At 38.6% G+C, this 144179-nt stretch overlaps 1 long non-coding RNA gene across 3 annotated transcripts; it reads left to right on the plus strand.

The window, feature by feature from the left end:
• The first annotated feature begins 18169 nt into the window (after positions 1-18169).
• On the plus strand, positions 18170-73515 carry LOC136013210 (uncharacterized). 3 transcript variants are annotated; one of them, XR_010612193.1, is made up of 8 exons: positions 18170-18276; positions 62164-62216; positions 66259-66334; positions 66461-66501; positions 67565-67691; positions 69526-69719; positions 69852-70040; positions 72652-73515. It is a non-coding gene; the product is annotated as an uncharacterized LOC136013210 (long non-coding RNA). The 3 variants fall into 3 exon arrangements; XR_010612192.1 differs by lacking the exon at positions 18170-18276 and having other exon boundaries at positions 62127-62216; XR_010612191.1 differs by lacking the exons at positions 18170-18276; positions 62164-62216 and having other exon boundaries at positions 63647-66334.
• The last annotated feature ends 70664 nt before the right edge of the window (positions 73516-144179 follow it).

Below are 144179 nucleotides of genomic sequence, written 5' to 3' on the forward strand. Positions count from 1 at the left end.
CCTGTCCTCAAAAACAGTCCTGCAGATTTCTTGTAGGCCCCCTTTAGGTACTGGAAGGCTATTTAACATCTCCCCTGAGCCTTCTCTTCTCCAAGCTGAACAAGCTCAACTCCCTCAGCCTGTTTTCATAGAAGAGGCTCTCTAGCACTTTGATCATCTTCATTGCACTTCTCTGGACTTGCTTGAGCAGGTCCAAATCCTTCTTATTCTGGGGACCCCAGAGCTGAATGCAGTGCTCCAGGTGGGGTTTCACAAGAGCAGAATAGAGGGGCAGGATCACTTCCCTTGACCTACTGGTCATGCTCCGTTTGATGAACCCCAGCTTTTGTGAAATAGATTAACTTTTTGTATAAGTTTTTGTGAGAAATTTTAATGTACAGTTGTTATTGAACAAATATTGAGTTTTGTTTTTTTTAGTTCAGAAATGAAAATTTTTGTTATTTTTCACAGAAAACCAGTCTTTTTTCTGTAAAGTTAATAGGATGCTCTTGGAACTTTTTCCTTGTGTAGGTTTCTTAGCACGCTTTCATTTGTTCAGTGGAAGAAAGATTATCTAAAGGTGGTTGGAACAGAAGGTGGTTCTGAGTAAAATTTCTCAAATGAGCATAGTGAGCTGAGCGACATTGACAAGATATAATTTGTAGTACATGTATATGACAAGATCTTGTTTGTTCCATACTTCCTGTTTCAAAGTGTAGTAAATTGATTAGAATGGAGTTAATAATGAACAGATTTGGTCCATTCTATCCACTATTTTGGCATCCCTACACTGTTACTGCATGCTGGTTTATCTCCTGCTAGGACAATCAATGTCCTTCTTCTTACTTACCTATCTTCTGTCTGTTTAATCTGAACCAGGATCAGCCTATTTTCAGCTAAACTCAAATGCAGGGACAGTAAAAACAGCTTGTTGGGAGCCTTCAATTTCCTTCAACTATTCTAATTCTGACAAGAGGGTGTTCAGGCAAGTCTACAGCAGAGACATTTATTAGATGTGTGTGAATGTGAGCAGGTTCCTGTATGTGCATGTGGTCCCTGTACTGGCCATCACACTCAAGTTGTCCATTAGCTTCAGATGAAAAGCAAGAGCCTGAGAATTCAGCTTGCAAGGATGCAAAGAAGCAGCCCACCCTTGTACCTCATAGTATGGCTCGTGTTTTTATCCAGTAGTAAGAGATGGGCAGTGTTTGGTCCTGTGACACTAGTGCTGTGCTGCAGTTCAGGTCATAGAAGGACAGTAAATTGGCTGCAGATGGCCTGGATTACAGATCTGAAAGGGAGAAGCTGTGAAGAAGGAGGGCCTCTTCAACAAAAATCTGAGCTGAGCTAATAGGAGTGTGAAAGGGTTGAAAAGAAACAGGTTTCTGAAAACCCTTTTTAGGAATGACAAACATTATAGCATGTTGTGAAATGCTTTTCAAAGTACTAGTGAAGCAACAGGCAAGGTATTTCCTGGAGCATTTAATCACATGTAGATTAGATCATTACAGCTGTACAAATGTATTTCATTTTTGCCTTTAAACAAAACTTAGTATCATTCTTAAGCAATGAACTCTAAGGCAGAAAATATATTATATGAAATAATTCCATGAAAATACATATTAGTATGAAGATATTGTCAGCACTCATTTCTAAACTCCATTTATTTCACAGTGAACTTCGTGCATGTCTGCAGGGGGTATAAAATAGAAAGATAGGGAAAGCAATTTATCAAAGTCAAACTGTGCCAAGCATAGATGGCTTGTCACCCATCCCGCAATAGGGAGTTTTGCCCTTCCATTGATGTCAAATGTCACCACTCTGGTGAATGACATAATATATGGTGCTGAGTTCACTCCAGTCTTCCTAAAAAAACTCTCTGCTCCCTGTTCTTATTTCTTCGGCTAAAAAAGAAGTGCAGATGTAACTGCCAATTGGCCTGATAGATGGTCTTGCTTCTCCCAGAGCCCAGTGCTGAACAGCCATAAAATCGTAGAATTGGCTAGTTTGGAAAAAACCTTAAAGATCATCCAGTCCAACCATTACCCCAAGACTGCCAGGTCTACCACTACACCATAACCCTAAGGGCATCTACATGGGTTTTGAACACTTCCAAGATGGTGATTCCACCACTGCCCTGGGCAACCTGTTCCCATGCCTGATCATGCTTTAGGGAGGAAAGTTTTCCTGATCTCCAGTCTAAACCTCCCCTGGCACACTTGAGGCCATTTCATCTTGTCCTATCACTTGCTACTTGAGAGAAGAGATCAAGCCCCACCTCACTGCAACCTCCTTTCAGGTAGATATAGAGAGCAATAAGGTCCCCTCAAGCCTTTTCTTCTCCAGACTAAACACCCCTAGTTCCCTCAGCTGTTCCTCATAATGCTTGTTACTTGGGAGAAGAGACGGACTATGTGTTAACACACCACCTGTTATCCGTAAGAGCCAGTCACTATTTTCTTGGCCTTGCTGGCTGAATAAAGTGTTGAGGGCAATGGATCTTCAGACAGAGCAGATGGAGGTTCATCTCGCCTACTTTTAGGCACCTGTGTTGTGCAAGGTGCCTGAAAGTGCAAGGGTATAGGACAAGAAAAGCAGGCTAGCATGGATTTAAATGCCTGCACTGAGGACGTAATCTCCCAATACAGTGACAAGATGATGGCTTTTTCTCTGAAAATGAAGTAATGGACTACTGCTGCTTATTTTTGAGCTGTCTTCTATGAGATCTGATCTGAGTGGGCAAGATATGAGGGAGGAGAAGAAATAATGAATATCTGATGAGTTCCCAGAATTCAGAAAAAAGGAAGACCAGGAGTTAATGGGACTTCTTCAAGTTCAGAAATTAAAGGACTGAGAAGCCAGCAGCAAAGTTTCTGTCCACCTGTCTCCATGGAAGGAGGGAAAGCTGTGGGAACACAATATACCATGTCCCTTATGGAGGAGATGGAACAGGACTGTGTGTGCATAAGTCTCACTTGTTATAGGGCTAGAGCACATGCGGCTGTGTACTTAAGCCTGGGACACGCCATGATAGCCAATGGGTAGAATGGGCAGACAGTTTTATAGAAAGAAGTGCTCTGCCATATCTCCTTCTCCTCATGCCTGTTTTGCATGGGATAGCAGCTGTACATAATTCCTCCTTTGATCAATGTTTTTGATCTCATTTCAGTCCTCCCATCCAGTTGTGCTTTTTGCCATAGGCTGAAGCAGGTACAGGAGGCTGTTTCATTGTGTGGCTGTGGATTAACCTTTCCTACTTTACACAGATTTTTTTTTTTTTTTTTATTTTTTTGAGTGAATAAACCCACACTGCATTCTCTCACAGTTGGGTTTTTTAGTTTTGCATTTGTATTTTTATATATTTTTATTTCAGTAATTAAATTAGGCAGTTTGCACTTGCAAAAATGAAGTATAGTATTATTTTTAGAAAATACTATTTCCATAGCAGGACTACTGTGCAGTACAGTTGCTAATCCTGTATGTCAGCTCGTATTTAATTTTCCTCTGTGTTCAGTGGACAAAGCTTTAAAAAAAGGAGTAAGAAAATATTTTTACTGAAATCAGTAGGAGAGAACTTTCCTTGACATTCTGAGAAAACCCTTGAAATATTCATGTTGTCTTGCATAGACTCCCCATGAAATATGCATGAAAAATTATACAAGATACAAGAAAAAACACATACCACCAGAAATTGGATTCTTTAATTTAAAAGACAAGTCTTTATCTAGCAAGTAAAACAAAAAGATAGTAAGAACTAGATGTGTCCCTAGTAACTGTCATTTTGGAGAAGTCTGACTGCTGGATGCTTCTCCCTTCGTAAACCTGTGTGAACCTGTAACTTCCAGCCACTAGAGAGCTCCTTCCTCCTGCATCCACAGGTGTTACACAATATACAACATGCACTTCAAATACCAGATGGAGATATTGCTTAGCAAGCACTAACCTAGTTGTGAAAGAGCACCAGCTTCACTTCCTCCAGCCAAATATAATTGCTTTTCTGACTGTTAAGCCATTCTTTTGAACATCCAGTTGTCCAACAAAAGTCATTATCAGTCAGGATAGCATCTGATAGATAACTTCTCCCAGAATAATAATATTCAGACCTTTGCCATGCTCTCAAAACAAACCTCATGGAAGAGATTATCCTTCACACTTAGGACGAGTTCTTCCCAGAAGTGCAAGAACAGCAGCAGAGTGAAAGCACAAGTGATCCCTTGCTCATTCAAAAATGTGGCTGCTTTTACTCCAAAATGCCATCCTAATTGTTTTTAAACATTAGCCTATGAATATGATGGGGGAAGATCATAGAATCATGGAATCAACTAGGTTAGAAAAGACCGTTAAGTTCAAGTCTGTTGATAAAGAGAAGTGTATTTTCCTTTAGACGGTCCTGTCAGCATAGATTATAAGACATGTCAATCTCTAGGAAGTTACTGGTAAGTCTACAAAAAAAGTGATTCCCAAATTACACTGAGGGAGCTAATGGTACCTGTAATTATGTTCCTTGTACAGTTGTCCTCCATCCTCTGAACTCACATTTTCTAACTTACTGTTTAGTCTTGAAAGGCCCACACTGACAGAATGAATTTAACACTTTTTTTTTTTTTTTTTTTTTAATACGAATTGGTAGATTTTCTTACCTGTCTACTACCACAGACAATAACAATGCTCTCGTTACAGATGTCCCATGTTGACATCTTCTGATCTACTACTCTGTAGTATAAATGTTTTGCCAAATGTTGCCAAGCAGAGCAGCTTAGCTGACCATCTGCAGCTGGCTCTGAACTTTGGGCAGTGTTTTTGGGAGAAGTTATCCCAAGGAACCTTCTACCAGCCGTGTTCGTTTGTCCCTTGTAGCTGCAGATGGATCAGTCACTGTTTTGTGATCTGGCTTGGCTTCAGCAGGCTGGCATTCTGCAGCTGCCCTGGGCCCTGGCAAAGTACCAAATATACCTCCAGATGCCCCTGTGTTGGTAACCACAAATGCAGCACACAGCACCAGTTCCACTTGGGTGGCTGGTCTGGATAGGGGTACTGCCAGTATGAGAGGAGGAGATGAATTAGTGCATAGCAAGAGAATAGTCGGGGGAACTGGTAAATATGCATTTTGTTTGTTGCTGCTGTTTGTGGTATACAACGTGAAATTCTGCAGTACTGGTAGGCTGGCAGGGAGAAAAGGAACATGGAGTATGGTCATGTAATACTTAATATCAAGAAAATCCCCACAAATATGGAAGCAATTATTTGCACAGTAGATGTGGGCCAGCTGGCTGTGTGGCCATGGCTGCAGCCTAACATTAAATATGCAGCAGTTACTGAGCTGTAGCTCACTGTGAATGATATACCTCCCCATTATCTCTTCTTGTGTAGACAAGCCCATAAAGAAAAAAAATAGGAAAAGATAGAAAAGCTGAGCTGAGTGTACTGTCTGCTTGAATGCTTTCAAAAGAGTGCATGCTGTCCAGGTTGGACTTCAAAGATTTTTAATTTTAAAGTTAGATTTTTTTCTCTTTAAGTTTCAATCAAAAAACTTTTATTAGGTTGAAGCATATACAGACAGTTACAGGCTCCCTTCTAGATGTCTTGAGAAACACACAAACAACAGAATATGGAAGTTTACCATGCTTAGGTGTAAATTACAGCTGTCTGTGCTTAATAAAAGTATTTTCCTTATGATAAGGAAAACTAAGTACTGAAGAATATGTATCTCTCTTGTTCTACTTAATTATTTGCAGACCAAGACATTGCTTAGATTAAGAAAATTATGTATGAAATTAATCTTAAAATCTGTTTATCGGAAACAATAATTTCTAAAAAGATTTTAGAATCTTTTAGAATCTTTCTCTGCAACAGCACAGTTTTATATAGTGCTACTATAGTTACACTCACTCTGAATGTAGAGTTGTAGTTATGGGATAAAAGGGAAGAGAAGATGATACGAGTTTTCTCTGAAATTTTGTACATTTTGTGTTTTTTTTTCTTCTCTTTATAATAAGCTCTACCATCACCATGATGCATTAAAACAGTATGTGATCAATTTTCTAAAATTTTAGTAAATTTTAAGATCACATCAGTCTTAATATCATGCATCTGTCTGAAATGCTTTACTTTTCTCTTGATAAAGGTAATGGGAAGAAAGGGAGAAATTATTACTTTTTCCTCAATTTTTCCCATTGCAAACATTTTATACATAACATATATCCAGTGGCTACCTATTCGTGTTTTGTTGTGTTACTAATTTTTTTAATATAATTTTAAATTACTACTGCTTGCATGTTTCTGTCTGTAATGGGGAATACATATACATATACCAATGTCATTATTAACCTAAAAAAAATCACAGACCTCAAAAGCCCATATGATAATTGAAACTACTGACAAAGTTTCAGTTTGAAATAAGTAAATATTTGTGGGGGTACTGCCACATCAGCTGATAGTTATCTGGTTCTTACAATGAAATTTAAATAGACTGCCTGAAGGCAGTGCTATTAATACCCCTTTTAACCCATGCTGCTCCAAGCAGATGCAGGCCAGTGCCTTTCCTATAGCAGGGCACCATGGCTGAAAGCAGGAGCAGATAGGAGAGCAGGAAGGAAAGTAGGCAGAGCTGGCTAGGCAGGGCTTACAGAAGACACATGGGGAACTGAAGCAGCCAGAAATGTATGAACAGGGGCTTGCAGAAGGGTATTTCAGAGATGGGATGGGGATGAAGGCCAAACATACTCCCACCAATCTCACCCTAGCTCTTTGCTGCCTTGGGTCAGAAGCTGACTGAACAGCTCATGTTAGTGCTCACCACTAAGCTCAATCAAGCAGTTGAAGGTCTTAGCTGCAGTGAATAACTGATGGTTTTGTGACACCCTTCCCATTGTCTTTCCTCAAAGCAAGCAAAGAGTGGGGTGTTGGCAGGACTGTTATTAACATCAGTGATGGTGTAGGTGTTCTGTAAGTGCACAGTCAGGATTTGATGGCTTTTTGGGGGACAGAGGGTAAGTCAGATTTAAAAAGACTGACAAATTAAACAGCACTTTTCTTTCTAAAATGTAATGTGTGCATGCACCATAAATGCTGCTTTTAAAATGTGGAAATCAATTTACTCAGTGTTTGGTAGTTTATTGCTATTATTGCTATGTAATATCTGAGTTATGGCAGGACAAGTGCTGGCAACAAAATTTTGTTTCCACTTGCACAATTGCAGGAGTCATAAATTGGTAGAAAAGGATACATTTATTTTTTTTTTTCTCTCAAGGGAAGCTCTTTCCTAATGTCCCATCTGAAAAATCTATGGCAAGGATCCTAATGATTTCAGAGGAAACTAAATGGGGCCCTTAAGAGCCTCTTAAAAAAATACTTTAAAGTGTTATTAATGTTTATCTGTTTTGGTAATACCCCTTCTGATAGCTTTTAACTTGACTGGAAATAAGCATTTTAAATTACTCTGCATGAAATGAAGGTTATTGTAGACTGATAGAAATTAAGTGGTTTTATCTTTCTTATATTAGTAGGTGTGTCCTCTCCCAAGGTGTAAGGGTTTAAAAAAAATAATCTGTCCCTCTGTCCCCTCTCTTTTTCTTTTTTTTCCTCTTGTTGCATCAAGTATTTATTGGTTCACAAATTTTCACTGCATATGTCCTATTGAAAACTCACCCCTTTCCTAGGTTGCAGAAAAAGAAAAACAACTGAATCTACAATTTTTATGTCATGTTAATAGACAGAGATGTATAATCTGTAGACTTGAACATTGCCTCTATTCTGCAGTTTATCATTGAGACAATAATTTGTCCAGTAGCTGCCTGTGGTCTGGGCTATGGTGAGGCATGGGTATATATCCCATATCCCTGAAGCATATAAAAGCTTAGCAGAGCCCCTAATTACTCTCCCATCTCTTGCAGCACATTAAAAGCTGCGGTTTTAAAAGACTTACAGCTATGACTGTAGGAAAGAAAAGAAAGGAAAGTCAGGAAAGAAACAGCAATGTAGAGAAGTGAGGAAAAGAGGCTAATTCTAGGCAGTATAACATAGGTCTTGTGGTCTGGTGAAAAAAAATGGGCCTTGTTCCCTAATCTTTCCTTATATGAAGAAGTCACAATAAGAGCTGAAAGGCTGGTATTTCTCCCAGCCTGGGATTTGCACGGCCATATATATACCGTCCTCTGGACTTTAGGTATGAGTATAAATTCTTTTGTTAACCTGAGATAGGTAAAGCCACTAACCACATAGAAGGAAAAAATTACAGGCAGTGAAAGATGAAATGCAAAACCCCTGACTTAGAGATTAGGCCAAAAAGTAGTTGGATGCTCTTTGAAACATGTCTACCTGGTGTTATGTTTAAGGCAATAGCTTGCTGTAAGAGGCTGAATTGATCGTTTTCTGTATGATGGGTGAAATCAGTCAGAAGAGGGTACTTGCTCTGCTGTAACCCTGGGTCAAGTGCCAGATGAGTGTGTGGCACAGATTGTGTCTGACCATGGGAGCCTTCACTAAGTGCAAGACAACCTCTGTCCTTATCTCTGAATGAGATTGAGAAGCAAAGAGCAGGTGCTTCATCTGATAGTGCCTGCGCTGTGGGCTGAAATATGTCAGACATTTGGCTGCTGAATTCCATGAAGTAGTTATACCAAAGAGTTTGAAGGAACCTAAATGGGCATGGTGTTATTGTAACTAAGAGGCTGAAGGTCAAGCCCTGTGCTTCTTTATATTGCAACAAAATCAGTGCAAAAGAACTGCAATGTAATACTAATTACGTCCTTGCTCTCTCATGCTTTCTGTAAAATACTTAGGCCTTTACTTCCATCCAGAAAGAATGAAGTTGTTTGGTCTTTGCTTATCTTGGATGTGGAATACCCTGCGACAGAGAATTTTTGTATCGAATTAGGTAACAGACCTGCATGATTATAATTCTTTCCAATATGCTTCCCTTGACTTTTGTTTTTTTCCTAGTACTGAATTTTCCAGACATGAATTTGGTGTTCTGAGCACAAAATGATTACATGAACTTCAAACACATTTGCACAGTTTGAGTCAAATGAATGTTGAGTTTACATGATTGTTAAATTTCAAGATGTGTAAAATTCAGTGGTTATAGGTCCGATGAAATTGGATTCTTTACTGTATATGTCCACAAGAAATCTCCATTAGGGAGCAGGAAACTTCACTTCTGAGTTTCTTTTAGTGACTGAAAGTATGAATTGAAGCAGCTATTTTCTCAGTTGCTGGCTTCCTGCCGTGTTCCATGGATACAGACCCAGCTTAGAGGAAAAGCAAAGTTTGTTGATGGTGGGAATTTGAAAATTATAAAATAAGACAAAGATGAGTGCCAGATTCTGTACTAAGGCAACTAAGTATAGGGCCTGCCTTTGTTTATAGGATTTGAGGCAGGGCTACTGAGCCATTCAGCTCAATGGGGCTTCATGCAAGCACAACTGTGCCCCCATGTGGATATCAACACAGCTCTAGAGCTCACACTGCCTCTTGCAAAGGTGCCCAGACCCCAAAACCCTTCCTGGTTTCAGTGAAGATGGAACTATACCTGAAAATTTCTGCTTTGAAAAGCCCTTCAGGTACAGTCTTTGCTCTGCTCTCTGGATACAGCTAAAAGACAAAAGAGGCTGTCATGCAAAGGGAAATAGAGGTTTTCTCTTTTAATGGCTGTGCTTGATTTCCACTTTAGATGCAGATGCTGGTGTTCTTTCTATTTAAGCAAATTGCTTTTTTCCCTCTAACTTGTGCCCTATACTTTCATCAGCTTCTGCTTCATTTCTTACTAATAACCCAGCTGCCTTTTGTTTTTATGTCTTTGTTGATGCATTACCTAGTTATGCCTTCTGAGAATTTTTTAGCTGAGCTTTATAATACCCAATGGAAACAGTTTTAGGGAATATATCACTTTACAGAGCAACACCTATTTAGCTTCTATTTCAGTGATAAAGTGCCCTGAACTTTAGATCACTGAAAGTGCCCTTTGAACAACTTAAGCTTCAAAATAAATTTAGAAGCAGAGAGTGTGACATTAAGTTAAAAAATGAAACAAGATCTTGCCCTAGAATTTAGAAATATGTATAAAGATAAATTCAGTGGGTGCTGCAATGGTCTGTGTTAACAACAAAGTGAGGATGAGATGACCCCCCCTCACATCGTTCATGATGTGTATGACTCTAGTATCAAGTTCCAAAGCGTACTCCCCTTATTTTGACATCTATGGCTGTATGAAAATAGAAACTGAAGTTTTGACTGAAAACCCCTCCAAACCGGAGCACTGTAGGAATGATGTTAGAAAAATCTCAAATCTATGGTGAACCATCCTACACTGCTGTCTTTCAAACACCTTTTATTTAAGTAAAGAGCAAATCTGTGAGCAGTTGGAAAAACCTGCCTGGAGAGCAATTTCTATTCATATTACAAAGAGAGGGAGGGAGAAACCCCTTTTCCTTCAGACTTGCAAGCCTAAAGGGAGCTTAATTAAAGTAAATCAAAAGGAATAATATGAATAAGTGGTATGAAAAATTAAATATTTCTCTATGCTTAATAGAATAAGTGTCTTCAGTTTTGGCTTGCAAACTTTCCCCTTGAATGGTCTTGTGTTCATATAAAACTATTGAATTTCCAAATATAAATAGATAACTATTGGCAGCATTCTGGTATGCTTTTTTTATCCTGAACCTAACAAGTGAGTGGCAGTGAGTATGTGAGCTTTTCTTAGTGAGCCCAGTGGGACTCGTTCGCTGGGGTTTCAAACTCTCAGCAGTTTTGTGGATGTTCCTCCAAAGAGGGCTATCTAAAGTACAAAAGGGCCTATGGATTCAGCTTAGAACAGAATTTATTTCCTTCCCTCGTTTATTCACAAAGGCGTTATTCTTGCTCGCATTGAAGTAATTGGCAAAGTTCGTGCAGATTCCTGGGAGAGCAGGATTGGCCTCAACATAACCATCTGTCTTTAGTTGTGTGGAGGGTCTGGTTTGAGCATGCAGTGCTGCTTGGGCATGGTAGCAAAGCACGTGTGTGACTAAGTGGATTTATCAGCATGGTGGTTAATGGGGCCCTGAATATAAGAAAGTCACCCTTCACTTGAAACAAGGAAGATTTACCTCCGTATTCTTGTCTGAGTAATTTCAGTCGGAAATGACTGCACACCGGAAAAGGAGGAAAGCAGTCAAACATGGGGGGGGGGGGGGGGGGCTTGGCTATCTTGGGTGAAAGGGAGACAAAATAAATTTGGCAGGTATGGACACCAGCCCCTCTTTTACACAGCCCTAGAGTGCCTTAACTATCGGGCTATTTGCTGCTACGGAAAGGTGTGGTCTCATTGGCAACTTTCAGGTCTGCTGAGAACCTGAAAAGGAGAGGAGAAAAATGATACAATACATTTCCACCCTCAAGTTTTAAATGGAATTCTTTGGAGTTACTGAAGACAGAACCCAGTAATTGTTTGAAACTGAAAGACAGAAGCCTTTTTAGCATATGAAGGTTAGGAACAGCATTTCAGGTGAACTAATGTAAAAATAACTTAGATGTTCTCTCAGGAAAGAAAATTGATATTTTTTTCTTTTTTTCAGCCACCCAAGAAATAACACAAGTAGTGGAATTGTGATCGTGCCAGCCAGATGACTACGTTTAAGTGTGTAGGCTTATTTCCTATTTAGAACTCCCCTGATGGTCAAATAATAACAGTGCTAGTTTTTTTTTGAGTCCCCTTTAGCACAGTGCACTTTACTAGTTCTGGAAATAGAAGGTGAAACTCTAACAAAAATGGTCAGAAATTAATGTACATGATCTGTTAATTTTTTCCTTTCTCCCAGTTGTTGCTTTCTACCCCATAGAAGAGCGGTTTGAACAGTTAATGATCTGCAGTAGTACCTGGAATGCAATGAGGATTTCTTTACTGCTAAGCTTTTGGTAACTTTCTCAATAAAGACTAGTTGAATGTCATGATTAGACTGTAAGGGTAGAAGCCTGCAGTAGGTGCTGTTTGTATTTATGTTAATACAGACAACGATTTTTCTTAATGATGATTTTGCGTATGCCAAGTTGACCAAATAGGGTCAGGGTTTGTATGCTTCAGTCTCTGCCCTAAGAAGGTTCCTCACAGTAATTTCACCTGTGTCAAATCAAACCAAAACAAAGCCCTTAACCGTTCAGTGTCTGGATCCTGATACTTAACACTATCTAGTTGTTTCCCAGCTTTAAAAAAGTGGTGACAGATGATATCTCTTTACCAATAGTTTATAAGCAATTAACTATATGTTATGCTCTATTAAGAGTGTCTTGAGCTGGATGGGGGGGAAACTTGGGGTAGTTTAAGAGCAACCTTGGAATAATTTTGAGATAGAAATATTTAATACCTGGGAACCCTGTCAATTTCAAGGCAGAGACATACAGCAGGGGGTGTGCCTCAAGAAACACAAATCCAGTCAAGTCCAGAAGTGGGAAGAAACAATTTATCAAATTCTTACAGTACCTGTGTGGAGATTGTTGCAACTAAACAAGCCACTGAAAGTAAGCCTGAGATAAAAGGCATGCTCTGCATGGAATAGTGACAATGGATATCTCCTTTCAAATGCTTTTATTTCAATTTCTTATGCTGTAGACATTGAAAACCTTTTTGGTATATTTGCCTGAGTTTGGAGTGGTTCCTTTAAGAGAAGGAAATGAGAGCATCTGCTTCTAGCAGATCTGCCCCGTGATCCCATCATAAAAGTTATCAACCTCCTCGCACTATTTTCTACCATACTGACAAATTTTAGCTGGAAATGCTGTCATCAACAGAATGTACTAGAGTCCAGCTGCTGCTCAGCACATATGGTTTGTGTGATCTATGAGGCTGCATAGGCTTTCCTTTATGCTTTCCTCTATGCTTTCCTCTTTCCCATTCACCTGATACATTATCTGGTCCTTTTCAATAATACTGGCATGGCTAACAGTTTTGTACGTGTCATGAAATTGCTTGACGTAACAAGTAAAGCTATGAAAGATGGAAGATTGGGGGAAAATGTGAAAGTTACTTTCAAATTTTCTTGTTTTCTTTTCAAATCTGATTTCTTCCCTTCTGCTTTATTTTCAAGTAATTGCATAGAGCTGAGGAACCTGCCAGAGGTGGTCTGCGTTCAGGCTCTGCAGCATGTGACTAGTTGCTGGGAGAACCACGCAAAGGTAATGAGCACACAGCTTTCTTCCGCAAATATAACTATAGCTATCAGCAATCCAAGATAATTAAGTGACTACAGAATATTAAATGCTTATAAATATCACGTAATTATTCACAGAGAACTGGTTGTCTGAGCAATGTTTCTTGTTTTGATGGCATGGCGGGGTTTCTTTGCAATATCTTTGTAATTTTTGCTTCTTGTTGCAGATGTAGGCTTAGTGTTAGTTCAGGAACTTGAAAGCAGATCTTATTGCACTGAATCATTCAAGGCTTCTGGTTTACTACAGAAAACTAAAAGCAAAAACTTCAGTAGTACCACTCTGGAATTCAATGAATTATAGCAAAATAAGTAGCTCTTTTGAATCTGTGTGTTTTATTATTTTAAAAACATTTTCTGTCTTACGAGTTAAAGATGATGAGGTTTAGCTGTGGTGTGCCTGATCTGCACTCACTGCTAGGTGTGCAATAAACTGCTCATCAAATGAGAGTCACTGTGTAATGCATTTTCACTAGAGATATTAAGTGAACGAAGGCTTCCGTCTAACTGCAGTTTCTCCCATTAAGCTTGTCTTAGAGAAGGGAGAATGCTAATCCAGGATAGTCATATCTATACTTTTTCTAGCCATTATAAAGCAACTCTAAGCCTACTTTGTGTCAAGGTAGCCTTTCCTTCACTATTTTCACAGAAAGTTTTTCTCCATTTGGTTCCTACTTTGACAAATGGACCAATTTCACAGTGTCATTGTTCCCTTTTCTCACCTCTTCTCTTTGATTTTCTTTCAATTCCTACATGGCTTTTGCTGATCTTTTACATAAAGGAGCAGAATTGCCCTGTCTTCATGTGGCTACAAAAAATGCTTTTGGCACTGAAAGCTTCTCTTTTAAGTTGCTAATAGAAGCAAAGAAATATGCTGATCCAACCACCTTATTTGAATAACCATGATCACTTCCTGGAATTCATTTGGCAGGAGCATTGTTAATTTATCTTCGACTGGGCATGCCCTTCCTCTCCCCCTCACATGGTTTGTTTCACGGTTTCTGCTTCTGTGCCATCAGATGCTGTAGCTGCATGTGCATCCTGTGGAACACAGTACAAGTATTATTTGGAGGAAATTGCACTCTCACTATTTAGGGGTTTGCCAAGGGTATGGATATCTTCTTTGTGTTTTGAGTGAGGGCCTTCTGGCAAAACTCTATTAATACAGTGAACTTTTCCAAAATCTTTCTTAGCTTGTGGATAACAAAATATATTGATTTACTACTTACAACTATACATACATACACAAACTGGTGTGTAATATTTCCTATTTGTCTGACTTTTGTAATAAGTCAAATTGCATCAGGATTGTGTCAGCATTATACGAATCACAAGATGGTTGGGTCTCTACAGCTATTCTATTCCTTCCTATGAATTTCTGGGTTTTGCTGGATGACATCTTCAAATTCCTCAGTTTGTAGTCTGCTACCTCCCTTTGAATGTAATCTTGTTTCAGTTCAGAATATTTTTGGTTAGTAATTAACTAAACGGTTTATTAGCCTAATTGATGAACTGTTCTCTTCTGATAAAATTTTCTTTCTGTGCCTGGTTACCTGTGCACTGAATTCCAGGCATAATTCTGGTGGAGAAAAGTAGCTGTAAACATTGTAAGCCCTCAATTTTATCTATTTATTTGACTGAAGTACCAAATAATATTTCTGCTTATTTGGGAAACTTCTGTTCAGCCTAGGGTCCATAAATAACCACTGCACTTTTTTGGCTAATGACCAGTCCATCTCAGTTGATGTGCCTATACTGTGCATTTGATGATCCTTTCAGCTGTTATCCACTGGATCTTGGTTTGTGGTATTGCCTTAGCATGTGTTTCTCTATATGGTTCTACTTGTGGTTTGAAATGTATCAACTGTATGCTTTTTGCTTTTGATTTCTTTCACTGAAACTGAGGGAATCCAAAATACAGAAACTAGTATTACTGAAACACATTGCTTATTTCCCATGAATATCAGTTTGAATGTGTGGATTGCTCTAGGGAATGGTCAAATCTGAGCGTTCAGTAGTTTAAACTTCCAGTACCCTTGTCCCAAGTTAAAACTGGACTTCTGTGGAGAGATACTGCTTTTAGAAACAAACACACACACAACCCCAAACTCTTCTACACATTTGCAGACGAACTACATCTCATATAGTCAGTAAATGATCAAATAAATCTCTTTGTGGTCTTCTCTAATCTCTCAGAACCAGTGAGCCATCAGGAAGTGGTTTGGTTTTTTATTTTTTTGTGAAGAGTTAGAAAATAAACATCAAATATTGCTGTATAGTGCAAGACTTTGTTTTATACCTAGTGTTTACCCCATATTTGCTGGGACACCCTTTTACAGGTTCAAGTCTTGATTTCTTTGGACTTCATAACCTTATAAGAAAATTCTAGATTAATGACTTTGCTAATTGGAATGGCTGCTTATCATATACTTTACATCCTCTCTACACAGATTGTCCATTGACTTGATTTAATCCTAAACCCGTTGCAAAATAATCTTAAAGAAAAAAGCTAAAATGATAGGTTTTGGTGACTTAACTGTTCTTGTACTGTAGGTGCTACAGACTGACATATCATCGACATAGTAAAATCCTGTTGGATTGTTAACAAAGATTAGTTTTCCACCTTTTGGTCAGAAAATGTGTCTTTATCCATATATTTTTATTTTTTTGGGGGGGGGATGTGTTTATTTTTTTGTTTTGCTTTGTTGCTTGGTTTTGATTTTTTTTTTAAAGGGGAACTGCTAGCTTTTTGTGGAACAATTTGCACTGCATGTGGAACCTCTGAGGGTAGGTCTGCCAGATTTCTGGTAGCAGCTATTGATGAGGCTTTACAAGCAGCATCACTGACCTCTGGTAGTTTATAGAGAGCTTTATTTTTTTAAAATACAGTGCCTGCCTGGGGTCTCCTACTACAGCAGTTTGATGGTACTTTGTAGAAGTAATTAATCTTAGATTTAAGGCAACAGTGGAAAAGTGGGTTGGGAGTAGGAAGAAATGAGGCTTACCCAGGGTGTTACATTTTTCGTATGAGGAAAGACTGAGAAAATTGGGGTTATTCAGCTTTGAAAAGAGAAGGCTGCAGGGAGACCTTATTGCAGCCTTTCAGTACTTAAAGGGAGCTTATAAGAAAGATAGGTACAAACTTCATAGCAGGGTCTGTTGCGACAGGACGAGGGATAATGGTTTTGAACTAAAAGAGAGTAGACTTAGACTAGATGTAAGGAAGAAATTTTTTAATGATGAGGGTAGTGAAACGCTGGAACAGGTTTCCCAGAGCACTTGTAGAAGCCCCGTCCCTGAAAACATTCAAGGTCAGGCTGGATGTGGCTCTGAGAAACCTGTCCTAACAAGATGTCTCCAGCTTTATTGCAGGGGTGTTGGACTAGATGACTTTTAAAGGTCCCTTCTGACCCAAAGAATTCCATAATTCTGTGATCTAAAGAAATAAATAATTAAAGGACTTTATTTTCAGAAGCAGAGTTAGTTTATGCCCTCATCCAAGGTATTGAATATCTTCTTTATGGATATCAACAAATATGGATTAAACAGCTAGCAATCTCAGCATGGCTGTTAAACCTGTATTTCCAAAATGAGAGAAGTTTTCAAGACATGGATAGGATTTTTTATTTTTTTTTTCATTTTGTAAGCTGTTTCTCAACTGACTTCACAAACAAGGAGATTTAAACTTATCTGAAGAGCTAAGCTAATAGAGAAATACAAAATGTTGGGTTTCTTATTGGCCTAGATTCTGAGCTGTAGAAGTGAGGAACTTACTAGAGAGAAGTTTGTTTTGGAGTTGGGCTGTAGAATCTGTGGCACATGTGTAGGTCATGAATGCTAGTGCTAGGTATATTATTCTGGTTTCCTGTGCAAGAAGGGTTTCTTTTATATTATCTTTATGTAAGTCTGTATTTCATTTATTCCAGCCTATACTTTTCTGCTGCTGTATTGAGAACTTTAGCCATTTTTGTGCTGTACTTCTGCAATAGTTTTGGGTGTTTTCTACTGTTGTTAACAACCACAGAAATGAGATGGTAAAATCCAATTAAAGATGGGAAAGAAAGGAAACAAATCAGAAAATTGTGATTTGTAATATTTACCACAATAACAATTGCACTTCAGAGTATTTTCCTTTTGCTCATAGGAGTTCTATCTTGTTCTAGGTTAAATTTCTTCTTGTATGTTGGTCTACAGCTTTTATCCCATTTTCAGGCTTGCATAGTAAATAGTTCTTAATTGTCCAGGGGATCCATAAACGAGCAACTTCCTAGTGGAGAAATAGATTTCCTTTAGCAATTTGTGCACATCTTCAATTTCAGGTGACTGTATTTGCATATGATATAGGTATATCTTGCCCATACTTTCGTATACCTAGGTATCTGGAGTACTCTGTGCACGTATTCTGCTTGAGAGATTCTGTAACTTCTATGGAAATCAGTATAGAGACAGTGAACAGCTTCAGGTCTGCTATTTTCAACATCAGTTTGCCCAGGAATTGTATAGTTAATGTATTTGTTAGTCATGTAGTCAGAGCTACAAAATCTTCAAATGCCATATTCTGAAAACATTGAATGTTTTCTCTGACCTCTGAGAGCAAAAAGCATGTAGTGTTTGAAGATAGTCAGGTGTTATAATTTTTCTTGTTTCTTAGAAGCCTTTCTGTGGTTTTGTACACAGCACTGATAGCCAGGTAAGGATTTCATGACTGTCTTATAAATTATCTCTCCATGTTAAGGAAATAAAGCAGGCTGCAAAAAGCATATTGATTTTTGCATTCTTGAACAAAAGGGGCTTTTTTATTGGGAAAAAGTATCATTTTTGTCCTACCATTATGTTCCATGAAAAGCATTAAATATGTATCCCAATTTCAGCTCAGAAACACATGTTTTCAGAAAGCATCTGATAGTTGGTTTTAAAACAATAACTGCAGTGGGACAAGTGTAGGGATGAAGGTGTATATTTTACATTTTTTGTCTATCTGAAGTCTAACTTTCAGAAACACTCGTGGGAAATATAAATTTTGCTGGTTTTGTTCCGAAAAGAAGTTCTCTAATAGAATAAATGGCTTAGAGCTTTGAGAAGACTTGGTCCATGGGACAACCCTGATCCATGCCACTTGGTAAGTTGCTTATCTGTGTAATGCCCTCTTTTTATTCTGATCAGGTGGGATCCTGCCAAAAAAGTGTGGAGAGTCAGGTAAGATGTCAGGGGTTACTACCAGGTACGTAGAGGATGTAGTCACGGTGAGGTGATAGGATGACTGTCTTTCTGCTGGGTGTCAACACTGCCTTTCTCTTGGCCTCAGTAAATATTATTAGTTTTGACTCATGCTTTTTGAACCTTGTTTATATGGATGACAAGAAAACTTTGGGCAGAGGGACTTACAGCTTCTGCAGTAGGACACCTACATTCATTACCAGGCTTTAGCGCCTCACATGAGCAAGTACTGAATTTGTCATAGCCTGTTTTAACCAAATCGAAATTTGTTTTTCTGACTTCACTAGTTAAACTCAGAGGAAACAGGAGAATGCAGCTTCAGTAGACATAAGGTTTTTCAGTCCGTAGCAAACCTCAGCTACTTTTCAGAGCCTAATAAGGTGTGTAAACCCACTAATAGGAGTTTTCGCTTTAACAGCCGCAGTACAATGCTGGTGAACAGCAGTTTTTCTGAACTGTTGCTTGAAAAGAGTTGAAAAGTTATTGGCTTGCATTTTTCTGCCTTGGTTTTTTTTTTTAGTTTTGTTGTTGTTGTTGGTTGTTCTTTTTCTGGGAATATGTTCAGGTTTTTTGTAACTACAGAACACACTCTTCCTTTTTTTAAATTACTAGAAGTCTGGAGGATTACTACAACAATTTCTCTATGTCAAATTTGCTTGAATACAATAAATTCTAATTTTTAATTTTTTTTTTTTTTTATAAGATACTTGTTGTGTGCTTTGTCCTTGGCATATTGTTGAATTCATTACTAAGCAAAACTTGTGATGAGCTCTACATTCCCCAAGTTTGTTGTACAGGTGGATGGATACTTTGTGTGTATTTATTTTATTTATGAAAAAGAATATCAGCTAAAACTAGACATTATTTATCCAAATGCCACTTAAAAACTTTATCTTTTAAAATAAAATAGAAAGAACAGTACATAAACCCCATCTAACAGTGTAATAAGCTTTCTTGTGCATCAAGTCTATATTGAATTATCTTGAGATTATCATCAAGATGTATTGAACCAAGTGGTAAATATTGATAAAGTCAAGGCTGAGATTAATATTTACCTCAAGGGTCAATAAATTTTGATGTTGACTGAAATGTGAAGTCAATATATGTATTGTTAATACATTCTTGAATGCATTCAGCAGAAATATCTATAAATCTGTTCTATAACCCTAGAGATCCCAAGGGACACCTTTTTTTCCAGCTAATACTTCAAATGAAAAATAAGAAATGTAAGAAAGTGGCCCAGTTTTAATTAGTCAAATGCATATGCGTACACACTCACTCCATATCTGATGGATCAGTATGTGTGGAGCAAGAACTTTCTTGAAGGTTGGCACAAACCTATGCAATATGTCTGTGAACCTCTAAGGAATCACAAACTTCCCCTTCCCACTTTGGCTTCAAGTATAACGTGTGATTATTTGACTGTGAATTATGTAGCATAAGTATAAATAAAAAAGTGTTTATAAAAAGTAAAAATTCAAGGATCCCCGTCCTCCTTCCCAAATAGTATATAATACTGTCTCTAAAGAGTGAAGAATGGAACAGGTTTATATCATATTTCTCAGTGTACTATTGGCAGTTGAACAAGCATTACAACAATGAGCATTATGGCAGAACTACTGTAGATGTTACTCTTGCCAAACTCTGATTCAGCCAATCCAAAGCACAAATACGGGCTGGGCAGAGACTGAATTGAGAGCAGCCCTGAGGAGAAGGGCTTGGGTATCGGTTGCTGATAAGCTCAACCATATGCTGGGCTGTATCAAAAAGGGCATGGCCAGTAGGTTGAAGGGGGTGATTTTCACCATCTACTCTGCTCTTGTGAGAACCCCACCTGCAGTACTGCATCCAGCTCTGGGGTCCCCAACATAAGAGACATGTGGAACTGTTCATGGCCTGAGGAGGGCCATGAGGGTACTCAGAGGGCTGGAGCGCCTCTCATGTGAAAACAGGCTGAGAGAGCTGGGCTTGTTCAGCCTGGAGGAGTCTTAGGGGAGACCTTAGAGCAGCTTCCAGTGCCTAAAAGGGGCTACAAGAAATCTGGAGAAGGACTTGTTGTGGGGGAAAGTAGTGACAGGAAAAGGGGGAACGGATTTAAGCTGACAGCGGGTATATTTAGATTAGACATTAGGAAGAAATTCTTCACTGTGATGGTGGTGAGATGCTGGCACAAGTTCCCCAGAGAAGTTGTAGCTGCTCTATCCCTGGAAGCATTCATTGTTGTATGGGGCTTTGAGCACCCTGGTCTAGTGGGAAGTGTGTTGCTGCCTGTGGCAGGGGGGTTGGAACTAGACAATGCTTAAGGTTCATTCCAACTCAAACTATTGTATTATATTAATTTGGAGAAAGAAATGCAGAACAACTACCTCTTTCCTTCCCATCTGTAAAATGAATTGGCAAGTCTGAGTTTTGCTGAGTCCACTTGTGTGTGAGATCCTTTGTGTCACATTTTCCCCCCATGCATCTGTTTTTTTGTTACTAAACAAAAATATCACCTTTCATAAAAGATGTTCTATCTTCTGTTGGAAATAGGCATCTGTCTTATGCATGGCTGTCATGGTTTAAACCAATCCACACAGGTCGTCCACTCACTCTCCCCACTTCTTGCCCTCCCCCTGCTCCTGGAGGGACGGAGAGGAGAATCGAAAAGAATGCAACTCCCACGGGTTGAGATAAGAACAGTTTAGTAACTAAGGTATAACATAGATCACTACTGCTACCACCAATAATAATAATGATAAAGGAAATAACAAGAGGAAAGAATACAACACCTCAACACCAGCCGACCAATAACTCGCCCCACTCCCCCCAGCCGAGCACCGACCGATACCTTCTCCAACCCTGCAGTCCCAACCCTTCCGGTTCACCCCCGTTACATCCTGGGCATGACGTGCTGTGGTATGGAATACCTCTTTGGCTAGTTTGGGTCAGGTGTCCTGTCTCTGATTCCTCCCGGCCTCCCCTCCTCCCTGGCAGAGCATGAGGCTCAGAAAGTCCTTGGCCAGACCAAACATTCAAGCAGCAACTGAAAACATCGGCGTTATCACCACTGCTCCAAGGCCAAAAGATCAAAACACAGCACTGTACTAGCTCCTAAGAAGGAGAAAAATGACTGCTGCTGCTCAAAACCAGGACAATGGCTTTGGAAAAATCCCAATCTGTTACACAGAATGGTTGGTTTATTTCTGTACTCACAGCTTTGATCAAGATGGGGTACAAAGGAAACTTAGCTATATCTTAGAAAATATTTCTTAACTGAAGGTTTAAGGTAATAATTGAAAGAAACTGATGTTAATTTTTTTCTGACTAAACTGTCTAGTTCTTGCAAATCATGTGCTTTTTCTGTTTATCAATAGAATTCGACAGTTGCAGTGTGCACGCACAAGTGAAGAGTTAAAACTTAGCTTTGGCTTTGAATTACCCCATTTCTAGGTTTAAGACTGACACAAATGCTATTTTAATGAACACTTTGTATCTAGTACAGTTTCATTTGAATGAGCGATGTAGCTGTGTTATTACAACATTGCTGAACATTCCTGCTATTTCCATCTTTCATTAAAGTAATAAAATGTAGTGATAAAGTGTTGCTAAGGATAGAGGTTGGCTCAGAATGAGATACTCATTTAGCAGTTCAAGAGTTAGGCTGCACCAAAATGGCACCACATTCCTTGCAAAAGAAAGAAGAATAGGCAAAGGAAACCTTTGAATTTTGCTTATGCAGTGTGCTAGAAGTAACATAAGAAATGAGTGCAGTTCAAAGACTCAGTAGGAGATGAAGCCTAGCCTACTTCAGCACAGTGAAGAGCTAGAAAAAATTCAACAACAGTAGTCTCATTAGTATTGTGATTTCTTGCTATAAGCCTTCTTAAAATCGATTGCAACAGGACTGAAGTTCCTCTTTTTTAGTTCGTTGTTTGGTTTGGTTCTTTTTTAAGAACCTTTTGCTTTCTTTTCATGTGTTGTCATTTGTTTCCTACTTAATGTGTGCACTCACATTAACAGTTAAAAGAAACTCTTTTGAACATAAGACTATCTTGAACTATGCAGACAAACCTTCTTCAATTAAAACACCAAAGGATTTCTGTTCAGACTTAACTGGAGATATCAGTTAGAATTGTTATTTCCTCTTATTCTTTTATGTGTGCACAGTTACTTTCTGGAGTTTCAAGTGCAGAGCTAAGAATTTGTCCAAAGTGTTAGACCAGTAGGAGCGAAGTCAAACCTATTTGAGTGATGTATATTAATCTTCTATTCCTATGCTGAAGTTGTCTGATTGTCAGTTACCATTCCTAAGATACAAAGTTTGTTAACCCAAGAAATTAATAGCACAAGCTGACCTTCACCTGTTATAGAGACTGTACAGCTGTTTGATCCCCAGATGTGTGATGGTGAGCAACCTGTTTAAGGTTTTTGTGGTTATAATAAGTTGCTGAATGTAGATTGCACTGTTATGTTGTCAGGTTTAATTGGAGTCAAAGTAACAATATTTCATAAGAATATAAGATAAAGCAACATATGAATATACAGGCCAACTTTTTATCTTGCTCTTGTTGGATAAAATCCTGAATGCATTGCTTTCAGAGTTCATTATATTATTCATGGTGGAAAGTGGACCTGAGCTGTTCACAAACAGCCTGTTCAAATACATGCCTCCAAGGACCAATGACCCCTCTTCCTTTCATGCAAACAACTGGGTTTTTTTAACTTTCTGATTTCTTGATGTCTGCCTGTCATTTGACTGATGGCAACATAAATAAGTCAGCAACTTCTGTCCATTGTGCCCATTTCAAACTTGGGTGTGAATTCCAGCAGCCTTTGAATATGCATTATCAAGCTGTGAGGTTTATATGGCTTTGAAGAGAAAGATGTTAACAAAACTTCAATTTCAACAGGTACATCTTTACTTAAATTAGATTCTGTCTTTTGTTTTGTTTTAGTTCTTTTAACAGCTAGATTGATACTTCCCTTAGACTAACTTTGGTAGCGTGTTTTCAGCTCGTTTATAAAGGGAAGATGAAAAGTTTGCATCTTGAAAGCAATTACCTTCCTAATTTCCAGGTGATGTAACTGTTGATATAAGTTGTCCAGTAGCTACCTTTTCCAGCCAAGCTATTAGATCCACGGGACAGTTATCCTAGCTGACTGACTTCTTCAGGAGAGAAATTATGGGGAGATACTGAGACACCTTAATGACAATTAGCAGTCTTCCAAAGACTTAACCCAGTGCAGGTACTGCTTTCCATAGGTGAAGTCTGGTTATTTTCTGGTATCAGATGCTTCTGTGTTTGAAACCTAAACAATTCTTTTGTGAAAAATTGAAACTACAGAGAAGTCACCAGACTATCTGTCAAACATTCTTTGTAAGGCTCTTCCCCTTCTGTAAGTGACAAAGTTCAGGAAGAAATTCTAGATGAATTAAAAAAACAAAAGCTTTCATTGAAGGCATTGAGATGCTATCTCTGGTATTGGTTTGAAGGAAAAGAATAAAATCAGGTCCTAATAGTATGAAGACGGAATGCTACCTCTATGTTTTAGCAATCTTAATGCAACCTTTTTTCTTACTATTTACATTTAAATAATGAAGAATTACACTGAATTTATGCTACTTATTTTAGACTGGCTAGGCAAGTTTTGACTTTCTACAGGTATATTGTTGCTGTGAAGTAGTTGCGTGCATGAACAAATGTCTGTATTTTGATTGAAGAGGAGGAAGAAGAGAACAGCATGCATGTAAAAATATCTTGCATCTACACCTGACACAGTAGATATGATCTACTAGTGTTCAGATTTGGTAATCTAATTTTTCCTTCTAGTAAATCAAAAGCACACTAGAAATTGTTTGTGTGGAGCTTCTTAGGACATATCTGGATCATCTGTCATCATGGATAGGGAGATTTAATGGAGAAATAGTAGATAATATTTGAGTAATTTTCTTAATTTCTCCTTTTCTTGTTTTGGTATTTTACTTTCCTCAACACCTTTGCTAATCAGTCTCGCCTAATGTCCTAAAAAGTCTTGCAATGTTCTTGTAATTACCAGTAATCTGTGAGACTGATCAGTTCATCAAGGAAAACAATGCTTTAACAATTCTTTGGGTTTTGATATGTCAATAATCTCTTCTGTATACTTTCACATAGTTGATTTATGCTATTCAGCTTCCTTGTCTACTACATAGTGGTCAGTGCTTCTATGGAAGTAGTGGTAGGGTTTGCTGTAGCTGTCTGATGTGCCAGAGAAACCATCCTCCACTTTTCCAAAGGCAGAAAATATCTATGTTGTAAAAGTATTAAGATATGTGGTCATTTTTGTTCTTTTATGAAATAATTTAAGTTGGAGGTAACCCTCTGTTAAAGGTAGGGCCAGCTCATACAAGATTGCCCAGGACCCTTTCCAAATGAGGTTATGGAATGTCCATCCTTAGAGATGTCCAGACCTCTTTAACAACTTGTTCTGATATTCGATATGTCTCATTACAAAAAATTTTTTAGTATTCAATTAGCAGCCCTTTGGATTTTATAGATATAGCTTATCACTATGCATCTTCAACAATAGTTGATTTGGTCTTCTTTAGATACTACCATTAGATACTTTTGCACAGATGAGTTTCATTAACAGGGGCTAAGAACTTTGAAATGATATCTAGGATCTTGCAGCTGGTGGGGGAAAGATGAATATATGGAGAGAAAATGTAAACATAAGAAAGGATTTATTGAACTTCTGTAGCTCAAGCTATCTGTGACTTTTAAAAGTCTTTGTAAGCTGATAAATGTAAATACAGATACATACAACATATGTATATCTTATTCCAACACCCTGAGAATGGAGTATGTGATCTTGAGGTTAATTGCAAAGCTTTTTGGGACACTGTGGAATGACATGTTGTTTTTCTTCATGTAATAGCACCCTTTGCCTTTTTCAGAGTTTTATAACATATTTTGGGAATCATGACACAGCAGTTGGGAGAAATAGGTCAGAGGTTACTCATAGGCATTGGAATGTCTGTCTGGTCTGAATGCCGCAAAGTCCTCCTTTAATAAATCTGTTTTCACTTGCATGAGACAACGGTGTAAGATTTAGCTTTTAAATTATTAGTATCCATAAAATTTCAAACCATATGCTTTAGGATTAAGTGTTATTACATGTTATTACTGTTATTACAATCTTATTAAAAGCTGCAAGAATTGCACTTGGTTGGAACACAGGACATGAATTTAATTCATGATATAACTACCCCCCAAAAGAAACCAGCTATAAATTTAATGCTGCTTCAAATTTAAAGGATCGATGCCTTAAACTTTTACCCACTGGAATTAGTCAATTAATATAATTTATTTCTTTGAAGACTAAATATAGCAACAGTCTTTAATGGTTTTGAATTCAAAAGAGTCACCATATAATTAAGTAGGATGTTTTATAAGGTGACTGCTTTCAGTACTCTGGAATAGCAAAAATATTCCACATTAAACAGTCGAAATTAAGAAAGAGAAAATAATGCATCGCATCCATCCAGAGAGGAAAAAAACAAACAAAAAAAAAAAGAGTAAAAAAATGGAAATAAATGTTGTGGAGACTGTAAAAAAAATTGTAATTACATCAAGAGAAAGTTTTATTTTGGGTGGTAAAGGCGATACTGCAGAGCTGATTAAATTTTGTGCAATTATTTGTGCAAAGCATTCAACACTGTCCCACATGATATCCTTCTCTCTAAATTGGAGAGACATCAATTTGATAGGTGGACCACTCGGCGGATAAAGAACTGGCTGGATGGCTGCACACAAAGAGTTGTGGTCAGTAGCTCAATGTCCGGCTGGAGACCAGTAATGAGTGGTGTCCCTCAGGGATCAGTGTTGGGACTGGTCTTGTTCAACATCTTCATCGCTGACATGGACAGTGGGATTGAGTGCGCCCTCAGCAAGTTTGCCAATGACACCAAGCTGTGTGGTCCGGTTGATACACTAGAGGGAAGGGATGCCATCCAGAGGGACCTCGACACGCATGTAAGGTGGGCTGATGCCAACCTCATGAAGTTTAACCATGCCAAGTGCAAGGTCCTGCACCTGGGTCGGAGCAATCCCAGGCACAGCTACAGGCTGAGCAGAGAAGAGATTCAGAGCAGCCATGTGGAGAAGGACTTGGGGGTATTGGTCAGTGAGAAAATGAACATGAGCCAGCAGTGTGTGCTCGCAGCCCAGAAAGCCAACCGTATCCTGGGCTGCATCAAAAGGAGCATGACCAGCAGGTCAGGGAGATGATCCTGCCCCTCTGCTCTGCTCTTGTGAGACCTCACCTGGAGTATTGTGTGCAGTTCTGGTGTCCTCAACATAAAAAGGACATGGAACTGCTGGAACAAGTCCAGAGGAGGGCCACGAGGATGATCAGGGGACTGGAGCACCTCCCGTGTGAAGATAGGCTGAGAAAGTTGGGGCTGTTCAGCCTGGAGAAGAGAAGGCTGCGTGGAGACCTCATAGCATCCTTCCAGTACCTGAAGGGGGCCTATAGGGATGCTGGGGAGGGACTCTTCATCAGGGACTGTAGTGACAGGACAAGGGGTAATGGGTTAAAACTTAAAGAGGGGAAGTTTAGATTGGATATAAGGAGAAAATTCTTTCCTGTTAGGGTGGTGAGGCACTGGAATGGGTTGCCCAGGGGGGCTCTGAATGCTCCATCCCATCAAGGCCAGGTTGGACAAAGCCTTTGGTGAGATGGTTTAGTCTGAGATGTCCCTGCTCATGGCAGGGGGGCTGGAACTAGATGATCTTGAGGTCCTTTCCAACCCTAACTATTCTATGAGTCTAGAAGTCTATGATTTTCAAAGCATTTTTTGTTTGTTTTCTTTTATGATGCATTGCTTTTTAAATAGATGTTTGGTTTGTTGTTTCTTTTTAACTTGGTCTGAATTTCATACTGTCACTGTGCAATTCATAACTCAAGCTCATAGGTTTTAATGACATGTAATGGTCTTTTTATTTCTATTTCACATCAATCCTAGTAAAAAGAAGAAGCCACCAGCTACCCAAAGCTGGTCCTTGTCCTGCATCTTGTTTTACAGTAACAAGACTCATACATGCCTGTTTCTAGATACAGTGGTTCCCAAGGTGAATCTCAATACAGTCTTCTAGAAAGTTATTTTTGCTAGTTCCAGAAGACAGGCATTACTGATATTGTTGCATCCAGAATCACTAGATAATATTAAATGCCTCTGGAAGCCATAGCGAAATTAAAGAGCATAAACAACATTTTCATAACAGATGTAACTCTATAAACTACTAATGCAATGTATACCCTCAGGTAATATAGTCTTGGAATGACCTGCAAAATCTTTTCATACCATTTGGAAGACAGGGGCAGCCAAAAATAATCTCAGTGACAGCATGAATCTCTTCAAATGGATCAAGATGTCTCTGTTGCTCAATTCTGTCTCTAAAGTAAGGTCAACAAAGCATTTTGAAAGTGTCCTAGTGATTACTGCTTTCCAAGAAGCAATAACTGCAGAATTTGCAGTCATACCGTGTGTCGTGCAATATGGCAGTATTTAGCTGTAGATTGGTCTTTAGCAGAAAGAAGAAAAGAGCATGAAGCAGCTACAGAAATAAGGATGTTCTGGAAACTAAACATTATTTTGGTGTTGAAGTACAAATAAGCTGATCAACAAAACAGTTGTGTTGTTTAAGTCCTGGAGTCTATTTCAGTTGAGATGAGGCAGAAAGTGCAGTTGAGAGCATGAGGCCATTTCTGCAAATCTTTAGGACTGTTTCCTTATTGCACTGACTGGATTATTTTTTTTAATTTTTTTTTTAGTGTGATGACTCAGGAGAGGTAAACATTATCTGCAAACAATGCTTCAGGATAAATACTGAAATATTTTATGAACTATATCTCAGTATCACAGGTGTTTCTCTTTTTAATAATTTGTTCTGATGTAGGGAGTTATAGAGGGTTAGCATGCAGTGAATGTGCAGAGGTACATGTGTAGTACTGTCGTCAGTCTACTGCAGTATTAACATTTTCTTTAATATTGTGTTCTCTGATTCAGGCATGTGGAAGTGAAAAACTGTTATAGAACCAAAGAGTTATTTTCTCTTGTACTTAAAAGACTAAACTTTTTAAAATAAGTACCATGCGGAATTAAACAGTCCACTGTGCTAATTAGACATTTTTGGTATACTGCAGTGTCCCCAGTACTCTTCAATATGCTAGTTTAAACCCCAAGCCCAACCCAAGCTTAATGATCAGTGAAAAATGCTCTCAATGCACCATTATAGTAATCTCTCAGTAAAAGTCACATTGTAATTTCTAAAGACTATTGGTTAGAAAAGTCCTGATAATTTTACAAAGGAGAACCCAGTGCTAAACAAAACTTAACTGTAAGTATTTTAGCTTTATGTTTCCATTCTGAAATCAGTCTGATGCCCAATACTGCGAACATCAGGAGACACCCAATTGCAGGTGTGTGCTTTCATATTTAATTTTTTCCTTCCATCTGTATTCATTTCTGCACTCAATATATCACACTTCTATGGTAGTTTTTAAATTCCTCTAAGATAAATTTTAGGTCTTAACTCAAAAGGACCAAATTAACCTCAAATGGACATAGCTGTTTCCTATATAAGACTGACTTTAGAAATTGTGGAGTATGAACCCCTGTTCTTTTAGTATCTGTTTCTGTTCCTTCTATAGCAGTGAAGGTCCAAGTTTAGCACTTTTTCATGGAAAAAAATGGGGTACAGCTCCTTTTAGTGCTATTTCTGTCTGCATCATACTGATATTGGTGACTGAAATTTTCCACCCATTTCATTTTCTTTCAGTGCACACTAGATATAAATTTCAGATAAGTTGTGAGCTGCAGCACCAATGTTTTTAACTGGCCAGAAGCAGATGAGATTAACCAATTTAATTCATAAGATTTTTTGCAGCACTGGTGCTCATAACTCAGTGAAAAGGGGTATACTAATTCATTTATTTCTTATTTCTATGTGATCTTCCTGAAGATTCTGAAAATGAATTAATGATTGACTTGTTTTTCAAATTCCCCAAACAAATTCAAGTACCACTGTTCTTGCAGTACTTTGAGCTTCATAGCTCAGAATAAAGGATAAACTTACTATTTGCCAAATTTATATAAAGGTTATGGTTTTCTTTCATTTTGTTGTTTCACACTATTAAATGTTTGCAATGTGGCATAATCAAGGCACATAAAAAATATATTTGCTGTTCTAACTCAATGACATGAAATTCAAGATCCCTGAGGTAAGGTTAAACAGGAGCTCATATAGTCAGGGTTGAAATTCAGACACTGCAGATATAATCCATCTCCCTGACACATGCAGTGCTTCATTGTGAGACTGCCAGACACAGTCTGCTGAGATGGGAATGTCACAGAATACCAAAACAGGGGGAGACGCAGTTTTGTTCATCATTGCTTTTATCTACGAATATCCATCTAACGGTCTACATACATAGCTGTTGCCAGAGAAATATGAATGCAGCATGGAGATGCAGCAGCTGACATTCGGAGAAGAATATGGAGCATATGCTTGGAGCTCAGAATTACCTGCAGATAATTTGGGTAGTTAATCATGTTAATTGCTTATCATTAGGGTAATATTTTGGTGCAGACGCTGAGTCACCATTTCAGTTGTCTAGAAGAGATCAATGGCACGCCTGGTTGCCTACATCGTCTAGTAAATTCTGAACCTAAATTACAAAAGGGAACCTGAAGGCAAAGAAAGTGCACTGTCATCACTAGGGAAGCATGCAGAAAGAGCTGCAGTGGCAGAAAGAAAATAAGCTTTTCAAAAATATGAAGTGTTACTGGTCTTGTGATTACTTCTTGGTTATTCCCACTCCACAATGCATTTCAAGTGTCCATGCTGAGGACAAAAGTGGAAAATCCCTGAACCAATTTAGAGAGAACTAAGATTCCAAAATGAGAGATGCAGATGTATGTGTATATTAGATATATGCTTAAGCCTGGGCTTACGCAAAAAGCAAAAAAACTTGTTTTGGCTGTATTGGGGATTTTCAAGTGCCTATATAGGCAGTAAAACATGAAAAGTGTGTGAGTGACTGACCCATAACAGTTTTAGCCTGGCATGAGCATAGACAGTTCTGTAAACTGTTAGGGTCCTTGGGTAATTATAACTTTAATCAGAAAGGAAGAAAGCTTCTGGGGCTCTGAAAAAAATATGCTCTTGCCATAGACTTGGCAGAAACCAGGCTGACCATATGACTAGCAGGGCTGGAGGGACATGGTTATTTGGTTTATGTCTGGATATGTCAAATTTAGCATTGTGATTAAGTATTGTTGATGCTAGCTTAAAAAATGTGGTTTTATTTGAAATAGGGTACCCTATTCTAGATGTACTGAACATCTCTTTATAGGCATTTTCTTGCTCATTTGTAAAATGCAGACTTTAGCTAAAAGCATCACTGTGACATGAATCAGCAGTTCAGTGACACAAGTAAGGAGCCTGGATCAGTGGAAGGGATGGAAGTAAAAGGCATGTATTAAAGCTGGAATATAACCACTTTATGGATGCTAGTAGTTCCCAGGCTTGTGGCAAAAGTTTCATGAGGAACCTGCAAGCGATTAAAAGTTTAGAAGGAGGTGCAGCAGGTGGGCGGTCTGTTGAGAAAAAGGGAGCTAAAGGTTAAGTTAGGTATTTTGGCATTGGCTTAGTGCCCCCATTCCTGTGATCAATCATTTCATTCTGTCTGTGTCATGATAATTTTCAGGACTTTCTCTGAATCCCTCCCTTAATCCCAATACAAAGCACTCCAAAGTGTTCTGCACCACCACAGGGCAAACCCAATGGATGAAAACTCAGTATTTCAACATTTTTTTCAGCACCTCTGTTTTTATTTAAGTTTTCTGTCTGCATTACCTTGCTCTGAATCCCTTTCTTCTTGACCATTATAGCCAACAGTGTCAGGGTTGGAGGCAAATGCCACCACGTTACCTCAATTTTCTAGAATGTAGCATTTCTGAAAAAAATAAGGAAGATCATAACAACAGAAGAAAGGTGTGCTGAGTTGGTTGTCTACATTCCTCCAACTAATTTCAGACAGACAACAGTCTTGGGATCTCATGCAATGATATATTCCTAAAAGCCTCACTTTGCAACGTTTGTCACAGAACTTTACATTCTGCAACATCTGAAAATTCTGAGTAAAAACTTCAGAGTTTGTTTACATGTTGTATGTTTTAGTTGAAATTCATCTGATTTTCTGCAGCATGGTGTTCCCTCACTGTAGCAGAAATGCAGTTTCCCATGTTTCTTGCTTGTCTGGAAACAGAGAATCAGGTTTGCATACATATACACCCACATTAAATCATATATATGAATCCACAATGAAGTTCAGTTAACAAAGATTTCAGTGTGATTTCTTTATGTATTTCAACATGTATTCTAAAAAGGCAGCAAAGATATTGCCAAAGTGATAGCTTAAATCAGTGAAGATAAGAGTCGATTCAAGAATTTATGCAACTGCTGGCAAAGATCTATAATAATTTTTGGTCCACATTGTCTAAAGTGCCTTGAAACTCTAATTAGTGCTGTTAGTTTTTAGAACAATATTTCTGCTATATTTTCCACATCTCCTGAAAGAAATTCCCTTCAGGAGATGCAAAGATTTAAAGTGGCTTCAACTTGTGGCATTATACTTCACTTTGGTTGCCTTTCATTCACAGTATTGCAGCTAAAACACAAATGGACATCAATAATGTGACAAGGCTTCCTTTAGTATTGATTGCTCAGCTAAGAATATTTAAGAGAAACTCTGGCACATCAAAGTGACAGCATGCTCATTGGTGGCTGGCTGGTTGGAAAGATGGGGCCTGTATGTGGTGTGTCAAAAGTTTCATCCTTGAGAAAACATGTTTAAAGCACTGTCTTGCTGCTTGTTTAAGGGCATCCAGTGTCTTCAGTCACACAAATGCCGAGCTCTAGCCCACAGTGTTCTAGACCTATTCTGCAAATATCAGCAGAATATATTTATGCCCCCTGTATCTTCTAAATAATTAGTAAACAGGCCTCTTCCTTAAGGGTTTTTCAAGATGTTTTAACCACAACATGCTGAATTTTAAACATAAAAAGGCTCACAACTCTGAGATTAAAAGGTTGCCCAAAGAAGTGGTTAATGTTCTATCCCTGGCAGTGTTCAAGACCAGGTTAGACAGAACCTTGGGCAACATGGTCTAGGGTGAGGTGTCCCTGCCTGTGGCTGGAGGGTTGGAACTATAGATGATCTTAAGGTCCTTTCCAACCTTAACTATTCTATGATTCTATGATTACTCAGAAATGTGACGTTGAATCTCATGTAGAATTACCTGCTAGGTGACAGCTGAAACTGACATTGCAATTTTAGCTAGCATGGTAGTCAAGAGTGCCTTTATCTTGTCTTGAGAATTCCTGAAGGGCCAACAAAATGCTTATATTTGAATATTTCTCTAATAGCCTGCTGGTAATTTTACATTAAGAATTTTAAGAAGCTGAAATTGATTTGTAAATATATTACCAATTTCCAAATCCTAAGAAAGAGATGATCTGTCTAGAAAGGGGAGACACACACAATGATTACAGAAATTAAAAGTTTGATCTAAGCAAACAGAGACGTGTTATGAAATAATAAAATGGTTTTATGTTTATTTTCTCTTTATATTAGCTCAGAATAGTATGTCTTGAAATACTTCTCTTCCCAGTTTATACGTGAGGCAAGAAGGTTAATTGTCTAGTACAACCCCCTTGGTCAATGCAGGGTCACATACAGCAGGTTGCTCAGGACATTGTTCAACTGAGGTTTGAAAACCTCCAGAGATGGAGATACATCTTCCTCCTATTTCTGCAAGATTTGTATTTAATACTTTTGTTTTTACCTGCAAGATCACAACTTTTCTGGAGAGAGAAGGGAGGAAACAAACAAATCAATCCCCACAAAAGAAACAAACCAAACCCCCTCATGTCTGCTTTTCAGTGTCAGAATGGCAATATCTATATTAAAGGAAATTTTATTGCTACCCTTAACAAGGACTCTTAACCAGGATTCTCAGCAGAGCCATTTGTTACCTTGGCTGTATGATGAGAAAGAAGGCAGCATTGGAAACTGTATTTTTAAAGTCTTCTTTCATAATCTGTTGTGTTTTTCTTGTTCAATTAGCTGATATTGCTAAAATGATTGTTAGTTCCTTTGCAATACACGGTTATGTGTATGCTATAATCTCATCAGCAGGTACAAACCCACTAGCTCTCCACATTTCTTCCTTTTTCTGAAATTTGCAGCCAGTCTTCTACCCTTCCGGCTTTCAAAGTATCATTATTGGTCTTTACCATCTGACAGACATTTACCCCTGTTCAGTTGCCGTCAAGCTGTGGAAAAGCCAAGAAATTGAAACTGCTGTTGAGTATATTTTTTCTCTGATTGTCACAGTTCATGAATTACTGGATATTTCTAACATATATTTACAGATGCTTCTTTCTATAAGTTTTTGTCTTCTCAATCACATGCAGGTTGCTTCTTGCAGGACCTTTTACAGAGAGATGATAAAAACCAACACCAGTAAAACAATTAACAGAGAGGTGCACTTGAACCGCTTCTGTATCTGCCTTGACTGGAAGGTGAGGCTGATATTTGTGGTGTGAATATTGACATGCTTTATCAGCAGGATATTATCTTGAAATTAGAAAGCCTGGACCAGAGCACTGCCCTATTTGTGACCCTGATACCTTTTCCTTTCCATATCTGTATGCTCTGTCCTGCTCCTGCTCTTTCTGTTGATAGCCTTGTCCCGTCAGTCTGGGAAATGCTCACAGTTTTTGGATGATGGCTTTTGGAAGAGCTTCTAGTTTTGTCGTTGCCTGTGTTGCTACAATACAGGTAACATACATTTTGTGGTCCCATATTCTTGTGGTTCTTACTCTGACAAGAACTCATGTGTAATTTAAAATATTTGTAGGCTTGAATCTTTTGTGCTAATTAGTTTCCCCCTGTGTCGCTGCTGACAACTAAGAGCTTCATGAAATTACACTGGACAGTATATTTAAAACTAATCACGAAAAAAAGGGAAAACTGCCTGGGGAGGTTTCTTAATAGAAAAGCAGGTTTGGAAAAGAGTAGGAAGTTAAAGACAAAGCTACTTGTTCTGCAGGACTAAAGCAGCTGTTGTGTCAGATGAGCCAGGAGCCACCAAGGCCCTGGACTCAGAAGAATTCTGCAGAATTATCCTGATTTATTACAAACTTCACCTGGATTTAATTCAGTAATGTAACTTACTGAATATTTTTCTATTAAGATGACTTGTGTGTGTAAGCAGAGCAAGGATACATTTAGAGACATCTTAGTTTTTCTCCTTTCTTACACTTTTCCCTCTTTTATTATACGAAAGGGCAATAGAGTTCTGCATGTGTGAGCATAACATTCACATGAATACAAAAAGAATGCAGAATTTGTTTAAAAATCAAGTGCTGAGGAAAGCAATAATGATTAGCTGCTTGTTGTAAAGCTTTGACAATTTCATTATTGTTATGCTCTGAAGATTTACATAAGATCCTCATCAGGACTTTAGAAAGATTAGCAGAAGTGTAGCACGTTCATGCCTTTATCTGTCTATGCGTCCCTGATTATTGTGCATGGTTTCCATGTGCAGTCAACTAAAGCACACTGTTTCTGAGATTTCAGCCGGTCTTTGTGCAAATGTAGCTACTCTCTAATGTCATTTTGGACATGATATAAAACTTTGAGCTCTTTTGTCCTACAACATCACTGTTATATTAAGTTTAAATAAGACGCTAACCAGCTCTCAGTCAAACATTGTTTCTTTTTTGCTCTTTTCCAGCATTGCTGCCAGCTTAGTTTGATAGCAGACCTGCATTTTATGGCTATAAAAAGAGATTGCTTGTTTTTCCTGCAGTAGATCTCAACACAAAGGATTTTATTTATCTAAGAGTTCAAAAGCAAACAGAAGTAGAGTTTGAGTTGACTTACTAGATTAAAACTCTCCTGCAGAGGACTTGGGATGTAGGTACTTGACATGACAATTTATGGGAGATATTTTAAAAGACGTGTCACTTACATTAATGGATGTTGTTGCTTTAAGAGGTCTGAGGGGTTTTAGCTGTTGAATTTAGGTTTTTTGATGCAGGTTGTTTTTTGTTTGGTTGGGGTTTTCTTTTTCAAATCCATCTGAGGGTACTTGTGTATGAGTCCATAAGGAAACAAGTAATACCAACATAAAAAAAAAGTATTGCTTACAAATAACAGCTAACTTAGAACATGTTGTACCAGTTGTATCAGAAATGTCTGCACTGATTCTTCCAGCTAACAGCAGCAGCCAATAGTAGTTCACAAAGTGGTAGCGCATACATAGTAACTCTCTCCATATTTGCACCTGTACTAGTAATATTTCTTCCTGTTTATTGCACGTATTAGAGCAATTATATTCTATTTTTCATGATAGCAGTACCTTTTTTTTTTAATTTGTTACTTATCATTTTTTAACAATTCAAAAAGCTTTTTAAGTGTTGGGTCTATTTCTTTCATGCTTTATGATCCTAACCAAAAATCCTGAAGTCAGTGGAAAGACTCAAAAGATCTTACTTTGATCTTACTTTCCTTATTTGTTGGGTTGTTTTTTTTTCATTTGGTTGGGGTTTTTTTGTATCCTGCCCTATCCCGTCTCCCACCATCCACCCATCCTGACCATACCTCCCATTCCCACTGGATCATAAAGGCAGCAAGGCTTTGGTAACAAGTAATGGATCTATTCACGCAAAATCAAAATAAATAGGAGGGGAGCTGCCTTCTACTTTTGTATCTGAGATCTGAGGTTCTAAAGGCACACAAGAATTGAGTTGTATTAGAAATCTGCAAGTCAAGTCTGGGGACAGGTTACAGAACAGGACTGTGGAGCTGTACAGGAGCTGCAAGTACTTAGCACCTCTCCAAAAAGGCCCCGGAGACAGGCACCCTTTTATTGGGCTGGTGACACTTGGCAGCTCAGGAAGGATTTCTTAATTCTCCAAGTACAAACCAAAATTGGCCAAAAGAGAGAATACCAAAGGTGATCAGCTTGCCAAAAAGTTTTGATTTCAAACATGTGTATCTAGAGTGGTGTGGTCTTTATGGGGAGGTTTGTACAGCTGAAAGATCAGCACCAGGTCTGCTTCTTCCTCTGCTCCCCTTGTTTTATATTATGCTCAGTGGTTGCCTTTAAAATCTTTCCTATTGCTGTAGACCTTGTACTAATTAACTCTGACATTAAAGTCAGAGAATACTGTAATACTACCAATTAGGCCAAAGGAAGAATGCTGAACATTTTTATAGTTACTATTGCAGATGACTGCTGCAGATAGAAGCAGTCTTTCAGTTGCTATGAATTGTTAGGGCATATCCTGATTTTTTTCTACTCCATCTCCTACTATGAAAATTATCATTTTCATATTCAAGCTTCACATGAAGGAGTTTGATTTAAATGTAGTTTTATTTATCAGGTAACATAGTATGTATAAAATGTACACAATTATTTTATTACCTCACAGAAATCTGGAGTTACCCAAAAAAACTATGGACACTGTATTTTGTGTGCCTTTCTTGAAATATTTTGAATAATAATCTGCCAAGTGGAGTAACAGATTGAAGAAATGTAGGAAAACATAAAATCCATGTAGCACTGCTTTATTCTCCATTTCTATTTTCAAAGCCAGATTATAGTTTGTGGAGATTATTCTGGTGGCAGTCTCCTGTCAGGAGGGTAGCTAAGGGCCAAATGGATTTACACACAGGTTAATGCTTATGCTGAAAGCAATTTTGAAAGTAATGTCTGTTTGGTGTCTTATTCCTAAAACGTACTAGATGCTACCATGTTAGTGCTCTGGGGTAGTACCTATTACTGTTATTTTCCAAATTAAAATAAATAGCAGTTAAAAACCAGTTCTCCTTGCTTCAGTGAGTAATTCTATTTGAGAAAAGAAATATTTTGTTTTTATTTTTTTACCAAGATACAGCACCAGTTTCTCAAGGGAAATGCTCTGTTTCTACTGAAGATCAGGTAAAAACAAATGCTGTTCTTTATCCCCATATTCAGCAGACCTTTGGCTGGTTCTTACTGTTCTTTGGGACATAGAGACATTGGAAATATTTAAATATGTCATGGGGATGAGCATGGTTAAAGAATAAATATTGTTTGGTTCCCTTTCATTCAGGGATGTTTATTACAAACAAGAGTATGAAAAGTGGCACAGGGCTGTTTACAGAAAATACTGACAATTAGGTAGAGACTGACACTGCAGAAAAAGTAGAAAAGGTGGAAAGAGAGTGATGTGATAAGTCAACCTGCAAAAGTAAGCATATGGCTTGAATGTGTTTCATTTCATATCCTACTTATTGCTGGATTGCCTCAGAAAACCATCAGGACACACAGAAGTCAATGGTGAGACTTTTAAGTTATAATTTACTCCAGGCACCACCAGCAAAAATGGATAAATAATTAATAAATATAAAAAATAAAAAAGCAAGCTCAGCTTTTTTAGGCATTTTGTTTATTTTGCTTAGGGAAAGAAGACAACTGGGGACTGAGGCACTGCAGACTAGCGCCATAAACTCATTTCGTTGAAGTGCACAGCTATTAAAGTGACAGTTGGTAAAGTTGTTTGGAGAGGAAGGGAAACTGAAACTGTTTAGGAAATATATTGATAGCTGGCAGAGACTATGCTTGTGATGCCCCAGCTATCAGTCAAATGTAGGTGCAGAAATAAAAATACATTTGATGGACTAATTAAACAGTTCAGTGAACAGCACTGGTATTTCTCATTTAATCTTGTGTGCACTAGCTAGATTTAGTTCACAAATGGTTTTGAGATGGTTCAAACCATCAGGCTAATTCTTTTCTGACACTAGCAGATTTCAGGAGAGTTAAACAAGCAGAGGACATGTACCCTGGGGTCTGTCAAGACTCTCTGAAAGTATGCTTGTGCTTATTGCTGTGTGTAATGATATATGCCCTCAGACCTCTCTTTTCTTTTACTTTAATCAATGTTTCTTTCAGAATATTATTTGAATAAGAGTAGAAGTAATGACTTTTTTTCTTTGTTTCTAGGTTTTCTCTTTCTGTCCTTCATCACCAGTAATTCCTTTCTTTCTCTAGTATTTGTATTAGAGCAAACTGTGGGTGCAATAGACTAAAAAGTCTATGTTAGACTTTTAACTTTAATAACTGAGAGACACAACACTGGTTTATATAGTTTTGGCTTATTCTGTTGGGCACTGGTTTTATTTCTGAATTACTTGGGGAGTTTTTAGGACTAATAACTTGGACAAATGCTAGCAGTTTCAGAGGAAGATCCCAAAATTTTTCCACAAGGATTTATTTTTTTCCTGTCCCAGTACATACTTTCCCTGAAGTTAATGGAAGTTACATGCATGTATTGGAGGTAAAGTATATCCCCAAAGGTTTTACTGGAAAATTTGTCAATTCTAAAATAAACAGAGGGTTGTGGCAGCATGCTTCACTGAAAATAAATGCTCACTCTGTTAGCTCAGCTGCACTGGTGCAGGAAAGCAGCTCTCTTCCAGAGGCTTTCTTGTTGGATACCCATAGGACTTTGGCTCATTTACCATTTAACCACTGTGCTTGGCAGAAAATCTGCAAAGCTGCCAAAATGTGATCAGCTATCTGGGGAGTCTAGGTCCTCTCCAGTCTCTTGCCTTTACTTGAGGAATTTGAGTCAGGACAACCCCTACATGGACTAAAGGTGCTAATAGAGAACAGACATTTGAATTGTGGCTGTGGTTACGTAGAAAATATGCATTTATCTTATTTTTTTAATTATATATAGGGAATTTTGTTTTCTCCGGAGACCAGCAATTGTACGATAGTATATAAGATCTTGTGGAGAGGAGCAAAGTCTGAACCTTCCTTGTTTTTGTTCAGATTCTATTTGGTTGCTCAGTGTTTCCAAGTTGTTGCTGAATGATGTAGTGGAACCGAGCATTTTCTCTGATCATACTGTGACTTTCTGTAAAGATGGCATGCATGTGCTCTTTCACAAAGGTTAGCTCTTAACCTAAATCTAGTCATTTTAGATTGAAAGTCTGGGATTGTTTTTTTCATTTTTAAAGCCCCAAAGAAGTTGGGAGTTGGTGGTTAAAACAGTGAAAAGTAAAGAAAGAAAAAGACAAGAATGAAGAAAAGTAAATTTTTGTCATTTTCAGAGAGATTATTCCCCTTCCATATTTCCTTTCTGCCTGCAATACTAGTGTAGAATGAATACACCTTTTAGATGAAATAACTTCCTGTACTTACTCGAGAATACTGAATAAGTCAGGGTTGCAGTAGCTATAGTTAGGCTTTTTTTTTTTTTTTTTTTTTTACATATATATGGCAACACTGTCCCAAAATCTTGTTTGCAGATTTTCAGCATCTTCAAGAAAATCGAATCCTTGCCTTAGGATTTTGCTATGAAGCTGCTGCTACAGTACTGCATGTTAATATCTAGCTCACTAGATAGTAGGAGAAAAGCCAATGTGTTCATGGAAACAGTGCTTCCTGAGACAAGTAATAATCAGCCTAATGTTGATGTCATGCTGCAATCAGACTCTAACAAGGTTTGCAAATATCTTGAAAGGAACGGCTCGTCTTTAAATGCTGTAGATCAAAGCCCAACTGGAACAAAAACCAAGTATGCTGCATGTCAGCTGCAGAATTTTGTTGATGAGCACAGAATGTATAAGCAGGGGCCCCCACTATCATCACCAGCAGGAACAGCCAGATGGACTGGGCTGGTCAACTACTTAAAATCTTGCTGCATAACCACAAAAACTAAAAATGAAGCTTAAAAACCCATTATGCATCTCCAGAGCCCCAGACTGTCTTTTTAAAGCTTCAAGTTCGTTTTTAATCCATGCCAAAGACTTTTTTATACAAGTCTGTTCTCAGGAACTTCTGTCTCTTCTTTGCCATTCATGAGAATAGAATTAGTCCTGGGAAGGGATAGGATGTAGGAGAGTGGTTCAAGCAGAGGAATAGTCTATAAACCCTCCCAGCTCTGCAACAGATATGCATGCTCTGCAACTGGGGAAGTCATTTGCTCTTTGTATGCACTTATTTTTCCAACTGTGAAATGGGGCAATAGCTTATCTTTAACTGCAACACAAGGCCTGATTCATTAATGTGTTTCCAGTGCACTTTAGTCTCTATGGGTTGAACAGCTTGCACCCTGCATGAAAAACAGCCAGCCAATGGGATAACATATAGCCTCTGTTGCACCAGACTAACCCTCCGGAAACTGTGCCTTTGAGGCAAAATCATTCACTTTTTTTCTGCTGTAGTGTTTCCGTTACCTTTGAGGATTAGGAGGTTGTAGAAGGCTAAAGCAGGCTTCTCTATGCCTTGGCACCTCTGCCACCTTTGTGGCATGGTGAAACCAACCTGCAGTGGGAGGGGCATGTCATGTGTTACATCTGCTTGTACTCTGGGTCTGACCTTCCAGATGGCCATACAAGAATTAAAAGGTCTCATAGCAAGAAAGGACCTAATCTGGTGTTGTCTGCACTTGAAGCTAGAGAATCTCTCTCAGTGATGTTGTGCAGAGCTCCAAAAGCCAATGTAAAATGTGCATTTACTTCCTTGATGTGGAGGAAGGCAGCAGCAGCCTGGCTGGCATGTGAGGCAGGGAAGCCTATGTCTTAACCTATGAAACCCAGTCAGTATTGCAGTATGAGATGACTGACTGTAATGCTACAGTCTGACAATTTTAGCCAAATTGGTTTATCCAGAGTAAAAATAAAAACCAAAAAGCCTAACAATTAACGCTTTACACGATGTTCAGGGTTTTGCTGCTATATTTTTCCCTTTTTTTTTTTTTTTTTAGAGAGAGAGAGGGAATGTTTTTCCTTTACCCTAGACTTCCCTTTAAATGATTAAATCTTATAATGAGCCTGTGGGTCTACAGCAGATGGATATTTCTGTTTGGGCATGTTCACAGATCGAAGATCTTTCTGGAGCTTAGCAGGTACCCAAATGAATCCCCTGAAGCATTGCTCTTGTAGTGTGATATGATGAGAGAGTGACTGCTTTCATTATTACCTGGATTATAGCTGTGCTTTCACACTCTATCAGTGCTTAGAGCCTAAAAGGAGAAGGATCTCCACAAAGGCCTCCAAGCCAGATAGACAAGCTCAAGCACGCTCAAAGAAGTGACGTAGATGTCCAAAGCCACATTTCCACTTACAGAGGCTGCAACAGGCACAGCATCCATCCTCCTGTTCTGCTTTGCAAGTCAAAGAACAGTATTTAAAATTTTGCCTGATACTTTCTATCAGATGCAGAGTCAATAACCCATAATGTCAGGTGTTCTTGGAAAGAGGTTAACAGACTGTATCTTAGGAGTTCAGTGCCAGATCCTGGGAAGTTTGAATTTGCATCCCCTTGCAAAACACACTAATTTTTAGTAATCTTGAGAAGAAGAAGATATTAAATAAAAACACCAAACACACACAAAAACCTGAAATAATTGCATGACATAACATTAGACTTATCTCACATAATAAAGCATTTCTGTGCATGTCTTGTAAAAAAAACACAGATGTTATGGGGCAGACTTTCACTATGATTACGCTGATGCAGATCAAGAGACACCTTTGAACTCATTTTATTTACCTACAATTTACTTGGTTTTCACGTGGTGCTTTGGAAGAAAAGTATTTGCAACTGCAATACCTGAAAGTAGTTAATGGAAATTTTAAGGGTGGGAAATAGTAACTAATCGGGTAAGTGCAGTTATTTTTTGTTTGCATTCATAAACTAGGGTTTAGCTAGAGATATGGAGACTTCAGCTCCACCTCTTTATCGTGAAAATTCAAATTTGATTCTAAAATAAGGGACATTGTTAAGATATGGAATAAAAATAACAAAACAAACAAAAAAAAAAAGAATAGGCACCCTGGCAGAATTAAAAGGCATAGTGAAGACAAATTTTAACACGCATTTTTTTATGTTATTCTATGATTCTGGGAAGTTTAAGTTTTTATATAATTATGCTGAAAACTACAGTCTTTCTGAGATGGTGTTGAATATTTGCCATGATTATTTTAAGCTTGTTTTCACTAATTTATCCCTGCTAGGACAGTGCCATAACAAGAGGCTTAAAGCTTTTCTATGTGCTTTGCATTCTGTCTGGCTCAGGAGAGCAGCTTAAACATCTTTGTTTTACCTATGCTATCTTCCTGACGCCTGAAGGACTGCTCAGTTATAATTATGCCAGGAAAATGTGTTCCAGTACATATATACCTTCTCTGTATTATATCTGTAATGGAAAATGATTGGAAGCTGACATACACTGTCCTCCAGCAGATAATTATCTGATAAAATTGATACTTCACTTCAACATGCTTAAAAAATTATGTCAGATTGATGTTTATTCCTAAAAGCATTCTGGAGAACTTCCCCTTGATCTTAGATCAGTCCATTGTCAAATTCCTTAAAGGCCACATCATTTATAAATGATATGAACTACAGATGTATAATTCATGTGGAGCATAAAATAAGGTTTAAAACATTTGTATTAAAAAGGTAAGGTGATCTTATATTAAATCATATTTATGGACCAATTTTAAAGTACCAAATCCTTCCGAATGAAGCTTGGCACTTTTTACTTTTTATTTTTAGAATTTATTAAATAAGAAAAGCAACTGTTACAACAATGTTGGCAGACAAGAAGGCTCTTTTTTAAAACCCTTGTGTTGATCTGTCAGTATTTTCCATTAGCTACCCCTACGCTTTTTGCAGACTGCTTTCTGCCACACTTTTACTGAATGTTTTGGGAAGGGCAAAGAGCAATGTAAACTGCAGATTTCACCCTTACTGTTTGACATTGCAAGCTCAAGGTTAATGCCATTTCTTTGTGGATAAAGAAGAATAACTACACTTTAAGTTAAATCACCTTGTGGGTATAGCCAAATTGCAGGAATCCTAGAAACCATCACCATGATAAAATTAAAAAAAAAGAAAATAATAAAAAAAAATATAAAAAAGTCTGTGTTTTGCTTTTTTCTCTTCCTTTTTATTAAGGTCTAAAGATTCCTCCTAAAAGCTTGTTCTTGTTCTGCTGCATAAAACCAACATTGCTGTTATCAGCTTTTCTTAAACAACTTTTAATATGTTTTGGGAAGTGTAATAATGTTTGATACGATTATCATTTTCTTATTGTTAAAACCTTAGCCTTGATCTCATTATGAAACTTTTACCAATAGAAATAGAAAGTAAAAATTGACATAGTGTCTGGTTCAAATGAATTGGAAGTTTGCTCCTGGAGGCCTCTCTCCAGCAAAATGTAGATTCACCAGTGTCCAAATTCATAAATGGCCTTAACCTTTTTATAGCTGCGTCTTTAATTACACTTTTGATGATCTGATAAGCATTTACTAATGTGACATTGAACAGTATTTTGGCAGTATTCTGGAGATTTGTTATCTTTGAAGTGATAGCTAGAGTTATGCTGGCTTTTATTTAATAGTGAAGAAAAATTACAACAATAATTATTTCCGTATAATACAAGATGGACTTTTTTCCACTTTGCCTTAGTGATACAAATTGTCCTAACGTTGCTTTTATAGTTCATGGGCCTTAGACATTAATAGTCTTTTAAAATATGCAAGCTTTCAGAAATGCTTGCTGCTTCAAAAACACCTTCTACCTAATAAAATTCTAATGCAATTATTTTGTCCCTCTCTGGTTAAGCACTTGCTTTCACCGCAGAAGTGGGAACAGAATGGTGCCTGTCCTGGGTTCAGCAGTACCAGTTATTTTTTCTCCTTCTTAGTAGCTGGTACAGTGCTGTGGTTTTGACTTTTGGCCTGGGAACAGCGCTGATAACACTGATGATTTTAGTTACTACTCAAAGGTTTAGTCTGACCAAGGACTTGCTGAGCCTCATGCTCTGCCAGGGAGGAGTGGAAGCCGGGAGGAAGCAGAAACAGGACACCTGACCCAAACTAGCCAAAGAGGTATTCCATACCACAGCACGTTGTGTCCAGGATGTAACGGAGAGTTACTTAGAAGGGCTAGATCACTGCTCGGTCAGGCTGGGTATCAGTCAGTGGGTGGTATTGTATTCTCTTCCCTTGTTATGTCCTTTATCATTATTATTATTGGTGGTAGCAGTAGTGATTTGTGTTATACCTTAGTTACTGGACTGCTCTTATCTCAACCTGTGGGAGCTACATTGTTTCAATTCTCCTCCCCCTCTCTCTGGGAGTAGGGGGAGGAAAGGGAGGGGAGTGAGTGAGGACTGTGCGGCTGATTTACGACTGAGCTTAAAGCACAACAGTGCCTCATCACTGGCATGCAGCTTTCAAAGCAAGTGAAAAGCAAAGCTGCTATTGCAATTCTGAAACTATAAACACACTTCCTTTAGTGCAGGAAGAATTTTGCCCTTAAAAGGAAATAAACAAATAAAAATAAAAATACGTTAATCATAGAATCATAGAATAGTCAGGGTTGGAAAGGACCTTAAGATCACCTAGTTCCAACACCCTGCCATGGTTCACCACACAGTAAACCATGTCACCCAAGAATCTGTCCAATTTCCTTCCTACGCTCTTTCCCCCTCACTCTGCTGTGTTATAAATCTTGCTTTTCCCTATTCCCAGAACAGCTACACAGCTTATCGTTATGTTCTGCTTTTCCATAACACCACCCTACCCTCAACCTGCTGTTGTCTTGATTTTCTTTTCTCGACAGGTTTTCACTCTTGTCACAATGGGATATGAAACTGCTTTTCCTTTCTTGTCCCAGGAGAAGCTCCTGTTTCTGGCCTTTGTTTTTTAAGTCACTTCAAGAAAGTACCTATGGCATGGTGGACAGAGGGTCCACAATGATGTCATGTTGTGTAGTTCAACGTGCTGGTATCGTGTTGTGTGGCACTGGGTAACTTCTTTCATCTCCTGTGGACATTCAGGCATCAGTCCTTGTTCTTTAATGCTTGTGGAACTGCCTTAAGTTTCTGATATGTCCTATTATCAGCTGTGCACTTTAAGAGGGAACATAGGACAATGAGAGGGTAAACACTTTCACTTCAGATTCTGCTGCTTAGTTTTCTATAACTCATATCTGATTGTGAAATTGGAAGTTGTGTGGGATGTACAGCTTGGGAATATGCACAGCTTCCTTAAGTACAGGCCCTGAAGACTTGATGAATGAATTGTGAAAATGCAGAATTGTCTGTGGTTGGTGAAGATGACGCATAGGTTACTTATGGGGCAGATCAGTGAGTTGAGAGTAGGTAGCCTCAGTTCAAGAGGGGCTGTGTCAGACTCACAAAGGCTAGGAAAAGGTTATGATGTTGAAAATAAATAGTGGTGAGCAAATCTTCTATAGAAAAACAGTCACTGCAGCTGAATGAAGGCCTGTTTCTGAGTGTGTCTAGTCCCAGGGCAGCTCTGGAGCATCCCTTGGGACATGCTCAGTGCTGCACATTTAGACCAAAGTTGTAAGACCAAGGCACCAGGCTATACTGAGCTATAGTTTGGGAAAAATGGTGAAGGGAAAACTATGATGCTTTAAAAGCCTCTGGCTTTAACCAACCCTTAAGATGGAAGTCATGATACCTGAGAACGAGGAAACTTCACATTTGGAGGAGGTGGTTGGGAAGGTGTGCCTCCACTTGTTCAGAAGTACAGTATTTGCTGGTGGAGACACACACGGAATCTAGTATGAGAGACTCCTTCATAAAGCATCAGCTTCTGCAGAGAGCTGGACCAGATTTCAGTTGATTCTGTAAAAATTCCTTTCCAGTGAAGAATCAGGATGCCCTCTCCAGGCTGCTGTGCTCATGTTTTAGTGTTGTCACATAAGCCCCCTTTCAAATAACTGCATAAATATGTCCTTCATGCCATCCATGCTCAAAACTCTTCTGTGATGCAGTAAGAACTACAAGGGAGTAAAGTTTTATGGCCACGTCTGTTCAAAAGTGGTCATCTCCTTGGTTTCCATTGAATCCACCTGTTGTCTTTTCTAGGACATAAGTAGTGAGTATGGAACACTGTCTTTTTATTAGGATATTTTACAGAAGTTCCTCTCAGGTAATAATATAAATAATAACAATAATAATTTTAAGACTGAAAGTTTAGTGTTGTATGCATTTAGGCTTCTCTGCTGAAATGGTACTACTGCATTCGTAATTTGACTGCTATCCACTAGTAATACTTGGGCTAGAAAAATATGCAATATGAAGAAGCAACAATACAATTGTCATTATCTAGTTTTTACAGGAGATTTTTTCACCATAACTCTTAAAGGAACTCTCTACTTTTATTCCTAGTTTCAGAAGGGAAGCCAGAAGAGTTGAAGTTACTTTGTTCAAGTTCACCCATCAAGTTCTTAATCTGTGTCAGTAATTTGTGTCACTATAATGAGTTTTTATTGAGATAATAACAAAAATATATCAACAAATAAAAAATGGGATATATCATTGTATGTGTTTATTAAAGAAAGATCACACCAGATAACCTGATATTTTCATTAAATTTTTAAGTAACTCATTTTGTAGGCAAAGAAAATATTAGATTTTAGTCTATATGGACCTCTGTTATGAATTTGAAATGGTAACAGGGAAAATTAGTTACAGTGAAGAAGATAGGATAAGGAGCAGAAATCTGAGATCGATAACAAATTGGCAAAAACTTTAGTCTTTTAGCTGACAAAGGTTACATATTAAATTTCCTTAGGATCACTCCTGAGGTTTTTCTTACTTGCTATTTCATTAATACTTTTCACATAGGGAGCATGCTAGTGAGAACTGTTCATGATGTAAAGCTAAGTGACATTGGCAGTATGCAGGAGAGCAAAGATTTCATTTTGCAAGAACTGTTTTTCTTGAGGAAAGGAGAAACAGAGGAGGAGCAGACTTTATTATTGCAACATGAAGGTTATGTGTTTTGGGGCCAATATAAAAGGAATTCTTGTTGTCATGTAGGAGTTCACCATTTGGAAGTAATGAAAGATGTGTGCATTAGTCTTGGAGGTGGTTGTGTGTAGTTGTACTGCAAAGGCAGCAAAAAAGGCAAATAGCACTCCAAGGCTAATGAGGTGAAGTGCTTGCAATTGTGCCTGGGAAAATTTCTCGTTATTGTTCAAAGACCTGTGAGCTTTAGTTTGAAATATCAGTGAGTCTAAAATAGTTAGAATTTTAGCTGTGTATTTGACAGAGAGGTCACAAGTACAGGCAGTCTTTTTAACTTGTTTAATTTTAGTGAACAGTTTAAAACAATAGTGAACATAATTTACTGGAAGCAAAACTGGTGGTTATCTCTAATGCTTGTGAAGGGCACCAGATCAGCTAAACAGGTTTCCGCCAAATTGCTCTGTCAGGACAGTCATGAAGCAGAGCACACTGATGTGGTGTTGTTGACCACAGAGACTCCACCACTTGTGGTGCTCTGTTACTGTGACCTAGCTGACACTATGTCCCTCCTCTGAGAGAATAGGAACACCCTGCTTCAGTCTGCTGAATCCTGGTCTTGCCATAGGTCTTTATGAACCTCTTCTAACCTCTGACCTCATGCTTTCAGAACTACACTGTATTTTAATAAAGGGCTTAAATATAGAGATATTTTCCACTTAAAACAAGTAAATACAGACTTAATTTTTGATGCTCTGACAAATATGGTCTCTATATTTATATCTTTATAAGAGTGACTACAAAGACTGTAGGAATTTGAAAATAATTTAATTTCAAAGGCCATTCTTCTTTTCTTCTGATATCTACTGCAGGGGTTGTGATCGGTGCTGCTTTCATAGCATGTTTCTTCTGGGGGAAACAGCTGAGCTAGGAGACAATTTTGTCCCAGAGCCTAATTCAACACTAGAGTTTCATTTCTCCTAGTTTGCCAATCTTTATTGCTATAAATCACTATGGTCATGCAACTGTTATGTGGTTTGAACAAAATTGTTGGTCTCCACAGTCACTGTTCATCATGAATCTGTTCAAATCTATTACAATCACCTTCATGCTATCTAATGTGTTTTAACAAAGAAGTGCATATAAAGAAAATAAATGCAGGTGTTTTCCCAATCTAAATTAAGTAAATGTTAATTATATTATGTACTTAAACATAATAACTAAGGAAGTTAGTACTTCCTTAAGTGAAACATTTTATACTGTGGAAGATATTATGCCATGAATAGCCTTAAGTGTTTTCCCCTTGCTGATGAAGTTGAGAAGCACCACAGCCTGCAAACCATATGAGGATAATGAGGTTCTTGAGCACCTTTTGCTGGCATTTCCGTGAAACAATTTCTCTATCAATTCACAAGGGTATCACTGTCTGTCCTGCTATTTTGAATCTGTGAGGGTGATGTAACCATGAAAGGGGAAAAGTTGAAGCAAAATAATTTATCCTCCTTTCCCCTTCAAATGATAAGACATGGACCATCAGGCTCTCTGAGACCAGTCTTATTTCAATTTTGATTTAGATAAAGTCTGTTTACACAGGAGTGGGTAGGGAGGCCTTACCAGTGCTACCAGAATAAATCATAGATAGTAATAATAATATAAATAATATATTACTTTAATAAAGAGTGCATTCTAGTGAGCAATTTGGTTGGGTTTGCATCACCACCAGGAGACAATATGTCAAGCTGGGTTTTATGGTACATGTCGGTTGAAAGCAAATTGTATCAGGAAGTATTCTGAGGGCACCAGAAAGACCACTATGGATGAAGTGAAGTAAATAACACTATCTGGTATTCATAACTTGAATAATTATATGTTTGAAAGAGACAAACCAGCAGAAGATGTGCATGCAATTATTTTCAATGCAGGTTAGAATCTGCTAATGGTTTATGTTTCTTGGAGTAGCTTTAAATAAGCAAAGACTATATCTTTATCCATCTTCCTCATTATTTTCCTTTGTCATCAATCTCTACTTCCTCCTATGTACCTAACAAGCCCTAAGTGTAGTTTAAGAGGGAAGGGGAACTTTTCTTTATCTCTTTATATGGAGAGGAAAATTTTCTGCTGAATTCTCTTAAAAGTAGCTTAAAGGAAAGGAATTCTGAGGGAGAGGAAATGAGTAAGAACATTAATATAAAAATAAGCTTCTTTACAGCAGCACCTATAATAACAAAAAAAATAAAGTGTACAGATAAAATGCTTTGATAGTGCAGAACTTGGGATAAAACCAAACCAACATCATCAACAAGAAAATTTCATTTGGCTGCTGTACAGGACAAGAAAAGAAGGTTTGCAGTGATAAACATACCATGTGTTTTCAAGCCAATTACTTAAATTAAACTCCTTTGTGTTTCTTCTTTTTTGTTCTCACCTCTTTCTATTCATCAACATTTATTCCATAGCTGTGTTAGCAGAAGCCTGTGTATTTTATTCCTCTCTGCCCTCTGCTCCAGTAATGTCTGATTTCAGTGAAGTTATTTGTATTCACAGACTTAATATTCCCATAATTGATAACAGATTAATTGGAGCTAAAGTGTTTCCTTCCCCATTCTCCCAAACACACATATAGCAGGACGTTTTTTTATTTGAAATACTGCTTTCACAATTCAAGGTCTGGCTTATCGTAACTTTATCTGTGTCCAGAAAAATACATTTCTGTGAAGCTCCTGCTCCTGCTCCTGCTCATAGATCAGCAGCAACACTGCCACACTTGTCCCTCTCCTGTGCTTTTGCCCCCTCCTCCTTGCTCTGGGGTCTGGAGGCCAGAAAAAAGGGGAAGACTGAGAGAAGAAAAGCTTTGTCGAAAAGGTGGCTTGTGTCAGGATACTAAGACTCTTCCTTAATTTAACAATAAAATGGGAGCTTAATTCGTTAGGAAGTTTAGCCTTTAGCATAGGTGGAATAACGATCCTTTCCCCATTCTTTTTTATGTGTGAGCCCTTACATTTTAATCTTCTACTTCATGTATACATGCAATATGTGATGTTATGAGGCCAGACTTTTTTATTCCTTACCCTGTTAGATTGTTTTTACATTTTTTTCCTCAAACATTCCTTTGAAGCTTCTGCAATCAGTATGAAATTGCTTTCCATTAACTGAAACAATATATACATGAAGTGGGAATAATCTGAGCACAATACATTGTTCCAGGCAGCAGCAATGAAAAAGAGAAGTATTGTTTACTGCAGCACAATAGAAGTGACTAGTGCCTGTGGTATCCATCCAGCTTGTATTTATTTAAATAGTGTTGAGAACACTTTATCCAAAAGCAAATTTGACAGTCAAAAGAGGAGAGTAAGAATGACTAAAAACTTGGGAGAGAGAGGGAAATAAAAAGGCTGACAAAATCTAGGGAGCAGAATTAGGAGGCGAAGGCTTCTGAAAAGGGAAGAGAAGCAGAAGAAGATGTCTGACAAGGAAAGTAAAGATGGAAGAAAGAAGTCAATTTTTATTATGTATGTTTTAAATAGAGTTTGACATGTCATGTTTTATCCTGCTGCTGTTGTCTGTATGTACACAGAAACAGGCCTACATTACTCAGGTTTGTAAACAGTGCAATGAATGCCTGAAAATGTCAGTTAATGTAATTTTTGCTGTAAATTTAAAAATATACTGAATTCTTGCATTAAAAAAAAAAAAAAAAAGTGAGGTGAGACAGAGCCTGTTAGAATTATATGAAAGAAATTACTATGGAGTCTCTGTATATTTTGAGAGATTTTCAAGACGCCAAATCCCTCCCTCTAATACCACTTCCTCACTTCACTCACCAAGCCAGAGGCTTTTGCCACTCTTTCACTGCCTTCTCACAGGTTGCTATTTCTTTGTTTCTGACAGCAGTTTCAGTGGTGGATCCCAGGCAATAAACTTCATAGGCTTATTAGCTCATGTTCTGGCCAGTTCTTTGCCAGGACTCACTCTGGATGCTGTGAAGCAGCAGGTGAATATGTGGATCAGGGTATGCAATAAGTGAAGCTCTGTATAGTCTCCTGTGTAGATGTGGCTTTAGCAAAAAAGGATGTGCAGTCCTGAAGGTGAATAAAAGTGTGAACCTAGTAAAGGGTTTGTTACAAATATTGCAGGGAGCCACCTCTGATCTGATGCTGAATTTTATTTTTTTCCTCCATAAACTCTCTTTTTGAAAATTTTTAGTGGGAGAATTCTTATATCCATGTTCTCTGCTTTCATAGTTATTAGGCTTTTACTTATTATCGTATGAGGTATACATACTAACAAACTGCTGTAGCTGTGGTTAAAATACATAAGCCTTCCAAAAGGCGTACCTGTTCAAGTGAGTTAGAGTCTTTGTGAAGAATTGCATAACAACACATTGTAGCACCCATTTGTATACCTCACCTCTGTAAGCAATGTCCAGCCAAGATCTAAGTAGGTGTTCTTATCAGGTAGTGTGTCTTGCTATTTGTGTTGGGGGTGGTGTGTTTTGCTACTTGTATTTGGGTTGCAGGTATTTTTTATCAGTCCTGCAAAGTGATGACTGGGTTATGCAAATATTGTTTATACAGGGCTAAGAGAAACAAGACAATTCATTAAATACTCATAAAAGTTCTTAATCAGTTCCTAAGGGACTTTCTTTGGTCCTACTTGAAAACTGGGAGAGGGGAGGGGTTACTTTATTATATTTTTTTTTATTATTATTTTGTCATGCTTTTGTGACCATTTCAACTCTCAAACAGAATAATAAAAGGAGAGAGTATCTGTAACCCGAAAGCTACCCCTAAAAATGCAATTTACCTGAAATAATTAGTAATTCAGTACCAGGACTGAGGTTCAGAAAGGGAAGCAATTGACCTCCATTTGTACATGTAAAACTTCGAAGTCTGGGACGTTGCAATTTATTTTTTTTTCTTCATGGATCCACATTCTGTAAATTGCCGGTATTATGAAGGGAGAATTGTAGATAATTATATCTTTATAAATTCTCAAAGTTTTTTAGGTTGAGTCTGTGTGTCAGAAATAATTGTTTTGAATAGGAATAGGTTAGATTTCTTTGTTTTCTTGCCAGTGTTGCTTCTTGGGTTTACCCGAATATTCCCAGGCTGACTTTTAGCAGGCTTCCAACTGAATAAAAACTGCTTGCAGATCAGATATGTCAGAGTACATCAGATTTTAATTCTCTTGCTGTGTCTATGCTTAATGCTCAAGGAACAGAAGGAATTGTTTCTGAAACAGGATTTTATGTCTTTGTAAAGAGTGTTGTTTTGAAGCTACTTGAGATTTTTAGAATTTGAGAATTCTTTAGCAGGCAAAGTAAGCCTAAATTAAGCAATAAATTCAAAATGTTATTTGCAGGAGGCATGCAGACCAAAGTTTTTCAAAGCAATTTAGGCAACATAGATATACAGCCCCTACAAAATGTAATGAGAGCTGCATAGTTGCATCTCCAGCACAGTTTTGAAAGTCTCTGTTGTAGTAATTTTATGATGCTATTTTTTGAAACAATTTTGCAGTCCTTTTATTTCCATTTGCTGCTGCTGATCACAGACAGTTGTGGTTGGCTTCAACTTTTCCATAGCCTCCTAAAGTGTGAGTCAAATTTAAAATGTAAAATATGTAATTTCTGAAAAGCTGTGGCTTTAATAACAGTAAAGGATGGGGGGTGGGAACAGAAAATAAGGTCATGACCTGGATTAACCATGCTTTTGACAGATTAAGTTTATTTTAACAGTCTGGGCCTCTCTGGCATGGAGACTAGAGAAATGCACTGTGGGTTTTTGTATAGGGTCATATTTTCTCCAAATTTCATTCTGGTCTGCTTTCTTCCTGTCATCGTCTCTTTGGTCTCAAGAAAGACTACCTGACTTGTTTATGTAAAACTGATGACAGAATCTGGACAAACAGGAAGGTAAGGAAATCACTATGCTCTTAATTCTAGGAGCAAGGCAAATATAATCCATATTTTAAGCAACATTTGGCTTTAATAACAGTTCTACAAAGGGAAAGGACATTGCCCAGACAGAAAGCAGCCATTCATGGGGAGAGAATCAGAAAAGTGGAGAAGGTATATTCAACCCTTTGAGATTTATTTGTGCAAAAGTTAGCTTAAATGGAAAACAGAAACTACGCATCGCTGTATAATTTTTTAATGGTCATAGCTTAGCCAAATCCCTAAGGATAAAATCCTTAAAGAAAATAAACAACAAAAGAAAGAAAATTAAAGCAAAATAGTCTCAACTGTTCTGTAAAACAATCTTGAAGACTATCCAGAAAGTACATCTGTTGTTGGATGATGGAAAAGTACACGATAAACAAGCAAATAGCAGTGCCACTGGCATGGAAGAATAAGTTTTCAGATAGTCAAGATAAAGTTGTGAAACATAATAATACCTTCCTCTTGTGTCTGTAGAATTTAGTGCTTTACAGAATAAACCAGACATCCTCCAAAATCCCTTTCAAGGTGGAGAAAGCCAATGTGCAGGCACAATTTACTCCAGGTTGTATATTAGACCTGGAAACAGAACCAGTCTCCTATGTCCTAGACTGGTGCCTTGTTTGAAACATCATGTTTCCATGGTGCAGTGGGACAAAGCTCTGACAGTTGTTTTGGTTTTTTTGTAAGTGCATTTTCTTTCCTTCGTTTTCTTGAATGAGCTGGAGAGAGCAAGCACAGGGATTTTGCTTTCTACCATCATGTAGCTGTGCAAAATGATTAGAGTTATAATTTGACTGAGCTGGTATTACCTGATTTGTATTGTTTAGGTGTATAGAAACAGTCCAATACCTGTTTCAGTTCTTTTAGCATAGTGACAGTAAAACTAGTTCAATGCATGAGTGCTGGATGTTTAAACCCGGGAATTCAATTGGTGGAAGCGGATCATAGGATGCAAAGAGTTAGTACGACAGCGCATGTACCATCCCAACCTATCCTCATGGAGGATAAGTGAGAAAGAAGGTGGATGGATGGGGGTAATGTTGATCGTGTCTGAATCTGCCACAGCCCTCACGGCTGCTGAAATAACCAAGCTCCTTCAGTTCAATTACTAGAAGCACAGTGCTGAAAGCCCAGATCAGCACTTACACAACTTTGGACCTTCCGTTTGAAACCACTCATGCGAACTCTTTAGTCTTTTCTCAGGACTGGGGGAGTGTGACATGGATGAAGGGTAAGTCTTCCCTTCCAATTTTAGTTTTACAGGTCAGGGGAAGCATTAGTACAATATCTGCCATTATCTGTAAAGCAGGTACACAAATAAGGATTGCATGAAGATCTAATTTAAAGATTTTTTAAATTTTGGCAATGGGTATATATTTTCTTTCTTTAAAAGGACAAAGTGGAGATATTTTTAACTGGAAATCATTGGCTTTCTATGTAGATAAATTGCTGCAGAGCCACCCGCTATCCCAGGAATCTGAACTGTGAGCATCCTTGTAACTGCCTCAGCACAAGTTTGTTGAGGATCAGGGCACGTTGGGGTTACTATCACCAAAGCACATGCAGCTTAAAAAAGTTTAGTCTGATTTAGTATCATCATAGACCTGCATGTGTGCCAGAAGCCAAGCTTATACACCATCCTTATCATGTTTTACCATACTGAGTTGGTGTTTGCTCTTTTTGCTCTGAACAGGACACAAGAGTAATTTGCATTTCAGTAGCATGTAACTGTTTAACATGCAGAATGTCAGAGTTAACAGGCAAAGCCAGAATGTTGCGTGTCAAGGTTTAATTCTCTACTGTACAATAAAATCTCTAGACAGCTTGCCAAAAATCGTAGAAGGATAGAGCCCATAAAGCTCTTCTAGTAAACAGTTTATATCTGGAGTGGCAATGCCAGGAGTTTGCTAAGTGGTAAGTTTTCCTGTGAGATACATGCTTTCAGCAACCACTTTCTTCTTACTTCAACCAGTCTTTTGTAACTGTCTGTGGAGGAAGAGAAGATGCGAGTAGTCTTTTCCTGACTCATAGTTTAGATTCAATTTATAGCCCAGCCAACATCTAGAGAGGGAAAGATCCAGACTTAAGTAATTTCTTCCCTAGATCCATTTTTGTCTCCTGTGCCTGTGAGAGTGTGAAGGTGTCCGCTAGGAGTAAATATTTCTTCCATTTTGAAGTGGCTCCTTTGCGTGCATTCACCAAAATAGGATCAGATCCTACTCTCCTGGGAGAATTTCTTCAGCAGCAATCAAGCATAGACTTCCTTTATGATTTTGCTTCAGATATTTCTGTGGTTTAGACAGAGCTGAACAGGAAAGATTAAGAGCACGGGTGAAAGCTGTTGAAGTATTCACATTGAATATCAGGAGCTAGGTACCCCTGTGTGCACATTACAAAGGAAATCTGAGTGCATCAGCCATGTTGATGGAGGCTTGACTATGCAGGGGCATTATGTTCCTATAGGTAAGAAAATATCTGAACCAGATATTAAAGATTTAGGTGCATAAGGATAAAGACTTCAAATTATGAATATCTAGTTGTTGTGTTTCCCCCTTCCGCAGGTGAATTTGGTGTATAAATATATCTCAATCATTTGGATCCTGGAGGGCAGGGGGGCCCAAGACTGTTGGTTGATATTCAAGGATCACCTGCTGCAAGTTCAGGAGTGCTGCATCCCAACCAGAAGGAAGTGCGGCAGAAGGGCCAGGAGACCTCCTTGGATGGATAAGGAGCTGCTGAGGAAAATTCAAAGGAAAAAAGAGGCTTATAAAAAATGGAAGCAAGGACAGGCAGCCTGAGTAGAGTACAGGGATGTTGTCCGGGAAGCTAGGGACCAGGTTAGGAAGGCTAAGGCCCAGTTAGAATTAAACCTAGCCAGGGATGTTAAGGATAACAGGAAGGGATTCTACAGGTACGCAGCAAACAAAAAACAGACTAGGGACAACATAGGGCCCCTGAGGAAGCTTTCGGGAGAACTGGCTACACAGGATTTGGAGAAGGCTGAGGTTCTGAATGACTTCTTTGCCTCGGTCTTCACTGACAAAGGCTCTGACTGCACCACCCAGGTCTTAGAAGGCAGGCGCAGGGACTGTGAGAATGAAGACCTTGGGCCCACTGTAGGAGAGGATCTGGTTCAAGACCATCTTAAAAATGTGAATGCGCACAAGTCCGTGGGACCTGATGGAATCCATCTGCAGGTCCTGAAGGAGCGGGCAAATGAAGTTGCTAAGCCACTGGCCATCATATTTGAAAAATCATGGCAGTCAGGTGAAGTTCCCGACGACTGGAAAAAGGGAAATATAACCCCCATTTTCAAGAAGGGGAAAATAGAAGACCCGGGGAATTACATACCAGTCAGTCTCACCTCTGTGCCTGGCAAAATCTTGGAGCACATTCTCCTGGAAGGCATGCTAAGGCACATGAATAACAACAAGGTGCTTGGTGGCATCCAGCATGGCTTCACTAAGGGGAAATCCTGCCTGACCAATTTGGTGGCCTTCTTTGATGGGGCTACAGAATTGATGGACAAGGGTAAAGCAGTTGATGTCATCTACCTGGACTTGTGCAAAGCATTTGACACTGTCCCACACAACATCCTTCTCTCTAAATTGGAGAGATATCAGTTTGATGGATGGACCACTCGGTGGATAAAGAACTGGCTGGATGGCCGCACACAAAGAGTTGTGGTCAATGGCTCGATGTCCGGCTGGAGACTGGTAACGAGTGGTGTCCCTCCGGGATCGGTGTTGGGACCGGGCTTGTTTAACATCTTCATCGCTGACATGGACAGTGGGATTGAGTGCGCCCTCAGCAAGTTTGCCAATGACACCAAGCTGTGTGGTCTGGTTGATACGCTGGGGGGAAGGGATGCCATCCAGAGGGACCTTGACACGCTTGTAAGGTGGGCTGATGCCAACCTTATGAAGTTCAACCATGACAAGTGCAAGGTCCTGCACCTGGGTCGGAGCAGTCCCAGGCACGGCTACAGGTTGGGCAGAGAAGAGATTCAGAGCGGCCCTGCAGAGAAGGACTTGGGGGTGCTGGTCGATGAGAAAATGAACATGAGCCGCCTTCAGTGTGCACTCGCAGCCCAGAAAGCCAACCGTATCCTGGGCTGCATCAAAAGGAGTGTGACCAGCAGGTTGAAGGAGGTGATCCTGCCCCTCTACTCTGCTCTTGTGAGACCTCACCTGGAGTATTGTGTGCAGTTCTGGTGTCCTCAACATAAAAAGGACATGGAACTGCTGGAAGAAGTCCAGGGGAGGGCCACGAGGATGATCAGGGGACTGGAGCACCTCCCGTGTGAAGATAGGCCGAGCAAGTTGAGGCTGTTCAGCCTGGAGAAGAGAAGGCTGCATGGGGACCTCATAGCAGCCTTCCAGTACCTGAAGGGGGCCTATAGGGATGCTGGGGAGGGACTCTTTGTCAGGGACTGTAGTGACAGGACAAGGGGTAATGGGTTAAAACTTAAACAGGGGAAGTTTAGATTGGATATAAGGAGGAAATTCTTTCCTGTTAGGGTGGTGAGGCACTGGAATCGGTTGCCCAGGGGGGTTGTGAGCGCTCCATCCCTGGTGGATTTCAAGGCCAGGTTGGATGAAGCCTTGTGTGGGATGGTTTAGTGTGAGGTGTCCCTGTCCATGGCAGCGGGGTTGGAACTAGATGATCTTGAGGTCCTTTCCAACCCTAACTATTCTATGAGTCTATGATTCTGTGATTTTGACATGTGGCAGATGTACTGTAACTATTTACTGATTCTCATACTAGTCTAGTCTTTTAGTACTACACTTAATGATTTGCACATTGAATAGTACATCTTGCTGATTTAAAAGAGTGAAGGTATGCAGCTGGGAATGTCTGCAGTTAGTGAGCGCAGAGACCTAAGTTTTCAAAATTCCTTGGAAAGTATTTCCATTCTGCCAGTAATGATGTGCTAATATTCAATAAGAATGTATCATCACAGATTAATTGATTCAATATAGTGAAACTTGTGCTACTAAAAAATAAAGCTTCTCCATTGTCTGCCATGAAAATGGAGACTGCCTCTCAGGAATAGAGGAAGGCAATGATGAGATTTTATTGGTATGAGTAATGAAAGCTGTATGACCTGGCTCACTGACAGTCTGATCATCCTGAATTTTTAGCAAGTTAGTAGGAATTAGTGGCTTTTAACATATCTCAAGATTTAAAAAAGAAAGAATAATAACTTCATATTCAGTGAAGTTTCTAATTCAGGAAATTATGATAAAGTAATTTTAAATAGCAAGGAAAACAGTCACATTCTGCTGTCTTATTGGAAGCTTGAGATATATGAAACAGTTAAGAGAATTATTTAAGATGAAAATACCTATGTTGAATTGTAAATACATATCCTGCAACATATTTTTTTGTTGTTGAATTGTAAACACATATCCTGGAATGTAACCTTTTTTGTTGGTTTTAAGCTCTCTGTGAATATGTTACTTATTCAGCTATTTCAAGGGGACAGAGGAAAGGACAAGAACTCCATCATCTTGTGTAAAATCAACGCTATGACACAGAAAACGTGCTGTGTGAGTTTCACTTTGAGATTCTAAATTTGTGGTTTGAAAGGAAATTGCAGGTTACTTGGCAGAGAAGATTCTATTAATACAATTGCTAAGGCAATTGGAGGCAAAAAGATATAAAAAATATTTAGAAGAATGAGTAGGCAATGAAGCAGGTGTAACGGTCTTCAAGTTATGACCCTGTTTTGTAGATGTCTGGGTTATCCAAAACATTTTAGGATTGCAAAAGCGAAAAGAGACTACCTTCTAGTTTTATGGAGTCTTTAGGTAGCATGACAGGCACTGTTTTGTTAGCATGAAGACTACCCCATTTTCTTAGGATATTGCTGTTACTCAGACGTAAGTGCTAATGGATATTAGTCAAGCAAAGCAAAAAGAAACTATGTTTGGAACATCTTTTCAAGAGTTTAAGAGTGCTTTCTTGCACTTCCCTCCCATTTTCCTATTTCACTCATGTCTTTAGCACATATCTCTCCGAGTCTTCTGTAACTGGAGGGAAAAGCTGAAGAGCTGCTTATTAGCTAGTTCAAAAAGAGTGGTAATACAAATCAATGAGCCAAAAATTCCAGCAGATATAATAAGCTGTTTGTAGGTCAAGTAGTAGTGAGATTTTTTTCTTCAATATTTCCAAATACTGTCAGAACAAAAAAAGAAAAAAAAAAAAACAACCATCGGGCTATTGTACTTTGCAATCACTTGCATTTGTGAGTTCCATAATTAACTTACAAGAAGTACACAACATAAACAGGGAAGGTGCCATGATTTATTCTGAACTGAGACTACTCCCTGCTCTTAAGGCGGTGCTGCAGCTGCTGCAGAATAAGAGCTTTGGGAAGGGTGCATGTAGGATGTTTGCACCTATTTCTGATCTCTCTGGAAAACAAGAACAGGAGAATAAAAAATGAACTGAAAAGGCAACCAGAACAGAATCCCTCTATTTGTGCTTTATTGGCACCAAAGGCTTTTAAACCCTATGTACAAGTAGAACAGATGTGTCAGTGCCAAAAGAAAGGAAATACCAGTACAAACATTAGTACAACTATGTTTCCAATGAGTTAACATTTAAAATTTTTGTTCTATATCCCATAGCATAGCATTACAGGCTTATAGGCAAGGAAAATCCTTACCTAGAACTAGAAGTATTAAGAACTAGGTTTAGGAGAAATAAGTGCTTGTAAGAAGAGATCTATGTGGTTGGAGATTGTGATAAAAGCTTAAGAGGAAGTTGGAATGGATTATAACAAAATGTTGGAGTTTGGTTGTTCTGTGTTGTCAGAGAGCTGACAAATCTAAGGAGTCCTTGGCAGTGAATATCTACCGCTACAAGAAAAAGAAGTCTGAATTTGAATTCTAGGTGATAGGAAAACCGTTAAAATTGAGGCTAGTTAGAAGCTTTTATTTGTCTGAGACAGTGTTAAGGATCTTAAAAGGAGGTAATAAGAATTTAGGGCATATGGGGGAAAAAAAAGAATCAAGTGTTCATTAGTAAAACAGGTTTATGGAGCTGAAGAAGAGTGAGGAAAAAGGAAAAAAAAAAGTAATAGGTGACACCTCAAAAGAAGAATAAAAAGTATAATAAAGGGTCTGATAAAAATATTGCTTACAACGTAATGTTTTTTTCAGCAGCTGTCCTGGGTTTACCAGGAGCCGTTTTGCTCCTTCTTAGTAACTGGTGCAAGCTCTGTGTTTTGACTTCCAGCCTGGGCAGAGAGCTGATAACACCGATTGTTTTTAATTGCGGTTAAGTAATGTTTATTCTGGCCAAGGACTTTGTGAGTCTCATGCTCTGCTGGGGACGAGGGGAGGCCGGGAGGAAGCAGAGACAGGACACCTGACCCAAACTAGCCAAAGAGGTATTCCATACCACAGCACATCATGCCCAGGGAGGTAACTGGGAGTTACCCGGAAGGGCACGCTCTCTCTCTTCGCGGGGGTCGAACTCGTTCAGCGGTGGTATCATATTCTCTTGTTATTTTCTCTTATCAATATTATCATTGGTGGTAGCAGCAGTGATTTGTGTTATACCTTAGTTACTGGGCTGTTCTTATCTCAACCCGTGGGAGTTACATTCTCCTGATTCTCCTCCTCATCCCTCCGGGACTGGGGAGGGTCGGGCGGGGAGGGGTGAGTGGACGATCTGTGTGGATCGGTTTAAACCACGACAGCAGCAAAGAGTTAACCAGACAGATGCAGCCATGGTCATGCAGTACTGTACAACGAACGCATTGCCTTCTGCTGGGAAGGAAGACTTTAATGCCAACCATAAACTAGCCTACTAAACATGCTAATTTCTGTAAAATTAGATAATCTTTTAAGATAAGGGGTTTTGTGGGCTTAGGTTTGTTGGTTTTGTTTGAGGTGGGTTTTTTTCTTTTTGGTTGGTTTGTTGGGTTTTTGGGGTTTTGGATTTTTTTTTTAATTTTCATTATTTCTAAATGTCTAGAACTAGAAATACAAAATACCATGAAAAAGGTATTATGAGCTGTGTTTCTGAATAATTAAGGGAGAATGAGGGCAAATTTTTCAACAGCTTGAACCAGCGCCTTTTCAGGTGAAAGTGTTCACCAAAACAGCTGCCCCTTTTTTTCCTAGAGTTGGCTCATTACCATTGCTCTAAGTACCATTTTTCTACAAATTATTTTCTTTAAAACCTTAAAGTTCTGTTTCAATCCTGAATGAACAGCAGGATAGTATGGGTGCTTATTCTCTGCTTGTACTCATTCTTTTGCATATTTTAGAGAGTGCAAAAGGGAGAGATATTTATGGAAGATACATAGACATTTGATTTCTCAGCCAATGTTGTATGTTAATATTAAGACAGTGTTTGTTACAAGAAGACACTTAAATACGGTCCTCAGTTATTCATATTGTGATTCTGATGCTTCAGGTTTAATGTCTGTGCATAATAAGTAAATTTCTTGAGATTTATTTATGAACAAAACACTGATATTTCTGTAATCTATAACTGGAGAAATCCAATTAGACAACAAGAAATCTTGGTCACTTTTTTAATTTCAATTTCACTGTCACTGTTTAAATTATTTAAGCATATTATTTTTATTTTGCTATAACTGTGGTAGAGGTTTAACTTTAACACATATGTTAGCTATAGCTTGATAAGCACATCCATATTATGCAGTGGCTTCCATCTATTCTCTAGTCGCAGTATTGTTTGTTTGACAAACATTATTAAACTTATAAGCATATTATGCTGAAGAAGTGTATTTTTCACAATCAAAATGTGTGGTGGATAGCTGCATCTATGCATCTATGCATCTCTAATTAATGCAAAACAAGCAGAAATGAAAATAATGTATTTTTATTGTCAGTGGGAGGAAAATAATCAAAATTCTATTCAAAATGCTCTAAGGAAACCACCCAGATGACATTTTTCAGCTTTTTTCAATCTTCAGGTTTCTGGATTTCTTTAATCTGGGGAGTAGGGAAGGAGAGAAGAAAGAGAAAGGTAAGAAATGGAAACTGTCTTCAAGAAATGGAAACTGTCTTCCTAACAAGAAAATTCAGTGGGCTTCCCTAAGTGGAATATAATATTCCCTTCTGTGAGTATAACCTGCAGATGTAAAAACTGGATAAGGAGTAATAAGTTCCTGGTAACATCATCAATGTCAGGTAAAGCATCTCTAGAGAGGGAGAGATACCTTTTGGATTTGACCTTGATATGAAAGAAATTTATTTCCCTTTTGTTGCTTGTATCCTTATGTAAGTCTGTGGCTCTGGATTTGTGTTTGCTTTTATGATGTGAGATACAAGTGATTTTAAATTAAGTGGTCAATGTTAGTGCGTTAATACATGATATTCCTATGGGGTATGGTGGTTTTGCAAAACAGCAGCCTGATATGTTGTTCCAAGATACCCAAAAAGTAACAAGTCACTTTTGATGTGGGAATCCCTGGAAGGAGGTAGAGGTTTCTTTTGATCCAGAAATAGGTTGGTGAAAACTCTAAAGCAGGAGTGTCCCACTTTGGGAGATGACTCTACAGAGTCAGTGATCTATTGGTAACGGATGAATACAGGCATTTTCTCCAAAAGGATCCTTAGGTACTAGGACAAATATTTAACTAGATGAATTTCAGAACACAGTGAGTGACAGCTTCAGCCACCATGTCAGCTACTGGGATTAAAAATAGTAGTGTATTTCCTGGATTCTAAAGACTGTAGATAGTCAGGGCTCCATGCTATGGGATCTGCAATTTTTCTTGAAAATGTACTAACTAAAAATCTGACAATTCAAGATATTCTTTCTTTATGGACTGGCTCATGTGTTAAAAATAAAACAAAACCCCCAAAACCAATGCAGATCCCAAACAATCAAAGTTAATCAAAGCTAACCAAACATTAGAAAATTGCTCACATCAGGTAAGTGTGAATCCACAGTCTGGAAGAGAGCTCCAAACCACCATAGTGTACTCTTCTTTCTCATGCAGACCCTAAAGTTTTGGGCTCCATTTGGACTGGGATATTTAAAAAATTTTAGAGAGTAGAGATCTTGTCCACATGCATATCTCCCTGAAGAGGGTACACCCAATTAACAGCTTTATTAGGTACAGTTTCTATGTCTGTAGATTTTAACGTGGCAGACATGAAACAGAATTTTACAGTCTACTTGTTTTTCAGAACCAATGTCAAATAGAGAGGGTGGGATGAGAGAGGGGTTGCAGCAGCAGTTTCTTGCCTGGAAAGGTTTTGACACCTCTGCTTTGTAGTAACATCAGCAGCTTCAGGGTTGGTTATTTAGGACTGCAAGGCATGTGAGTTTCCGAAGAAAATGGGGGCATGACAAAGGGTGACCCTGATGTACCAAGGTGCTTGGTGAATACCACTAGACCTGCAACCAAGGCTAGCTGCCTGCCCATGCCCTGGGCCACCCTTCCTGCAATGAGGTGCCTTCAGGTGCTCCCACTTAGCCTGGGCATAGGAGGCTCCTGCTACTGGCACTGCAGCATGAGCACAGGGCTTCCTCGACATAGGATAGCTCATAAGCAGGCCCACAACTATAAACCACCTCTCTTGCCCTGCCTGCCCCTTGGCAGAGCCAGAAGGAGGAATATTTGCTAATTTGAACACTATGTTGGTATTCATAAAATGGAAGCTGCCCTCTCAATCAGTAGTGTTTGTCAATATGAACAAGCATATATTGTTGAATGGGAAAACAGATTTCTGGAGTCTGGCCAAATTTCTAGCACACAGGAAGGTAAATGAGCTGGCTGTAGGTCTCCTCAGCATTTATAAACAGTAATATGCTAATGTACACAGACCAAAGTGTGTTAATATGATGAGAACAAAGTTGTCATGTAACTAATTTTTAATCAGATTACTTATTTTTCTGTAGGTGCTAAGGGTGGTAGCTAATTTTAAGTGTTTGCTGTCCATACAGCTGCATGAAATGCCACATTTCAGGTAAAATAGAGGTCATAAAATACACCCATAGTTTTGCCTATCTATCTCACCCATCTCAGCCCCTGCATTGAAATTGCAGCATTCCAGCTCTGACAGCAATATACAAATGTGCATCTAAGGAGCAACATTTAGACTTAACTAAATGACCACACATTTAAATACCCTTTGTGTCATCCCAGGGATTGATTCTTTTCAAAGAGCAGCTCCACTGGAGATGATAGCATGGATTACATGATCACAAAATCAGTGTAAATGGGATCAGAAGCAGACCCATTAACTCTAATTAGGGAGTGTAGTGTGATCTTATTCCATTGCACTGTACACAGGCTGTATGGCTGTTACTTCAAGTGACAGACGTTTGTTTTCCGGCAGTTAATTTGCACATAGAATTAATGGTAATGCATCCAAGAGCTGATATTGCTAATATACAGAATTAGCATGGCTCACCCTGTCCCCCAGCTTCTGCTCAGACAGGGATTCCAAAAAGACAGAGCACATCTCAGACTCAGTACAATAATGGTATTTTCTGTCTTTTATAGTGAACCATTTCAGCTCAGTGAATGTCAAAAATAGATTGTTATTTACTTTTTTGGTAGTGGAAACTGTTTTCAATCGTTTGTGCATTTCTATCAGGTTTTAACATTCGCTCCTCCTGGAATAAGCAAAATTCAGTAGACAGATTTTTGCTTGTCTTTAAACCTTTCACCAGCTGACTAATCCCCAAGGTTTAATAGCTGGTAGACATCTGTAGGCAAAAGTAAGAGAAACGAGTTCATCAAGGAACTGTATCATGCTTCCAACATGTGGCAACATGAGTGCCTCTTCACCATCTGTTATTTGTGTGAGGATTTTATTATGTAAATGACGGCACACACTGCGCTCTAAACAAAGGAAAATTATTCCCCTTACAGTATGTTGCGACTGCCAGGCTTCTGTGTCAGCCTCGAAACAAATAATGAAAACAACAGAGAAGTGGCAGACAGAATATCTTGGGTTCTACTTATCCTCCTAAAAGGGAGCAAATATATTTAGGAAGAATTTGTTTCTTACGTGTATTGTGTCTCATAAAGATAAGTAGTTAATGAAACAACAAACAGTAGATGGATAAAACTAAATCAAGGTGAGTTTTGAAGGCTTAAAATAGATGGAAGAGACAATCCTCCAAAACAATGGAGTCCTAAAATTATCTGTTCTCACTGAGCGCCAAAAACATGGAACTGGGCCCCTAAATTATCTACAACAGACAAAAAGTATTGTTGTGGAATAGGATTAGAAATATGTATTGTGTCCTACATCCTGGTTTAAATTTTTCCATTAAATTACCAATTTAAATTGAAAAGTAATTATCTTAACTGGCATATTTTTGGCAGCTGTGATGTGAAAAAAAAAAAAAAATCCCTATGCTACACTGGATCAAGTAAAAACCCATAGGAGTTCTAACACTGGCCCTTAATCAAAGTCTGTAAAGACACAAAGGCTTTGAGCTAATCTATGCCAAGCCATGTTGGACAGTATGGCACTGCCTACAGCATCCTTTTGGTGGCATTTAAAGCACCTGGAGCCCTAAGAAATTATATCCAAGGCTGTACATTCTCTGTTTTCCTTAAACCGATCTGCCAGCCAACAGTAGCTGCTGTAATAGCTGCATAACATTTCATGGGAAAGAAAATGCACCACTATTTTTATTTTATTAATTTATTTAATGTGTGACACCCAAGTGGTCATCTGCGCACACACTCTTCCTTATTGTGTATTTCATGTGATTGAATATAATTAAACTATTGTTGTATTCAATGATATGATTCAAATCTTTAATTTCTAATTGGAAAAAAGGATACACTGGGGACTGTCATTCCAGGTGAACTTAAACAGAACTAACTGAAACCAGTGCCAGATTTGACCGAATTGCTGATTTTAAGGGTGTTTGCTTACTTCCTGCATTGTCTTTGTGTGATTTCTTACACTTGTACTTGTCAGATTTGCCTGACTTAATTATGATTCAATGTTGAACTTTACAGATAGCCAACTGTTGGTACTGCTGTATTAATTAGTTAATTTTATTAATATGTTAAAATTTATGGGTGCAACAGGAGCGTATTTTGTGATAGAACAGCTAATAGCTGGAGAAATCTACCATGAAACTAGCAAGAATGCCAGCTTTATCAGGTATTCCTTTCCATTCAATTTATCTTTTTTCTTTTTCTGATTATTTATTCATTTACATCTAATTTTGTTAAGGATACTTCTGAAGTGTTTTCATCCTAAAAGATAACCTGTGTTACTTTGTAACAGGTTGCAGCAGAAGAGCAGAATAATGCTACCACTTTGCACCTGTAAGCAAAACTGGCTTTTTTTATCTCTTTTGAGGTGTACCTTAAAATCTAAACCTATAATTTCTGCTACTGCCTGTTGTCATGGGGTTTTTTTTGCAAAATTAAAAATGAATGGCAACTATAACCTAATTCCTCAAGTCAAACAATTTGTTTCAAGTTCACAGATGTGACATAAACTTGTTTTCATCATTGCAGGTGTGAGAAACAATTCAAAATATATTAAATATTGATGAACATTACTGTGTCATAATCTTTCCCTCTCATAGCGTATGTCGAAAATTCATGTGTCATTTGAAGCTAATTTTTTACACAGATGGTCATCATAATGGTGTGACCAAGAAATGGTAGAGTTTGAAACCTTTAGGGCAGCAAGGAGGGTATAGAGGGAGGTGTACCCGCCCATGGCAGAGGGGTTGAAACTAAGGGATCTTTAAGATCCCTTCCAACCCAAACCAATCTGTATTTCTATGATCATTGTAGCCTAGTGGATCTTCAGATGTGAAATGGTACTGGAAGTCAGAAAGAAATACAAAAAATATATTTTTTTCTATCACACTTTTTAACTTGCTACTTATTCACACACATTTATGAATCTGTCCTCTTCTTATTCTGCGAACAGTGATATTTTCATAAGCTTTTAATTTTGTGTCTAGTTTGCTGCCATTTGAACTTATTCTTTCCACAGTGAACTGTGCAGCTGTAGACTCTTTACACCACGTAACTGTAGATTTCCCGTAGTTTCTCCACCGTACTGTGTTTTTTACATCACACATATGTATATGATTTCCATAATTATTCTGTACTCAAACCTAGAAGAGATCCATTCAAACAGGAATGTAAATATTCTCTTTCATGAGATACAATGTTATAAGTAACTATATCATTCCAGTGTAATATACTTTTTTTTTTCCCCCTACAAGTTTGTATATCTAAACTAACGGGGAACAGTTATATAATAAACACTCGCTATTGGCTGAAGTCTTCTTAACCTTAGAAGCCTGGAAATAATATTATTAATACCCCAGATGATGCTTTAGTCAGTCGTCTCTTTTTTGTTTTTCAGAGGAGCTAGGCACAGGGGAAGGAGCCCTGTTCACACAAGACTCACTGATTTGAGCAGGAGCTGAAAAACTTTGGAGAAAAATTGCCTCCCTCTAGCCATGGTCCCAGTGGTAGGACTTGAGCTCAAGGTGGGTCATGCACTAGTGCCCCACAAGGCCATAGCCACCACTCCATCAGGTTAGGGTAGTGGGCTGCCACAGTCCCTCAGCACCTCTGGAGTTGCATGAGTGGGATGCCAACAGACATCTTGCAAGCTCTACAGGATGCTAAGCTCAACACCAGCTGACAGAAATGCCTTCCAAGGCCTTAGGTCAAACAACAGGGGGTCTTAGGAGGTGTTAAAAGTTTTGGCCAGCCTTCTAACCTAGGGTAATGGAACAGTTTCTCAGAAGAAAATACTCCAGTCCTGGTTTTTGGACTCCAGGGAAGCTAGGAAATGAAGTTGAGGCTCAGATTTAATAGCTGGTTGTGCCATTTGCACATGCAAAACCCCCAGGAAAGAACCACAAGCAAAATGAAAACAGATAACTGTAAAGGCAAGGGATTTCAGTGCAAATATTGACTCCAGGATGCCAAATGAAGTTAGAAAAACACAAAACTTACACAACTCGAATAATTTTTTATATTTATTTCCTGAAAACTCTAGCTGTCAGTCACACCTCACCTAAATTCTGATACGTCTTCTCTTGATTTATATGCAAAACAAACAAAATTACTGCTTTGTTACTTGATGGTGCTGTTTATGTTTCTTCTCTCACTTTCAGATATCTTCGTTTCTGTGCTGTTGCTCAGACTCCCCTTTCCCCATGTCACCAATCACCATCAATCTTTCTGTTCTAACACTTTCTCTAAATTAGGTTTTCTTTCAGAGTGTTTTTTCTCTTTCTGTATTGTCAGCGTACAATCTCAATTGTACCTAGTGACTGTCAGCATAACTTGAAAGGCTAGAATACAGTGGACTAGATGTCTGAGAATCAGTGTTCTTTGCAACTGCTAATAGCTTGAGCAGGTCTGTTTTTCAATATTACACATTTTCACCCCATTTCTAGTAACGCGGGTAGAGCTATCCCCCTTTCTTGGCAAATTGTCATGATGTTCCAAGAGCTATATAGATAGCAAATAATGTTGGTAGCAGAAAAAGAGGAAGGATTCCATCATCAGAACAAAATGGACCTAAAGGTTTTATAAATGAAAGACCAGTTATTCTCTGAGGTGCATGGGGGGTCATTTGCACTGTAATCAGTCTTGAGAACGTGAAGGCAGAGCAGGACCTTGACTGTCTGTATCTGGACTTTGTCAGGCCATTCATCTGTGACCAGAATTGTATCGTTACTCTGGTTTTCAATAAAGGGATGTTCACTGAAGCATCACATTGATATTTTTGAAGTATGTTCCACATTTTCAAAGGAACAAATTTATCAGCAAAGAATTGAAATGTCTAGCTGTTTCAGTGTGCTATCAAGATTTCATATTACACTACTGCGCAAGTGTGTTCATTTTTCTCCTAGGTGTAATGGGAATGAGTTCAACAAATGAGAGCATGTTAACAAGGAGATGATTTGGCCAAATGTCTTTCCTTCTTTCTAAGAAACAAAAAAGCGCTTAAGAAACAAACCCCAAAAGCACGAGCTTGCTTTCATTACTCAGAGATTAGATCTGATCCTCAAGCAGTAGTCAGGGACAATGTTAGCAGGTAGACCCGCAGGATTTCAGCAAAATTGGGCTTCCAGTCCTCATCTCAACTGTACCTGGGTTGACTGTTACCTGAAGGAGCTTAGTCCTCAGGCATCTCTTGCCTTATTGTCTTAAAGCTGACTGTTTCTGGAAAATCTTGTCAGGCTTTCTTCTCTGAGTCCTTTACAGAGCAAACCCTTTGCAGGTATTTTAAGTCTTTCGTTTTGTTTTGTTGTTGTTTGTTTGTTTTTTGTTTTTTGTTTTTTTTTTTTTTAATGTGGCCTTTAGCAACAACCCTTGGACATTGCATTGAGAATATTCACAAAATCTGAGGCAGGATGTTGTTCTCTCTGACATATGTGGCTCATGACCCTGAGAGCTGAAGAGCTTTCTGCAGGACTAGGCAGCTAACCAGGCTGATTCCTTGGACTTTGAACCTCCCGCCTTACTTGATTATATGGCACAGAAAGCAGCAGTTGAAGGTGAATAGTTACTCCATGATGTGATTATTCTTCTGGGACCTATAGAAAATGGGTGGGTAAGCCCAGTCTGGACTTTTGTTGACAGGCAAATTGGAATAATTGGTATCTTTTTTTTACAACATTTCTCAACAGAAAAAGCAAGCCTGGAGCTGAAAAGAAGAAAAGAAATCTCTTCATGAAGCATTTTGTGTCTAGGATTGAGACCTTTTCAAGGATTTAAGTCCCAAATGCGTACGAAACGTCTGACCAGCTATAACAGCTCTTGGGGGACGAGGGGAAAAAAGAGGGTGGGAGAAGGAAAGGGGACCAAATCCAAAGAAGGTAATGCTGTTTGGAAAAAATATCTCATATAATTTGGCATCTAACTCTAAGTATGCTATTGCCAACCTGCGAGTTCATTTGAGGTTTATAGCAAGTTACAGGAAGAATAAAAAGTTAATCATGTGCAGAGCCTTGGTGCTGTATTCTTGCCATCTATTTCAATAGCAGTAATAACATACAGACTGAGAAGTGATTACAGAATGGCACAAGCTGCTTTCTCCTTAAGTTTGCAAACATATTTCCACTTAAAGCTTATTTTTTATGTTTTCCATCCAAATTAAAGAAAGCAAGATGATGAGAGGTCCAAGAACATTATACATGGGTTGGATCTGGGGTCAGATTTTTCTGTCAGTTTCTACCCAAGTTAAACTTTGGGATTTTTCATCTAATGTCTAAAAACATAAAAATATTTTGTTGTAGCTCAAAAACACAAACAGCAATAGGATAAAAGGAAGAGAAACTCAACAATGAAAGTGTCTGCTCTACAAACGGTTTAACTACATGTTGCAGCCTCTGTCTTCGTAACAAATCACAAAAGTTCCTGTTACAAATTTTGGGGATTTAAAACTGAGAAGATTTCTTGAAATGTTGTCTGAGCCTGGATCTAGCACTTCAGTCTAAAGATTACTTCAATTCTCTTTTTAAGTTCTGACAAGTTTATTTTCTTCTTGCTGTTTACTCATTTTGTTCTGGATTTTGTCTGACTGACTCTTTTTTTTTTTAAAGTTCATAACTATGAGCTTTATTGACATCATCTCAGATGAAAGGTCTTAATGCATCTAAAATTATCATTTCTACTTACAATAAAGCAATAAGCTTCTCAATAATAAACCATGCACCAGAAGGTCCCTTCAGTGGATAAAACTTTTCTCCTTTCTGTTTCTGAAATAATTTTGAGTGATAATCACCTCCTTGAAAACCTTTTTCTTGCAAACTTGACAGAGCTTTTTGCTCTTTGCTCTCATGCCACACAAATAATGGAGTAGCAAATTGTACCCATGGCAAATCTATGCCTTTACCTACATTTACCACCTATATTAGCACACTAGCATGCATCTGTGTTATCCTGATACATTGTAAATGCACTGGACCTGAGGTATACAGTGACTGCATGTTAAAATTTTATTTTTTTTTTAGAGGACTTGAAATTTGGTGAAAGCTTCCTGTGGATGAGTGGTCCTACTTATTAGGGATCATTTTTATCAGTTCTAGTCCACAAATTAATGCTGCCGTTTGGGGGAAACAAAGAAAATTATTTTAGAAAAAATTATGTCTTTGAGTTTCTTTACCTCTTGCCATTTTGATTTTGTTTAGTGTATCGGTTTCTTGTGCACTGCTTTCCCTCCTTGTATATCAAACTTACTAATTTATGCTCTATTGGTGCACAACAGTTCTTAGAGTTGGTACTTCACTGTCAGTAAAAAAGGTGAGAAGCAAAAGTGTGAAGGATTTTCCTGGGGCAGGACAAGAGTTATAGCCATGTCTAAGAAACTTAGGCAGGTGAAAAAAGGTTGAACAGCAGAAAAGTAGGACAAGACCACCATTTTGCTTTGGGAGATAATATAGTTTGAGTTATGTGTTTAAAAAAGTTAAGACTGGTTTATATTCAGCTACTTTTAATTGTCCAATGCTTTCACTGCATAAAATAATGAGGGTTCTTGATTTATTTGTTTTTTGTCTTGCCAACTGGCCTGCCTCTTTCCCATAGTTTCTTGCCATCTTTGAATTTTTATGCTAGAGAGAGAGGAGAGAGTTTTCCACTTATTGTGCTTAGAAAAGTTTTCCCAAAAGATTCTCTTTGGGTTTTAACCTTGGATTGTTCAATCACCTTCTTTAGCAAAAGAGCAAAAAAATTGTTTAACAGTGCAGATCTCTGGCCTAGCCTAAGTTTGCTGAGATTTCTGGACACATCTAATATTGTTTATATAGATCTACCATATCTATCTGTATGGATATTATACTGACCTTGCTACAGTACTTATTTGCACTAGAAATGTGATGGCTGCAGGTACCAGCATGCTCAGGTTCTAAAAAGAGCTGGTAACTCTGACTTTCAACAGAACACACAAGGGAGAAAAGACATTAAGATTCCGTGGAATTACTTCTTTCCTTCCGCATTTGTCACAAAAAATTTTAAAACCTAAATCTTTATGCTTCTATTTGCCCCCTCCCCCAACCTTGAAAATTTTACATTTGATAAAGAGCCTGAAGGCTTACTAACAATTTAGTAAGAATGTAATAAAGTCATCATCTTTTCTGAATGAGTTTTCATCCCCTAAATATTTGTGTTATTCTTTAAAATGAGGAGGAAGTTTCTCTCTCGTGGTTTGCCACAGCTGAGTCCTATGATGAGTATCATATAATGAGTATGACTTACACATATACTTGATTTTATTTTCATCTAAACTACAACATTTGATGGTTGCTGTCTTGATGCCATTGCAGTTATACTGTCCTAAAATGAAAGCATATGTATATGTTTGCAGCTCCAGCACTGCAGATAGGAGTATTAGGGTATTATTTCATTTATTTGAAGTTCTCAAAATGCTGGAAGTAGAGATCTTCGCCAAATGGATCAGATGATTAACTACTTTTATTTTCTCTCCTATAGGATTGGTTATATCAATAAGAAACACTAAAAATATGTCTTTATAGAGAGCCAGAGAAACATACAGTTTTCACGGTTCTCTGAAATGTTGACAGACAAATATCAGGTTAGTGTGAGTGACTATGGTGTGAAATCTGAGTTTCAAAAGTGTAATACACTATGTTTCAGTGGTAGAAATATGTCTATATTTTTCTCATAACTTTCTAGTGAAAGAAAAATGTTTCTTGTGCTTCTTGTGATCAGTTTGAATTTCTACAAGCTAGCTGCTAATTTAGTAAATGACAAAAATATTGCTATGTTACGATGTTGCCATGAAAGTATAGTTCCTGATATATACTTGAATATAATAGTAAGAATACTCAGTACTGTATATGTGTTATACATATGCACTTTTTCTACATTCACAAAGTATGTGAAGTAATTCAACTTCTTTATTTTGTTAAAAGACAGGATGGTTTTATAGCTTTCATAAATGTACCTACAATTTTTAATTTTGAGACACTAATACTATTTATTCATGATTTTTAACTTCTACTGAAACTGTGGTGTCATGTTGGCATGTACAGAGTAATATCCTTGGACTTCCTGAGGCTTTAGCTGGCAGAGTTGTCAAATTAAGCTAGGACATTTTGTATATGTATCTTTAATAAATACATATGTCTGTCATGCTTCTCTACTCAGTCTTATAGATCAGACTGTATCTAGCTGTCAGATACTCTCAACCCAGTTGTCCTAATCTGTCAAGTAAAAATTATAGCATCTAGGCTCACATCCTTCTCTGAAGATATTTATTTATACCAGTGACATGTCAAGGACACACAATAATTTTATTTTTTTCCACTCCACCACCCCCCCACCTCCCCACCCCCCAGCAATAAAGCCATTAACAGCTGGCTCAAGTCCCTGCCAAGAGGGCAGTGGTTAATACACAGAGAGAATTTATAATGAGGGAACACAACAGCCAAGCAAAATAAATTCTGGATAGAATTTTAAAAAATTCTTTCTGAAAGACAGATAGTGACAGTTCAGGCTTGTTTCAGTATCACCATCCTCACCCCCATTCATCTACAGATAAGTTCATGCTCCTGTGTTGCAAAGAGATGTAGAGGTTGCCTCCAGGTTATGTGTCTCTGCACTATCTGGTAATTAACTGTTAGAGTTCTAATGACACATCAGATAGATACACCATAAACTATTGCTGTAACTTGAGAGAAATTAATAATCTACGGGGAGTACGAAGCTGTTGCTTCTCTTAGTTTCATCAGCTCTCCCTGAGCATACATCAGAGGTTGAGAGTCAGAGGGGAATAAAAAGAGGTTGAAGGAATCCTTGGTACTTTTAAAAGAATAAAGCTTTTTATGAATGAACAGATGTTAACACTATTTGTGACTTTTAACTTTTAGAAATTTTAGACTTCATTCTATTCATAACAATGACTAAACTCACCTGCATTCAGTTTAAGAGAGTAAGAAAATGAATCTTAATTTTTTGAAATCTTGTGCTCAAATAATTAAAGAATCAAAATCTCAGTTTACATCAAGCTTGCAACTCATTCTAGTCATATTAGCAATACTTTTTAATTTTATTATTTTTTGTTTGGGTTTTTTTTTGCTGTGGTGTTTGGGTTTTTCGCCTCTGAGATCGGTAAATTCTCAAGTACTTTTTAGGTGTGATATACTTAGCTTTATTTTGGGCTTTCCATTTATGTATTCATGTTATCTAGTTTCTGTGGTGATCTGCATTCTTTTGCCAAAAGGATTTATTCCTGCTGTGTCCTATAAGATGAGAAAATGTAATTTCCTACCTTTTTTGCTGTAGTAAAATGGAGAGAATTGCAACTGTTCAAACAAGTCATGTTTAGATAAAGAAGTTGGATTCCAGTCTGATATATTATAAGAAGATACTCATGTTTCAGACCTCTTATTCTGGATAGGCTGGAGGAAGCATTGGCAAGAAGCAAGGACACCTGCCCCAGCAGTCAGAAGACCTCTTCTTTCATGAGCCAAAGACTAGTAGAACATAACACATGTGAAGGACCTGAGTATTGAGATGCTCTCTAGAAATCTGTCGTGGGCTGTTTTGATCACTATTTAAAACAAGGATATAACTCTGCTTTCTACAAGAATAATCGCTGAAGGAATTGCTTTCAGAAGAGTGATACTTTCTCAGTAATAATGACTGTTGCCTCTGTGCCAGAAGTGAGTGGAACTTGAGTGAATGCATTGCACAAGGGAAAACAGAGTGGAAATAGCCTGAGGAAGAAGCACATTTCTTTGCAATCTTAAAAAGGAGTTAATCACTTTGAAATCCCCCCAGGTGTATGACAGGGAATTGAACTTATCACAAATGAAATCTTTCATCAACAGCATTTAACTAGTTATCTCCTTCTCTGACAGGCTGTCTTGTTCAACAGAGAACAGAGTCCTGTTTTTAATCCCCATTGTAATTGTTTTAATAATATTATTTATAATGTGCTTTTGTAGAATCGAAATATGATAGCTGAGGTGGAAAAAAATCATCCTAAGCACAAAACATTTTTAAAGAATTAGAATCCTGGAACTATAAAATGAAGGTTGGTTTGGACTCCGTAGTATGGGTAAGTTTTATACTTGATATAGCTGTTCATTTGCTTTTTCTAAAGGCCCCTCTAAAGGCCCCTCTAAAGGCCCCAGAATAATTCAAGAATAACCATTCAATTTTAGGCAGGACCTGATGAAGAGCAGTCCTATGGAGTGTGATAGGGTGTGACTGATGTTCACCATGGTCTTTTCTGTCTTTGAGATCTGTGTATATCTGAGCTAGCCACAAGCAGCCCACAGAAGTTTTGAAATCAGGTAAATAACTGTAATGCTGGCAGGTACCGAGTAGCAAAAGTATGGATGCAAATGTAGAAGGGTGTGGAAGAAAAACAGTGCCACAGCTTCCATCTCTCAAGCTAAAAGCTTGAGATATTTAAATAAAAATTAAAAGTGATTGATAAGAGAAAGAAACCTTGGATTTTAATCTGATGAAACCTGTACTAGAAACAGAAAGAAGCAGCAGAAACAATTAAGCTTGGAGAGGGACAGACAAGATTAAAGTCCCTCTCAATCTTGCAATCTGGATAGTAGGAAAGAATTTATGTACCTTAATTTTAAATTGGATAGGTCAAATATTACTTGATTTGTTCATGTGTGTGATCTTTCTTCACAAGTTTACAAAGAAACTCATCAAAAGTAGACTGAAGAAGAGTCCGAAGAGTCCATTCTAGATACAGCTATATAAGGAAACAAGGAGAGAGCAATTCAGTTGAAGAATTCTGCTGTTTTCCTTGGAGTAATAGCATTCCTCCTCTGGTTTTAAGAAATCTGATTCCTTTTTGTTACACTCTCACAAATTTGTGGTAGCAGTAACGCTTAAAATGTACTATATGGATTTACACTCTTTAACATTTTTTGTAAAGTTTCAAATAAGTATTTTTCCTCAAATAAACCACTGATATTCTTATGTGAAATTAGTTTGGTGACTAAATTGCAGGTAGTTTTTGCAGCAAATTCACCTTTAACCTTCTCTAGAGAAGGGTGCAGTTCTTAAATACACAGTGAATTAATTGTGGGCTTGTTTCTCTGAACAAAAGCTGTATTTGAAAGAATTTATAGTGAAAGAAGTTATATCATACATAATGAAGTGTTATAAACATCCTGAGTTATTTCAAATGACTAATCCCACATTAGGCATTGGGTAATCTGTGCCTGGAACAGCTAGAAGTACAGAGGGCCTGATGTAAAGCATGTTGAAGTCAATGACTTTTTTCCATTGTCTGCAATGGACATAAGGTTGTTCAATTTCATGCGATGGAAAAAAAATATTTTATGTAACAAACATGCACAAAGAAAACCAAATTATTCCTTAAATACATGTGCTTGCTTCCTGATGGTTTCTAATGGGAACCATGTGTGCACTGTGAGGTTAGCATATTGAATTACCCAACTTTCTGAAGGGAATTTGTCACTTCTGCAGGGAAATCAATATCCAATAAGAAGAGCTGATCAACAGTGCTTGACTTCAGTTGAGCATGCTGACAAGATGCTGTGAGATACAAGTTTTCATTGGTTTTCTGATTCTTTAAAAATTAAGGGTTTAAGGAACTAGACTGTCTCAGGATCAAGCCCTGGATTTATGTCATATTTTTCTAAATCTGGAAATGGGACAGTGAAAAGTGTTGCTATATATTTAATGTATATTCATTCAGCTGCTGATATAGCAGAAAAAAATGAATGGTTGCAAGCTATGTAAGGTTTTAGCAATGAGAAGGATCTCTAACAAACTCATGATTGTATACAATACCAAAAAAATATTAAAAATTAATTAACTTTTGTGTTATAATAAGCAGAGCTTATTTCTCCAGACTATGAGCAAGATCATGAAGATCAATCTCATTAAGAGAAATAGTTTTCATGTAGTATTAAAGAAATCCAAAATTTAGTATTTGCTTTCCAGTTATAGTGTCTTTTTTTTTAAACATTTTCTTTTAATAGACAGAACCCATGCCTTACTGTAGTATGTTACCCACAAAGGGAGTGTCTTTATCAACCAGCTAATCCTCCAGTTCTGCTTAATGAATTATTGGAAAGTTGCTGTTGCACTTGTTCTTATCTTGCACAATTGCAGTTGTCCAACAGGTTTTTTAAAATGTGTATCTGGAAACATGGCATATTTTTGTGTGATAATAATAATTTTACATATATTTCTAGTTAATGAAGAATGTTCAAAATAGAGAGATTTCTGTCCATACAATTAGTGTCCATAAAGGTTTTGTTTTTTCTCTGTAATAGTATTCAAAGCCCACACAGAATTCTCCCATTTTATTTTAAGTGTCTTTGTGATTTTGTCAAATGGTTTTGGAGCCCCATCACCTGATGTACTGTTTTTTGCTGGGATAGAGTTAATTTTCTTCATAGTAGTTTGTATGGGACTATGTTTTGGATTCATGCTGAAAACAGTGCTGATAATACAGTAGTGTTTTAGCTATGGCTGGGCAGTTCTTACACCGAGCCAATGCCTTTTCTGCTTCTCACACCACCCACCAGCCAGCAGGCTCGGGGTGCACAAGGAGTTGGGAGGGGGCACAGCTGGGACAGCTGACTCTAACTGACCAAAGGGATAGTTCGTAGCATATGCTCAGCGCATAAAGCTGGGTGAAGAAGAAGGAACATTTGGAGTGATGGTGTTTGTCTTCCAAAATCTCCAATAAGTGTAATGGAGCCCTGCTTTGCTGAAGACGGCTGAACTGCTGCCTGATGATGAGTGAATCCTTTATTTTACTATTGCTTGTGCATGCGGCTTTTGCTTTACCTACTAAATTGTCTTTAATTCTACCTATGAGTTTCTGCATTTTTTCCCTTCTGGTTCTCTCCTCCATTCCAGTGCTGGAGGAGTGAGAAAGTGGCTGTGTGGGGCTGAGCTGCCTTCTGGGGTTAAACCTGTAGAACTCTTGGGATTTCCTAATCTGGATGTCTTTCCACATTATCAGCCTGACACACTTACTGGGTCTAGGTCTTGACATCTAGTTTGAACATTGTCACCTCAGTAGAAGAAATAAACTCCAATCAGTTTTGTGAGATCTAAGCAGTCAAGGAGTACACCATACTTTCTTTTCCCAGAAAATTGTTTTTACAAGAACAGTGGAATTAATAATCAGCTGCTATTTCAGATTGTTTACAGTTATTACAAAATGAAATTGCTAAGTTAAAAATGATTAAGAGACTACAAGTTTGTTCATCAAAGGAAACAAAAAAAACAAAAGCCAAGAAGAAGTAAGAGAAAGCAAAAGGCAACACTGAATTTGAAATAAGGGTAAATTAAAAATAAATGGTAGCCATTCTTTTCTCTGTTGTATTGCTGCACCAGTGAGGTTTAGATTGCATATCAGGAAAAATTTCTTCACAGAGACGGTAATCAGGTTTTGGAACAGGCTGCCTAGGGCAGTGGCAGAATCACCATCTCTGGCAGTGTTCAAAACCCATGTAGACAAGGCCCTTGGTGTCATGGTTTAGTGGTGGACTTGGTAGTCCTGGGGTAAATATTGGGCTTAATGGTAAAGTTTATTTCCAACCTAGCTGATTCTATGATTCTAGGATTCTTACAGTATTGAAACAGACACACAATTTGTTCTTCTGTTACAATGCATCTTACAATAGGGAAGATTAGCTTTTAATTCTTCCGCGTGGTAGGGAGAAGACCAGCAACTTTTGTGCTTCATTTCCTGATCCTATAAACACTTAGGGATTTTGTTTGGTTTTATGTGAGAAGGCCCATAGACACGAAAGGGGACTAGCCAGGGGCTTAAATTTAAGTAGATATGTAAGCATTTGTGAAACAAGGGCTTTTTTATATTTATTGGCCGATAGTATCATTGCCCTACAGGGGGTACTTTGTAAGAGTACTTACAATTACTATTTTTCTTTTGGGAAAGTGCTTTTAGGCCTAGCCCTAGTTACAGCTCCACAGATTTACACTGTGGGAAAACCTGGGAGTAGTGCAACCAAGTAAGGACTTTAGGCAGCGCTGTTTGGTCAGCCATGATCTAAGTGTGGTCTTGTAGGCTACAGGGAATGATTCCTTGTGCTGTCAGAATGTGTATTGCATATATTGCATGACAGATGCATGCCACCCTGTGAAATACACTCCCATCTATGCTAGGAGAGGAGCTCTGACACAGCTTTGAAGAGACCAGCCAGCAGAGAAGTACGAGAATGGGACAGAGGAGATGATGCTGACAATTTGTAGTCCTTTCACAAGAGGAGCTTTAGGGCTGCATCAGTTGCTCCAGCTGTAGCTTTGCAGAGTAGCTACAGGATGGTATTTCTGAAGACTGCTGTCTGGCCTGCATGCTGAGTTTGGGGGGATCTTCTACACCACAGCACCTTGTACAATGATGACTTTATGCTGATAAAAGAGAGAAGGGAAAACACATCATCCTGTTTTCTAAACAGGATTTGCTTGTGTGATCTGTAGAAAAAAAACCAGATTTCTTGTTGGGATTCCCTGTATCTTTTGAGGTGATTTTCTGGCTCTTCTCTGGTATCAGAATTTGTCCCTGTTTTAACTCCTAGAAGGATATTTTGATACTGTGCTCTAAGTGAGATGCAAAAATCCTCCAAATTTTTTGAATTCACATCCACAGCTCCTCTTATTAATATTGTACTGTTAGTCTGCTCACTACCACTGATGCAATTAATTAATCCATTGAATGCTGTGTATAAATTTATTTCAGATAAATATGACTGTGTAAGACATCAGCTATTAAAATTGATGAACACTTTAACAATTCTTATTTATGGAAGAAGATGTTGTATTTCTCATTAGTAAAAGTCTATAAAATCAGATGTCTATGAGAAATTGTATGCTGAATGAATTTCTCCTATGATCTCCTGTTTAATTTTTTGGCATGATTATCTGCGTTAAATTGTACATTCACCTTGTAAAGTTCATTCTTTTGTAACTACATTATACTGCTATTATAAGTGCTCTTGTTAAAATGGCACCTTTTTACTATGGGATGGTCTGCTAATACAGCTACAGTAAAAACTTTTCAACCTTTCTATTGTAAATATAAATCCCTATTTTCAGGGACTTTAAACTCTGCTATAAATACTCCTTCCAGGATAGCATTTGGCGTATAAAGCTTCATCCAAACAGCAAAGCTATTTATTATATAACTACTTTAGCCGTTTGAAAGTATTTTAAAATAGAAAAAAAAATGTTGAAATCGTTACATATTTGTTTCAATCTGATGGATTCCTAGAGTCTGAGAAGCTGGGCAGGGAGGAAGGTACTGGGGCAGGAGAGCCAGGTTGTGCTTCCCACTGATGATGAATCGCTCCTCTCCACTGCCTGATTCTGTTCAAGCCAGTCCGAGTTCAAGGGGCATTTTGATTTTGGATGTGTTTTTGCTTTAAGGCTTTTTCAACCACTGGGTTTCTGGTGCAGACTTTCCAAGGCACTTTAATGTCATATGTGAAAAATTACTTCTGACATCCTGTCAAATTTTTCCTACATAATGGAAAGTTCTTAAGTACCTTCTGCTCCCATAAGCTGCTCAAAAATTTGCGTCCTAGCAAATAAGTCTGTGAGGTCCTTATTGATATAGTTTAAGAAGGGATAATCTTGACAACAAATAACAATGCCCAGGCTTTTTCTGTCTCACAGTGTCCTTTGGCTGCATTCAGTGCCAACATTGAACATCTTTCTAAAGATTAATACAGTTTTCTCAAATTGTCTTCTGTGGACACTATTTCTTAGAAGCATCTGACATGGTATCTCTGGTATCTCAGTTTAGGTTGCTGTTTCATTATCATTTTAACTACCCTTGGGCAGCTCTTCTTGAACTACTTACTGTCTCACTTGTCTTTACTGTCCTGGAAGATTCCGCAGTTTCTGTTTGTGTGGTCAGCCAGACTTGGAAGTTGCTTTCATTGGGAAAAAATTCATGCGGGTCAAGCTGCCTGACCACCTCATCAAGTGGCCCATGAGGACAGTGGTCATGCACAGCAAGGCACCATGAAGGTCAAACTAGCCATCCCTCTTCCATCCACAGCCCTGTCTTGGCTTGTCTCAAATGCAGCAGTGAAACTACAGTCAGTGATACCTGAATGACTGATTGAAGACCTTCCAGCGAACAACTGCTATCCCTTGCACAGTGCCTGAAAGCATTTTCTAAAGTTGTTGCTTCCTTGGGGAGCCCAAAGGAATAGCATGTCCAGAGGCACAGGCGTATGAGAAAAAAGGCTTTCAGGAGGCCCCATCATCAGGCCAAAACTGAGAAAATTGTAGCTTCTTCTGACCAGGAGCAATAAAGGCTTAATGACAGTGATGCTGCCTGCATTGGACAGCACTGCACACAGCCTTGTTTGGCCAAAGATCTATATGCACTTGTGGAGAAGTGGGAAGGAGCAGGTGTTCTTGACCACTCATAACTCAAGCATGAGCTGAGAGGAGACCAACAGGAGACAAAAGCTTTAGATTTTAAACCAAGTCAAAAGTAGGAGATGTCATAGACTTTGTTGCTTTTTAATGACAGCTTGCTGGGTCTGGCAGTTGCAAGTGTTTCGTAGCAGTAGAAAGAGTATGCGAGTGATTTCTGTGGCTGCTAAGAGCAATTTGCTCTAGCAGGAAATATTTTATTACGCTCAAAGCTGTATTCTGAAGGCCCCAGGGATTATAAAGTGAAAAGCAAAACAAAACATGAAAAGCCCCTCTGCCTTCTCATGATTAGCTGTCAAATTTCTCAGAGGCCTCCCTTTCGCCTGTGACTGCCAGGATGGTCTCTTGGGGTCTCAGGCACCTCAAGGTCTGACCATGCGTCTCTCTGCTCTGCCAACATGCTTAACTTGTCCGGGAGAGTGGAAGGCAGCACTTATATTAGGGGTAGACTCCTGTTGACTGGTATGAGTCTTTATAACTTCTTAAATATATTACTGCTTCTCCTCAACAGCTTCTTAAGATCCCAGTATTTCTTTTTCTCTGTGAAAGCTGTATGTGTTTTCACTACTCTGCCTCATCCCCACTCAGTCCCTGTGTCCATGTCCCTCCACTATTATTTGTCTCTTCCTTATGTTTTCCTAAGTTCATTATATGCCATTCAACTTTACCAAGACTTCTTCAGTAGAAACTGCTAAGTCTTTCTTGAGGATGCTGCCAGAGGGGTAAAAATAGTGACAGTGGCTAATTCAGAAAAGAGAGATGTAAATGTTGTACATGGGTGTGGTGACAATTAGCGGAGAACTAAATGTTATCATAAATAAATCTGGGACATATGAAAGATTTGAGGATTGTTTTCTTTCTTCCCCCCCTCCCCCTTTTTGTTTTTAATTTCCAGTTATCAATAAAAGCTGGCTATGGGAAAATGGAAAAGCTAGAGAAGATTTGCTTTTATTTTTAAAAAAGGCAATTTTAAAGCAACTGTAAAGCAATTGTTAACAAAAAATCTTTTTATGCCACCATTGCTATTTTTTTTCAAAATTACATTTTGTTTGATACTTAAAAAAAAAAAAACAAAAAACCAAAAAAAACCCAACCAAACAAAAAAAACAAGCAAAACCCTAAAGACCTTCATGAAGGTTAAACCCCCAGTTCTGCATTTCAGACTTGCTGGTCTATGCACCTTCAAGATCAGTCAAGCCTACATGGAGTTGTGTTACATATGGGTAAGGCTTATTATGTTATTATTTGAGTTTATCGTCAAGTAAGTGAGACAGGGAGTTATTCATGGGACCACCCTGCTTTAGCCATTTCTTGTCTTACAGAAACCAAACCAAAGTATTCCCACAAGTATTGAATGCACTCAGCTGCTTTGACTTCAGAAAAAGACCACCTCTGTTAAGCAGTGATTTATTCTTTTGTTGGTCTCTTGGGTGACCACTGACGGCAGATTTTCCTGTGTTTTCTATGGTAGAAGCAATACGTTCTGAAGTATTTTGATTATGTTTAACATATATGTATGAAAATGTGATATAAGGTAAAGTGATGTATGGCAAAAAATAATATTGATATGCATATTGGATATATCAAGAGGAAATGTGGAAGATATTTTCATAAGCATATATCCTACTTTATTTGGGAGAGGAATATTGGAAGGGATGGAAACACTTATGAAAATGTATAGAACCCTTTTATAGCGTGTTGAAGCAATTTTTCTGATAAGTGGAAAATATCCAAAAATCCTATGGTGCATAAAGGGAGCAATATGTAACTTTTTTCCTCCTTATTTTTCTTAATGTGGTTAATTTATGTTCATTTACTCTAGAATATATAAGAAACATATTTAATGAATATTAAATTAGTTTCATTCTGTCTATACCGACTGTTGAAATTCAGTTGATTTGGTAATGATCTTTATCAAGTGCATAAATACTTTTCTCCAAAAGGCCAAGCTGGACAGAACCTCAAGTGACATGGTCTAGTGTGAGGTGTCCCTGCCCACAGCAGGGGGAGTGGAACTTGATGATCTTAAGGTCCTTTCTAACACTAACCATTCTATGATTCTATATGTGAAGTGTGCAATACATATATTTAGGAAGCAAAAGACACATTTCATACAAATTTTTATTAGTCTGTCTTGTAAATCCTACTTTAAATATGCCCATGGAAGGTATATAGGTATATACCTGCATTCCACTATACAAATCATAGTTATGAGGAGTATTTTCATAAATGATAGCTATACCTTTTTGGTTTTGTAAGATCCTCAGAAAGAAGTTGCTCATGAAAGAAAAGTCTTCCTACTAAGCAAGGTATTTCACACAAGAAAACAAATTTCGGTCTCTCTTCAAAATTATTACTTGAAATTTCTGTTTCATTTTTACCAACATCTAAAAAATGGACCTTCTCTGTTGACAGGTCAATGCCAGATTTTAGCTGCATTGATAAGGACAAATGCTCTTCTGAGCATGTTTTCTTGACATCTCTCATGTTCAGAGTGTTTAATGATGGCAGTAGATTGGAACTTGCTCTGCTTCTTTACATTTCTAGGAACATTCGCCAGGCTGCCATTTTGCTTTGCACTGCATTATGGGATTAACTGTTAAAATGATAGGGAGTTTCCCTCTGTTAATCTTGAGATTTTATTTTTTCTTTTATAAGGGACAATGTTCTAGGACCAATAGAAAATTGCACTGGCAACTTCCCAGAGTCTGAGAGATACATCTCATTTGTTGCTCATTTACACAAATATATTCATGCCTTTCTGTTAGCCTCCATAGATTATGACATTTAGAAGACTAAAATACACTAGCAAATTAAATAGTTAAGTTAGACATACTTTCTTCTTCTTTTCCCCTCCCTGGTCCTCCCTTTTCTCTTTCTTTGTATCACCATGTTTCTTCTTTCAAACAATGACACTCTTTCTTCCTTTTCATATCCAGAATGTGCAACTATTGTGCACAATAACCTGATGTTAGAATATGAGTTCATTACTTGGAAGACTTCAAATTATTAAAAAAAAAAAAAAAAAAAAAAAGATGAGATAACCAAAAATCCTTACTTCAGAAAGATACATTTTACAGTTCCTTGGGTCATTTTGCAGGAAGCTTAGGCCCCTCGATTTCCTGATTTGATGGAAGTTTTTGTTGAAGTTTGTTTCATCCCAGTCTCTACTGCAACTCAACAGTGCCACTGGGAAAGGACAGATTCCTGAGCCAGGAATGCTCAGGAGGGGTATCTGCAAAGCCTAACTTTTGCCTAGAAAAGCCAGACTTCTCACTTGCCTTTTAGTGCCAGTGGAGTGAGAGTTAAGTCTCCTCTGGGGATGATGCAGGGCTCCTAAGTGAGCATACTCACTTAGCCCTTGAAGGACCTGCCTGTCTCTATTGACTACAGAAGGAAGCTTGGCAGGTTAGCACCTTCCAAGTCCTTCTGAATCCCACTTTGTCATACTTGAAGACATTAATTTCAAAGGTTCTGAAAATAGGGTTAAAAATCAGATCATTTTCAAATGCTAAATATCTTATTCAACTAGTCTCATGGGACTTTCTTGGGCCGGGGGGTTTGCCTCCATTTCTCAAGTGAAGCATAATTACCAAAAAAGGGAGTATTTCCTGTGTCGTCAGACTTTACTGGAAATTATATTTCAAGTTAGTGTTTGAATATAAGAAGTAGCTGAAGAAAATTTAATTCTGATGAGTTTTATCCAATTACAAAAAGAGAAATTTTCTCTAAGTTACCAAGATATAGATCAGTACTGTTGAGCGCAAGTATATCAAGTGATGATGTTTCTAAAAAGGTGCACTTTGATTATTAGCATAATCATATTGCTACAGTAGCAGCAGATACACAGTGCCCTCAAAAATCCAGATGGATTTGAAGATATATTTCTTCTACATTTTCTTTTACAATATCTTTCATTAATTTTTCTTTTACAGCTATGTTTTTGTTATGAAAAACTTAACCATCTAGACAGTGCTATAACAACACAATTAACAATGTTTCAACCTTCTTATCTAGCTGACAAGTAGTCATGAAGCATATTTCAGATGTCCTAGAAAAAAGGGGGTTAAATGTCCAGAGCTATGTCTTTAAGACACTTTCCAATGCTTCAGTTCCTAAAGACTGTAAGCATGGGCTGACTAAAAGTTTTATGTCACAACCTTTACATGCAGAAAAGGAAGGTTCTTTTTAACTACAAAGACCACTAGAATTGCACCATAGACTTAGCCTGGCGTAAGCATCTGACCTACTGTATTTATTAAAAATGGCATCTCTGACTGTAGAGGCTTATCTGAGATCTCAGCCTGCAAAGTAACTTTTAAGTCTTTCTTCAGCATGGAGGAGCCTACTATCCTAACTGCAGTCCTCTGGGTCCTAGCAATACTTCTGGTCTTCAGTTTCAATAACACAACTACATTTTCATATGCTCCCCCAGCCTATGAATTACGCTGCTCTTTGCCATAAGCCTGAGGCATTTTCTAGCCTCGCATGCTGGCTTTTCCATAGTGCCCGAGGCTTTATAAAGATCTTGATAACTCTTTTTTTTTTTTCTTTTTCTGCCAGAAGAGAATTCATATATAGTTTTGTTTGAATTATAATTCCCTAATGAAGAAGTGAACCTAGAGGCAGGCAGGTAGAAGAGAGGAAAAAAGATCTACAAGTAAGACTAGAAGACAGCACAGGCATAGTCCTAGAGCTGGATGATGAAGTGACAGACTGTGCACTTGGCATGTTACGTTTCCTAAAAAAAAAAATAAATTGCCTTTTAGAAACTTTTGAGTGTTTTAGAACATTTGTAACTTACAGAACAGCTACAATATCAGAAATGCTCTAATTTATTGTTTGCTACCTTCTCTAACTATCCATTATTCTAGCAGCATTATTTGACAGACAGATCTTGACTGATCTACTTTGTAAAGGATCAGTGAGCAAACCCCTCTTTTTAAGCTGTTTTACCACTGTCCAGTTTCTTGATTCTTTGTGTTCTTATTAAAAATGAGAGCAATGCTTTTATGCATTATTTTAAAGAAAACAAATTTAAAAAATTAATATAGAATTAGGATTAGAATTTTTAAAATTAGAATTTAAATTAGAATTTTTAATCTCTTAAGTAATTTATAAGTTTTGTTTAAGTCCTTTGGTGCTTATGGCTCTGTAAACCTATATAAAAAGAATCAGGTATGCTTTTGAGGAATGAAACTGAAAGTTGCATTTGTTTTAATACAGGAGTAAGGGTCCTCAAACTGATGATGGTGGAACAAAGTAAGTATTCAAAAGGTTCTGCTCTTTAGGTGCAGCAGTTTTTACTGGACTTATAAAAGCAGTTGACTTAGTATTTCTGTATTGATTTTAGATTTTATAATTACAGAATAAGAATATTTTAGGATGGTTTAGTCTTACCAGAAATTAGTAAAGTCAGGCTATGTTTCTTAAGAAATTTCCATTATATTACTAGCTCTATGCTTTAGCATCACTGTAAGATAAAAGTAATGTAATGTTGACTAATAGAATAAGGTGCACAAAGTATGACACAGAATGCAATGAAATTGCTTTAAAAATGTTTATGTAAAGGAGACGGCTCGACAACAAAAAGGCAGAATTAAATTAATTGAGAGGACTTGTTTTTCTGACACAGAAATGATCTTTTTTTCCAAACCAGGGGAATTATAAATGTAGTAAATTAGTAGTCTGCTTGTTAAAATGATCAGGAGTTTCCCTCTGTTAAGCTTGTCTGCTTGTTAGAATGCTTGTGTTAGCAATAGAGAGTTGACCTTATGTTTTGCAGTCTTTTATTCAAACATGCAACATTTACTGTAATACAGTAAGCGGTTTTCATGTGAAAGTTTCAAAGAGCAAACCAAGTTAAGGAACTGATATTTAATTTATTTATTTTTGTTACTTTCATCACTAACAGTAACCAGAGAATGAATGAAAGTTACAACAGCTTGAGTTTAAAAGGATTGTGAAACATTTGTTTTGAGTGCTCACTTTCACCCCTTTAGGCTTTTAATCCATCTTTCCTCAACAGTAGAATGAAGTTAATTGTCAGTTAGTGTGGTGGCTTGATGCTACCTTTTTAGGGACCTTTTTATAGGTGCAGGATTTGTACGTGAAAAAGTTGTCTGATACTTTTATGGAATATGACTTTGACTCCCCGTAACTGTTTCTGAGGCAACTAGCTCTAGCTTTATTCCTGCTGTAGGAGATGCTAACTTCTACTGACTGCCTTTGCAAATTCTCATCTAATTAAAATTGTCAGGAATGTCCTTAATAGCGAATTGAATTTGTAGCTTCATCAGATATGAGGGTAACTAAGACATACTATTGTAGTTATTTGGAGCTGTAGGAGGTATGTGGGCTGAGACCATTGATACAGATGGTGCATGTTTATGATGAAAGATGTTGGCAACTTAGACCTTTAGAAATCTATTTTAAAAGCTATAGGTGTATGCCACTTCTGCAGGTTTGCAGAATGCTTCTTTAGGCTAAGGAGCATTGAAAAGGAGGGAAGAGTTTAAAAATGGGAAATTAAGTTACTTGAAAGTTTGATTTAGATTATCTCAAAAGTGACAGAAAGATGATGAGCAAAGGGGGAAATAGCCAGCTGTCACCTGTAATCTATGAGGTTTCTGATTCTATTTCTTAGCTGGTACAAATTAGATTAGCTCATTTGCAGTTGATAAAATTATAGCAATGGGGTTTTGTTCCGGACCTTTTTGAAAAATGGGTTTGATGGGTTTTATTCATCAGGAAACTTTTTGAATTCAAAATCAAATTAAGAGACAGCTGCAGCACATCTGACTGATCAAACCACCCCTGCACACAAACTCTTCCAAGGCCTTGCTCTGGATTATCACTCTAGAGAAACTTTCCAGCCTCAGGTGAGTGCCCTGGTCAGCCAAGATTCTGAGTTGAGTCTTTTCTGTGTTTTGGGACATTCTTTCCATGAAAATGATTTAATTTTATTTCAAGACACAGTATGAAAAAGAGAAATAATATTTTTAAATGTTTCATAAACCACAGTTACCTTCTGATTAACATTAGCATCAATACAACCACACTTCCTCTTATTTGCTTGCTGGATGCTGTATTTTGTGTCTGTGCCATCTTCTATGTTTCTTTTCGTTTTGTACCCCGCATTTGATTGCTCCGGCAATCTTTTTCACTCTCATGTGTCTTTAGTAAAAGAATGTAAGGACACATTGATTTGCCATGATCCTTTTTGATATTGTACATTTTTTTCAAGTCTGTAAAAAAGGACCAGGAAATTCCTTTATGCCTAAATTATTTATATGAACACAGGTAGAATATGGTGACAGTATAATCTTTTATTAATAAACCTCTTAGGTACTGGTCCTGATGCAGATGAATTCTGTTAGAAAAGAAATGTTTGTTACAGCCTAGGAATGGCAAGTACCAGAGGTATTGTTCTGGGAGATTAAGCATTCAGCATGGTTGATGTTTTCTAATGCAATTTATGAGTGAGGACAGGACTTGGGTTTTCGGTTTGTTGGTGTTTTTTTTTTTTGGGGGGGGGGTTTAAAGTATTTTCAGATAAGGCTACTTCCAAAAAAAAAAAAAAAAAAAAAAAAAGGGGGCATTTTGTAAACGGTGAAGAAATAAAATATACAACTCATTCCTCTCTCATGTTCTTTAACATTTGCCATTTTGAAATGCTACATGTTTTTTTTATTTGTCATCTTGAAAAAGAATAAGCAATGATGTTTGTCTTACTTTTGAACATCCACACTGCAGCAGTGTAGATGAACTGCCCAGGTTGGAAGGGATCCCAAAAGATCCTGATTCATTTTTTTGTGTGGAAAAGAGCCTAGACGTGATTATCTATCAACCTGTTCAATTACGTCTTGAAAACTTCCAGCAATGGGGATTCTACCACGTCCATGGAGAGGTTTGTCCAGTGAGTGATTGTTTTTATTGTAAAAAATCTTTTTTCATACATAAAGATGAAGCCTCTCAAAGTGCAAATTGTACCTGTTGTTCCTCGTCTTCTCCACGTGATGCCTTGGATGCAACAGCCTCCATCTTCTTTGTAGTCATTTAAACATGATCTTTAAACATGATCTTTCTTCAGAATAAAATCAGATGTTTGTAGGTACCAATTACATCACTTTAGTCTCCTCTTAAAGTATTTACTAGAGTTAAGGCTATGATTCATATTTGATAAAAGTAATTTCCTTTTTTTTTTCTAGTTACAAATAATCATCAGTAATTAAATTTTGAAGCAAGTCTGAGCAAGAAATCTAGCAATTTCTATTTGAAAATTACTTCCTATTATTTTGTATCTTTTTTGTTTATTCAGCCCAGATCTGGTGATCATATACTCCACAGTGCCTTTTTTTCTTTAGATATCTTTTAAAGAGTAGAGCAAATCTGTTTGTATTTCACCTCCTTCTCTGCCCTGGATAATAAGTTCATTTCAAAATATCTGATATTTCTTCACATCTGGACACTTCAAACCCCAATGCTAAAATGCTACATATAAAGTAATTTGTGGTTTTAAACTTTGGTTTCCACTCTCCCATATAAATGCAAATATAATGTTTTCCATTAGAATAACTCTGCCTCGTGCTTTTTTAATAGAGGCATTGGAGACTAAAAGTAGAGTCAGATCCATTTTGATAATATTGAATCTTCTCTCTGAGCTCCAATCTAAATATTCCCATCTGTCAGATTTCTTATTTAATATTCTGAATAATGGCAGTTGCAGGAAAAAAGGGAACAGTCATTTTTATTTCACTTTCTTTTGCCAGGCTTTGGTGGTATTACAGTTCCTTCTTGGATTGCAGAAACGTGTGTGTGAGGATTTATAGTCCTTTCCTCTGCCAAGTTGTCTCCTAGAAATCCAAGGTGTCATTTGCAAATGTGCATAACCGAATATGTTTTCTAACATTAAAGAAAAAACAATCTATCTTTCCCTAAACCCAACTCAGATTTCTGGTAAAGTGGAAGGAAATGTATAAAACCAAGCTTGGAAATATGAAAGTAAAAACTGTAGTTCTCTTTGTGTAAGTGCACCAAACAAGACACTTTCGTGACAAAATCTGTCTTGACTTCAGCCCTGAATGCTACCAATCCCTGACATTGTCCAAATGAGCACCCAATAACTCTCAAGTTAGCCAATAAACTGATGAATTCCTGTGGTATTTACTGGGAAAGGGAAGAAAATAATGATCAAGCAGATCCAGGAAGTCAAAAGGCCAAAATATCACATGAAAAAGCAAGTTTTAGTTTTTAAAACTCCATTTCCTAGTGAACCATGCTAAAGCAGACACTGGTGAGGATGTACCTTTATGAACTCTTTTATAGTTTTATGTGATTCAGCCGTAAGCAATTGCTCTAAGTTAAAAGCTTGGTGTAGAAGCTTATAATTGAGTAGTTTGGGTTGGGTATTTTTGGGTGTGGTGTTTTTTTCCCACAAAGCCCTTACATCCAGAAAAGAACAAAATGTATCTATTTTGTTGTTGTTGTTTAATTCTATTTTTAATATCCTAAACTGTTTTCTACATTTTTTATTATTTTGTCTCTCTGCTTTAAGTCAGATGTTCAAAGGTCCAAGGAAATACAATATCTAACAAACAATGGAATATCAAATGTCCACAAATCAAAGCCTGTCCCCTTGTCCAAGGTCTGCTTAGAAGTAAACATTAGGAAAATATAGAGAAATCTCCCAGCATGTCCTACATGAGAGTCCAAACCCATGAATTCTGTCATGAAAAGTAAATAAATGACTCTGTCCTTCACTGTCAAGCTGTTAATCCATAATGTGGAGTTGGCCTCTGTTGTTGTCAACAATGATATATAAATCATATCAGACAAAACAGGAATCAGGCTGACCCTTTACTCCTTCCTTCAGTCCAGTGCAAACATATCAAATGACTAAAGCCTTTTTTCCCCATTTTCTTTCCCCTTTTCACATCTCTCATTGCTGGTTTCTACTGGGATGGGGAGAGTAGAAAAGTGTGTGGGAGGCTGTTTGAAATCTACAAGGAATTTCAGCCCAATTTCCTAAGCCAAAGAAGTTTCAATAACACCACCCCACCCACAGTTTGGTCCTTCATAAAACCATGGCTCCTGCTGCTCAGGACTTCTGGTAACAGAAATGTACAGAGAAAGCAACTTTGCAAAGGGTCACAAACCCAGAAAAAAAAAAGTGTCCTGGAGAGGGTAAGATAGAGTGAGAAAGACCAAAATGAGAAGACTAAGGAAGGAAACACTGACTGAAGAGTCAAACGGAAATAAGACTGAAGAAAATACACTAAGGCTGAGCCTTTAGTAAGACCCTGAATAAAACACTTTAAAATCAAAGGAAAGAGTGTTTAGACATCGTTGAAAGTGGTACCTTAATATGTTACCTAAGTTTCATGGAAATCAATGAGTAAAATATCCAGTGACTTTTGTATTAGTTGCACAGGGCCTTAAATGAAAAAGGGCATGAAATTAACTGAATTTTGTCACTTGTAAAGCTCCTGCTGAGCTCATTTCAAGATCAAAGCGTAGAACTGTAATTGTGTTCCTCGTTAAAATAATGGAACAAATATTGAGAAAAAAAATAACTAAATCCAGGGCAGTAGTGCCAAGAGCGATAAACAGCATGGGTTTATAAAGAACAGATCTTGCCCTACGAACCAGATTGCCTTTTTCTAATAGAATTAAAAAGGGTAAAATTCTGCTATGTTTGTGAGGGCTGACCTATGTGAATACGAGTCCTAAATGCTGAGCCATTATTAGCAGATGAAGAGAGAGTAGTAGATTAATACTGTGCCCCATGACATTTTACTTATTGAGGGCAAATTTTCAGGAAAATTTTGCGATGTAGGAGCAGGGTATCACTTGGATATTTTCGGTACTCATCTGTACATAGTACTGTGACGTCAGTTAATATCTTGGTTGCAGCACTATAACGAAAAAAAAGCACTGACAAATGGTGAGTGCTTTGAGTGCCGTGTCAACAAGACTTTATTCAGCCAGAATTTCAAAATGAAGAAAACCACTTAAGGGAAATTCTCATACTGAATCACAGAACACTGGGAACACGATAATTATATTGTGAAAGTGAGAAGCCTGAGAAGGTGTTAACAGGTATGTGGGGAAGCGATATGCAAAAGGGATTTAAGATTACAAGAACCGAAACTGTTGTCCTGTACTCACAAGGTGAAAAGGTGAGGAAAATACTGATGTAATTAACTACTCAACCGTTGCATGAAAATCTTTCGTGCCACAAACCAGGCTGGTCAATAGGCCACTTAACAATGTAAGCTCCAGTACTCAGAGAAGCGTATAAAGCTGTAAAATCATGCACCAAATTGGAAGGAAGATAGTGTCATCAGATCCAGGGAGAAAAGTATCAGGTTTTCTCTGTTACTCTTTATCGAGATTATCTACACTTAATACAGCTGTATCCATACCTATCTAAAAATGTGTGATGAAGGGACGATGTGATAATCTGTTAGGCCTATGGCATGAAACTGAGAGGGGAAAATGTAAGACAGTGTCTGGAAAAACTTTGACTGTGAGATGCAGTAGTTCACTAGGTGGAACAGGCTGTCTTATGCATGACAGCTAACTTTGTCTGGCATAAAGGTAATGCATGTGACACCCTCTCTCTAAGGGTAGCAGCGGTCCCACAGCGGCACACAAAATCCAGTAATCCATGATTTAGCCAGGATGTCGTCATGTTGCTTAGTCCTCCTTTATCCCTGTCTGGTGCAGCAAAAAGTTTAAAGACAGAGTTAGGCATAGATTATTCTGGTGTTAACTGTTGGCTATTGCTAGAAATTATTAGATCAGGTTTTTTCCTCAGATAACTTTTTCAGGGCTTTTAAAGATTAATAAATCTTCACTTAATCAGGCTGTCCCAGTAGGGAATCAACAGAAATATTTGCATAATTTTTCCCATGTTGGTGCATTATGTTCGTATTTTCTCCTTGCTCTTCAGCTGGTCTAAATGATCATTGTACTCTCGAAATCAATTATATTTAAGCACCTGTAATTTCCAGGAGTCCAATATTTACCAGTTTTTCTTGTTGCCAGTGCCAAGAAAGAAAGTCCTTTTGACAACATGAAGTTAGAAAATGGAAAAAACCCTATGCCCTGTTTTGTAAGATCTTTCAAACTTGGGTATGGAGGAGACATCAGTTATTTCAAGGATGAAAAATAAGCTTCCATATGAAGTTCTTTGATAAGTCAGAACACATACTGGACAGAAAAAGAAAGGACATGAGCTACCATCCGCTCCATACAGCTCTTGTGTTTGGGCTGAAATACTTGGAATCAAGTGAAAAGCCAGACTGAAGTGGAAAAAAAATGTCACCTACCTATCTCCTCTTTAAAGTGTGCTTTGTAGTAAATTGCTTTCTGTTTAATTTGGTTTATGCTAACAGTGCTGCACTTGGTGAGGCAGCGTGACTCCTATCATCTTCAGCATGAGCAGGATCAGCCTTTGCATTTCACTGTTGTCATGGAGTAGCTGGAGTGCTAGTCTTTTGTTACTAGTCCTTATGCATATATCTAATTACTCTCACAGCCAAAGAAAACTTTACTTTGGTAAAGACTGTAGCTTTGCTTCTGAGTAGCTCGCTTAGAACACTAAAAATAATACAAATAATTTTGGCAGAATTTTATTGCTTCAACTACAAAACAAGAAAGTAGATATTGTTACTCTTTCGTAAACTCCGTCATTTTTATCAACTTAACTGCACTGAATTTCAGAAATATGAATCTGTAGGGTGTAAGATTGAATTTAACAGAAACATTCTTTGAGTATACAGTGTATTGTCTTGTGTTAAAATATTGTAACTAGAATATAACCAAACAGATTGTTCAATTGTTTCTTAAATTAAATCACTCAGTAGTGAGCTAATCAAGCTGCCTGGCAGCATAGTTTTGGTTGATGAAGAAATAAGTGTATACAAAAAAAGGATTCAGTCTTCAAGCATGTCTTTTTCCTGAGTCACAATGAAGGACTGATGTTATATTATAGACTAATCACTCACACTAATTTTGTGGACAAATGTTAATGAACATTGAAAAGAACTCAAACTGTTCTCAGCATTGAGAAACAAAATGTTATTGTGAATTTAACTGGAAAAGAAAAAGGACGTTCATTTGTTTCTATATAATTTGCAAACATAGCTTTGCAACAAGAGTTTTAAATTGCTGGAAATCCTTCTGGAATATGAAAGACTGCAATTCTATACGCAGCATATATTACAGAATTGTCATCCCAGCTCTTTCTTCATGAATAAAAATCTCCCCTCAACAGCAGTTTTTATTCTATGTTGTGTTAGCATTTCACATGCAACTGAATTTCATGCAGAGACTATAGAGAGAGTAACGTACTGGGCTGCGAAGGCAGTGGAAAAGCTCGCCAAAATTCAGTGAAGTCTGAGGTAGCCTTGCAAGAAGTAAATGTAAGAAAATCTTCTTTGCAGGAGTTTTGACAGCTGTATATATAGATCTCATGTTCATCTTCCAAAAAACACACAGTGCTGGAAGAATGTCAGGGAGTTTGGAAAAGCAAGGGATGGTCTGTTGCAACACCAAGGAGTTATGGTTATCTGCCTCTAGGTGTTTCAGATCTGTTCTGGCCATGTTCTGCCTTTGCTGAGTGCATCAGCAGGATCTACATGTTCCAGGAAGCGCATAACAAGTAACTGAAGTATAAAATATATATTCATCTGAAAAAGAAAACCTGGATGTGTCTCTTGACTGGCACTTCCTGGTGATCAGCATACTTATGGAGGGTTACCAGGAGGACACATCCTACACCTTACTCTGCTGTTTTCCTGCTGTGCTAAGCCAGCAGGAATGCTCCTCTGGGAGGAATGAAGGTGCATATATCTGGTAATTTCTATATTTTCACGGGTAAAACTCAAGGTAGTTTAGGAAAACACCCCTTCTACTACTTTAGCTCAGCCCTTTCTTGTAAAGAAAGTAGAAAGGTGCGGCAGCAACAGGAATGCCCTCTTGGCATCAGAGCTGCAATGTTGTTCATGTTACTCCTCTGCATTGCTTAATGGCTTTGCCCATAATGATGAAGCCAAAACTGTGACCACCACTTTTTGGATCAAAGTTGTCTCAGAAATAGAGCAATACTTATGCTCCATTTTCCCGGTATTGTTAGCAAGCACTTTTCAAGCTCTACAACAAAGAGGTCACCTATTCCATGGAAAAAGGTCCACTTGTATTGATTTTCACTTAAAAAAATAATTAAGAAAAAATGCTGGTGGGCTGATTCATGCATGTGCGAAGAACTAGCGCACGTGTCAGCCTAAGGATCACTGAAATGTCGCAGTAATGAATTTATAATGTTTGGCTGAGTCATTAATTTTTAAGCTCAGCTTCAGTACAAAGCAGCTTGAAATAAATGCATCGCTAATATTTGAGAATTGTTTTTTGTATTGGAGGTATCACGTTTACCTCAATGAAGCTGTTCCTTATGATACCAGTATAACACCTCTAACACCTTTATCTGTGGTACTAGAGGAATAGCACATAATTTCTGTAAGATTTTGCTTTTGAGGCTGTGTTTCTGCAGGCATTTTATGAGAATTCAAAGTTGCTGAGGTGAGTAGCTTGAGAGAGGACGCCTGCAACACCGGAGCGGAGAGGGGAGAGATCAGCGTCCAGGAGCCTCACCTCAGAGCGACAAGAGCCACTGAGGAGGGAGCCTCAAGTCCTCAACAGGACTTGCCCAGGACTCGGAAGCTCAGCTCCCGCGAGGGGCTGACTCACAGGGGGCGGAGCCAGGAGGAGTGGCACCAGCTGGGAGTGGCTAAAAAACCTTCCCAGGGAGCGCGGCGACCAGAGCCGGCAAACAGAGAGCGTCGAGGCAGAGGGTCGAGGCAGTTTGCGCGGCAGTTCGCGCGGGCAGGCGAGCGGGCAGGCGAGCGGGCAGGGAAGCGTTCCATCCGCCTCATCGAGAGGACTCGCCTGGAGTACAGGAGGGGGAAGGAGTGCTGAGGGACGTAGACGGATTGATTGACCAGATAGATCATGGTTACAACACGATCGAAAGCTGCAGTGAGTACTAATGTGGGTATCCAGACTGAGCCTTCCTGCAGACATGCAGCTGTGCAGGTCTCTGGCTGCAGCGAATGCCTGAGCCTGGCACTTGTATTGGAGGGAGCCAGTGATACTGCTTGTGTTCGCTGTGAGCAAATAAATGACCTGCTCAGGCAGGTGGCTGAACTGAGGGAGGAGGTAGAAAGGTTGAGAGCCATTAGAGAGTGTGAAAGTGAAATAGATTGGTGGAACCACACCCTAAGGCAAGGGCAGAGGGAAGTGGTTCAACAAGATATGGATCCCCTTCCCTCCTACCATCAGACAGAAGGAGAGAGCTTAATGGACAAGGATGGATGGAGGGAGGTTCCTCCTCGGAGAGGTAAGCGAAAACCCTCGCAATCCCTTCCTCCCTCCCAGTTGCCCTTGAATAACAGGTACGAGGTCTTGGAAATTCAGGGCCAGGTGAATGGAGATGGTGAGGCAAATCTATCTAGTGAGTCACCCAGGGCTAGTCACTCACCCACATGCCTCAGAACTTCCCCAACCAAGAAGAAAAGAAGAGTAATTGTGGTGGGCGACTCCCTTCTGAGGGGAACAGAAGGGCCCATTTGTCGACCGGATCCACCCCACAGGGAGGTCTGCTGCCTGCCTGGGGCTCGGATTAGAGATGTTAAAAAGAAGCTCTCTGAACTGGTGCAGCCCTCTGACTACTACCCACTGCTGGTTTTTCAGGTTGGCAGTGATGAAATTATTACGAGGAACGTAAGGGCGATGAAGAGAGACTACAGGGCCCTGGGACGGCTGGTTAAAGGGTCTGGAGCGCAAGTGGTGTTTGCCTCCATACCTGTTGCAAGCGAGGGTGAAGGGATATATAAGAAGACTCTGCAGGTTAATGTATGGCTACGTGACTGGTGCCGAAGGCAGGGGTTTGGGTTTTTCAGTCACGGGCTGCTGTATGGGACACCTGGTTTGCTGGTGACAGGCGGGATACACCAGTCCCAGAGAAAAAAAAGGGTTTTGGGGCAGGAGTTAGCAGGGCTTATTGACAGGGCTTTAAACTAGTTATGAAGGGGGGAGGGGATTTAACTGGGCCTGTTGGGGACAAGCCCAAGAGGAACATGCTAGGGATTGAAGGATGGCGGGCTAAGGAGGACTATCAATCTCTTGTTTCACTTGTGGGAAAGGATAGCTCTTTAGACCCTGTCCCGCAGGGGAAAAAGGGTACTAGGACTGGCTCCCTGAAATGCCTGTACACCAATGCACGCAGCATGGGGAATAAACAGGAGGAGTTAGAAGTCTGTGTGCGGGCTAAAGGTTATGATCTAGTGGCGATTACAGAGACATGGTGGGACAGTTCACATGACTGGAATGTGGTCATCGATGGCTATGTCCTTTTTAGGAAAGATAGGTCAGCGAAGCGAGGTGGTGGAGTGGCTCTTTACGTGAGAGAGCAACTAGAATGTATTGAGTTCTGTCCGGGGTCGGATGAGGAGCAAGTGGAATGTCTGTGGGTACGAATCAAGGGGCTGACTGGCACGGGTGATACAGTTGTGGGGGTCTATTACAGACCTCCTGATCAGGACGAAGGAGTTGATGAGGCTTTCTACAGGCAACTGGAAGTAGCCTCGCGACTACATGCCTTAGTCGTCGTGGGGGACTTTAATTACCCCGATATTTGCTGGAAGACTCACACAGCCAGTCATTCACAGTCTAGGAGGTTCCTTGAGTGCATTGATGATAATTTCTTAATGCAAATGGTGGACGTACCAACTAGGGGAGCAGCGCTCCTAGATTTAGTACTCGCCAACAAGGAGGGTTTGGTCGAAGTGGTGACGGTCAATGGCAGCCTTGGCTGCAGTGACCATGAGATGGTGGAGTTTAGGATCCTGTGTGGGAGGAATAGAATACCTAGCAAAGCCACAGTTCTGGATTTCCGAAGGGCCAACTTTGGCCTCTTCAGTCAACTGCTAAGGGAAGTCTCATGGGAAAGTGTACTAGGCGGTAAAGGGGCTCAAGATAGTTGGTTAGCATTCAAGGACCGCTTCTTCCAAGCTCAGGATCGGAGCGTCCCAATGAGTAGGAAGTCAAGTAAGGGATCTAGGAGACCGGCGTGGTTAAACAAGGAGCTGCTGGGCAAACTCAATTGGAAAAGGAGAATCTATGGATTATGGAAGGAGGGGCTGGCCGCTTGGGAGGAATATAGGACAGTTGTTAGAGGATGTAGGGAGGCAATTAGGACAGCTAAGGCCTCCTTGGAACTCAATCTTGCTAGTCGGGTTAAAGACAATAGAAAGGGCTTCTTCAAATACATAGCAAATAAAACTAAAACAAGAGGCAATATAGGCCCACTGCTGAACGAAGTGGGTACCCTGGAGACAGAGGATATAAAGAAGGCAGAGGTGCTGAATGCCTTCTTTGCCTCTGTCTTTACTCCTGCAGACTCTCCCCAAGGGCCCCGGATTTCTATAGCTCCAGAAGGAGTCAGGACAAAGGAGGAGTTTGCTTTGGTAGATGAGGATTGGGTTAGGGATCAGCTATGCAAACTGGACATCTGTAAATCGATGGGTCCGGATGGAATGCACCCACGGGTGCTGAGGGAGCTGGCGGAGGTCATTGCTAGGCCACTCTCCATCATCTTTGGTAAGTCGTGGGAAACGGGCGAGGTGCCTGAGGATTGGCGGATGGCAAAGGTCACACCAATCTATAAGAAGGGCAAGAAGGAGGACCCGGGTAATTATAGACCGGTCAGCCTTACCTCCATCCCTGGAAAGATGATGGAACAACTTATTCTTGACTCCATCACTAGGCATATCAAGGATGAGGGGGTCATTAAGAACAGCCAACATGGTTTTATGAGGGGGAAGTCATGTATGACCAACCTTATAGCCTTCTATGAGGAAGTGACTAGGTGGAGGGATGATGGTAGAGCGGTAGATGTAGTTTTTCTTGATTTCAGTAAGGCATTTGATACTGTCTCCCACAGCATCCTCATAGATAAGCTAAGGAAGTGTGGGCTTGACGATCAAGTAGTGAGGTGGATCGAGAACTGGTTGAAAGGAAGAAGGCAGAGAGTTGTGGTCAATGGCGCAGAATCTAGCTGGAGGTCTGTGACTAGTGGAGTTCCCCAGGGGTCGGTGCTGGGACCGGTGCTGTTTAATATTTTCATCAATGACCTGGATGAGGGAACTGAGTGCACCCTCAGCAAGTTTGCTGATGACACAAAACTGGGAGGAGTGGCTGACACACCAGAGGACTGTGCTGCCATTCAGCGAGACCTGGACAGGCTGGAGAGTTGGGCGGGGAGAAACTTGATGAAATTTAACAAGGGCAAGTGTAGAGTCTTGCATCTGGGGAAGAACAACCCCATGTACCAGTACAGGTTGGGGGTTGACCTGCTGGAAAGTAGTGAAGGGGAAAGGGACCTGGGGGTCCTGGTGGATAGGAGGATGACCATGAGCCAGCAATGTGCTCTTGTGGCCAAGAAGGCAAATGGCATCTTAGGGTGCATTAGAAAGGGAGTGGTTAGTAGGTCAAGAGAGGTTCTCCTCCCCCTCTACTCAGCCTTGGTGAGGCCGCATCTGGAATATTGCGTCCAGTTCTGGGCCCCTCTGTTCAAGAAGGACAGGGAATTGCTTGAAGGAGTCCAGCGCAGAGCCACAAAGATGATTAAGGGAGTGGAACATCTCCCTTATGAGGAGAGGCTGAGGGAGCTGGGTCTCTTTAGCTTGCAAAAGAGGAGACTGAGGGGTGACCTCATCAATGTTTACAAATATGTGAAGGGTAGGTGTCAGGATGATGGAGCTAGGCTTTTTTCAGTGATAACCAGTGATAGGACAAGGGGCAATGGGTGTAAACTGGAACATAGGAAGTTCCACGTTAACATCAGGAAGAACTTCTTTACTGTAAGAGTGACAGAGCACTGGAACAGGTTGCCCAGGGGGGTTGTGGAGTCTCCTACACTGGAGATATTCAAGGCCCGCCTGGACAAGTTCCTGTGTGATGTACTGTAGGTTACCCTGCTCTTGCAGGGGGGTTGGACTAGATGATCTTTTTAGGTCCCTTCCAACCCTTGGGATTCTGTGATTCTGTGATTCTGTGATTTTTATGAGGATACTGTCACCAAGATCCTCAAGCTGAGAATCTGCTGTAGCTGAGCACTGATAAATACTAAGCAGATACTGGAAAGAAGTAGAAAGTCTTCCTCACACTCAGAAATTAGATGAGAAGCCCTTTTAATTGGAGAGACAAACAAACTCCATGGAGACTAGAAGAGAACCACACCTCCCAGCAATGGATGTGTCCTACCCATTGATTTTTCAGATCTGCAGACCTAAGAAGAAAGAAGAAGATAGAGGAAAATATTGCTGACTCTATTGACAACCTGATCAGCGATTTCAAGGTATAGATATACCCAGTGTAAAGCCTTGAAAGTTACTTACTGCTGATGGTGTCATTAGCATGTAACTGTTAGTGCTACAGGGCAGCAGTGGGTTTGTGATCTGACTCGGCATCACAAGAGCTGTGCCAGACTGTAGCTAAGGCTGTTCAAGGATAAGCTGGTAAAGACCAAAAATACCCAGAATCGTTTGCCTTTTTTAATTTCTGAATTCTAATGATGATTGCTTGAAATTATTAAATAGTATATAAACTCTGCAATCAATTTAATATTAAAAGCTGTTGATTAACATTCTGTTTTGAGCTCACTTTTGCTTTAATGTTTGGTTTATGTTTTTAAATTGTTAGATACCTCCATGATAACACATAATAGCACTCATGATTGCATTGGATTGTGCTTTGGCTCTCATTCTATTGTAAATAAGATTTTCCCATGTTGATTTCTTCCTGTTAACCTTGAATTATCTTTTTATGAAAAATATTCAGAGAAATAAGTTTTTGTTTTATAGTAGTAGGCAATCCTCATTTCAAAATATGGCTAACACAAGAGGAACTTTGAACACAAAAAGTAAAATAAATGCTAAACTGTTTCATGCTAGTAACAGTAGCAGCTTTAATGCCACAGAGCACAAGTCATACAACAAAAGAATACGCAAACTTTTGCTACTCCGTTGTACAATAAAATAAAATATAAAGTAAAATTCTGTTGTTATATCATGATGATATGATAGAAAAATAGTGTAAAAGTTGATCAATGGCATTATTTTAGGCATTTTCCTGACCTCATGTCATAACAAAAAGAGAAAAGACAGAAAACACATCTCTAAATGAAAATTATATGCTAAACAGAATTTTAAAATATATTAAAGGAAGACTTTGCTAAATGCTTTGGCTTTTATAGGCTGGTTAGGGTTGGAAAGGACCTAGACAAAACTGTGGAAAACTCTTCCATTATCAATTACTGGATCAGTAGTTGCAATTGTTATAATGACTGTGCCCAAGAAAAGACTGAATTCCTGCTTAATGCTTGTTTGCTATTCCAATAAGGCTCTTTAAAACACCTTGCAGCAAAAAAAAACATATTCAGGGTCACTGTTTCAGTTGGTTTCCATGACCTGGGGGAAGCAGCACAGCTCCCCTCTTTCATCTGAAGAGGGATATAACTAAAAGTCACAGGCTTTCATTCCCACTCAGAGCATAAGCAGAAGTGATTGGGAAGGGTTGCCTTCAAGAGGGTTTAAGAGATGTCTGTAGGAATGCAGCAAAGCTATCAGAAAGCAAAACTGCAACAGGACAAAGCTTCTGGACTTCAGTCCTGGCTGAAAAATGCTTGAAACTGAGAATAGGTATTGCCTTTCCTTGTGTTTCTCTGGGCTTTGTAAGTGCTTTTTGAAGAAAGTGCACTGAATCAGAGAAACTCCTGACTCCACTACTACTTTCCCTCCTAATATAAAGCACCCTCTCTTTTTTTGCTGACTTCTCGCGTTAAAAAATATCAATGTCTTTTATAGTTCAAATAAAAGATTGCTTGCTTGTAGGATCTCTCTTAATTGAGCACCTGTATACAAACAAAATGGACCTGAATTTTGTTTTAGTCTTGTAAATAAGAAGCCTTGGATGTGATCCAGCCATTCAGCGAGGGAGACAAATAATTGACAGTCTGCTCACAGCTGGCAGCCACACCAGTAGAGCTCCAAAATACAAGTGGAGGAGGGAGAGCAAGTATAAAATACATAGAATCATAGAATCATAGAACAGTTAGGGTTGGAAAGGACCTCAAGATCATCTAGTTCCAACACCCCTGCCATGGGCAGGGACACCTCACACTAAACCATCCCACCCAAGGCTTCATCCAACCTGGCCTTGAACACTGCCAGGGATGGAGCACTCACAACAGAATCACAGAATCACAGAATCCCAAGGGTTGGAAGGGACCTAAAAAGATCATCTAGTCCAACCCCCCTGCAAGAGCAGGGTAACCTACAGTACATCACACAGGAACTTGTCCAGGCGGGCCTTGAATATCTCCAGTGTAGGAGACTCCACAACCCCCCTGGGCAACCTGTTCCAGTGCTCTGTCACTCTTACAGTAAAGAAGTTCTTCCTGATGTTAACGTGGAACTTCCTATGTTCCAGTTTACACCCATTGCCCCTTGTCCTATCACTGGATATCACTGAAAAAAGCCTAGCTCCATCATCCTGACACCTACCCTTCACATATTTGTAAACATTGATGAGGTCACCCCTCAGTCTCCTCTTTTGCAAGCTAAAGAGACCCAGCTCCCTCAGCCTCTCCTCATAAGGGAGATGTTCCACTCCCTTAATCATCTTTGTGGCTCTGCGCTGGACTCCTTCAAGCAATTCCCTGTCCTTCTTGAACAGAGGGGCCCAGAACTGGACGCAATATTCCAGATGCGGCCTCACCAAGGCTGAGTAGAGGGGGAGGAGAACCTCTCTTGACCTACTAACCACTCCCTTTCTAATGCACCCTAAGATGCCATTTGCCTTCTTGGCCACAAGAGCACATTGCTGGCTCATGGTCATCCTCCTATCCACCAGGACCCCCAGGTCCCTTTCCCCTTCACTACTTTCCAGCAGGTCAACCCCCAACCTGTACTGGTACATGGGGTTGTTCTTCCCCAGATGCAAGACTCTACACTTGCCCTTGTTAAATTTCATCAAGTTTCTCCCCGCCCAACTCTCCAGCCTGTCCAGGTCTCGCTGAATGGCAGCACAGTCCTCTGGTGTGTCAGCCACTCCTCCCAGTTTTGTGTCATCAGCAAACTTGCTGAGGGTGCACTCAGTTCCCTCATCCAGGTCATTGATGAAAATATTAAACAGCACCGGTCCCAGCACCGACCCCTGAGGAACTCCACTAGTCACAGACCTCCAGCTAGATTCTGCGCCATTGACCACAACTCTCTGCCTTCTTCCTTTCAACCAGTTCTCGATCCACCTCACTACTTGATTGTCAAGCCCACACTTCCTTAGCTTATCTATGAGGATGCTGTGGGAGACAGTATCAAATGCCTTACTGAAATCAAGAAAAACTACATCTACTGCTCTACCATCATCCCTCCACCTAGTCACTTCCTCATAGAAGGCTATAAGGTTGGTCATACATGACTTCCCCCTCATAAAACCATGTTGGCTGTTCTTAATGACCCCCTCATCCTTGATATGCCTAGTGGTGGAGTCAAGAATAAGTTGTTCCATCATCTTTCCAGGGATGGAGGTAAGGCTGACCGGTCTATAATTACCCGGGTCCTCCTTCTTGCCCTTCTTATAGACTGGTGTGACCTTTGCCATCCGCCAATCCTCAGGCACCTCGCCCATTTCCCACGACTTACCAAAGATGATGGAAAGTGGCCTAGCAATGACCTCCGCCAGCTCCCTCAGCACCCGTGGGTGCATTCCATCCGGACCCATCGATTTACAGATGTCCAGTTTGCATAGCTGATCCCTAACCCAATCCTCATCTACCAAAGCAAACTCCTCCTTTGTCCTGACTCCTTCTGGGGCTATAGAAATCCGGGGCCCTCGGGGAGAGTCTGCAGGAGTAAAGACAGAGGCAAAGAAGGCATTCAGCACCTCTGCCTTCTTTATATCCTCTGTCTCCAGGGTACCCACTTCGTTCAGCAGTGGGCCTATATTGCCTCTTGTGTTAGTTTTATTTGCTATGTATTTGAAGAAGCCCTTTCTATTGTCTTTAACCCGACTAGCAAGATTGAGTTCCAAGGAGGCCTTAGCTGTCCTAATTGCCTCCCTACATCCTCTAACAACTGTCCTATATTCCTCCCAAGCGGCCAGCCCCTCCTTCCATAATCCATAGATTCTCCTTTTCCAATTGAGTTTGCCCAGCAGCTCCTTGTTTAACCACGCCGGTCTCCTAGATCCCTTACTTGACTTCCTACTCATTGGGACGCTCCGATCCTGAGCTTGGAAGAAGCGGTCCTTGAATGCTAACCAACTATCTTGAGCCCCTTTACCGCCTAGTACACTTTCCCATGAGACTTCCCTTAGCAGTTGACTGAAGAGGCCAAAGTTGGCCCTTCGGAAATCCAGAACTGTGGCTTTGCTAGGTATTCTATTCCTCCCACACAGGATCCTAAACTCCACCATCTCATGGTCACTGCAGCCAAGGCTGCCATTGACAGTCCCCACTTCGACCAAACCCTCCTTGTTGGCGAGTACTAAATCTAGCAGCGCTGCTCCCCTAGTTGGTACGTCCACCATTTGCATTAAGAAATTATCATCAATGCACTCGAGGAACCTCCTAGACTGTGAATGACTGGCTGTGTGAGTCTTCCAGGAAATATCGGGGTAATTAAAGTCCCCCACGGCGACTAAGGCATGTAGTCGCGAGGCTACTTCCAGTTGCCTGTAGAAAGCCTCATCAACTCCTTCGTCCTGATCAGGAGGTCTGTAATAGACCCCCACAACTGTATCACCCGTGCCAGTCAGCCCCTTGATTCGTACCCACAGACATTCCACTTGCTCCTCATCCGACCCCGGACAGAACTCAATACATTCTAGTTGCTACCTCCCTGGGCAACCCATTCCAGTGCCTCACCACCCTAACAGGAAAGAATTTCCTCCTTATATCCAATCTAAACTTCCCCTCTTTAAGTTTTAACCCATTACCCCTTGTCCTGTCACTACAGTCCCTGACGAAGAGTCCCTCCCCAGCATCCCTACAGACCCCCTTCAGGTACTGGAAGGCTGCTATGAGGTCCCCATGCAGCCTTCTCTTCTCCAGGCTGAACAGCCCCAACTTCCTCAGCCTATCTTCATACGGGAGGTGCTCCAGTCCCCTGATCATCCTTGTGGCCTTCCTCTGGACTTGTTCCAGCAGTTCCATGTCCTTTTTATGTTGAGGACACCAGAACTGCACACAATACTCCAGGTGAGGTCTCACAAGAGCAGAGTAGAGGGGCAGGATCACCTCCTTCGACCTGCTGGTCACACTCCTTTTTAATGGGTAGATTCTCACTGAAATAACATATCTACTTCTTCAACTGTAAATCTCAGAACTCTGTGGCTAGAATAAATAACTTTCTTAGTAATGCTGATAGCTGCCTAATGCTGCCCTTCCAATAAAGTCATCTCCAAGTAAACCTTTTCTCTGTGCTGATTTTTACCTTCACCTAGAGGTTTGAAGATGGCAGAATCTGATCCTTACCCACTTAACTTTTCACTTGCAGTAATGGATATTTTGATCAAATACTTTATCAATGCATTTTTAAGACTGCAGAAAAGTGTAAAATTTAGAAAACTATCGACAAAGTGAATATTCAAATGATAATGCCCAAGAAATACACAGGACCTTTTTAAGTGTGAGTTGTGTTTCTCCAACAGGTGTTCTGATGAGTTTCATCTTTCCTATTTCCTTGAATTTGTGCACGTCCATATGATACCCACTGTGCTGTCTGGCTAGTCAGAATGCTTTCTGAGTTGCATTAGTAATATTTGTTTTGGCACTGAATAACCTTGAAAGGCTTATGAGTGGAGTACAAAAGAATTCAGAAGCTTTTATCAGATGTAGTTGCATGGTTTGTATTAAAATAAATGCTTAATATAACTTTGGTTTCAAAGATTTTACTGGGTGCTGGTTTTATTCACTATGTAGTAGTAAAGTCTTGCAATGCCTAAACCTTTTTAGTTGTTCATGAATGGTCTTACAGAACCCTTTTGTGCTTTGTAAGCAAATGTATCCATTCAAAAGATAAAAGGACATGCTGATATTAAATGTAAATGCTAATAAGATAAATGTAAATGCTGATATTCAGTGGAATGCTTCAGTATGGCTTTGGTTTTGTGCATATAAAAGTTTGTGTGTCTGGCCTTTTTCACAAGTTATTTTTGTTCCATCTGCTTGAACTTAGATTATAATGTCCTCTACATGAATGCACACTAAAAAACTTTACAGAGGTATGCATCTAGAAGTTTCAGTATTACAAGATGAGTTAGTCTGTTGAAAATTGGGTCCAGGGATAATAAGCAAGTAACAAGCATCATTTCAGGTACAGTATCTTCCTTTAGATTACACCAGCCTATTTTCATAGTGACATAAACATATTTTGCTTTTTAAAAATTTTTTCCTTGTTTTTGGTTAAGAGTCTTACTACACTTTTGATGTATGTGAAATGATAAGGCAAATGCACAAGATGGAACTTTGGGGTTGAAACAAGGAGAGGAAAGAAGTTATTTACGTTTCTTGCCCGTTTTGTAAAGTTTATTAACAGTACCCCGAGCTCTGTCACATTCACGAGCTAGCTTAAAAAGTGAGAGAACTATGCTTTCTTTCTAGTCTAATAATTTAATGCATTAGCTGTACAGTAATTGCCACAGGTTTTGACAATTAAACATCTCATCCTTTTTTCACATTAAATTTTAGGAAGAAGTCTGGAAGTGGACAGAAGCTGCTGGATTTCAGCTTAAATGAAAGATTTACCCTAAAATAAAGATCCATTCACAATGAAAATAAAATTATTAGGCCTTGCAAATGTTACAGAGACTAGTTATAGCACCGAAACCAAGAAATAGAAAAATAGTGGGTGATGGAAAGGCCAGAATAGGGCTGTCAAATTTAAAATTTTAACATATGGACTGCTCACTCCCTGCTCTGGTTGCTAGTCAATCCCAGATGGTGTCTTTAGTGAGTGATGGTGAGGTGAAAGGAGCAGGTGGCAATAGCAATTATTTTTTTTTAATTTTTTATATATATCAAATTAAAATTCTATGTTCTACATTAAAAAAAAAAAAGAAAGGAAGAAATTAAAAATACAGGAAGTATGGAAAAGGTAATGCATAACCTGGAATTTGAAGCTGAAATTATGGAAATCCTATTGTTATGGGCTCATGAGTCAGGATCAGAATTTGGATCCAGATCTGAGATACCTCATAAGTGGTGGATAATAGCTTTCATGCAGGGTGTTGTTCATCCCTAAGAACAGCATGCCCCAGCAAATACAGGAAGAAGCTGCTCACCAGAATTGACTTAGTTTCTCCTCTGGTGCACAATGCATCAGAGTTTTCAAACACGTACTTAAAGATAAGTTTGCATACATGTTTAAATGTGTTTGATTAGATGGAAACCTTATGCCAAAGAGATGGGGCTTGCGCTTTTACTGCTGAACATTTGAGTTTATGATGTCAGGGATGATACTGATCTCTTTAAGCCCAAGGATATTTTTTGCAAGAGGTTTCTTCTTATGAGAAACATCCTTTCACTTCTCTTTGTTAACTCTTTGTTGATGACTACTAATGCTGGAGTACGCCATGTCCTAATTTAGAGAGTGATTATACCTCCAGGTGCTGACTCCAGCCTTGTACTTACATTGAGCCCATTGTTCCTTCACATCTGGCAGTAAGGGCTTCTACTCCACAGTCTGTGACTCCATTGTTCCTAATGTTTGTGTTCAGGTGTGTTGATAGTTTTCAGGGCTTTTCCAGAATATAAATAACATTTCTTTATGCAATATAATAAACCTAAACCTTACTTTTATTTTGTTACATTTTTCAGTAATAACTTAGTTGTTCTTCTCAGTCCTTTTAACCTAGCTGATTGAGAATCTGATCTTATAATAAAAAAAGGAAAAAAGGAACTACTCGTGTGTCTCTGTTACAGACATAGTTTCTTGGTAGGTAAACCCTAATAAAGGTATGAACCTGATAAGTATTTCTTTGTTATTGTCAGAAATTCTGGATGCCATGTCTGCCTTTAGTATTCCAGCTTTGCAAGTAAAATATCTCACCTAAATAAGAAGTGAGGAGAACAGTAAGGTGTTAAGAAGCAGCTCATAAAAGAAAGAGTTAAATTTCTGCTAAACAATCACAACACTGAAAATGTTCCTTTTTTTTTATTTTATTTTACTAGTCAGGACAAGACTCAATAGCACAATTAAAGACATTTAAATGAACCTCAGAGCTTTGTAAAAAACAGCATTGCATAATGCATCTCATGATCATTCTAAATCACCACTATGCAGTCGGTAAAAGCTCTATCCTTTTTGAATCCGAGGCAACTTAAAGGGAGTATCGATTTTCCCTTTACTGAGAAATGAGAATCACATATTAGGAATGAAAGCTGCAGACACAAGATAATGACCTTTCTCCTTGGCTTCTCTTTTCCAGCACAAACAGAATAATTTTCATTGCTAGAGTGGGTATTAAACAGTATATCTTGTAGCAATGTATTTGCAAGTGTCTGTGCTTGTTTTATCCAATTAGCATACTTATCACAAGAGCAAAAAAAATTAGTAGATACAGCTTTTAATTTCTGGAGATATCAGTTCCATCCACAGAAACACTGACAAGAAGTCTCCAGCTGGAGGTCTATTCCATCTGTCTCAGTACTGGGGGGGAGGAGGGGTGCTTTCTCCCTGCAGTTTAAATGCTGATGCATAATTTAGAGTAAACAGGTAATTTCATTGAGGATCTTGGCTGACCTCTATTTTATTATATGTATGTTTTCTGTAGCACAGCCCCACATATACTTCATCTATTAAGCAGTGTTTCAGGTCACAGACATGTCAGTGTTCTATTTACTGCTTTAATTATATGCAACTTAAAACAAACTTATCAATGCCTGACATATTACGTTAGGAGGAAATATCCTAATTATGAGACAGCATGAGAGCTATACTAAAGCTACTTCAAAAAAAGTTTAAGTTTCTAACAAAGCCATTAAGAGTAAATTTTGGTTTTACACCTGCTGTGTTTGCGTCTAATCGGCTTTTGTGAAAGTGTCTGAAACAATGGTTTGAAGCCGCACGTGCTTCCAACTTTTTGATGTTTAGTTCCTTTCCCTCTGATTTGAACTAACTGCAATTTCCTCTCTTGTTATCACTTCAGTTAAATCTGCTCCTGAGTCAGCAGTGTGTGCATGCATGTATGAGTGTGTGTGAAATGACATCCTTGACCTGTTTTCTCTGCTGCTAGGGAAAAATATGGCAGAATTTTCACGGTGGAATATCTGAAATGCAACTTAATGCAGCCATCCACTTAGCCCAGCTGCAAGTCAGAGCTGTGGCACAGCACTAAGAGAAGAAACCTGGAAACATAACAAACTATTGTGTCCCATACTTCTGTGTTGTTTATATATTTATAAACACCTTCATGTTTTTGAAATCCAAGAAGTTGCCTGGCAATGCACGCTGGTGGTAAAAAACACAGTGACTGGCAATTGGAATTAATTTGAATAAAGATAACTTTAAATTCCTTGTTGGCATCTTCAGTGCTTTAGACAGCATCCCTCTTTTGTTAGAGGAATAAATAAACAGGGATAATCAATGTCTGGAAAATCCAAATAAGGAATTTTGTAAGAATAGAAAAAAAAAAAAAGAGAATCCATTGTAAGAAATTTTCTTATTCTTTGTTATTCTTTACTGTGCTGAAGAGCTTTTGACTATGATCTTACTACTACAAATCTTTTTATCAGCCAGCAGAGAGGAGCAGTAATTTCTGAGATACATTTTCTTCTGGATTATCAAGTTTTGACAATGCAGGTTCCTGTTCAGGCCAAGAAGAGTTTTCACTTCTCTGAAGACTGGTTCTTTACCAAATACTCCTTGGGTGGATTAGCAGTACAAATGAGCTGAGGACCAAATGGGAAGTGTCTTAGCATCAACCAACTCTGCTACGTTCATTGATGTTTTCTGTTGTTCGAATTTTGTTTTCTTGGTCAGTTTTATTAGTTCTGTGCATCGTGCTTTCAGTTGAGGTAAATTATAAGTCATCAGACATCAGAGAACTGCAGAATTCATAGACAGTTAGGTATTTATCAAAGGCACATGTCACAGCCAGGTGGCATTGCTTTAGTATACCTATCAATAGAGAAGATGGATTCTATGATGTCTTACATGTAACATTTGCACATTGTATGAGCTCCTCTTCATCATTTTTTGGAGTATGCAGATGTCTATTAACTTATGTTACTTTTCTAGCTTATCCATGATATATGTCATAAGTCTGATGTGTCATGCTCAAAGGATGTTTCTAAAGTTTGTAAATTGTCACCCTTAATATGTCCAAAGTATTATATCAGGAAAGATGCTTTTATTTCCTCATGACTAGGTGTCTGGATCTAGTAAAAATAAACATATAAAAATGTAAAGAATACACAGAGTAACCAGTGAAACATTACTAAATAATTATGTTTTATTTCTCTGTACATTTTCTTTAAGGGTCTAGCATATATTAGACTGGAAGATTTATGATTCTTGTTTGATTTCCCAGTGATGTTATTTGCTTTCATATATAGAAACAGCTGCATGTCTACCACATTAGATTATAAACAGGAATGGGGTCACTAAACTTTTTAGATTATTTCGCCTGTCTTGTATGACTGGGCGTGGCAACTCTTGCTCCAAAACTGCCTTACTCTGTTTTTCTTTCCCAAGCAACTGAGTTTTGGTGGTTTCATTACCCAGTACATAGATACCTCAGATTTTTTTAGAAAGAACACTTCTAATGATGTCCAGTAGTCTAGAACAGCCACTCAGCAGGTGGAGTCTAAGCTAGCAGTAAAAGCAGACTGCAGAGTCTAAGGCTGAGGAAGTCATGGAAAAAACAATCTGAATATAACTGTCGTGGTTTAAACAAAAATCATCCATAAATCATGCACTAGCCCTCTCACTCCCCCCCTTCTTTCCCTCCCTCTACTCCCAGAGGGATGGAGAGGAGAATTAAAAAGAATGCAACTCCCAAGGGTTGAGATAAGAACAGTTTAGTAACTAAGGTATAACACTACTGCTACCACCAATAATAATAATGCTAAAGGAAATAACAAGAAGAAAGAATACCACACCTCAACACCAGCCAACCGATAACTCGCCCCACTCCCCTCAGCCGAGCACCGACCGATCCCTTGTCCAACCCTGCAGTCCACCCGCCCTTCCAGGTCCCTCCCCATTACATCCTGGGCATGATGTGCTGTGGTATGGAATACCTCTTAGGCTAGTTTGGGTCAGGTGTCCTGTCTCTGCTTCCTCCCGGTCTCCCCTCCTCCCTGGCAGAGCATGAGGCTCAGAAAGTCCTTGGCCAGACCAAACATTTGAACAGCAACTAAAAACATCGGCGTTATCAGCACTGTTCCCCAGCCAAAAATCAAAAACACAGCTTTGCACCAGCCACTAAGAAGGAGAAAAAAAACTCTTACTGCTGAACCCAGGACAACAACTAATGGGATTCAGAGAAAATGATGATTATTCTCTCAACAGGGAGAAGAATCAGGAAGGTTACCTTTATGATCAAAAGTATTTGGGAAAAGAAAAGCTCTCTGTAAAGAAGTGTGGGAAGAGGAAACACAAGTTCAAGTCACAAAGATTTAAAAAAAAAAGCTCCCATGGGACAGAAGAAACATGTTGAACGTGGGAGGTTGTGGGAGAACTTTCAAAAGCATCTCTAGCTATGGGGTTGGAGCATGAGCCAAGCTGCAAGGGTTTGGTCGTTTGGAGCCAGTAAAGTGAATGAAAAAGCCTTGGGGCCATATCAACAGGGAAGGAACGGAGCTGCTACTTGGTGGTAATGATGCTACTTGTTGGGCCTATGGCAAAGACTCTCATGAGGGAATTTCCGTTTGGCTTCAAGGGGAATATAGCACTACTGTGTGATTCTGGAGGGACTGGCATGCCATTTGTGTTGAAGACGACAATCCACCTACTTGAAGAGGAAGCTGAGGCAATGAACATATGTTAAAATTAGACAAATTCAGATTCCTCTTAACTTCAAGTTCAACCATGCATTTTGGGGGGTTTCTGGGGTTTTTTTGGCTGCAACCTTCTGATGATTATCTTTTCTGAGCCTTAAGAATCACATTAGTTACAAATGTAATTTGTCTCTAATGATCTATTTGTGTATTTCAGTGTCTTTTAATCCTCTTACTAGTAGATTGTATCTGTTAATAAAAAATTGTAAATATATTTGAGGATGGAGACTGTTGTTACAGTAATCAAATGAAAATTACAAAGAGTGTTATCATATTTCACAGCATGAGTGAAGTGGCTGAGGTCAGGAGAAACATGCGCTCTGTCCCTAGAGAGTATGTAATCTGGGCTTTGTATCTTCATCCTAAATGTCTGAGTATACCATTGGTAATAGAACAAAACTTGGTGTTATTCTCTGGTAGTCTTTGGCATGGTAGTCCCTGTGCTCCTTTGGTGCCTGACTATTTGAACAGCTAACATTAGAAATAATTGTTTCCTATAGCTATTTTGCAGGAGAAAAACCTGAGCCTTTATTTAACCTCTGTTGTTCATGCTCCTTTTGGACATCCATCACTTAGAACTCCCAGGAGCAAGCTCAACATTACATCCATCTGTTACATTTCCTGTTTTAGTACTTTATGTCAATACAACACAGCAATATCGAGGTATATTATAGGCAGTTTTACATTGCAGAGCTAACTATTATAATGCGACATAATGAGCTCACATTAGCTGTTTGGAAAAACAAGTCTGCCTGAAGTGCAGGTTGTATTAAAACTTCTAAGACAGAAGGCTTTTGTCTGACAAGGGGCAGATATGAGGAAGATATACATTTTTTAGAAAGGGTAGAGCACTTGGAATTATATAAAAGGCAGTTTTCTGTTATTTTTGGATAAGCAGTGATACAGCCTTTAGATTGCCATCGCTGGATGCTTTTGAAGGTTGTATTTATACTGCCAGTAACAGCATAAGATGTGGGAGTGATGGATAATTCATTGTGGTTAAAAACTGCGTGTGGTTATGCTTACAGTAATCAAGTGAATGCTATCCGTTTTGAGAAAAAGCATAACACTTAGGTTTCTTTTAATTAAAATACTAGGATGAGAATTCATACTTAGCTTACTTTTAATTGCAGAACAATAGATACCAGTGGATAATTTGTTGCTGTTGTTAAAATTGACAACATTTACCTTAAAGGGATATTGTACACAAGCCACTTTAATTCATTTCATTGTGAATACTTCCTAAGCTGCACCACGTAGTGTGTTTGTTTTTCTCTCAATCTGAGCACTTGTAAGGCCACACAGATGGGTCACACAGGGGATCCAGCAGAAATCACAACAAGGCAAAAATTTGTTTCTATGAACTTATAATGAAAGACCACATCTGCTTCCAGGGGTTGAACTGAGGTTGCACAGACAGTCTTGGTTTTCCTGGATTTTTTCTAACTTTTAAGTCTCTGGCACTGCAATTGTAATAGTAATTTTTCTATGTATTTTTAAATGTTATTTCTTTTAGCTTTCAGACCTGAAAAAATTGAACACAGAAATGTAATTTTTGTATTCTACTGATCTCCACACCTGCCATCAACAAGGCAGACTTTTAGACTCATAAATCACAGTACTACTTGAACCATCAAATCGTATTTTACGTAAAAGGCATTTTGCGACTTAAAAATTCAGTTCCAGGAGAATGTTTTCTGCAGATCCTTCCTCCTCTGTTTGCCTTCCCTTTTGCTGTAGTTTTCCTTCTTTTACAGATCTTGTTTCTGTTCTGTCTCTCCTTCCCTTATTTTATCATTACCTTTGGTCTTCTTGCGGTCCTGTCCCTTCTCTCTTGTTTACACTTGCTCCTGCCTTGATGCCTGTCGGCTGTCCTCAATAACCTGAGAGACTGAAGCTTACCTAAGGGATGTAGAATCTTTGTAGAATCTGCAGCAATCACCAGACATAATGCATTATCCTCTCTTAAATCTCTCATTCAGATCTGCCTGCTTTGACATGCTTCTGGAGCACTTGGTGGCAGTTGGCTGCTGTGACTGTAGTGAGTGCCATTCAGCTGTTGTTCAGAAACATCTCACAGTTCCCTGTAGCTCCTTCACTTTGGTATATCTGCTTATTGCCTCTCATCACTAAGTTAATTATGAACACTCTTGTGTGCAAGTCTCTTTGTCATGTAGTACCCAGCAGGAGCAGCACCACAGCAACACTGATGATGACAGTATTTTGCATGCCACCATCACAAACACGTAATCTTAAAAGCCCAGGGATCAGAACCTCAGGAATGGAGTTCTGGAGCCAGTTATTACCTGTCATAATACACCTCATCACTTTCTGAAACCCACCTTCCCTAAAGTATTCACCAAAACCATCTTTCACTCTTGTCCTTCAATACCTTAAAGGGAACTGAGGAAAGTCATTCTGAATCACTCCCATAGTTGTTCAAGCACATAAAATTGTGCCTACTCCCTGTTGTCTTACATGTAGTCCTCAAGCACCCATAGAAACACTGAGTATAAAAAGCTGGTTTGCTCAGATGGTTTTGTTTTCTTTATAACTGCAAAATGTAACTGATGAAAACTAGCTTTTTCAGACAGAGTGGGAGTATCTGTGAATAAGTCACTGCCTTATTTATATTTGTTTTTATTTTTCACTGTTAACCATGTTAACAAAGATAGATTTGAAATTTTATTTTCTATTTTTATCAAAACAAATTAAGAAGTGTTGGCTTCCACAGTCATTATTCCACATACTATAAAAGAATTGCATTTATTAACTTTCTACTGTTATTTTCTACTGGTCTATGTATTTTACTTGTTACTCTGTGTTGTACTCTCTGAGGGCCAATTATATTCTGGTAAAGTTGGATAACCAATATTTTGAATAGTAGCTTTTTCACTCTTGGGATTTAGTGCTATTCCCGTATTGAGCATGAACATATGCACACACACAGAATCAATCACAGTATTTCACATTTTATTTTCATTGTATTAATTACATTCAAAAGCATGCTGCCAATCATACTGCTATAATTTTTTTTACAGCTATAGGCTTTGGCATGAACATGCAGTGAGTTAGATGAATTAAAATACATTTGATACTTTACTTATGACAAAACAGCAAATTCAAAGAATTATGTTTTTTAGTGTTGCAATTTATAAAAATTTGGATTCTTTTACAGGAAGGTCATACAGCATTAACACGTACATTAAAGTTACATATATATGTATATATGATGTTCTTGATACTTCTTGTAGCTAGGCATTATGCTGCATGCAGTTTAAGTAAAAGAGCACATCTTTCCCAGATGCTTCACTCCTGTACATACTGTAACATCTGTGGTGGACAAAGGAGGTGAAGCTGGAGGTGAGGTCCATTCACAAAGCAGGATTTAATCAGTGTAATTAAAACTTCTTTTGAATTTAAAAAAGCAACTGATTTTTTCTGGAATTATGTTCTACTTTCATAACCATCTTGGACATGGCAGGTTTGAAGCATGATCCAATCTTAAGGCAGTATATGACTCATTTCCTCTTTTCTTCAGAGGAGGTCTGTGTGTGTGTGAGGGCACCGCTTCTTTTCTGAAAACAGGTCACTAAAGTCAATAGCATTAGATGGACAGGCTCTCACCTGTCCAGATATAAGTGGGTTGTGAAAATAAGGAGGAAATTGTATCCAGCAGTTCTGCACAAATGGGTAAGCATCAAGAATTAGTTTTCCATCTTCTTACGCCTATTTTATTTGTGGACCAGACTACTCTGGGAACAGAAATTACATTTTTCCAATCAGTATGACTTCACATATCCCTTCTTTCCCATAATTCAGAACACTGAATCCAACAGAAAAGGAGAAAATAATATTACTTAGCAGAAGCCCACAGGCCCAAATCTCTAAAACTGCCCCATTTCCAAAATGCTTGCTGCTGTGCTGTGACTTTGCATGGCATTGTGCTATGTGGAGGCACTTCCGCCAGCAGCGATCCTGTGATCTGCCAGCTCCCCCTCCAAGAACAAATCCTGGCCAGTGCAGGCAGTGAACCAGTGACATCTGCCAGTTCAGTGCAGTTTCTCTCCCTTTTTTTTAATCACTGTGACATGTTCAGAAACATTGTATGCCAAAGTATGCATAGAGCATAGCATGTATATGCATATATAGCATAGAGCAATTTTTCCCAGTTCCATATTCCTTGGCACATCTCCATCAAGAAATGAACACCTCTTCCACCACAGCTGGATGGTTAGAATGCGGACAGGTTTGAACAGGATTTGAAACTGAAACTACTCATGGAAAGTTCAATGCTTCCAATCCATGCAGAAAGCACTTTCTCATTTCCCTGATGACCTAGATGTCAGTAGTTTGTATCGTATCAGAGCATCTTAAGCTACAGTGTTAAGAATACAAATCTGAATTATTTTTTTAAATATTATTCGTGTCTAAAGGGTCGCTGGTGCATATGTCAGTAGAAGGTTAGATTGAAACGAATAAAAACCTGAGGGAAGATGACTACTTTTACTTCATTGGTCTGTTTTCATTCTGAGTTTTTTAATACATGAAAGAAGGGATTTAGATTTGTGGTCAAGTATGTGGGTTCCAAGCCTTTAAAAATTTTGATTTTATTCTGTTTGGTGATGAGCAAAACTCTTAACTCCTTATGCCTATGTAGTCATTTCTACACTCTTTGCCCCCAGGTGTGCCTATGAACCTTTAAATGTTCTTATGAGTATACTAAGCTTAATAGAAATATGAATATTTTCACACAGTCATCACTTGCTAAAAATATGGTGTGAGTGGGTAAAAAAAAGAAAAGAAGAAGACTACCTGAACAACTTCCACCAAAAAGACTGAGCGAAACACAGTTATGAACTTGTAAGGACAGGAGAGTGGACCTGCTATAGCCTGCAGGTTTTTAAATGGACACGTCTTCTATTTGCTCTGCTATAATGTCCACTTCGTGTTTAGTCTTTGCAAACAGTCTATTTGCAGATACTAAATGAGTATTTAAGTGACTATTGGTGGGATTATTTGCTATGCCTATTTTTAAGAAAATACTGCAAAGTATTTGCAGGTAGCAAATTTCAGACTTGGAGTTTTGACTACCTGTAAGCAGAGCTGAATTCTAGAAACTGTTTTCATCCAGCCAGAGAACAGATACTCACTCCTACTTCAGAGATATTTTTCATTACTTTGAGGATGTGATAGCCAAAGAGCACTTGCACATCTGATGGTCTGAGAGTTGTCCTTGCTTACAAAACACCCTGCTAGTGGTAAAGAAATTCCAGCAACTTTTATCTCACTCTTCCCTAGTCAAGAAATATACAGACCCCAACAAGAAAAATACAGCTGGATGTCTAGATCAGTCTTTACCTATTTAATCAAAAATAGCTTCTTCTGCATTTTGAACTCTTAAAAAGACTCTGAATAGGTGGATTTACCTGCAGAAATGATGCAGCAGATTTTATACTAGTATTTTAAAACTCCAGCATAGACTCAAGGTATGTGCTAAGCTTTGCTGACATTTTTTAACACAGCTTTTAAAATCAGTTAACAGTTATAGTCTTATACTTAAGAATGAAATATCTTCTTAAAGCTTCTTTCCTGAGACCTTGCAAGCCATTTTTCAGCGACTTTCCACATATGAACTATACAATCCTTGTAAATAGGGGGTTTAAAAAGGTAAAGCTGACGGACCTTTTTCTATTTGTCACACCAATAGTTTCCATAGTAAGTTAATGTTTTTTCTCTTTTGCTTTTTTCCCTGTTGTTATCCCTAATCTAAGTCTGTCTGTTTGTTTGTTTCCAGCCACTATTTTTATTAATTCTTTCCATTTGCTTCAGTCTCAGTCTTAACATTTTCCATTGCCATAACTGCAGGCATCAGATGGCCCCTCGAAGTTCCAAAGGCTTTGGAGATACTACTGTAACATTGCACTCAGACAGCAATGTGGCTTTTTCACCATATGTAGCAATAGAATATGATTACATGGATTTATACAGAGGAGAGATGGAAAGTGCTTGATGAATGTTCATAAGAGCACCAACCCACAGAGAATGATACAGCTGGGCAGCAATGGAAGAAGCAGCTGCAGGAAACCTGTAGGAACACACTAGGCTTTCTATCCCAAGGAAAAATAACATGGATAAGAAAGATAAGGCAGCTGGGAGGGAAAAGTATCACTTCTATTGCTTTTCAGCCTTTGGGAATTATTAACTTGCTGTTGTTAAAGTCTTTCATAGCTTTTCTGTCAGCTCTGAGAAGCAGTGTTAAGATATACAGAAGTGACTTAGGATGGGACAGGCTATTTCTATGAATTCCTAGTTCATGATCAGCTCCATGCATCTCAGCTGCAAAATGGCAGTGGCTCTTTGTCTCACAGTATTTCACTGCAGCAGCACAAGATTGGATGTGCAAGAAAGCAGCTCTCTTAAGGCTGGAAAATATCTTTCAATTACCAAGGGTAACCTGCCTGTTGCTTGACAAAAATTGTAACAATGTATGACAAGAAGAGCAAAGGTGTATTATAAAAAATAATCACAGAAATATAAAAAAACTATTTTCTAGTGGAGCATTTTGGCTTGAACAATACAATGCAATATTGCTTTGTTTTTGAATTTATTTTTTCCAGTCCTGAAGTTAGCAAACAGCATACAAAATGAAGACCCTAAGACTTTAAGCTAGTACAGTGTCAGTTAGGATTTGTGTTTTCAAGCCTATCCTGAGGTGGTCTGTATCCAAGTTTTCTATTAACTAAATGGCCAAAGTTCACAAGGGTCTTGGTATTCTGAGCATTCATTTGGGGCCATCTTTGTCCCTACTTGATTTTATTTCTATTTTCAGACATGCACAATAAGTCTATACAGCCGATAGGCTACATCTATTATCAGTCTCAGTCATCACTTCACAGCATGGACAGCTCAGTGGCTGCTGGCTGAAACATCAGCCTCATGTATGGGTTTTATTTTCACTTTTTATCTCTCTAGCTCAAAGGAAAATCAAACTGCTCCTCTTTCTAGCTCACTCCTGCCTAGGCCAGTTGCAGGTTTTACTGTGCCTGCCAAGAGTGATGATGGAAGTTAAAGGTAGATGTTTGTCCTATGCCCATTAAAAAAACTTTGTAGGATTTCTGTCAGGTTATGGATAATTAACCTCTATCTTTATTAAGTACATATTTAGGTTTAAAAGTGCTGCCTATCAAAATCGCCGTTTCTCAAATCATAGTGTTACAATGAGATATGGTACCCTTTCTACTCCCAGACCTACACTACTCTCAGGTGCTGAACAGCTGGTATATCTTCTCTTTGAAATGGGTAAAGTGTTTCCTTCATTTACAAAATTGTAAAAGCCTTTGAACTGCTAGGATGAAATGAGATATACAAGTACAGCACACTGTGAAGATAACAAAGAAGAGAGAGCACCTTTTATGTTCTCTTTAAACCCAAGGCTTCCTTGTGCTCTCTGAACCTGCAAGTGCTATTGATTGGGAGATCAAGGTGCTGAGTCTGCCTGTGATTAAGCACTTTGTATTTACTGGTATCCCACTAGCTAATCAATTCTCCCTACCCACCACATTCATTACTATTTCCCAATTAGGACTATTACACTTCACAGGCTCATGTCATCATTTATATAATAAATGGTTTAGTTGTGGACTGTCCTAAGTATGTGGTACCTTTGGTAACCAGAAAGCATCACCTAGCAAACAGGAAAAAAAAAACAATTGCATTCCCTAATAATTTTCAAAATTCCATTCTTGAATCATTCTCATAACTTACTGCTGAATACACATGTATACCCACTGGGGTCAGACTTGGGTTTTGTCTGTAAGACTGATTTCACGTATTTATCAATAGCTGTCCTTGTTTCAAAAGAAAACAGATGTGGCTACAGTACAACTAGATTTTGAAACAGGTGATACAGGAGGAGTTGCAACTTGCTAGGAACATGTAGGATTTAACCTAATATGAGTCCTGATATCTGTGCTTTTCAATACATGGCTCCCTGTTCTTATAGTGTCTGGCTGATTCAGATATTCAGAAGTACCTGAGAAAAACTGATCCGAGTTTACTTGCTCTTTGCTTATTTAGGGCTTGAACAGGATGTCATGCATAGGCTGCTCATTTATGCGTGACATTCTGGTGGGGCTAAGGTATACTGCTAACAAAATCCACAGAGTTCAAAGGTGTTGCTGAATAGACTGCAACAGTTTTACTGAGCCCAGTAACTATCAGTATTGAAATTGCTGAGATGTGGACAAGGAGAGGGCGTCAAGAAAACGCCATGCAGAAGAAAGCTGAGTGGCTTATTCATTGTTAAACATGGCCAATTGTCGTAAACATAACCACAAACCTGCTCCCTCCTTTAACTCTGCCAGAGCCTGCAAAAAGTGGGTATCCTTCTGTTACTATAGATCAGGACATGCAGGCCTACATCAGAGAGACAGGGAGAGGCAGCAGTTTCCAGCAAGGCAGCAAGCCTAGGTTAATTTATTTAATTCTTAGCCTTGGGACAACAATTCTTGCTACTCTGGTGAAGAGTCTTGAACTGGGTACAGAAGTTTGGTTCTTTCTATATAGCAGCCTCACTGTTGAAAACAGAGATGAAATATGCAGCTGAGCTCTAATCAGCATTGAAGCTCAAGGCAGCAAAGGGGGGGCAACTTGACAGAAAAGCAACCATGATTTCAACAATTCTATGAAATTAATAGCAACTTAGCTGGATGATACCTTATGCTTGGTTGAATGGGCAAATCAGAGATGAAGGTGGTGAAGCTCTATGACAGTTTTGTTGTAGGGCTTTTCACATGAGTCTTTTTAAGGACAATAAAAAAATGCATAGTGAGGCGGTCTGGTAGACTGAACAGTAATAACACAGGATATAAGATTAGATATTTATTTTTACTGGGTTTGGTGTATGGGACAGACACAAAATTTTCTAAAAGTTTTACAATACAGTTCTAGGCTTTGACCTCGATCTTTATTTCTGACACCACCTAGTAGAAGATTTACAGCATAAATTCAGAAGAAAATGAGGGATTGGCACATTTCATGGCATCTCTTTACCTAGGTATTTAACATAGGTTGAAATATTTAGGCCACCAGTTTAGCATAGGGCTGGTGGGCTGTGACTTTTTAAGTAGGCTCTGCTGGATTTATTTTTCAGTTTATGTACACTTTGTACATAAAATACTTCTACTGCCCTTCACAATGTTATTCAAAACAAGTACTCACCCTTTGTTCTACTCCGTCACACATGGTTTCTATAATATGTTCAAAATGAATCTCTTCCTTTTTAGTGCATCCTTAATGTCTGAGTGCTTCCAAGTCAAAGTCAAATATTCTTCAAAAACAAGTCAAGTGTTATTCACATAAAGAGTTGCTTGTTTCCTTTTGGGATACTTAAGTACTACCCTGACATAGATACATTGTCTTTTAACATATAGAAAGGAAATACAAGTGGCATAGCTTTTCTTTTTCTCTTTCTTGGACTGAATTTATTAAGTACTTGACCATGAACCACATGTAAGTATAGGTTGCAGGTGTTTACCCATGGACATTTAATTTTGATGCAATGCCTAAGAAAACATATGGTCAGACAGCTCCCCCTATAAAAGGGTGTGGTGGATGAATTATTCCCTCTAAGGACTGGAAAAATGTATGCTCCTGAAAAGGACTTCAAAACAGCCAATAAAAATTGGATGAGCACTTCTCTGTGCAAGAAGTCTTGTAGCCAAGTCATGCTTTCTATTGAACTATAGGTAACAGATGGCTCTGGAAATAAACATTGGGCAGAATGCCACAGGGCATTATTTAGATCTTCAGCCTGTAAAAGGACTCATATGAATTACTTTTTCCTACACAGGCCATATAAAATGCAGTGTGTGAGATGAGTCATGAGGAAACTGAACCGAAAATTCCAGGGCCATCATATATATAGAAAGTATTGGCTTTAGGAAAACAGGTGGCCCCTGAGTTTTATGTCATCCAGTTGATCCCGTGTCATACTTCAAATAAATGTTGAAACAACTCCTTAAAATGCTTTATTGTATTTAAATAAGTACACTGTCAAAAAGTAAAATGCCTGCTTTTTTTTTTTAATTAAATTTCCTGATTGATTGTATAATGAGGAAGCACTGATAAAGTAAAATGTGACAATAATTTGGGTATGTTAATTTGTTTGTGAGATTCAATCTACTGACAGAGTCAAGCCAGAAAATCTCAGTATCATCTCTGAGTTCAGGTGCATCAGGTCAGATTCAATCTGACCCACCAACTTGACCAATTCTTTGCTATAGAGATCAATCTAGATAAGCTTAGTCTCCTCTTTTGATTACATTTAGTTATTTCATTAGGATTTGATTTTACCTTTTAAAAATTCTGTGATTTTGTCTTTGTAAAAAGCCTTCTTCAATCTGACAGGAGAGCTGTTGTGTTGCTCTCTCATTAGCAGATAGTTTAAGAAAGTGGTTCTGCTTTCTTCTTAAATTAAGCAGGGAACAGATCCCACCTTCATGCCTTTCAGCGTCCAAGCCATATATTAGTTCCTATCCCATCTACATGTAGTTAAGCTTGCCTGGCAGGATTTTAACTCCTTTTGGTTTTTCAATAATTTCTAAGAAATAGCTGCAGGTCTTACACGCTGTAGGATCATGCAGACAATGATATATTTTATGACTTCTCAAATCCATTCTTTTTCAATCAGAGCTATTAATGCTGCAAGAATATGGAGGAAAAAATAGAAAAGGGGGGGGTATAGGGGTATATACCATAAGAAGCAAGGCATCAAATCTAGAAAGATGCCATGTACTCATATGGTATCGACTGCTTCTCTCAGCTCTGGTTGTGTTTGGAAACAACTCTTGTACCATGAAAAACTGCACGTCTACTGAGTAGCATTTTCTCAGAGCAAGTTCTTTCACTCAGTCCTATGCAGTAAATTGAAAGTAGTGTCTAAACTAAAATCTTCAATAAGACTTAATCTAATCTTTTTAATGATATACAAAACCTGAAACCTTTTAGCTAAAACCTTGAAGTTCTACTTAATTAAAAAAAAAAAAATCCATTCAGAACTTTTCAGACTATTTAGGGATTGTTTAAAATCTACATCTTAATTAAGGTATTTATGCTCTGGAACATATGGTCTTGCAACTAATGCCTGAAACATTGGAACAATGAGACAGATGACAATTACGTGAAAATACGATTGAAATTCTCATGTGTTTGTTGCCTGAAGCCAAGGAGCAGAACAGGAATAGACAGTCACGTTGCAGAGTACAGAACTCCACTGTCTGTGGCTTAGTACAGAAATATCAAAGGTTCCTCAATTAAAACCAGGCATTTTTGTGAAGTTAGCACCATGCATGAGGACTTGTTGAAGGTAGGAAACAACTTCATTCTGCAGAAAAGCCTTCAAATAGCAAAAAAAACTATACAAAAAAGCTCTGAAATTATGTTAATTCATGCAAAATAATCAGACTCAAGTTGAAGGAAAAAGAAAGCTGAGAGAAAATGTAGGGGATCATAGTACTACAAAAGTATTGCAAAAGAAAAACAGAGGGGACACATACGACAGTGAAAATGTATATGTATGGGTTTCTCTGTGAGAAACAGCACCATTTTCTGCCTAATACTGTAGCTAATTCTGGAGGATACTTGTAGAAGGAGTTAATAAAAGTTGACACAGAAATGTCATTTGTTGCTGGGCAGCAGAGTAACTCAGACTATGGATTTGTTCGATCACAAGGCAATACAGTATGAGAGGTCCTTGTATAGCATTCTACATGATTGAAAAGGTTTGTCAAAATCATAAACAACTAAAAATGAAGCTGACCCCTTTATTGGGGTACCCCATGTACAGAATTACATGGATTCTAGTGGAGACTGCAGAAAAGACTGGCAAGCATGCAGAGAAGCAGAAAAAGATAGGAAGGATCACGAATTGCATAGGGAGGGCACAATGTAATCAAGCTTTATCTAACATATTAGATGCAGCTATAAACATCTCAGCAAAATAGCTCTCCTGATATAAATATTTACCCATACAAGTGCTGTGCCCTTTCCTTCAAAGCACAAAGTCTCTAACAAGGGGGATGAACAATTTATATGCTGTACCCTTCACTCATCACCCTGCCTGAAGGCACAGTCTGGGTGTTGGGGTATTATGGTAATGCTGATGTTAAATAAGGATAAATTTTCCTTCAAATACTTTGTCTGCAACATCTTTTTGCTGGGAATAAACAGAAAACACTATGCAAGAATAAATTTGACCAAGTCAGATTCAACAGCTGCTGCTTTAAGAACTCTAAATAAATATAGTGCTTGAGTAGCATAGATCACTCTGTCAGCTTCCTCCCAGTTAGGTCCTCTCCCACAGTCTTGCTCTTCTGCTAGCTCTTTCAATCTGTACTACCCTTCCCATAGTGTAAGAGGCAGGATTTCTCAAGGTGCTGGTTTTGAGACCTACAATATTTTAATTCAGATGTTTCAGAATTTTGTTTTATTTCATAAACACTACTGAATTTGTCTGTTTTGTAAGGCTGAGTCTTAGGATTATGAGTGCAATTGCAGCAAAGAAAAGGTACTTGTGCTAGCTGCAAAACTCACACAACAAAACCTGGTGAGAATCTATAGTCTGACACTTGTGTAACAGAGACTTGCAACTGGGAATATGGGTACCTCTGTTATGGATTTTGTTCTGTTTGGTATGTGGCAGACAGTAGGACAATATGTGTGAAAATCTGTATCATAAAGATAACTTTGTACATCAGCAGTTTCTAATGTGAGTATACATTTTTGATGTTTTAATTGAAAACGCTAAAACCTGAAGCCTCCAAAAGCAGCTAGGTGTGGTGACTGTTAAATTAAGGAGTAAAGTCAAGCTGAGCAGCTTGAAATATAATCCAAATCCCCCTCAAAGGAGAATAGAGCCTTCTGCCACAGCCACTTCAGGGGGCTGCGCTGGTGGAGGCAGCTATGGCACTACCAAGAGGAAGTACCAAAGAAGATCATTGCCAGGTGATCCTGTCATCCCCCTTTTCTGACCCCTGACTACTGCATGTCTATACTGGTCCTCTGCCACTATTTTTTTTCTAGGAGGCTGGGGTGTTTTGATTCTTCTGTATCTTCATATCTGGTGAACAGTACAAGTGTGACCTTAATTCAGATTCTTGGTTTTACCATCTAGAGAGGCCTGCTTTCTCCCCACCGACTCCGTTTGAAATCAAAGCCTAGTCACTGTAACTGAAGGTTAGCCAAGGTCCAAGTTCATTGCAGAATTACCAGAAACACACATCCCATACCCTGAGTGAGAGCTCAAAAACTGTGAAACTGGCTAAAATTTCCAAAGTTCTTGTAAAAGATATTTGTCGTCTACTGCCTGTTTCTGGTGAATCACCCCAGTGAACAGGTTTGGTTCAATATTCAACCATAAATTTTCACACAAAACCAGAACATTTTTCTTTTGCACTTGAAGAATGCACTTCTTATTTTCCCTCTGAAAGTGTGGGGGGGTCTTATTTTGGACTTTTCAATAGAGGATTAGTAGCATCTTTACCCATAACCCCTTTCCATGCTCTTTGTCATTCTCCCCTATTTTTATTAGTTACTTACAATCCCTTATTCCAGCTCTTTCCCATATTTCCTTCCATTTCTTGCATGTTACGATGTTAGAGGAATAAACAATGTTTGCAAAGCTTTATCAGTATAGGTGTATATCACTAGTATCTGCACCCATGCTGTCCATTTTTGATTTTAAGTAAGCAGTTCTAAAATATACAGGAGGCTGCTCTATTACATCTGAAACTTTTAACTCATGTAAGCAGGAAATTTAAAATGGAAAACTAACAAATTAAAGTAACTAGAATTGACTTAATTGTAACATGGGGAAGTAGTCCACCTGAGCCCTCCAAAGATGGCAGAAATCCTTTAATAAACCATTAGATGGATTTCTGCTCTGTCATTGTTTTCTCAGTTTCCTGTTGCCACTATTTTCCTCTTGTCTCTTGTATATTTATTATTCTAGGTGTTTTTTACAAATATTTGCAGCCTATGAGGTTTTGTATTTGACAGATTAATAACCACAAACTGTTTAGTGACCTCTTATCTCTTTAAAAGTTCTCATCAGGTAAAATGTAATGAAATTTAATTCTCGCTGTATAAGATTGAGAATGTAAAAAGTAAGTGCAACAGAATGAACTGGTTTGCACTAATTCTCTTGGAATACAGGAATCAAGTAGTTAAAATATTTTTTCTCTTTATTTTTGTTCCTTTCTACCCAAATAAACCTGGTTGAGTACAGAGAATTCTGTGCTTTCACTGGGCATTGTAGGACAGATTCTTTGCACACTTCTGTTTTTCCAGGTGGACATCACTATAGGAGTAAGTATTGGATGTAATTGGCCAGCTGGGGATTCCTGAGGAGATATTTCCATTACTAGGATGCTCTAGCTTCACTGTACCCATCTTCATGTGGGACCATGTTCAGTGCCGAAGCTGGAAAAGTCATTGGATGCTCTGACATAGAGATCCAGCCAAGTGATTGCCATCAAAAGGTACGCTAACCTCACTATGCTACTTTAGGCATAAAATACAAGTTCTTAAGAAAGTTCTGGAGGTTCAATAGTGAGGAGGGTATTATACTTGCTGGAGCATGTGGTAGCCCTTTGGTGTGACACACCTGGACTGGTACTGACTGAACTGACTCTAAAGTCAAAGCACACTGTCTGGGCCAGTCATTCTTTGACACATAAGTTTACACTTTGAAAAGACAAGGAAGAAGTGAGAGGGTGGAAGTCTGCTAGCTAAGGACAGACAACAGAAGACATTTTGATATAGGCAGATCTGCATTCAGAGGTACAGAGGCTGCAGCCCAAATCTGGAAACTTGCACACTATGCATTTCCACATGTGAATACACATAGGTGAGACCTTTTGCTCACTGGGAACAGACCAGAGAGCAGTCAGTGTATCTTAGAGGCACCCTGCTGCAGTAGAAAAGGAATACAGCATACATTAACCTAGGCAGAATGGCTGTAGCTCTGCTAGCTCTTCAGTAATATGACAGCAACAAAATATTTTTGTTGCATAATAGACAAGCAGAATGCAATTTTTGCAAAGTCAGGGAAATTCTTCTCATTTCTTCTGAGTAGAAGGCAATCCATGCAGGGAATTTACTTCTGCTTATGCTGTTGTTTTCAGACTAACAAAACCAAAACTCAAATAAGGTATCACTGCAAGGCCCAACCCAGGCAAAATACAGCACCAATCATAGTACTTCAGAGAACTTCATTTTCTGTCATCTACTACCAGTTTATAGACTTTTCCTTTAAAAGCAAACAACACATGGTGTTTTCTGGGAATAGAAGCAATACTGGCAAGTAAAATAACCTCTAGCTTCAGCGAGTGCTGCTGGAGCCTCACCTGGTGCTCAGTGTCAGTTCTGATTCTAGTTCCATCTAGAAGACAAAAGGTTTAAGAAAGACATGAAGACAGTCCTCAAATATGTAAAAATTTCACTGCAAACATGGAAAACAAATTGTTATCCAAAGCTGCTGGAGAAAGGACAAAAAAATAACAGGTTTAAGTTGCAACAGAGGGGCTAATAAAGTGACTACTGGGGGAGGCGTGGAATTGTCACCACCGTGGGCACTCACAAATAGCATTAGCAGACCTTCCCCAGCAGTGATCAGGCAGAAAACTCCTCTTCAGAGTGAGAGTGGGGACCTACCAAAGACCCCTTCCTACTCTTTTCTTCAATTTCATTTGGTCACTGTGAAGCACAGAGCCTTAATGCAGTTGCAAACTTTTTTTAAGTATGTACACATGTAAGAATGTTATTATACATGAGTGAAAAGTGAGGAAAAATAACTGAGTTTTCCTTGAGAGGTCAGTCCTAAATCAAGTGTTAAATGGTATAATGAAGCTTTATTTAGGACAGCACTTAAGCAATATTTTCTTTTAGAATGCTAATAGCATTTGTCATGGTTTAAACTCAGCTGGCAACTAAGTACCATGCAGCCGTTTGCTCACTCTGCCCACCCTGATGGGATGGGGAGGAGAATCAGAAAAAAGATAAAACCTATGGTTTGAGATAAAAACAGTTTAATAATTGAAAATGAATATTGTATAATCATCATCATCATCATCATCAATCATCATAGTGATGAAAAGGGTGGTAACAGAGAGAGAAGGAGGATGAAACGGACAAAAACACAAGTGATGCACAATACAATTTCTCACCACTCGCTGGCTGATACTTGGCCCAACCTGAGCACCTCTGTCCCTTCAGGGTAGCTCCCCCCATTTATATACTGCGCATGACGTGCTGTGGTATGGAATATCCCTTTGGCTAGCTTGGGTCAGGTGTCCTGTGTGCTCCCTCACAGGTTCTCGTGCCCCTCCTCACTGCCAGAGCATGAGAGAATGTAAAGTCCTTGATCAGGGTAAGTGCTACTTAGCAAATAAAACACTCTTGTGTTATCAAACTTATTCTCGGATTAAATCCTAAACACAGCACTGCACTGCACCAGCTACTAACAAGAAAATTAACTCTATCCCAGCTGAAGCCAGAACAGTATTGAAATAGTTTTGCTCAGATTTAGTTCAAAATACTGCTCTGAAACCTTAGAGTCCCTAGACAGTTTGCCGGCTGTGATAGCATATGACATTCAAATTAGTGCATATAAGTCCATTCCCTATATTATGGGAGAAGTTTGAAAATATACCCCAGAATCTCTACCTCTACCCAGCTTCATGCATACTCCAGCATATAGTTTGGTATGTAATTACCTTTTTTTTCTTTTTCCAATGGTGGTATACATTATATGAAATTGAACTTTTGCTCCAAGCATGAACTGTGATTCTATACATGCTTCTCTCTCACTGTTTTGCTAGAACACAGACAAATCTGTTAAATCAGTCTTATGTTATCAGTGCTGAGGATGTTTGCTGTAGATGAAGGAAGCAAGGGCAAGGATGCATCGGCATGGCAGGATAGTTAGGGGCATCTCTAAGCTTAGGGTGGCTGCATTCCTGCTGGAGCTGGGATAGCCCGTGCAGGAGCCTTGAACAGCCATGGAGTTTCTCAGAGGAACAGAGCCAGACTGTTTGCTCTGGCAAAAGACAGACTGCAAGCCACCAAGAAGGCCATGTAGCCGGCTGAAGTCGTTAGCCGTATTGTAAGCTAGCATAACAATGCAGATATAGTTCATGCTTTTCACTATTTAGGAAGGGAGATTCCTGTGCTTGATAAACATCTGTCACTATCCATTTTCTGAGTTAGCATTAAACATTGCTACAAAATAGCTCAGTTTGGACAGTATTTTAACAAAACACGAGAGGGGGTTATACTAAAAGACATAGCAAAAGCTCTTAAAAGGTATAGGTGGGGGTTTGGGATAGCAAAAGCATATTATTTTGTGCCAGAAGGTCAGCTGTATATTTGCTCATTTGGATCAAATGACATCAGCACAGTATCCTATTCAGGAAACACAGATTTAAGGCATTATGGATTGGCTTTGTGTCCTGAAAAAGTTTTGTACCTCGTAAAAAAAAAGATTCAGTTTAGGAAAATATCTGATTTGGAAAGATAGAGAAAAAAATTCCACTGTTATCATGAGTTTACACACATGAATCCAGTTAGGCATATATTGAAGTCAAAACTCCAAGCCTCTTGATTTCTGTAAAGTAATGTAAAAGCAAAAAGTAAAGGAATAGGTATGCCAAAAAGGCATCTGTTATCATTTATACCAATTAATGATATAGTCCAATTAGATTCATTAAGCCCTGATATAACTGAAGTCAGGGTAGCACTGCACTGGGGTAGATTTGTTTTAGTTGTTGTAGACAAAAAGCTTCTGAGTATGGGATTCATTATTAGCATCTGGCTGCATAAATGTTTTTCATTTTCCTAAGTCTAATAAGTATTTTGATCCCATTTATGACATCTTGTTTTGTAGACTTTCTGTATTACAGTTGTTCAACAAGATATAATATTTATTCATTTAATTTTATGTGTTTGTATCTATTTTAGGAGATTTTTTTGTATGTTTATTCCACATTGCATGGAATCTCCTATACATGCATTTTGCCATGTTGTGTATGAAGTGCATATTCATTATCCATTATAAGAGTCAAGAGAGTATTGAGACACTAGGACAGGAGAAGAAAGGTGAGAGCAGAAATGGTTACATTTCAGGGGAGTGAGTGCAGAGTTGTGAGACTCCAATGCACCATGTTTCATAAGAAGAAGAAAACTCACCTTGCAAAACCAAAAGTTTTCTTAGATCACAAATCAAAAGACATAGTTCCCTCCAAGGTCAGACTAAGTTCTACCCCGTGTGTTGATGGATTGTAAGTTTATTTACAAATTGCATAGAAATCATGCAACTTAAAACTTATGTTGAGGTCTTGCTGGTAATATTTTTCTTTTAGAGAACTGCGAACTTCTCATTTATTGTTCGCTTAGTTGCTTCACTTGCCTTGTCTCAATGTGACTTCAGCAAAATTGCATTCAGATTCCTTCAGACTGGGGATCAATAACCCATAAATCGCACTATGTATGCCCAGGTTTCATTGTATATGGCCTCCTTGAGGGCTTTGAATCTTTACCTAGGATTTGTGGATCCCCAATAGCCTGACTGCTCTGAGCAGGCTGCAAAGATGTCACAACTCTGGATATGTCCACAGCACTTGTGCAGACCACCAAAGAAGCACGTACACAAAAAGTTCAGGATGTATCAGCCTTACAGTACACGTGCTGAAGTGGTGGTCTGTGCATGTACTCAAAATCTCATGGGCTCTAGAAGCTTTTGACTTAACTGAACATGTGCTATAGGCCTGACTTTTCTCAGAAACAGGTTATCTGTATTTCATGTGTGCAATTGCTCTGAGGTATCCCAGATGCATCAATTTCCCTGTGTCTGCATTATCTGGACAGAAATCCTGGACAGAAATATGGGAACCCTGCCTTTAATACAAGCAGCACTAGGGGAAGAGGAAATGAGTATGACACTGTATTAACACACAGTATATGTTCACTAAATTGGATGTTGCAATCTTGGTTGAAGTCATTATTCTTGTTCTGGCTGGGCATCACTCTATGCATCATAATGTTAATTTAATTCTGTGATTCTGCAGGTTATATCAGCTTGCTTTGACCCCCTCCTCCTCCCTCCTTCCTTGTTTCATGCCTTTTACCAACTTTCCAGCTGTGAGATGTGTTGCAGTTTGATTGTCAGACCAGACCCAGCTTTCCAACACTCTAAAGAGATTATTGAATGCATGTCTCCTTTTCTCCTTCTAGGTGTAAGGCTGCTAGCGCTATGCAAGGTGAAAGACAGCATAAATAGGAAATATAATTTGTGCTTCCTTATTAATACTGTATCTCTGCTATCATTTGTCACCTTCTTTGTTACTGTAAGTGCTGTGCAGAATCTCATTAGTGGTCATGCTTTCTGGTTTCTGTTCTCTATTTTAAATCTGTTTCTCATTTCCTGGCTGTTAGTTTTTGCTTGAGGGTTGTTTTAATTTATGGTATTGTCATTCTGACTCCTATTTGTGGTGTGAGATGATGGTGTGTGTGCATTTTTAAGAGTTCTTGCTGCTTTCCACATTCATGTAATTCTTTCTTTCAAGTACTCCCAGTTCATGTGCTCAAAATGACATAATTTTGCATAATGTCATTGTTGTCTGGATAAAAATTATTGCACTTTTAAGCATGATTATTATCATCTGATTTAGAGTATTTTGAGGTTTGTGTTTTAGATGGAATTTTTTGACACTAGGCTTTTTCCATGCCAGCAAATGAGAAATTAAACAGCTGCACAAACTTTATTGAGGATTTTTCAAGAACATTTCATTGCAATCTACAGCTTTGCAGTGACAGATGAGAACATTCAGGTCCAGCTAACAAAGTAAATCAATGGCTGGTGGGTGCAATTCTGTATGGTGTCATGAAATAGAGTGGTTGCCATAAAGTAGAGAAGAACTGAGAAATTGGCTTATACCTTCTTTTTGTCTCTTGGAACTATAATTAAATAGCATCCATTTTCCATTTAAAAACGAGAACTGTATTTGAGGGCTGCCAATCTCTAACATTAATGAAATCATAAATTCCTCTTCCTAAGCACAGAAGTGTCTTGAAGTAATGGGATATTATGAAACATTGGGAGGGGGAAGAAGTATTCCTTATTTCTCTTCCCTGCTTTGGGACTTACATTCACATGATCATATTTCATTCCATAACCACATAGGATGAATGTAAACTCCAGGCTAATGATGTGAATACAGTTTCAGAAGCTCTGGGTATAAGAAAGGGTCCAATACTCATAAGACTTCACTAATCTGGTGAGGCTGATCTCTCTGTTTTGGGTTTTGGGGTTTTTTTTCTTTTCTTCATGGGCTTAAGAAAACTGTGTTTCTGTCCTGGTTTTAGGGTTTTTTACAGTTGATGAACTTAATGTTTCCTAGCACATGTCCTCTTATGTTGGCTGTTTTCTTAGACAACAAAAAAGCTTTCAGCTTTTACACCCTAGATGTATTTCTAAAGAAGAGTGTCTTCACCATCCACTTCAGGAGACAATTTTGACTGCAATACAGGTAAAATCCAAAACTTGTCTCACAAGTACCCTGAAGAAATGTAGGTTGGTACTAGAAGTACTCTTCTCAGGTTGATGTCTAAAATCATACAACGATGTACATATTGTTAATATGACCTAAGCTCTGATGATGTCCACAAGTGTTCAGACAAGGTAGTGTGAAGTTTGATGAGTGCTTCTGAACACAAGGTTATTTTCACTTGGGCCTTAACTTTAAGCACTCCCGATGAAAAATATGACCTCATTTGATCATTTCAGGAAGTAGATAAATATTCAGGTTTTGTGTGTGGCCCTGTGTTTGGTTGGTTGTTTTTTTCCCCAGAGTTTGCTCCCCTATCTTTTCCATGAAAGAAACAAATAATTAAACATTTGAAGACAGAATGCCAGTATGGGAAGTATCATCTTGATTGTGTAAAGATTGATAGTTGTAAACAACTAGCAAACAACTTATGTAATGAGCAAAGTCTGATTTCCTTAGCAATAGTGGAAGATACTTATCAGCATGTAACTATGTCTTAATCTATTTTACTCCGTCTAATGAAAATGGTGGGTGAAATCATAGTCTCTCTGATATCAGTTGAAGTTTGATGTTGAAGCACATTTCGATTCTCTACTGGTGTAAGTTACTACTTTATACCTAAATGCTGGTTACAGAAATAGATGTGACTAATTAAAAACTCTAGTCAGTGTGAGAGGTATCTAAGGAGATGGTCACAGCTGAGAAGTGAGCACCAACAAGTGTCAGCTTGTTAGAATCAAAAATCTAAATTTTTACATCAAATAAGCCTAGGCTGTCTTGACAGATGATTGTAGCTAGGCAGCTCCTCAAACAACACCAGACAAGTTTGATCTTGTCAACAGACGATTTTAGACCGCAGAATTTGCAAAACATTAAGAATTCAGCTTTCTTTTGATTTTGGTGGTTGCTGACTTTGGGTATTATCTTACATACTCAGGCCAATGCAGCCCTTTTTTTGCATTAATAGACAGTTTCGAAACAAGGATGAGACAGAGCAATATTTAAAATTATGAAAGCCATGAGAATACAGATGCACAGGTGTGAACTTAATTAAAAAAAGGGGAAAAATGGGACTCCATTGCTGACACTCTCTCTTCTAACTTGCACAGCTGATAAAATTTTCTGCATGAGATGTCAAGCCATAGTGAAGGCTGCTAATCAGGAATCCTGGAAAACCTCAATGCTGGAGTCATCTGTGGAGTCACTTGGACAGTCTGACAGCAGGAGCTCAGGCACAGAAAAGGCAGATTTATTCCAGAAGTCATGAAAGGGTTTTCAGGGAATAACAGAGTTGCTGACCAAAGAAAATACTCAGTTCATATGTGCTCTTCAGAGGGTTGTTTCTCCTCCTGGCTGGAAATGTTTTATTGCAGGTATCTGGCAATTCTGCTGTAATGACAGTGATACAGTGCTGAGCAAAAAAAAAACGTTAAAGGGATGGCAGACTAAAATACTTGAGCAGGACTGAAAGTTAAAAAGCAGTTAGAAGGGAAGAAACGATCTCAAGAAAGATAATTTCCAAAGTCCATTAAAAATTCTGATGTTAAACTGCCAGCAAGAGAATTCAGATTCATTTCTGCTGTGGGTACTCTCAAAGAACAGAGTCTGACCTCTTCTTTTATTATTATTATTTTTTTGAACTACTGAGCATTTACTTCTCCTGCTGACTTTAAATAGAAGCCTTGGGGATTCCATGCTGCTAAGGCTGAGGCCTGTAATCATTAGCTGAAGGACCTGATCATAAAACGGATTCTTATCCGAGTCTTTGCATGGGGCTTTTCTTGGAACAGAAAAGAAATATATGAGAAAAGATACACTCCAGATGCTAAATTTTTACTATTTCACCAGCCTCTGACTAGACCTGATGGTTTCTATGACCACCTTTCTGATCACTTTTTTTATAGGCTTTCTCTTCATATCTACTCCACTTGAGACACATTCTATAACTCACACTTTTTGTTCTCTCCCTCACTTCCCTTTCTTTCCATTGTCTTTTCACAGATATTTCACCTGCCAGAGAGATGGTAACTATTCTACTGCTTCTCTACCCCTTCCTGCCCTTCTGCCAAGAACAAAAGGAAGAAGGGAGAATGACTAACAAAATCCCACATACCCTGAGGTATTTGCTGCCATTGCATTGCTAACTTTTCTGGATGAGGGAATGGGGAGAATATCACCTTGTATCTATCATGCTAAAGTGAATTGGAGGCCTGCTGGAGAGATGCATCTACTGTTCTTTACATCCTGCCTTACACAAAGGGAGTCACACACGTGGTTGTTTGCTCATTAGGTGCTACCACAACAACCGTAACTAATACCGTGATGAATCAGTTGACCATAATTTTTTTGGCTTCTGTAGCTTGCAAAGATGAATGCATTCAAAATTCACAAAATTAATTATTAACTTGGTCTATGATTACTTTGAGTTTGCAATTTCTTTCTAAAACATGAAGATTTAAATAATCCATTTAGTCATCGTTGTTACATATTAATTCACTGTTTGGTTAGACTCTAGGCAGGCTACCATGTTAGGGTCATTTTAACTACTGTTTTCATTAACGATTATTAGATCTGCTCCTGGAGTGTATGCAAATGAGGGCTAGTATGAATTTGTCAGAATTATCTTAACTTCATTCTATTTGTCAGCCATAGCGGGCTTTTATTTCATTGTTTTGGGAAAGCTTTTCTGCACTTGTCTCTTTAATTTCATTCTGCATGCAGGGCTGGTGGTTTCTGCATTATAACCCATGCTTCCCATGGGGTGTTTTGTTTGCTCTCAAAATTGCCTCTGATGATAACACTGCACATCAATGCCTGCTTGTGTATTCCTTTGTGTCATTGTGTACTAACCATGCATGTGCCTTACATTACTATGTCCCTTTAAGAAAATAGTATTATTTATTATGACAATAAATAGTCTAAAATTCACTGCAGAAGTTGAGGGGCAGAAAATGTTCTCTCTCCAGGGAATGCCAGTCTGCACAGAAAGCAGAGCTGACGTAGAAGTAAGAAAATCTCAATGGATTTTTTTATTCCTTTTTACATAAATATATGACAAAAGGAAACATTAATTAGGGAAACACAGTTGTGTCTTGTACCTACATAAAAGTACTAGAAATCATTACACATGATCCTGTAGTTTATTATGCACATGAAAATTTGTAGCTTGGTTACTGATTAAGAGGCTATATGAAGACTGGTGCTAGCACAGTGACACTTGTGATGTTAGTTTGTGTGCTTTCTTCACCTCATTTTTGAGTTCATGGAATAGGAGAAAAACATTGGGTTTTACCCTGGTTATACTGTTCCAGGTACTTTTCCCCCTCCTTCTCTTCATCTTCTGATAAAAACTGGCAAGTTAACACTAAGACAAAGACAAAATTTGAGGGGCAGAAATGTCAGTACAATTGCCTTCTTGATGACAGACCTAAATGCCATATCTTTGAGGATTTTACAGCTTCACTGCTATTGTACTTAATTTGTTTATAGAGCTATTAGTTAAAGCAGAATGACAATTTCCTCTTTGTGCTTGTCATGCAACATTGGGAAAGAAGTACCAAAGAATTCATAAGCTTTTGATAGAGTCAGAAAACAATGGATGCAATTTTGAAGAAACCCCACAAAGCAGCAAAGAAAGCAGCCATGAAAGCAAGCAAACACATCTCTGTTGTTTGGGATTTCATTCATTTCCTGGTCCACCTTACGATGCAGGATTTCTGCTCCCTAAGCTGGCACTGTACCTGAGTGCAGCAAGGGAAGAGGGGGCATTCCCTCCATCCAGTTTCTTCAGGGCTCCAGACCCTATCAGGGCTCTTCTGGTACACTCCAGAAACAAACCTGGATTTATTTTTCCCACAAGATTATTTAAAAATTCTACTGTACAGCTTGAAAATTTTTGACATAAATTATGTATCAAGTGGCTTGCAGCTGTTATTACTAAAATTAAGAAACCCAAACCAGCTTCACCATTTTGCTTTAAGTTATCCAAGTTTTAAAACAATCAATGTTTTATGAGTTCATAATGGACCAAGGCAAAAAAGCTTTATGCACTTAACAAAATTGAAGTGCTTCTACTGTAGTCTCCTAGTAAGGTTCTACTTTCCTACTGCTTTGGCCTTCACAGTATCATACATTAAGAAAGTATTTTCAGAGGTAGGAACTATTTTCTTCTGAAGCTATATTATCCAACCTGAAAAGGTTCATATAAGAAACTCCATTTTGAAACAAATTAGAAATCAAAATTTCTTGCTGTTCAATTTGAAGTGTTTAAAAGTCTTATTAGCAATATCATAAGTAGTCTCCTAGAGACTCGCTTTCAATATCATACAGTGCCAGACTGAAGCCTGACAGGGTTTTTTGTTTTGGTTTCTTCTTTATTAGTAGCGGGTATGGATTGCTTCATCTAAAAAATTAAGCAAAGAGCAGGTGTAGACTATTGCCTCTTTCTTGACTGGAATATTTCAACAGTTCACACACACATTTTGGCGTGACTGATAATGTGCTTAAACTAACAGTTCAAAAAATCTAAAGAACAGATATTCAGATTTAGTTGCATTCAGTGATATCTGCCTTTGAAAACTCTTCTTCTCATAGTTCTGCTATAGTTTGAAAAACAGATTTATTTTTTCCCTAGAAGGAAAGGCAACAATACAAATACAAACACTGTGCATAAAGCTTCCCTAATAAAATTGCTGCCAGTTCCAATCATCCCATTTCCAAGATTCCTACTACCTAAAAGAAGGAAAAAAAGGATGTGTTTTCAAAAACAGACGAATGTTATCAAACTGAGGCTGTTCCATTGTAAAACAAGTATTAATTTTACCTAACTTTAGGCAAGTAGAAAAACATTAGTTTGGGTGTGCTTTTGCTATAGTGCATGAACAGAACATGAACAGAAGAATATCTCAAAGAATTCATCACACCACCTTGAGCTATGCCTGCATAGGCAAACAGTCCAGGAGCAACTTGTCCTGTGGATCCAGCACAAACATGATGTCCATAAGCCAGCTTCAACAGCATGGGTCAGTGATAGATTATTATAAATATGCACCTGTACTGTAATGCAAACTTTTTAGGCTCTTACAGTATGGATAGCATTGTATTCTCTTACACTTTCTGTCTCTGTTTCTTTAATTCTTATCATGGCTATCAAGAGAGTTAGGGAATTTTTACAACTTTAAGAGTCTATGACTTTACAGTTGGAAATGAACATGTGAAGGATTGCCAAATGAATACCAAAGGACCGAGTCCAGCAACACAATCCTCTGCCCAAAATGTTGACAAAACCCTGCAATAAGCTGCAGTTTGGTTCTGTCTTAGGAAGCAGAGAACAGCAGTAGAGAGTAGAGCATCTGATTCTCACTGGGGACAAAACTCCTGGAGGAAGCCTTGGGGAACTTTTCATCTTCTTTAAATTTAAAAATAAATAAATACAATACCATTACTGGTGAACAAGTCTCAGCTTTCGAAGTTCAGCTCTCACTGTATATAGCTGCAGTTTTCAGAATCATAGAGGATTTTACTTTTTTTTTTTCCGCAATGCATAGCAATGCTAGTTGGATTTTATGAGTCTTATTGTGGCCTTTTTGATTTTACTGTATGAATTTTCAGTCTTACCAATGGGTGAGCTGAGATGTTTATGCTAAAGCTTTCTCTTTCTCATGTTTCTTTTCTAAGAATTCCAAGTCTGAATGGCAGAAAAGCTCAGTAATGTGCTTTGTACACAACACAGATTTAGCTTCACCTTCTTTACGTTTTCTAATTTTTGCCTTTCTCTTTCTCTCTTCTTCCCAATACTACAAAAAATTGAATACATACAAAGCCAAAAGGCTTCTTAAGTCAGAAGTACTCTTAATGCACAAAGCAAATCAAAACAGTGAAGGAAAACTTCCTAAAAATGACCCTGCCCAATGCTACTCAGTAAATGGGGAGTTTAGAGAGTGAAGGCACCTTTTAAGCATTTAGAGTAGATTTCAGATCCTAATCCCTGAACTATAAAAACTCTTTATTTGTTCAAATAGAAAGAAGTGGAGGAAAAAATATCTAAAAAAAAAAAGCCTGTGGGACCATTTGTGCAACTAAAGAAAAACATGACTGCAATCTGCAGAATTGGGATATAAACCTTTTCTTTCATTTCATACCAACCCACACAGTCTGAGGGTTCATAGCCCTCTCATGCTTTCATAGTTGTACATATTTAGTTACATGTTAGAAGTGATTCATTCAGTACCTATAGACTAAACCAAGATTTTATCCCCAGCCTGTTTTCAGTTGCATTTAACTTTATTAAACCTCACCGTACACACTGAAATCATGCATGCAAAGTCTTAGAAAAGCTAATATGACAGTTTTCTCTAATAGGCTCTAATCTGAAAATGTGGGCTCTTCGTGGGAAAGAAGCTCTGGAAGAGTAAAAATGGGCTCGATTTGCACCTGTAACTGAAACCTAGCAGATTCAGTATTTCAATTTTGCGGATTATAGTTAAGCCTATATCTTCTGACTTTCCACGTCAAGTTGTGTTAAAGTCAATTATGTGCATGTCGCACTTGCTGACTATAAATGCTTATAACTTTAAATATAGTGATCATGCTCACGTCACATACAAAACACCCTCTTTTTTCAATCTCAGACTGACATTCATCCAAAATATTTTAAAATCCATTTTGAGGAACATTGAGGTTTTTCAGACTATATATTAAACACGAGGAACTGGTTGCTCTACTTCAAAGACAAGTGTGCTGAGAAGTCTGCTTAACAGAAGATGTTCAGAGGTAGTCTGAAAGGACAAATCCTGCCTGAATGCCTTCATCTTGATAAATGAAGAGGAAAAGACTGTATCTTGGATAGGAGATTGTGGAAGATAGTGTGGCCATGTTGTCTTTGGGAAAAGGGCAGAAATAAGAGATACCCAAGGTAGTTTCCTATGAGAAAGGAAGAAAATCCTTCAAATCTGCTTCTTCTCTTGTCTTTCCCTTTATAAGAATTTGTCTAATTTTTGTGGATCATTATTGCCCTAATGTCCCTAATGAAAAGTAAAAACTTCAAGACAAATGAGTTTGTCTTCTTTTGCATAAACTGGCAGTTTGAATTAAATCCCAGGCTTCAAAAAAAATTATTCACTATTAAAGGTTCAACCCTTTCTCACTTTTTTTTTTTTAATCTTTTAAGTAAAGTCCTTTTTCTTGTTCAAAAATTCATTGGAATTTTGAGTGTGTTTCTTTTCAGACAACAGATGTCCACAAATTAGTATATTTATTAAGCTATGAAAGCTTGTTCACCATGTAGTTGAGGTTCTTTATATTTGGAATTTTCCACTATTGCACAGATGCATATTTGCTTTCTTAGATACCTTTCTGTCATCGATGTTTCTGCCAGTGATCATGCAGATTTATCACAACTGTAGGTTTCTCTAAATCTTTGCTTTCTTGCTACTTGGAATGTCTCTGATCTCAAAATCACTGCAGCAGCTGCAAACTGTGTGAGCTTCTGAAGTCACTTTCCACTTTAATACATTGACTTTGACAGATCTGGACCTCTTAAATACGTGAAATAGACCATGCTACTGGAAGACGGACAGTAAGGTAACGGCTTGTAGGCTTTATGTGGGCACAAGAAAGATTTTGTGGAACTGATAAATACAAAAAAAAAAATTTATGAAGAACAAAATTTTGTGATCCCAGAGGTGACAGGAGAATTTTAAAGCAAAGATGATCCCAGCTCAATCCCCTTTGACCCATCAAACTCAGTAATGTATCTGAAAGTTAATGTTGAACAGCAGTATAAATTGCCTAGCTACATTCATACCAGGATTATTTTTAGATTAATAAGGAATGGATTGAATTACAGAAACTGGATCTAGAACGGCCTTCAATAAGCAAAAATGTTAGTGGATATGCTAGCCAGGATTTGGTTTGGACTGTTATAAAGAAGGCCATTTGTGTGTCCTATTATTAAGTTCCTGTTTTACTTTCCGAGACACTGAAGAAGTTGTATTTGGAGCCAAAACCCACTCAGTGTCCTGGAGCAGTTGCTGCTGTGGGGCTCGGTCTGCCTTCAGTCGTTATTCCAGGGGGTCTCAGAAGAGGTCGGCAGAAGCTGGGAGTCCCTAAGCAAGCGGCAGTGGGTGATGTGCTGCTTTGCTCCAGCTGCTTCCCCGAGATGAGAGACTTCACCTTCTCAGGGATGGTATACTCCTCAGAGGCAGGCAGGGCTACAAAAGTTTGCAGTTCTTTGGGTTTCCGCGGCACAAGAAATGCTTTGCAGAGCACAGACAATGCCAGCAGGCCTGGCCAGGGTCAGTGTAAGATCCCAATTCAGGTGCAACAAGCCTTGGAGTTTAAGGCAAAGAAATTGTGACTCAGAGAACACTGAGCAAAAATTAACTTTAAAAGCATATCTTAAGTTTTCAAAAAGAGAACAGAACTTCAGAAGCAAATACAAAATACACTGCTAGAAACAACTCCATGAAACCTGAAACACACAAGCTCATTTTAAAAAGCTTTTTGTATTTTACAGAACAATTTGCATTAAAATAGCTCCTCTTTTTTTTTTTTATTTTATTGTTTTTTTTTATTTTTAACCTGTTTTTCAATCTGGTATTTTCATTCTTATTACGCTGGTGATCTCAGCAAATAAGCATTAACTGTGCTCCATCATTATTCAATAAGCTTTTCCTTATTATCTCCTCAGATTAATCAGTAGAACAGAAAATATAAACACCCCCTGAATATTTGAGTATGGGGTTAATTCAGGCTCCCTTACTGGCAGGTTTCACCAACTTGACTGAAAAGGCACTCAAACGGAGAATGAGAGCTCACTCCCTTCTGCAGACTCTGCTGTAAAAACAGTCATTGGTAACAGAAATGAGAAACATCTTCAACCATTGCAATTGTTTGCTGATAGCTGTGTGTCTGTGGCCTTGGAGTCATGGGGAAAGAATTAATGAGCATTATGGAGATAGCTTATGGTGAGGAAAGGACCTCATGTCTGTTACTGTGGGACTCTGGGAAGCTTAATTTCCCAACTGCTAAAAGAATTATTGCAGAACTGTTCATTTTCTAGCTAGTCCCCAATGAAACTGAATTCCCCCTTCATCTGCCACATGGTGATACAAGCCCAACCTGTAAGATCCAGGGGTTTTCTCTGGATGAATTGCTAAGGGATGTATCCCTTATGGATCAGGTTTTATTTGGTCTTTTATAATTGCCAGTGATTTGAATTCGCTCCCCTACAGCTCATTCTGTGAAGAATAATCAATACAGCAAAATGATTCGTTCATAGCAAATTACTTATTCTTGAGGTTTATTCTTGCTTACACTTCTGCATACTGTGGATGATTTCGACAGACACAGTAAAATCTTTAAATGCAGTGAAGCAGCAGCATTTCATTTAAGCTAGTTACATAGTAAAAATACAGATTTTAAAGGCCTTAATATCTCCGCTTCATTTATAACATTAAAATAACTGTATCACATTCTCTTCCTCTGGTTCATGATCCTGTCTGTTGCTAAGAAACTCTCCCTCAGGTGGCTTTGAACCTTCTCAGCATTTTCATCTGCAGCTCTACTACCTCATCGAGCCATAGGATTCTGCTGCTGTGTTTCTGGAATTTATGTTCTTTGCTGAAAGTAATGAAACCATTGTGCAGATTAAGTAGCTAATTCATTGTCCTTTCAAATCATTATGCTTTCCTCTTCAACGTTTCTAATCTCATTTTTTTTAAGTTTATCATTTAAGGCACTATGTGGTGAAAAAGCGTGCACAAAACAGACAGTCATGACTTATGTCTGTTTGATCTGGACCCTCCCTTTTTGTGGCCTGGGCTTGTGCAATAAGAAATATGCCTCTTGATCTCCCCAGCTGCATGCCTTCCATCAAGGTATCTATACACTTCCTCCTGACAGCCCTTCCTTGCTGTGAACCAAACTGTTTGGTGGGTTTCCTCTTTCTCATTTTCATGCTTCAAATACAGCCTGTCTCAGGACAGTTGCAGTGACAAAAGGAGCAACCAGACTGTCAGAGAGAGAGGTTTCCTTTAAATAGCATTTCCTAGAATTGAAGCACAACACATTCATACCGGTAGCTGTTGATTGACAGTCAGAAATAGTTTATGCTGAATGTTGCATTCTCAACTGCTTATGGAATACTATATAAACGTAACCTATATACACACAAATACATGCACATTTAGGCGGATTCTAGTGTTTATTTATTCAGGAAGCACATCTATAGACTGTATAATACCATCATCATTTTAATCATTACTTTTTATCAATTGTAACAGCTAATAAACAGTATGAAGTTCAGCACATATTGAACTAGAAATACCTCTGAGAGAATATTTATGAATTGTCAACTTGGAGTTTGTTTTTCAAGTTAGTATACTTCAAATCAGTTCCAAAAGAAAGTAGTCGCGGAGGAAAAGCTCTCCAGTAAGAAAAATCAAATCGTGATAATTTGAGAGGAAAAATAAATCTGACCATTATACTGTGAAGTTGTCTTGTTAACTCTGTTTGTGGTCTGAAGTTTCCCTTTTCTTCATTGTCCTGATAGATGTCTTTTTCTTTTCTTCGTTGTCCTAATAGATGTCTTTTTCTCTAATGCTTGATACTTTAGTATGGATGTTAAGTTATTGCTGTATTTGTGAAAGAAACATATGCTTACCTTGCTCTCTTTGCATGTGAAGATTAACATTTAAATATTTTGTATTTGTTAATATTGCATCACACCCTCAGCAGGTGGAAAATTACATGGCTCCATTGACTTCAATGGAGCTGTGCCAGGTAAGCATACATTCTGTCGGTTTATTTCACGTGAGCTTTGAGCACCTCCAGAA

Source organism: Lathamus discolor, chromosome 4, assembly GCF_037157495.1.
Source record: "Lathamus discolor isolate bLatDis1 chromosome 4, bLatDis1.hap1, whole genome shotgun sequence".
Lineage (NCBI taxonomy): Eukaryota > Metazoa > Chordata > Aves > Psittaciformes > Psittacidae > Lathamus > Lathamus discolor.